Source organism: Armigeres subalbatus, chromosome 2, assembly GCF_024139115.2.
Source record: "Armigeres subalbatus isolate Guangzhou_Male chromosome 2, GZ_Asu_2, whole genome shotgun sequence".
Classification (NCBI taxonomy): domain Eukaryota; kingdom Metazoa; phylum Arthropoda; class Insecta; order Diptera; family Culicidae; genus Armigeres; species Armigeres subalbatus.
Genome location: NC_085140.1, coordinates 376,708,027 through 376,852,205, shown reverse-complemented (window position 1 = coordinate 376,852,205; position 144,179 = coordinate 376,708,027). Strand labels below are relative to the sequence as shown.

General features: G+C 41.4%; 2 protein-coding genes across 2 annotated transcripts; both read left to right on the top strand.

Moving 5' to 3' along the window:
• Nucleotides 1–39,410: 39,410 nt before the first annotated feature.
• LOC134210132 (uncharacterized) lies at nucleotides 39,411–86,815 on the top strand. The gene is made up of 3 exons (XM_062686157.1): nucleotides 39,411–40,896; nucleotides 86,392–86,585; nucleotides 86,663–86,815. The coding sequence occupies exons 1-3, from the start codon at nucleotides 39,411–39,413 to the stop codon at nucleotides 86,813–86,815; spliced, it is 1,833 nt and encodes a 610-aa protein (XP_062542141.1).
• A 793-nt stretch (nucleotides 86,816–87,608) lies between these two features.
• Nucleotides 87,609–89,148, top strand: LOC134217274 (uncharacterized). Its single transcript, XM_062696036.1, has one exon. It carries the CDS (start codon nucleotides 87,803–87,805, stop codon nucleotides 89,108–89,110), a length of 1,308 nt encoding a protein of 435 aa, XP_062552020.1. The 5' UTR covers nucleotides 87,609–87,802; the 3' UTR covers nucleotides 89,111–89,148.
• The last annotated feature ends 55,031 nt before the right edge of the window (nucleotides 89,149–144,179 follow it).

The following is a 144,179-nucleotide window of genomic DNA, read 5'->3' as shown; positions in this document are numbered from 1 at the left end:
TGTCAGATTGAAGTCAGCACTTCAATGGACTACTATAGAACCGTTTTTTTATTACAACAATTTTTCGTAAGGACATGGCCGACGCTATTGTTAATTTCAAATATTATTTATTATAAAATTTGTATTATGAAATTGACTAATTAGTTACATTATGTTTTGATTATCATTCTTGAGTTTGTTTCAATTTTGTTTGAGCTACACTATCCGAGTTATGAATAATATCGCAAAAATGACAATTATGATGCACGTGCATCACTTAAACACACTACACATACTTTTTAGTATATATTCTAAGTATTTAGCTTCAATCGTGCAAACAAAAAAAAATTGAAATTTTGTATGAAATTTTTTTCCCGTTTTTGGCAACATCCCCATTTTGGCAACATTAAAATTCGGTCGTGTTGCCAAAATCGGGAAGGGACTGTATATTCATACCTTGCTTCCAGATAGAAAACCATTAAAAAAGAAACGTCTAATGACTAGCTTTGGCGCAAAAACTCAAATGCATCCTTCTACAATACACACATTCTACATCCCTGGGGCAATCTGTAGGTTCCGGAAGCGGTAAAAGTAGTCAATGATCCATTTTATATTCATACCTCGCTTCCTATTCAAAAACCATGAAGAACGAGCCGTCGAATAACTAGCTACAGGTTCCCCGGGAACAATCCGAAGGTCCTGGAAGCGGACAAAGTCGTCAATGGCCCATTTTATATTCATCCCTCGTTTCCTGATGGAACACCATGAAAAACGATCCATTCAATGACTAGGTTTGGCGCTAAAACAGAAATGACCCCTTCTATAGGTTCTCCTGTGGGTAATCCATAAGCCCCGGAAGCGGTCAGAGTCGTCATTGGTCAATTTAATATTCATACCTCGTTTCCTGGTAGAAAACCATGCCAAAGAAACATCAAATGACTAGCTTTGCTACCAAAACCGAAATGTCCCCTCTACGGGTTCCCCGGGGACAATCCATAGGTCCCGGAAGCGGCCGAAGGCGTCAATGTGCTACTTTATATTCACACTTCGCTTCTTGATAGAAAACCATCATAAAAAACCGTCGAAAGACTAGATCTGAAGCCAAAACTTAAAGGTCCCCTCTACGGGTTCCCCGGGACAATCCGTAAGTCCCGGAAGCGGTCAAAGTTGTCAATGGTCCATTTTATACTCATACCTCACTTCCTGATAGAAAACCATGAAAATAAAGAACCGTCGAATGACTAGATTTGAAGCCAAAACTTAAATGTCCTCTCTACGGGGACCTTAACCCTCTACGGGTTCCCCGGGACAATCCGTAAGTCCCGGAAGCGGTCAAAGTAGTCAATGGTCCATTTTATACTCATACCTCACTTCCTGATAGAAAACCATGAAAATAAAGAACCGTCGAATGACTAGATTTGAAGCCTAAACTTAAATGTCCCCTCTACGGATTCCCCAGGGACAAACCGTAGGCTCCGGAAGCGGCCAAAGGCGACAATGTTCCACTTTATATTCATACCTCGCTTCTTGGTAGAAAACCATGAAAAAAGAGCCGTCGAATGACTAGCTTTAATGCCAAAACTGAAATGTCGCCTCTACGGGTTCTCCGTGGACAATCCGTAGATCCCGGAAGCGGTCAAAGCCGTCAATGGTCCATTTTATACTCATACCTCGCTTCCTGATAGAAAACCATGAAAAACGAACCGAATGGCTAGCTTTGGTGCCAAAACTAAAATGTCCCCTCTACGGGTTCCCCGGGGGCACCCCAGCGACGATTTCGAATTTCAACATATGGTTCCAATCAGAAAGAACTCTATTTTAATTGGGGTTACTAATATTATTCTGATTTTAACAACAACTTATCCCAATACCCACCACAATTCAATGAGCATATGGTGAAACTACATTAAATTTCTAGTTCAGACATCCCTGAATTGTCAAAATCGGATAATAATTGACATAGTTACAATACATCTAATTATGCCCAAAATTTGCCTATCCCAATTATTTTGGACATCCTCTGTATAGTATTCGAAACAGTCCGATAGATCGTTGGTTATTCATGTAGACCTTAAGATCTTACTGCAGGAACTACATGCGCATTGCCTTATTGTTATTGATATAGGAACAGATACCCTATTTAGGCTGGCGCGTTTTAGCTTCGGGGTGACGCGTTTCAACCCGCATGGTTTGAATTTGCACGAAAATTCAGCGCTTCAAAATAAAATCGTTTTCTCGTTATAGGATAACCGTACCCTTAGTGGAGGTAGCACCAATAGTGGAGGTAGTGGGGTTTTAATTAGATTTATCATATTTTTACACGTTACGATGGTTTCAGTTGATGCATCGTGCTTTAAATATCTTGTTAAATGGAACTTATCTTAAGATTTCGCAACTGCAATAGTGGCGAGTCTCATAAGAAACCAATGGATAGCACCACTATGGGAACCAAAATTATTTTTTACAGCCACTAAAGGAACAGTGTACCCATAGTGGTGCAAGCAATATTTGGTAATTGTTGATGTTAAATGACATCTATCTCGTTTTTGTTAGCAAATTTATTAGTTTTGCTATTGAATAAGATATTAAAGCTTTAAGTAGCAACTACGAATTGTACGGTCATCAAGCTCAAGCTCAAGCTCAAGCTGAATAAGATATTAAAGCTTTAAATTTCCCATAATTATCAATTTAAAAAAAATATTTTCTTTTATGGATCTACTAATACCTCCACTATTGGTACCGTTGGTTTTTCGTTTAATTTTTTTTTCTGAATTATAGATGGTAGGTTAAACTAATGGTTTACACATTAGAAGTAAATACTTTCGATTATTATCATTAAATTAAGAGATTTGCTAAGGGGGCGCATATTGACCGTTCTTCCCCTATTAAGAGTCTTGAAATATTATTGAAAATGGCATTTTAAATATCTGTGAAGGCAATATATACTACCCAAATGCGATAAGAAAGTTATTTTTGCCCTATTTGTATAGAATTAAGAAAGAAGCCGATTAGAGGGAGTCTCTCATCAATTATAGCTGTCTTTGGTACCTAAAGGGAAAGATATGTTTTCGCTCGAATCCTGTATTGGATACCGTAGCCTGGGGGCAAATCGATAAACTACTTGACATTTTCGATTATTTTCAAGCTATATTTTATCTCATTTCTACACTGATACCATCAATCTATAACAAACAGAACATAAGTTGAGATCCGTTGGTCATGAATAATCCCAAGAACAGATTATCCGATTTGAAAGGTCTTTTCTTTATCAATATTTCTGGGCTTCAGAGTGTCTGCACATGGAAAAAGGAGGAATTAATAATGGCACAATTCACAATTCCTGAATAAATATTAAGAATGTTGATAAGATGTTTGGAAAACCAAAATGGCGCTGCAATGCAAACAAACCCTGAGATTTGAAAACATTTTAAAATTTAGTTTCTTTTACAGAGACGTAAGAAAATCAGTCTCCCGTCAGTCGGGTATGTGTGACAGCCCGAGTAGACGAAAAATAGCTCAATAATATCAAATGTTGATAAGATAGCAAAAGATATGGACATAATTGATATAAGAGATAAAAGATCAGACGACAATATCAATAATTTGCACTAAAGTATTATGTGGTGATCAAGTTATGCTATTTGTAAGAAGTGATCAATATCATATTAGTTTGTTCTTATGCATAGCATATTTTGATATTTAAATGATATTTCGGTTCAAATTTTTGATATTGTTGCCTGTTCTTTTATCTCCTATATCAATCAAATCCATAGCATGTTTTGTTAAGGGCTAGGAGAACCGGATGAATGCTGTCATCAGAGAAAACCCAGATTTATCCACCTAGCGGTGATGGTGCCTTTCTCGTTCGTTCAAAAGGTTTGGAAAAATCTAAAATAACACCAATATGTGTTAAGAAAATTATTTTGAGCTTTTTAGTGGGATGTCTTCACTTATCAAAAGACGAGTTTGTACAATCCCATTTAATTCCACCATTGAGATTGTACAAACTCGTCTTATGACAAGTGACCAATGTGTGGTTTGGTCTTATTTTTATATTTGTTTATAGGAATAACAACATTTCTCGCCAAACGCAACTTGTTGCAAACAAAACGAATGAGCATAAGTGCAAAAAATGGCATTTAATTTTGTAGTTTTAAAATTAGTATTTTCGCCATTTCGCCTGCAACTTCTGACCCAATTGTACGATCCAGCCAAGTATCCAGGGGCGTCTCGTGGACTTTTGGTACACCTGTTCTACCACCCTGCTAAAAAAATTGATACATGGTTTGGTTTCGGATACATGAGTGGTTTCGTATGAAAGTTGTGCGTTTAATCTAATATTACAATCGTTTCTTGTACAACTCAACCTAATATTTGGTATATATATTTGGTAATATAGAGAAGAGAAAAAATCATGTAGAAAGGATTTACAAAACAATAAACAACTTGTTATTCTCTTTTGTTCCAAAAATCTTTTAAATTATGATGCTCTCGCAAGTCGTCCGAAATTTAAGAGATCTTTCAAATCGGCTTTTTCGCCATTCGGGGTACATGGGACTTACCTATAGCCGCTAATATTTAAACTCTTACATATTTTGTTGCTATGAAAGAAATCTTATTAACCATTATTAGTATAATTGTTTGATGCGACCCCAGATTGTGACGACCAATGAGTCACATTTAGGAGCTGTTGTCACATTTAGAAGAAATGTTTTCAAGTTATTTAATTTTTCAAATTTAGTGAATTTAGTTTTCTTTATATTGATTGATTCTGAGTATTCGTAGAAAAAGCATTATTTGATGTCTCTTTTGAAAAATCAAACACTGATTTAATATTGTTTTTGATGCATATTCATCAGGAGAAAAAAGAAAAACAAACTGTTCCCAATCATCGGAGTATGATATGAGAACAAAAGCGTGCGCGCGCCTTTCGGCAAAGCACAGCCCGACACTTCGACCGAGTCTAACCGAAAGTACGTCGCGTCGTTGATTGTTCTTGCAGCGCGTCGAACGGGTTGGACTCCTGCGCAGCATACACGCTAACTTTCACCTACTCAGTGACTGAGTAAAATTGTATTGCGCTCTCTTTCTATCCCACGGAAATTTTACTCAATTTTCGTCAAAAGCAGGACAACTCAAAACTATGAGTAATCCTGATTTTGACGGAAACTGAGCAAAATTTCCGTGGGAAGAAAAGAGATGGCAATACAATTTTACTCAGTCTCTGAGTAGGTGAAAGTTAGAGTGAGGATGATGTGAAGAAACGGAGAAAGCTGGCAACGCTCACGCTGGTTCTCTACACAGAAAAATTGAAGAACCTAAAAAAAAGTTTAAAGAACTCAACTTTGAGTACGAAGTTCAAATTTTTAACTCAATATTAGGTAGTTTTCTCACTCCCTCTCATGAATGATATTATAAACAAAGAGAGCTGCATCGACCCAACGTATGCTGTTCCGTGGAAGAAGCCAAATTTGAGTTGTTTTCACCATAGTCTCGAATGAGTGGAAATAACATAAATTTGAGTTGGTGAAACTTCATAGTGGGTGAAAATTCAACACGGGAGTAAAGGCAAAGTACTCACTGGATTTTTTCGCATTTTACTTATTTTTGGCTTCAAATCCGCAAGGGCGGATTTGAGTGAAAGGAACCGTAAAGTGAGTTGTTTCGCGGTTCCGTGTAGGCGCGGAGAACGAGTGAGTATACACACTTACCTCATTTCACCGTATTCGGTAAATTTTACCGAAATCTCAACAGCAGAACTGTTCGGTAATTTATTTTACAGATTTTTTGTAATTTTTTTACGCGATTTTTTCGTATGAATTTGTATTTTGGCCATTACTTTCGATCCCATAGTCCGATCTGGCCAATTTCAAATAGGAAACAATGGGAAAGGATTCTGCGTCGAATGCAACTTGTTGCGAGCAAATCGGCTAAAAGTAAGTGCCTAAAAAATGAGTGAGAATTTGTCTTGTCAACAAATGTATTTTGGCCATTACTTCGAATCCCATAGTTCGATTCGACCAATTTTCAATACGAAACAATGGGACAGGATTTCGCGTCGAACGAAACTTGTTGCGAGCAAATCGGTTAAGTATAAGTGCCTAAAAAATGAGTGAGAATTGTGTACGTGTTTCTCATGTGAAAAAGTGGATTTTGGCCATAACTTCGAAACCCATAGTCCGATCTGTCCAATTTTCAATACGAAACAATGGGACATGATTCTGCGTTGAATGAAACTTGTTGCGAGTAAATCAGCTAAGAGTAAGTGTCTAAAAAGTGGGTGAGAATTTTTGTTGTAAAAAAATATATTTTGGCCATAACTCCGAAGCCCATAGTTCGATTCGGCCAATTTTCAATACGAAACAATGGGACAAGATTCCGAATGCAACTTGTTGCGAGCAAATCGGTTGATGATAAGTGCCTGAAAAATGAGTGAGATTATTTTGCGCACACACATACACACACACATACACACACACATACACACACATACACACACACATACACACACATACACACATACACACACACATACACACAGACATCACTTCAATTCGTCGAGCTGAGTCGATCGGTATATAACACTATGGGTCTCCGGGACTCCTATAAAAAGTTTGTTTTTGGAGCGAACATATAGCCTTTACGTATACTTTGTATACGAGAAAGGCAAAAAGTAGAACCACTAAAATTTACCCCGGCAAGGTATAGCCAACGGAATTCAAAATAATTTTAAAAATTCTAAGTTGATTTTTTTTAAATGGATTTTTTTTCGTGATTCTGCTTTTTCTTTTTTGACATTTCTCCTAGCGTATTCTGTTTATGGCTTCTGCCCAGGAGGTTTGACCAATGCGCCCTCGGACAACGGTACTTGGCAGGGTCCGCCAGCACAACACTAGCCACGACGTGTCCAATACGGCCATATTTCATCTTTTATGGACCGTTGCGTTGCGTTTTGATGACGATTACGGCCATCGACTGTCGTCCGTGTCGGCGGGATTCGTCCTTCTTGCAAAACAAATATACTCCGCTGGCTGCCGACAAGCTGATCACACGGGAAAGCCATCGCATCGTCGAGTCGGAAAAGCGTGCTCATCGTCCCGCCTGCGTGCCGAGCTGGTTGTTTATGCAATTTGTAGGGCAATAAAAATAAATTTTACCTTTTTCGCTGATGTGACATTTGCCAATGGTAATTTATATTCGTGCATTGAAATATTAGGGACTAGCTCTGAATGCTATTACGTGCAGCCACGAGTGGGAGGTAGGTGTAGGAGCCAGTCACTCAGTGGTGTGAGATGTGTAAAGTTATTGATTTTCATAGGATTGCAAGCGGGTCCGTGTTGAAATGCCAAGCGGTATCGAAAACACTCTGCCCGTGTTTACTAACCAAACAGACAAAATCCGGCGATGGTGATGGTAATCCACTTCGCTAAGCTTGGCCGGCATCGCCAGTTAAATCGCAATCCTAAATAAATAGGTTTCGGTGCTCGAAATAACAGATGTGTAACGCTTTCATTCGGAGTGCCGGCGAGAATGTAATACTGAATGCTGGTTTGAAAGGTTTGTTATTAAATTTCGATAAATCCGACAGCTCTTTGAATAAGGTGCTGAATAAACAAAATGCTATCTGAAAGCCACTTTATGGTTATAACGAGAAATGATTTTTTCACAAGTGGCCAAACAAAATGTTATTGATTTTCTAATGATAGCGCTTGAAAGTGGGGAAAATATGCATAGAATTATTTATACAACAGTAATTTTATTTTGAATTAATTTATTCAGTATCAAGCTATAATTTTTCCTAGTCCTATAGAACAATACAAATGGTAATTACCAAAGCTCCTAGTAGTGTGGGCTTTTTTTTAAATAAAAACAGTGCAGTACTTATGGGAAAAGAAGAAAAAATTGTAGGTATCTTTTCTCAAATTTTACCACGAGCAGAATGTTTCAAGAAGTTGTTGATCCCAAAAATAATTGGAGATAACTAAAAGTACGCTTTTTGATCTATTTGGTTTAGAAAAATCAATTATTCGATTTCGCTTCAAGGCTTTTCATTTCAAGACGGTATTTAAAAAAATAATAATAATTTGCTACCGGAAGAATACAACCAACTGTTCCAAACGCTTTCCACCACTGCAGAACGACCGAAGCGCTTTTAACCAGATTGTGTGGGAACTTGAAGATAGGAAGGGCTCTTTTTATTTATTGCATCGTGCGGTTAGGTTTCACTTCCGCATGCGTCGATGACGGTTTTGAAAAGTTCCAACCTATGTACATATTGAGGGTACCCCCCTGGTACACATGGCTTTGGGTGTGGTTTAACTCTGAAATGGACACCTGAGTACAAATGCTGTAAAAATCGTATTAGAAGTGAAAGTATGTTATATCAGTGCTAATGGTACCTTTTCGTGCATTATGATAGTAGTTGTTTATTGCCACATTTTTCAGCCGAACGTCCAACCTGGACAATTTTTAATCAGTAACAATGGTACAGGATTCCTCGTCGTACATAAACGCGCAGATAATATGATTCCTGCTCATCGAGCTGAGTCGATTTATATACCAAGCACTGTGAGCCTGCAAGTTCATTTCAAAGTGGTATAACCTTTAAACACTTTTTGACACATGCACTACGCCTAATGTACACATAGAGCTTATAAACATCAAATGTGCAAATAAAATCCTTCATTTTAAGAATATGATCACAGGGTTAACGGAACAGGCCTGTTTTGTCGTTGTAATCCGGAATGTTATTTTTCCCAACCACATCCTCGTCGGGCAGCCTTCGGGGTGTCCGACAATCCCTTCGAAACACAGCGCGAAAATAAATTGCGCTTATTATCATTTTTCCGGAGTCCCACATCCTCCGCTGCACGCCACAACGCTTTGTTTGACCAAACCTTCAGCAAGTCAATTGCATATTGTCGTGGTTTATTTTATGAACTGTCGTTGTAGCGGACACCCATTTTTTTCCAAATTTGAGAGCCAGAGTGCCTTTGATACAGATTTGCTTTCAGCATGTGGAAAATGCATTTTGGTGGTAAGTTGATGGAAGATAAATGATGATTTTAGGTTCTCCGGTAAAAGCAAAATGCACTGATGTGATGCGATGATAGACGCAGATAATTGAACATCAGAACTACAACTAACTTAGATTAGTTTCACAATTGGATGAAAAACCTAACGATTTATCGAGGCAAAGCTGCTCCCCGATATTAACCTGCGATGTTCTGTTCGCCACTACGTTTTATTTGCGAAATAAAAATACAAAGCGGACGCTTGTGGTGCGCTATTATCTAAACAAAGTCCTAACTTATTAACAAAATAAAGTAGGTTAAGAAATTTGAAAATCAAGTCCCACTTGTGTTGTCTCATCTTGATATTTACTCGCATAAAAGTCACATTCCAGATTTTGGAACTCTTTTACTCAAAAAAAACTAATTATGGTTCATTTAATTGTCCAATAACAATATATACAGATAAAGAATATTATGTCAAATGCTTGGAAAGATTGCATTTGTTTTTAATTGATAAGATTTTTTGTATTTCCTATATTAGATTTTTTTTCAATTTCTTCGTGTAAAACAATTCGGAAAAAAATCACATGGGAAAAAATCACAATCAAATCACAAAAAATCACAATCTAGAGAACGCACTACGCTGAAAATTGTTCAGATTGATTTCCTCCTACTGGAGACCACTCGGATTATGTTTGAGGGTGGTTCACATGGAATCAATTTTCCTGGAATGCGCATGCGAAACAAGCGACAAAAAAGAACCAACGACAAAGCTTTGTTTTTGTCGGAGATAATAATGACAAAGATTCGAAAACTTTTGTCAGCAACATAAAAGAAGACAATTTTGTTGCTAACTTTTAATCCAGTTATTTTGCATTATTTCTAGAGCAAATTTTGGTTTTATGCTGTCATAGTTTCTGCTTTTATGGAAATATTCGAGAATCAAACAATGATTACAAAATTAGCATCGTATTCTCGGAAATATCGGAACATGCAAGGCAAATTATTCTTGTCATATTGTGTTCGGGTTCTGATAAAGGTTTGTCGCTAGGTGCGTTTGTCAGTAACAAACTCTGTTGATGACAAAGAGTATGTTGTCGCTCGAATATTGATTCCCTGGTGGTTCATTAAGTAGATGCATAAGTATTACATTGCTAATGGCATTTCAATCTATTGATAAATGCTTGGATAAATGTGTTTTGTTTAAGACGGTATTTTGTGTCAGATGTTTTTCATCAAAGTAGCCCAATTTTCAAACTTGAGAACAAGCAAACCAAAACAATAAATTTGATATTAAATGCAAAATCCGGGTTACTATGGTTGAATCATGATCATAAACGCTGTATGGGATAACAGCGCCTCTAGCGTTCTTATACTCTATCAATACACTCAACCCTCTTTTTACGTCACTTATTGGGGGGACGTAAATCGAATGTGACGCTAAAATTTCTAGTATTTCACTTAATTTATTGATAGTGAGGATACTTTCAAATACATTCACTTCCATCTTACATGAGGTATTGTAAGATCTCTCCGAATACAGCAGATGTTATAAGATCTCCAAATTCTCCTGGAGTTTGAATCAAATGGTCTACCAAATCAACCGAAGCCTTCATGATATCCCAAGTCGTGGTATCAGCTCAATGATGTCCTCCGAGGATTTGTCTTTCACTTGCGTCTCAAAACAAGACATATGAGGTGTTGTAAGATCTCCAAATTGTCCTGAAGTTTGAATCCAAGGCTTCCATGATGTCTCCAGTCTCGGTATCAACCCAATTTTGTCCTCCGATTATTTGTCTTTCACATCCGTCTTCAATTCTTGCATGTATGAAGTTGTAAGATCTCCAAATCGTCCTGGAGTTTGAATCAAATGGTCTACCGAATCTACTGAGGCTTGCACGATGTCCTCAGCTGCGGTATCATCCCACTCATGCCCTCCGAGTGTTTGTCTTTCACTTGCGTCTCAAGTCCATGTATATGAGATGTTTTAAGATCCGCAAATTGTCCTGGAGTTTGAATCAGATGGTCTACAGGGTGTTCAATAAGTTCGAATGATAATCCATCGCAAGCGGCGCGCACGGTCTGCATGGGCTTTTCGTTCCAGATTTTGAGAATGACGTCTTGAACTGGTCCAAGTTACTGACCTTGTTTTCGTAAAGCTTTAATATAATAAAGGACCAAACAAGACAGTTAAGAGGGCTCAAATCCGGGAAGCTGGGAGGTCGCAAAGTTTTGTCCAAAAAGTCGATGAAATTGTCCCCATATAAGGCTAAAATCGCAATTTTCGTGTATAAAGGGTTATCGTCCTATTGGAACACGTAGGGCTGATCTCCGTCTTATAACCGGGCCACTGGGGGTATCAATCTTCCCCAAAATCTCAGTTTTGTAGTACACCGCAATGATTTTGACCTTCAAAAAATGCTGTTTACAATGGCCCAATCCATTTTCACCGCGCGTAAAAAACAAACAACAAGTGACAGAATGTCAAAACACATACATCCGTTAGCGTATATATACCGCCAACGCTGACACCAATACTTATACAGAATATATACATTGGGCTTACAAACACAATGATCAAACATTTGTATTCGAACTTATTGAACACCCTGTACAGAATCAAACAACCCGAGCAGCACAAATCAGACGTAACTGGTTTCAGCAACTTGATAGTGACTGAATGTGGTCGCATATGAGTTGCAGTAACCTATGCCAAACATGTGTGTTGGTAGGGAAGGCTTCCACGATGTCCCCAGCCTCGGTGTCAACCCAATTGTGTCTTCTGACTGTTGGTCTTTTACGAACGTCTCAAATACAGGCATATTAGATATTGTAAGATCTCCAAATTGTCCTGGAACTTGAATCAAATGGTCTATCGAATCAACCAAAGCCTTTATGGTGTCCTAAGCCGTGGTATTAACTCAATAATGTTCTCTGAGTATTTCTTTCACTTGCGTCTTGAAACAAGACATATGAGGTGTTGTAGGATCTCCTAATTGTCCTGGAGTTTGAATCAAATTTTGTAATGAATCAACCAAGGTTTCTATGGTGCCCCCAGCCGCGGTATCATCCCAATCATGCCCTCCGAGTATTTGTCATTCACTTGCGTCTCAAGTCCAGGTATATGAGATGTTGTAAGATCTTCTAATTGTGCTGGAGTTTGAATCAAATGGTCAACATAATCAACCAAGGCTGCCACGATGTCAACCCAATTTTGTGTTCTGAGTATTAGTCTTTTACTAACGTCTCAAGTCCAGGTATGAGAGGCGTTGTAAGATCTCCAAAATGTCCCGGAGTTTGAATCAAAAAATCTAATTAATCAACCAAGGCTTCCATGGTGCTCCCAGCCGCGGTATCAACCCAATTATGTCCTCCAATTATTTGTCTTTCACTTACGTCTCAAACCCAGGCATATGAGATTTTTTAAGATCTCCAAATTGTTCTGGAGATGTAATCAAATGGTCTACCGAATCTACTAAGGCTTGCACGATGTCCTCAGCTGCGGTATCATCTCACTCATGCCCTCCGAGTATCTTTCACTTACGTCTCAAGTCCATGTATATGAGATGTTTTAAGATTTGCAAGTTGTCCTGGAGTTTGAATCAAATGGTCTACAAAATCAACCAAGGCTTCCACGATGTCTCCAGCCTCGATGTCAACCCAACTTTGTCTTCTGAGTATTGGTCTTTTACTAACGTCTCAAATACAGGCATATTCGATATTGTAAGATCTCCAAATTGTCCTGGAGTTTGAATCAAATGGTCTATCGAATCAACCAAAGCCTTCACGATGTCCTAAGCCGTGGTATGAACTCAATTATGTTCTCTGAGTATGTGTATTTTACTTGCATCTCAAAACAAGACATATGAGGTGTTGTAAGATCTCCAAATTGTCCTGGAGTGTGAATCAAATGGTGTAAAGAATCAACCAAGGCTTTCATGGTGCCCCCAGCCGCGATATCAAACCAATTATGTCCTCCGATTATTTGTCTTTCACTTACGTCTCAAAAACAGCCATATGATACGTTTTAAGATCTCCAAATTGTTCTGGAGTTTGAATCAAATGGTCTACCAAATCAACCAAGGCTTTCATGATTTCTTCACTCGCGGTATCAACTCAATTATATTCCCCGAGTGTTTGTCTTTCACTCGTCTTAAGTCAAGGCATATGAGGTGTTGTAAGATCTCAAAGATCTCCTGGAATTTGGATAGTTTGCGAATTGCGTCTCAAATTCTGACATGTGACATGTTGTAAGATCTCCCAATTGTTCTAGAGATTGAATCAAATGGTCTACCGAATCAATCAAGGCTTCCATTATGTCCTCGGCCACGAAGCCTGGACTTCAGATATTTCTTAGATGACCTGGAGTGGAATAATTTTTAAATGCGTTTCTAATATGGATCTAATGATCAAAATGGGATGAACCATTTTAAAATAATAATCCTGTAGACCTAAAGGCCCTCCTTAGCCGTGCGGTGAGACGCGTGGCTGCAATGCAAGACCATGCTGAGGGTGGCTGGGTTCGATTCCCGGTGACGGTCTAGGCAATTTTCGGATTGGAAATTGTCTCGACTTCCCTTCCCATGAAAGTATCATCGTGTTAGCCTCATGATATACGAATGCAAAAATGGTAACTTGGCTTAGAAACCTCGCAGTTAATAACTGTGGAAGTGCTTAATGAACACTAAGCTGCGAGGCGGCTCTGTCCCAGTGTGGGGATGTAATGCCAATAAAAAGAAGAAGAAAACCTAAAGACCAGTACTCCATGACTTTCTTAAATTACCTGGAATGGAACAATAGTTGAAGAGGTATCCAATTTAGTCCTATGGATCAAAACGGGTATGAGCAAGTTTTTTTTTAAAGAGATAACATCCTTTTGGTTACGCGTGTTGACCGTAAAGCTTATATTTCAGGGATGGATGATATTCGCTGCACTGGGTGATTACCAAGGTTTGGGAGGATGAGGTTCTGCCGCAGGAGTGGATGGAAGGTGTCGTGTGTCCCATCTACAAAAAGGGCGATAAGCTGGATTGTAGCAACTACCGCGCAATCACATTGCTGAACGCCGCCTACAAGGTACTCTCCCAAATTTTATGCCGTCGACTAACACCAATTGCAAGAGAGTTCGTGGGGCAGTACCAGGCGGGATTTATGGGTGAACGCTCTACCACAGACCAGGTGTTCGCCATACGGCAGGTATTGCAGAAATGCCGCGAATACAACGTGCCCACACATCATCTATTTAACGACTTCAAAGCCGCATAAGATACACTCGATCGGGACCAGCTATGGCAGCTAATGCACGAAAACGGATTTCCGGATAAACTGATACGGTTGATCAAGGCGATGATGGATCGGGTGATGTGCGTAGTTCGAGTTTCAGGGGCATTTTCGAGTCCCTTCGAAACGCGTAGAGGGTTACGGCAAGGTGATGGTCTTTCGTGTCTGCTATTCAACATCGCTTTGGAAGGGGTGATACGAAGAGCAGGGATTAACACGAGTGGTACAATTTTCAATAAGAACGTCCAGCTATTTGACTTCGCCGACGACATAGATATTATGGCACGTAACTTTGAGAAGATGGAGGAAGCCTACATCAGACTGAAGAGGGAAGCCAAGCGGATCGGACTAGTCATCAACACGTCGAAGACGAAGTACATGATAGGAAGAGGCTCAAGAGAGGTCAATGTGAGCCACCCACCACGAGTTTCTATCGGTGGTGACGAAATCGAGGTGGTTGAAGAATTCGTGTACTTGGGCTCACTGGTGACCGCCGATAACGATACCAGCAGAGAAATTCGGAGACGCATAGCGGCTGGAAATCGTACGTACTTGGACTTCGCAGGACGCTCCGATCGAATAGAGTTCGCCGCCGTACCAAACTGACTATCTACAAAACGCTTATAAGACCGGTAGTTCTCTACGGACACGAGACATGGACGATGCTCGTGGAGGACCAACGCGCACTGGGATTTTTCGAAAGGAAAATGTTGCGTACCATCTATGGTGGGGTGCAGATGGCGGACGGTACGTGGAGGAGGCGAATGAACCACGAGTTGCATCAGCTGTTGGGAGAACCATCCATCGTTCACACCGCGAAAATCGGAAGACTGCGGTGGGCCGGGCACGTAGCCAGAATGTCGGACAGTAATCCGGTGAAAATGGTTCTCGACAACGATCCGACGGGAACAAGAAGGCGAGGTGCACAGCGGGCAAGGTGGATCGATCAGGTGGAGGACGACTTGCGGACCCTCCGAAGACTGCGTGGTTGGCGAAGTGCAGCCATGAACCGAGCTGAATGGAGATGTCTTTTATGTGCAGCACAGGCCACTCCGGCCTTAGTCTGATGATAAATAAATAAATGATATTCATGGATGATCTGCAATGGAATAATAGTTGAAGCCGTATTCACTTTAGTTCTATGGATCGAAAAGGGCATGGCCCATACCGAAGTCATGTAAAGCAAATAATGGTTTTCATGACCATAATAGAACTAAAAATGTTCCTTGGGATGATTGTCTGACTTGTGCTGCTCAGGTTGTTACTGGGGTTGCTGGGGACATCATGAAGGTCTTGGTTGATTCGGCAAACCATTTGATTCCAGCTCCAGGACAATTTGGAGATCTTACAACAACTCATATGTCTGGATTTAAGACGCAAGTGAAAGAAAATTACTCGGAGGACATAATTGGGTTGATACCGCAGCTATGGACATGGTGAAAACCTTGGTGGATTCGGCAGACCATTTGATTCAAACTCTAGGACGATTTGGAGATCTTACTACATCTTATATGTCTGGATTTGAGACGCAAGTGAAAGATAAATACTCGGAGGACATAATTGGGTTGATACCACAGCTATGGACATCATGGAAGCCTTGGTGGATTCGGCAAACCATTTGATTCAAACTCCAGAACGATTTGGAGATTTTACTACATCTCATATGTCTGGATTTGAGACGCAAGTGAAAGAAAATTATTCGGAGGACATAATTGGGTTGATACCGCAGCTATGGACATCATGGAAGCCTTGGTGGATTCGGCAGACCATTAGATTCAAACTCCAGGGCGATTTGGAGATCTTACTACGTTTCATATGTCTGAGTTTGAGACGCAAGTGAAAGAAAAATACTCGGAGGACATAATTGGGTTATTACCGCAGCTATGGACATCATGGAAGCCTTGGTTGATTCTTCAGAACATTTGATTCAAACTCCAAGAGGATTTGGAGATCTTACTTCATCTCATATGTCTGGATTTGAGACCCATGCGAAAGACAAATACTCGGAGGACATAATTGGGTTGATACCGCGGCTGGGGACATCATGAAAGCCTTGGTTGATTCGTCAGACCATTTGTTTCAAACTCATGGGCAATTTGGAGATCTTAGAACAACTCATATGCCTACATTTGAGATGCAAGTGAAAGACAAATACTCGGAGGACATATTTGGGATGAATCCGCGGCTGAGGAGTCTACACACCTAAAAATAATCATGTAATTTTAGGTGCTGTGACACCGACATATACGAGCGTCATTTTTGACGTAAAATTAGGTGGTACTTTAATTTTACATCACAACTTTATTGACAAAAAAATTGATTGATCAGAACGAGAATCGAACATAAGTCCGCTGAGTGAGAGCCCAGCACGCTACCACTCAGCTATCTCCGTTTCTTGAAAGAGGGATGATCGAAGTAAAACTGGTTCCACGATTTGCACTGAACAAGTATTTCACTGCATCACGTCATTGACTGCTTGTGCGTTAGGTGCGTTGCAACGGGTGCTGTGTTTAGGTTCCGTGACATGTAATTTTAAATCATCTGACATTGAAGAATATACGATTCTGTTTATGTCATGTGGTTTTGTGTCATTTTATTGAAATACATCACCTGTAATATTCATATTTTTTTGGTGTGTAGGAAATTCTTGGATGACCAGGAAAGGAACGGCTGCTTAAGGCATATTGAATTTGGTTTAATAGCTCATATAGAGCATGAACCATTTAATAAAAGAGATAACAGCCCTTCGGTATCGCGGTTAGACCTCAAGACCTATAATCCAGGGAATTATTGTATGACCTGGAACGGAATATGGTTCAATATATTAAATTTGGCATAAACCATTTTTTACAATAGATAACAGCTCTTTCGCCACGCTTCTAGACCTTAGGTCCTCGGTTACGCGTGTAGACTCCAGGAAATTCTTGGATGACCTGGAACGGAACAATTGTTGAAAGCAAATGATGTGTATACAAAGCATCTACTTTGTTCTTTGGGTTTCTAAGAGTGCCTTCTTATAGGCTTACTTTTGGATGTCAATAATGTTTCAAATTCTTTTTACGTTACGTTACGTCAAAAAGGAGGCCGTAAAACGAAGTGACGTAAAAAAAACTGCCGTAAAAAGAGGGTTGAGTGTATAATTTGCGCGATACGCGAATAGGGGAAAGAAACAAATACAAACAAACTCCTCAGCCGTGTGGTAAGATACGCGGGTACAAAGCAAGACCATGCTGAGGGTGTCTGGGTTCGATTCCCGGTGCCGGTCTAGGCAATTCTCGGATTGGAAATTGTCTCGACTTCCCTGGGCATAAAAGTATCATCGTGCTAGCCTCATGATATACGAATGCAAAAATGGAGGCTTGGCTTCGAAACCTCGCAGTGAATAACTGTGGAAGTGCTTAATGAACACTAAGCTGCGACGCGGCTCTGTCCCAGTGTGGGGATGTAATGCCAATAAGAAGAAGAAGAAAGAAAAATATGTAATTAGTTACTGAAATACAAACAAAATTATGTAGCTTACAGAACACTTCCCAGTAGCATTATACTGTGATCGACTTGCGGTTAGCGGCAGTACAGGAAGCAGCAGAAGCCATGCAAGGTATGTCAGCGCTCGGACCACCGACTGCGGTTCTGTCAGGACTTCAAGGACTTATCCCAGGCAGATCGGATGAAGGTCCTTGCCAGGTAAAAACTATGTCAGGTTTGTCTTAATGATCATGGGGGTCAGTGGCGCTTTAAGATTCGATGTAATGTAGGTGACTGTATGAATGTTTGGATTTCGGCGGTGAGTCCGCAGGATAATAAGAAGATGTTGCTGCAAACGGTTCACGCAGTCGAGATGCTTCCTCATCGCGCCTTGAATGCTGAAGAACTGTCACATCGTACGCTGTTAAGAAGTCACATCGTACGACGTTCGTCCGGGAATCCTAATAGGAGCAAACAACATCCACTCCTTTGCTCCGATGCAACTGTTGCAGCAACAGTTCAAGCAGTATCCCTAAATTCAATGTTGCTGAAGGAACCTGATCTATTTGTGCCATTAGTGTCGGTGATTATCGGTTTCCGAGAACGAAGGATTGCTTTCGGCGGGGACATCCGAGAGATGTATCACCAGCTGAAGATAGTTACGGAAGACAAGCACAGCGCTTCCTCTTCAGAAACAGCAGCAGTGAGTCAGCGTAAATTTACGTGATGGGCGTTGCCACGTTTGATTCTACGTGCTCTCCAGCTTCAGCACAGTACGTAAAGAATCGCAACGCGGAGGAGCACGCAACTCAATTTTCGGAGGCGGCAGCAGCAATCATTCCTCGATATTATGTCGATGATTACTTTGACAGCGGTGACACGGTCGAAGAAGCGCTTGAACGAGCGCAACAAATGAGTTTTGTTCACAAGCAAGCTGGTTTCGACTTTCGGAACTGGGTTTCGAACTCAGTGGAAGTACTTTCAGGCCTTGAAGAAGATAAACCTATGGAACCGGTTTTATTCAACCAGGATCAGCAGTTGGGCAGCGAGCGCGTGCTTGGAATTACCTGGGATCCAGAAATGGACGTGTTTGCGTTCCCAATAATGCCCCGGGAGAGTTGGTTGGTTTGCTATCGCCATTCACTGTTCACGGTAAAATAATAATTCAGCAATTGTGGCGAAGCGGTTGCGAATGGGATCAGCAGATTGGCGACGAGGAGTGGTGCAAGTGGAAACAGTGGACGGATCTCCTCCCGGAGGTAGAAGCCCTTCAAATACCATGGTGCTGTCGGATGTGTTGCTTACTTGCGAGCGATCGTGAATGGGAAGATCCATTGCAGTCTAGTTATGTCCCGAGCGAATGTAGCCCCACTCAAACGGCAATCAATCCCCCGACTAGAGTTGATGACCGCAGTGCTTGGGGCGAGACTGAGTCAAACCATTCTAGGCTCACACTCCCTGCGGATCACTGAAACTGTGCTGTGGACCAACTCAAGAACCGTATTATCGTGGCTGCGTTCTGATTCGTATAAGTACAAGCAGTTCGTAGCATTCAGAGTGGGTGAAATTTTGAGTTGACGCGGTTGATGGACTGGTGGTGGATCCCGTCGAAGCAAAACATTGCGGTTGTCCTCACCAAGGGTCAAGGTCCTCCACTACAAAACGACTTGGAGAGGAAGAATGGACCACAAATTATCTACCAACCGGAGGAATTCTGGCCCTCTACTGGGCCGATTGATGCAACTGGAGAAGAGGCGCGAGGAATGGTGCAGTTTCATGCTGTGGTGGATGTTGAATCGGTGTCTCGATGGGCAAAGCTGGTTAGGATCACTGCAACAGCGCTGCGTTTCATTGCCAACTGTCAGCGAAAGAAGAATGGGCTACCAATCATGACATTGAAAGCCACACAGAATCAGCAGAGATTCCTCAAGGTAGGATATCGGAGCTCGGTGACGATACTCTAGAAGGAGGAGATCCAATAGGCAGAAATCGTTTTGTGGAAGCAAGTACAGTTTGACAGTTTTCCAGATGAAATGAGTGTGACCAAAAATATTATACTGGAGCCTCATCAATCTACGGAGAAGATATCGAAGTCCAGCCAACGGTATAAGCTATCGCATGTGCTGGATGCCGGAAGTGTGTTGCGGGTTTGTGGCAGACTTGAGAAAATGAGGGCATTCCTTTCGATAAGCGGTTTTCGATTATTCTGGCTAGGAAGCACGAAATCACGAGGAAGCTGATCATGCACTATCATGAAAAGTACGGCCATGCAAATCGAGAAACGGTTTTCAACGAGCTGCGGCAGAAGTTTTGGATACCGAATGCGGCGATCTTGAAAGCAACGAAAGAATGCGTGTGGTGTAGATATCGCTGCGTGCCTCAGGTTCCGACGGTGGAACGAATTACAGCTCATTTGCTTCCATTCAGCGCGGTGGTTGTCGATTACTTGGGGCCAGTGGAGGTCACGGTTGGTCGTAGGAAGGAGAAACGATGGATTGCCGTCTTCACGTGTATGGCGGTGAGAGCGGTACACTTGGAAGTGATGCAAGTCTATCTACACAATCTTGTCTGATGGCTCTTCGACGTCTTCCTTGCAAGCGAGGAGCTCCGGAACAAATTCTTTCGGATAACGCGACGTGCTTCCGCGGAACCGATGCAGTGATGGTGAGAACTATCAAGAACATCAAACAGGAGTGTGCTGAAAAAATGACAACAGCAGTAACAGCGTGGCATTTCAGTCCTCCCGCAACACCGCACATGGGCGGTGTTTGAGAGCGGTAGGTGCGGTCCGTAAAGGAGGCAATGCGTGCGTTGGACGATGGGCAGAAGTTGACGGAAGAAATTCTCGCGACAACGTTGGCTGAAGCTGAGGACATGATTAACACACGTTCGTTAACATACGTTCCTCAAGATTCAGCGGAAGAAGGAGCTATTACACCGAACCATTTTCTCCGTGGATCGGTGACGAATGCGGACATGCAAGTAGGTCAGCGGTTCTCAACCTTTTTCTTGAGAGGTACCCCTTCAAACTATTGCATTAGTTGAGGTACCCCCTCCTGAAAATAGGCTTCCAGGTCTCTTGAAAGGACAATTCCAAGCCCTTGAATCTCTTAAAAGTAGGCTTCTGCACCTTGATAAGAGGCTTTTGAGCCTCCTGCATAGCTTTCGAACCTCTGGCATGGCGGCTTTAGAGCCACTTAAAAGGAGGCTTCCTTTGCATCTCGAAAGGACGCTTCTGAGCCTATGCTTCCAAGCCTATTGGAGAGAGGCTTCTGAGCCTCTTAAAAGGAGGCTTCCGAGCCTCTTGAAAATAGGCTTCCGAGCCACTTGAAATTAGGCTTTCGAGCCTCTTGAAAATAAGCTTCTGAGCTTCTTTGAAATAGGCTTGCGAGCCTCTTGAAAACAGGTTTGCGAGCTACTTGAAAAAAGGCTTCCGGCTTTTGAAAGAAGGCTTTCTACCCTTTTAAAAGGCGGCTTCCAAGCCTCTTGAAAGTAGACTTCCGGCCTCTTGAAAAGAGGCTTTCCAGTCTGTTGTAAAGAAGCTTCCCAGCCTCTTGAAAGCAGGCTTCCGGGCTTCTTGGAAGACGAGCCTCTTGATAGGAGGCTTTCAAGCCACTTGGAAGTAGGCTTTCGAGCCTATTGAAAATAAGCTTCCGAGCCTCTTGAAAATAGGCTTGCGATCATATTGAAAATAGGCTTCCGAGCCTGTTAAAAGGAGGCTTCCGAGCTTGTTAAAAGGAGGCTTACAAGCCTTTTGAAAGAAGCTTCCAGAGCCTCTTGAAAGGAGGCTTACGAACTTTTTGAAAGAAGGCTTCCGACCATTTTAAAAGGTGATTTCCGAGCCTCTTGAACGTAGACTTCCGAGCGTCTTAAAACAAGGCTTCCGGCCTCTTGAAAAGAGGCTTCCCTGCCTGTTGAAAAGAAGCTTCTCAGCCTCTTGAAAGCAGACTTCCGGGCTTCTTGGAAGACAGCTTTCAGGCCTTTTGAAAGGAGACTTTCCAGCCTACTGGACAGAAGCTTGTGAGCCTATTGTAAAGAGGCTTCCGAGCCCCTTGAAAGGAGTTTTTCGAAGCCTTTTGAAAAGAACTTTCCGAGTTTCTTGAAAGGAGTCTTCTGAGCTTTTTGAAAGAAGGCTTCCGACATTCTTAAAAAGAGGCTTTTGAGCCTTTTGAGGATTCCGGGTCTCTCAAAGCGAGGCTTCCAGGCCTCTCAAACTCTCGAAAGGAGGCTTCCGAGCCTCTTGAAAGGAGCCATCCCAGCTTTTTGAAAGAAGTCTTCCGACTCTTTTAAAAGGCGACTTCCGAGCCTCTTGAAAGTAGACTTCCGGGCATCTTAAAACAAGGCTTCCGGCATCTTGAAGGTAGTTATCCAAGCCTTTCGAAAAGAACCTTTCGAGCCTCTTGAAAGGAGTATTCCGAGCTATTTGAAAGAAAAATTGCTTCCGACCTTCTTAAAAGTCTTCCGAGCCTATTGAAAAGAGGATTCCGGGTATCTCAAAGCGAGGCTTCCGAGCCTCTTGGCCTCTTGAAAGGAGATTTTCAAGCATTTTGAAAGGATGCTTCCAAGAAGGCTTCTGAACATCGACGGACTCGACGGACTACTGTCCGACATTTTGACTACGTGCCCGGCCCACCGCAGTCTCCCGATTTTCGATGGGATGGTTCTCCCAACCGCTGATGCAACTCGTGGTTCATTCGCCTCCTCTACGTACCGTCCGCTATCTGCACCCCACCATAGATGGTACGCAGCGCTTTCCTTCCGAAAACTCCCAGTGTGCGTTGGTCCTCCACGAGCATCGTCCAGATCCCGTGTCCGGTCTAACAAGCGTTTTATAGATAGTCAGTGTCTCCGCACCCAACCAATAGTGCAGGAAGCCAAATCACCTAATCTTTACGCTTTGTTAGAGAACAATGATGTCAGGAGAAAAGAAATCATCAAAACTAACAAAACATACAATAGTTCGATTGAATTCGTCTTCAACCGCATGCGTCTTAAGGATGTTTGTTTACGTTAAAAAGTTGGTATCACTTCAATGTATATCCGTTTGGTCTGACGACCACGTCCTTCATGATGTGTCGCTTCTCACTGATTACAATGTGCGATAACGATAACGATTTTGCCGCCGTCGTTATGGAAGCGTAAACGGAACATTGCCTGCAGCGACCTAATTAGAATCGCGGCGATTAGTTGTCGCTGTCGCGGGGATGAAGTCTGGGAAGCTTTATTTCGCGAAATAAGGTCTCTACGGGTGAACCGATTTACTTTGAGTCAGTTTCTAATATTTTTGGTAGATTGTAATTGACACCCAGTGAGACAATCTGCGTAATTCAAGTTTAGAATTAAAATTATAGTCACGAAATTTGTTAGTCTAAATATGAACAAAGGTGGGTTGTAAAACTTTTGGCTTTGTAAATGCCAGCGATTTCTAGGAACTTCTATTCCAAGCATCTAATTACGCTGGGAAACAACAGTCAAACAACACCCTTAATTAGAGAATTCTCATTAGCCCGAGCTTCTATTATTCATCCAGGACGGTTGCCTATGCGGTACAAACACTGCACGAATAATTTAATAAACTTAATTCCAAGCCATCCAGTTACACTAAGCATCTGGCATCTTGAGCCCTACCTAGCTCGCATGTAGGAAGCACTGATACCCAGCTCCAAACAGGATCCCGTTTCACAAATCCCAACTTATTGCAGTCGAGCTTGCACCTTGTGTACACAGAGGATTTGCCATCGGTACCTACTGCACCAGTAACTGGGACCCAACAGACAAACTGAGACTCGAGCACGTGAACCAGTTGACGAAGCAATTACTCAAAGTAAAACACTTTACAAATCCTGGTGCTACTCCCGGACGATGCTTCGTCCGCCCGGACCGTTTACCGGTTCTCAACTAAGATGGGGCAAGAAGCTTGCGTCAGCTTGTTATGCGAGGTTACTCCTGACAAGGGATGCCCACCACACACACAATTCATTCAGCTTCCCGGGCGCCTCGGCCCGGTCGGTGTCTGATAAAATAAGAAAATAAACATGTTTTTCTAACATTCCTCGCACTTCTGCAGAATTCCTGCACAATTGCTATGTTTATACCGGGACGGAGCCGCTTGTGGATGTAGATGCAGTTCTAGAGGATGCAACATTGACAGGGCTGGTCACCATTGGTCAATTTTTCTAAAAGGTGAGTTTTTAATCATTGTGCTTCCTCCACCTGTTGTTGCATGATTAGGTGCTAGGTAAGCACAAGAAAACGAGCATCTCTTCCAGCCGATAAAATTATAGGGCAGACCGAGATCCGGACAAATAATCCTTACGCCTCCACTCCATATTCTTCTCATATTTGTATTGAAATGCATCAGGTTTCATAGAGTTTTCTTAACCATCATTTTTTACTTTTCAAAATAAATTGCGACTCTTCCATTACACTAAACCCCACCAGCCCTGAGCTTACGTGGTGTTTCGATTTGCAGCAACGTTGCGTCGGTTGACATCACTATATTATGGGGTTGCTTTCTATCCCGGGTGCGATGCTTTACACCCAGCAAAGTCTTCGCCGAGACGAAGAAGCGATATTTGCATAATATCACTTTCATTCCATTATCATTTTCTGCACTTGTGACAAGAACAACCCCGGGCCGAAGCGACAGCGCAACCAATATGGCAACAGTCAAGTCACAACGAACTTTGCAACTGCATCGCTTGTTCTACTTCAGCTGACACGAAGCGAAGGGAAAGCGTCCGTTCGAGTCGGTGTGAATGAGGAAAAACAGACCCCCGAGGAGTCGTACCCTATTTTGCAGCGGAGCCACCAACTACGGCTACGACAACGACCAGAGCGGCTGGCAGCGAGTGCTTTTTGTTCCGGACGCTTGAAATATAATCCACTTTCAGTAAATTGTGTTAAACTCTAATCAAAAAAGAAGCGCGCCCTGGTAGAAGTTCATTTAGAGTGTTGACACGAGAAGGGGAACCCTCTTTAGTTGTGGTGGAGTCACTGACGCAGCGAACGTAATGTGCTGGTCGGGAAGCTATTTGCGGTTTGAGTGGGAGATATTTTTCCTGGGCACCTACCGCCATTCGGGTGTTTTGAGAATGGAAAAAGTTGTTGATGGGCAATTGAAGCTTCACCATCATGGTCAAGAAGCTCGTTTGTGTGGCTTAGGATGGCTTATATTAGTTTCGGTGTGAGAAATAATGACACCAGTTTTGATATAAATGTACTCAGTACTCGTATAGATATGGAAGAGATAGCGTGACACAACAAAGTCCTGCTCGCGTAGCGCGCTCAATTCTACTTCCTATCCTCGATAAATGTAGGTACTGGTGCTTCGCGAATGTCGTGCAACGTGCCATTGCCCCAATATGACATGTTAGTGTTGCTTAGCAAACGATATCGCTCAATTAAATTTTGCGATTAACAGTTGTTCAAGCTCGCCCAAACCTACGCGATAAAGACAACTTTTAACACAATTTACCAATGAGAGGGAATACAAACTGCGAGAGTTTCGGGCCTTCAAAAGCCGATTAAAGCAACGTTCTTAAAATGCCAGAAAGTATGGATGAGTGTAATTGATCGTAGAGTATTGGCCAGATTCTATCACATTACCGCTAGGATAACTTGAGGGTAGCACCATAAGGTTGACTGTAGCATAGTGGAATAGCACCCGTCCAGCGTACTGGGAGGTGTGGGTTCGATTTCTACCGGTGGGCAATGGATTTTTTCGCATATTTTCATAAATATTCTTATTCTCAAAACACATGTTTTCGGTCACTAGTATCGTTTTCCACATAGTAAAAAGTAAGACGAAAGTCGGAAGACAAAAGATTTATTAATGGAAATTTTGTATTTTTCCGTGAAACATTTTGATTTCTTTATGGAAAATTCTACTAGAGAGTAGATCTCTACTAATAACAATTGTTGGTTTTATTAGTTATTTTCCGTGCAATACCAAGTTTTGTGATCGATGTCATCATAATTGGCTCCGCACCTACATATATTGACATCAACCAGGTTTCTTCTGTAAGGGTTAGGACTTTAGTATTCACCACTGAATCACGCTCGCGCAAATAACAGTAACTGTTCCGTCTTCCATCTCACATCTCATCGCAAAGCAAAACAATACAGAACAAATTTCGTCGCTTCTTTTTGGAGAAGACAGCCGCGTACTCACTGGTGAAATAAATCACAAAAATTAGAAACAAACCAAATTCCTGTTCATTGCTTTGTTTTTGATGGGATGGAAATAGGAGCTATGGGATGAAGTGCCGAATCGTTCCCCTTCATTACCTATATATGAAAATTCTCTATGGAAATCCCATATTGTTTTTTATTTTTTTTTTATCAATCTCGGTCAAAAACGACAAACTTTAAGAAGTGCTGCAATTTTTTTTATCATACGTGTATGTCAAATGTTATCCAGCTTGTGGTTGTGCTGTAATATGGCTGCGAATAATATCAATTATTCAAACCTATGGAAAATGATGTTTAATGCACTGAATGCATAAGGCGTAAGCTGATGATTCGTTTGTTTTTCATTAATTAAAGTTGCGGGGTAGCCAAAACGGCCAATTCTGGTGGGACCTGTGCCGCATGAAGAATGCATCACTTGGATGCCATCTGAATCGATTCACTGTTTGGTGTGAAGCGAACTGTTTTTTCACTCAGTTTTGCCTTCCTCGTCCACTAAATGTACGTAAAGGCTATATGTTTGCTCCAAAAACAAACTTTTGTAGAAGGCCCAGAGATCCATAGTGTTATGTATGTACTTACCAATTGACTCAGCTCGACAAATTGAGGTACTGCCTATGTAGGCATGTGCGAATGGGTAAAAAAGGCTCGTCAATTTTTCAAGCACTCAACCAGTGGATGTCAGATTTTCTTACAATTTTGCATAAGAACCTGTCATAAGACGAGTTTATACAATCCCATTGAATTTCACCACTTAATTGTATCTTGACAGATACGTATTTCGACCTCAAAAGTAAGGCCGTCTTCAGTGTCTCGTACTTGACTCGACAGTGTCTCGTACGAGACACTGAAGACTTCCTTACTTTTGAGGTCGAAATACGTATCTGTCAAGATACAATTAAGTGGTGGAATTCAATGGGATTGTATAAACTCGTCTTATGACAGGTGAAAACATTCCACTAAAAAGCTCAAAATAATTTTCTTATCATAAAAACCTGTTAAAATCTGTATAGGAACAGGGCAAATGCGAAATTGTTAGAATCTAATAGAAATCTTACTGTGATGGAGCCTTTCACGTGTGTTATAAAAATAGTATTAATGCAATCTGTTGTGAGCAAATCGGTTGAGGATAAATGCCAAAAACAATAAGTGAAAATTGTTCACGTTCCCGTAAAAAAACACACACACATCACCTAAATTCGTCGAACTGAGTTGATCGGCATATAACACTACGGGTCTCAGGACCTTCTAAAAAAAATGTTTTTTGGAGCGAGCATATAGCCTTCCCGTACCATGGGATATCAAAATCCATACACTTAAGCACCTTAGTATATGAAAAAGTCACCAGGAAAAAGGAATCGAATGGAAATGAAACGTTTGCCGTTGACACAGGAGCATGAAGGCTTCTGCTTTTGAAGTATTTCACATTTACACATTAAAAACTACGAAAAACATAATAAAATTATAAATTAAATCAACTACCGCTGAATCGAAATCCGTCCACCGTGAACGGATTTCGAATCAAAGGATCACAATCCATACAGCTATTTTTTAAACTTAATATTTAATTTGAAGCAGACTGATTGACTAAACTACCACTGTAATTAGTTCAATACGCATCTTGAGAAGTGATCCCTTCGATTTGTATTCCGTTTATCTATTGTTATGATTCGCAATTGGGGGCAGCAGGGACTATGTCCAAAAGCTTGACGATCCCTCCCCAGGCCATCTGCGAGTTGTGGCGCCTGCCTAGGATGTGGTGGGGTTTGACAGTGGGCCCTGTTAAACCTCTATAAAAAGCTGCATGTATCCGCAAGTAGGCTCCGCCAAAGCGACCGTGTGCCGCTCAAAGCGCACAAGCCCAAGTCCTGGTGTTAGGTGGGACGCTAAACAGCCCTGACACGACGGCCCTCCGATGAGACAGGAGGTTTGCGCAGGCCCAATAAGCCGCCTTTAAAAACAACTATTACGAACGACATAGAAGATAATACGACTCGATACAATCGGCAACGACCTAGGCGACGAATGAAGGATCACGATTGGAAGCTTGGAACATGGAACTGCAAGTCGCTAGGCTTCGCAGGTTGCGATAGGATAATCTACGATGAATTACATCCCCGCAACTTCGATGTGGTAGCGCTGCAGGAAATCTGCTGGACAGGACAGAAAGTGTGGAAAAGCGGGCATCGAGCGGCTACCTTCTACCAAAGCTGTGGCACCACCAACGAGCTGGGAACCGGCTTCATAGTGCTGGGTAAGACGACAACGCGTGATTGGGTGGCAGCCAATCAACGCAAGGATGTGCAAGCTGAGGATTAAAGGCCGTTTCTTCAACTATAGCATCATCAACGTGCACTGCCCACACGAAGGGAGATCCGACGACGAGAAAGAAGCGTTCTATGCGCAGCTGGAGCAGACATACGATGGATGCCCACTGCGGGACGTCAAAATCGTCATCGGTGACATGAACGCTCAGGTAGGAAGGGAGGAAATGTATAGACCGGTCATCGGACCGGATAGTCTGCATACCGTATCGAACGACAACGGCCAACGATGCATAAACTTTGCAGCCTCCCGCGGAATGGTAGTCCGAAGCACTTTCTTCCCCCGTAAGAATATCCACAAGGCCACATGGAAATCACCTAATCAAGTAACGGAAAACCAAATCGACCACGTTCTAATCGACGGTAAATTCTTCTCCGACATCACGAACGTACGCACTTACCGCAGTGCGAATATTGAATCCGACCACTACCTCGTCGCAGTATGTCTGCGCTCAAAACTCTCGAAGGTGATCAACACGCGTCGGAGTCGTCCGCCGCGGCTTAACATTGGGCGGCTACAAGACGGTAGACTAGCCCGAGACTACGGGCAGCAGCTGGAAGTGGCACTCCCAACGGAAGAGCAGCTAGGCGCAGCATCTCTTGAAGATGGTTGGAGAGATATTCGATCCGCCATTGGAAGCACCGCAACCGCTGCACTAGGCACGGTGGCTCCGGATCAGAGAAACGACTGGTATGACGGCGAATGTGAGCAGTTAGTTGAGGAGAAGAATGCAGCATGGGCGAGATTGCTGCAACACCGCACGAGGGCGAACGAGGCACGATACAAACGGGCGCGGAACAGACAAAACTCGATTTTCCGGAGGAAAAAGCGCCAGCAGGAAGATCGAGACCGTGAAGAGACGGAGGAACTGTACCGCGCTAATAACGCACGAAAGTTCTATGAGAAGTTGAACCGTTCACGTAAGGGCCACGTGCCACAGCCCGATATGTGTAAGGACATAAACGGGAACCTTCTTACGAACGAGCGTGAGGTGATCCAAAGGTGGCGGCAGCACTACGAAGAGCACCTGAATGGCGATATGGCAGACAACGGTGGCGGTATGGTAACGAACCTAGGAGCACGCGCGCAGGACATGCGACTTCCGGCTCCGAATCTCCAAGAAATCCAGGAGGAGATCGGCCGGCTGAAAAACAACAAAGCCCCTGGAGTTGACCAACTACCAGGAGAGCTGTTTAAACACGGTGGTGAAGCACTGGCTAGAGCGCTGCACTGGGTGATTACCAAGGTTTGGGAGGATGAGGTTCTGCCGCAGGAGTGGATGGAAGGTGTCGTGTGTCCCATCTACAAAAAGGGCGATAAGCTGGATTGTAGCAACTACCGCGCAATCACATTGCTGAACGCCGCCTACAAGGTACTCTCCCGAATTTTATGCCGTCGACTAACACCAATTGCAAGAGAGTCCGTGGGGCAGTATCAGGCGGGATTTATGGGTGAACGCTCTACCACAGACCAGGTGTTCGCCATACGTCAGGTATTGCAGAAATGCCGCGAATACAACGTGCCCACACATCATCTATTTATCGACTTCAAAGCCGCATATGATACAATCGATCGGGACCAGCTATGGCAGCTAATGCACGAAAACGGATTTCCGGATAAACTGATACGGTTGATCAAGGCGACGATGGATCGGGTGATGTGCGTAGTTCGAGTTTCAGGGGCATTCTCGAGTCCCTTCGAAACCCGTAGAGGGTTACGGCAAGGGAATGGTCTTTCGTGCCTGCTATTCAACATCGCTTTGGAGGGAGTAATACGAAGGTCAGGGATTGACACGAGTGGTACGATTTTCACGAAGTCCGTCCAGTTATTTGGTTTCGCCGACGACATTGATATCATGGCACGTAACTTTGAGAGGATGGAGGAAGCCTACATCAGACTGAAAAGCGAAGCTAAACGGATTGGACTAGTCATCAACACGTCGAAGACGAAGTACATGATAGGAAGAGGCTCAAGAGAGGCCACCCACCACGAGTTTGTATCGGTGGTGACGAAATCGAGGTGGTTGAAGAATTCGTGTACTTGGGCTCACTGGTGACCGCCGATAACGATACCAGCAGAGAAATTCGGAGACGCATAGTGGCTGGAAATCGTACGTACTTTGGACTCCGCAAGACGCTCCGATCGAATAGAGTTCGCCGCCGTACCAAACTGACTATCTACAAAACGCTTATAAGACCGGTAGTTCTCTACGGACACGAGACCTGGACGATGCTCGTGGAGGACCAACGCGCACTGGGAGTTTTCGAAAGGAAAGTGTTGCGTACCATCTATGGTGGGGTGCAGATGGCGGACGGTACGTTTTTTTTTTTTTTTTACAAGGGAGAATGCATTTACACACTAACCCAGTACACGTGCATTGTAGTTGCCAAACTACCACACGGAATTGTACTGGAGTGTCGGACTCGACCATACCGGTAATACCGACTAAACTCCCTTGGGCTCCACCATCGTTTCCCCCAGGAACTATCTCCCAGTACTACTTCTGGGGGATGGCAGTACTAAACGTACTCGCTCATTATCGCTCACACAGGCACCCGTCCCATGCGAGACTGACTTGGGTGCTCGCACACCATTCACTCCATTTGAGTCTTACTTGGATGCTCTCCCGGGCGCTCCGCTGCCATGCCTCGAGGTGTCAATAGCGGTAACTGCCTGGGCCTACAGATATTACGCTACGACACTCCTGCCTCAGCACGAGCAGATCAATCACACCACTGCCGAAGCAGACCACACGCTACCCTGCCGAAGCAGGGACACTCCCCATGCACCACATGTGCACAACTGTAGGTGTGTGGGTACAACCCACTGCTACCCTGCCGCCGAAGCAGCTTCTCCAAAGACCATTCGCTCCATGTGACCCTTTTTCGGGTGCTCACTCTAACACTCCACTGCCATGCCTCGAGGTGTCGATAGCTACCTCGACTCCTACCTCAGCATGTGCAGTCCATACTCAGACTTCTGCTGCGCTTCGAGGTGACAATAGCGGCGACACGCTATGACACTCCTGCCTCAGCACAACCAGATCACTCACTCCCTGCCGAAGCAGCTCACGCGCTACCCTACCGAAGTAGGGACACTCCCCAGCCAATTGGCACTCCCACAAGCGGCACACAGTCGCTTTGATAGAGTCTGATTACGGGCACTTGAGGTTTTTTTGGGAGGGATTTTAGCAGAGCCCACTGCTAAATCCCACCACGCCCTAGGCAGTTCTCCCTGACTCACAGACAGCTGGGGAGGGGTCGTCAAGCCCTTGGACATGGTCCATGCTGTCCCTGCTGTCCCTGACGCCCCCTCTGGCGGATGGTACGTGGAGGAGGCGAATGAACCACGAGTTGCATCAGCTGTTGGGAGAACCATCCATCGTTCACACCGCGAAAATCGGAAGACTGCGGTGGGCCGGGCACGTAGCCAGAATGTCGGACAGTAATCCGGTGAAAATGGTTCTCGACAACGATCCGACGGGAACAAGAAGGCGAGGTGCACAGCGGGCAAGGTGGATCGATCAGGTGGAGGACGACTTGCGGACCCTCCGCAGACTGCGTGGTTGGCGAAGTGCAGCCATGAACCGAGCTGAATGGAGAAGTCTTTTATGTGCAGCACAGGCCACTCCGGCCTTAGTCTGATGATAAATAAATAAATTTGTATGGAGTCGCTCCATAGAGCTATAGATTGAGAAAAATATATATATTGTACCATCCGGGATTATAAAAGCATGCTTACATATGGAGAGGCATGGTGCGGTGAATTGTTTCATGAACTTGAGACTAAACTTTTTGTGCAAAAAATAAAGGATTAGGATTATATACTGCAACCAGTGCATCAAGTTATGATCAAAAATAACCTACCCTGAGGTAAAGGCCTACTTAAAGTTTTACAGGGGTAATGGAAAAATACGGAAAATTGATTTCTGACTAAATATTACGAAAAATCCATTAAGGTCACTCCTGACGGAATCCAATTTTCAAAGTACTCGCGTTTTCAAGGGCACACCATTCGAAACGGAAGCAACGGACAACTGTCATTTTTATTTTTTCAGCTTTGCTGCGTCGCAGCATGCGTGAAAAAATAAAAATTACAGTTGTGCGTTGCTTCCGTATCGAATGGTGTGCCCTTGAAAACGCGAGTACTTTGAAAATTGGATTCCGTCAGGAGTGACCTTAAAACTGTCATAACTTTTTTTATTTTTAAGATTTGAGGTCCAACAGTAACCAAACGGCGTATTTTAATATTATCTAAAACTTTGCAGAACATGCAAGAAATGTAGGAATAAAAATAAAAACCCTGATGTATCCACCTAGCGGTGTTGATGCCTTTCTCGTGCAAAAAATGCAAAAAAGTATGATTGAGTATTTTTTAGCGTGTTTTGAGCATAAAAAATAGTATTTTGGCCATAACTTCTGATCCCATAGTTCGATCTGGCCAATTTTCAATAGCAAACAATGGGACAAGATTCCCTGTCGGATGGGATCCGCAAATAATTCGGACAATGCAAAGTTCAAACAAGTGTGTCTACAAAATGTGTACACATACACACACATACATACGCACATACAGACTTCACCTCAGTTCGTCGAGCTGAGTCGATTGATATATATCACTATGAATCTCCGAGGCTCCTATCAAAAGTTCGTTTTTGGAGTGATCATATAGCCTTTCGGTACAACTTTGTTGTACGAGAAAGGCAAAAAGATATGATGAAAAGAATACTATTAAGGGGATGTTGGCATAAAATGTTACAAATATTCAAAAGTGATGAATTTATGAACTTGCGTCTTCGACTATTTTTTTCAGAAGAGGTTATGCTATAATTTTTATAAAGACACAGATCTTGTATGTTGTAAAAAAAATCATCTCACTTCTAGTGAGATTGATCAATGATCTGAATACCTCGAAGGAAGCAAATTAACTTACTGATAAACAGGGCTTATAATAGTCATTCTCGTCGTATGTAAAAAGCGAAAAAAAATTAGTCTTGCACGACGCAACACCTATTCGTTTTCTTCGCGCCGCATGCGTACCATGACGATAGTCGCGCAGCCAAAAGTTATGACCATTTTCGTCGTCACTTCTTCACACAATTGATTGCACGTCATTATAGACGGACTGGTTAAAAACATAATAGCGTCTCAAATAAACAAATAGTAGGAACTTTGGTAACATAAATGTATCGATAACATTCATAACGCTTTCATACGTTGCTTCAAATTCATTATTTCAAAGGTATGAAGTCTTCGTTCTTCGATGTCGTCATGACGATTTGGTTACATGACGAAAGCTAACGCGATGCGCGTCATTGACGATGTGTAGAGTAGCACTGAAGACACTGCAACTCTTCGCAACTGTGGTATTTCGTGCTATGACGATGACTATTGTCAGCCCTGGATAAAATGTCTTGAAGACACTATTACGCTAAATCGCATAGTAAAAGTACTATTAATTAAACGGACTTTAAACACGATTTTAGCTAGTGTGCGACAATGGAAAGAAGAAGGCTCTTGTGCTCCTAATATATAAAACTGTTATGTTCTACTAGACAAATTAAAGAAGATTTTAAATTCTCCTTCATTAAATATACGCATTCTTATCCGGTGAAGTTTACACCTTTCTCTCGAAAAAAAAATGTTCATGATTAGTAAAAAGTTCAATTTACCACTGTAGCTTGCCGGAAAACAGGGTGCTATATTAATTGCCATGAGCGAACATTTATGGTTTATATTTTCCGATGCTTTCGCTTCATTCAAGTTGCGCTGACAACACCGTGGACGCAAGAGGCAGGGTTCGAGAGAACCGATTGCGTGGCGAACCGGAAGCCACTTCCCAACGTAATCCGTGCATAAATTGTTTGCTCAGTGCGTGCAGCAGCCGTGGGTAGAGGACAAGGATGAAAACTGTTTTCACTTCGTTATTTGTTTGTAAGGAAATTGAGGTTAAAATGACCCGATGATTAATAATGATTTATCTTCCATTTAAAAGTCTAGGGACCCAAATCATAAAAGCCATCTATTGAACTTCTATTGACCTCATATTTTTAGGACCGGTTTCTTTCTCTTGAGATTTCAGATGATATAGGTATGTATCAATCACGTTAGTTGCAATAAAACTAACTCCGTGTGGTAAAATGGTACAAAAGATAGTTGGAAAACACATTGAATTTTTTATTTTTGAATTTTATATTGAATTTTATTATTAAATTTGGAATAATGCTTTGATTTTTTTTAAGTTTGACCCAGAATTTCGGTATTTTGTATCCGTTGGTACGCCTCGGCAAAGTGGATTTTATTCAGTTTGTTTCTTCACTGAGCAGGTATTCATTATCATATATCCCATCAATGATATTAAATGTTGTTGTTGCTAAATGGAGCACACACTCGGGAGATTGGGTTTCATTCACCGAACAGGACTCCGGGGAATGATGATGTGCATAAAGTATACAGACCCGACGCGTATCACGTACTGACATTATTATGATTATACATTTATGAAATTTTAATTATGATGTAACGATTGGTCAGTCGGTGGGAAGCTCGCGATAAAATAAAAACAGTGTCCACTGACTGTGAGGAAAAGCAATCACGTTCAATTAATGTCGTTTCGGGAGTCCAGTTCGTAATTTAACGGTGAGCCACTGCTGGCGTCCGTTGCTACTTTATTGCAATTTCGGGTAATTTGATTACGAATGGTTAATGAATTGCAAAAATGATAAAAAGGCAACCAACTGGATCGGTATTGACTTTCGTTATTATTATGTGGCTTCATATGGGAAGTATCAAACATTCAAATGAGCTACGAATACTCTGAATTATTTTTTAAAATTATTCATGCCATTGGTAAGGAAAAATGACGGCTTTGGCAGGTTTCCTTCAACGATTTCAGCGAAATCAAATTTGGCGTTCAAACTTAGCCAGAATACTCTTTGTAAAACCAAATTATGTATGCTGCCCAGTACTGATTCAAAAGAAATAACTCAAATCCTTAAAACTGGTGCATGATTTAAATCGAGAATTGAAGTTCTTAGAATATAACAATGGAAATCATACAAATCGTCGAAATTTACTACCTGTATAAGTCATTAGAACAAAATGGTCCTCATAATTTGGAATGCGAAAATTGAAAATAATCCAATCCACGCAATTTCCGAATAAAACTTTGCGAATTTCAAATTAGTTTTTGAACATGAGACTTACAGATTTTTTTTTCTCTTTCAACTAGTAGCCGGTTCTGGAAGTCCTAGAAAAACCGGTATAACTGTCAAAAATAAGACCAAATCATTCAACATGTTGATGTGGGAGACTACTTAATATATCCACAATTGGACTTTCCAGACCATTATTAATTATCCCCTTAACCAACAAAAAGTGTTTTATTTCTCATGTCGTAATTCTTGATTTCGGCACCCCACGAAGGTCTGGCGCCCTTGGCGATGAGTGCGGCATATCACTCTGATTTGTTCGGGGCATCTCTACCGATTGCAAGGGATAGACGTCACATCACTATTCACTATAACTTTTACTCAAAACATAAACTACTCACAAACATTACCTAGAAGCTTTTAAGAGGATTTACATAAAATGAAATAAACATGTGAATTCGTAAGATTGTATTCAAAACCGTATGAATTTTATTAATTTTTTTTTTAACTTTGCTGGTCAAGAAAAGTTTTCTACCGTCAAGAAATTTTTTATCCGCGGTATTTTATGTGACTTCTTATTTTCCAATAATAGTGCTATGTGGCTCCTATTCGTTTCTTTTGATTTCGTGCGTAGCTCTCCGAAGCACTAGTTAAAAAACATTCCGATATTTCAACGTCCCGCGCCATTTCCCGCTTCCAGCAGTGGATTGGTTAATCGTAAGTACAAGCCAAATCAAGAAATAAGGAACCATATAGGGTAACCGTACCCTTAGTGGAGGTAGCATCAATAGTGGAGGTAGTGGGGTTTAAATGAGATTTATCATATTTATAGACTTTACGATGGTTTCAGTTGATGCATCGTGCTTTAAATATCCTATTAAATGCAACTTACCTTAAGATTTCGCTTGTTAAACTATTGAAAACAATGATTTTCCTTAACAAAATTGACTCCCTTGCACCTATAGTGGTGCAACTGTACCAATAGTGGCGAGTCTCATAAGAAACCAATGGATAGCACCACTATAGGAACCAAAATTTTTTTTTACCGCCACTAAAGGAGCAGTGTACCCATAGTGGTGCAAGCAATATTTGGTAATAGCTGATGCTAAATGATATCTATCTCATTTTTGTTAGCAAATTTATTAGTTTATTTATTGACTAAGATAATAAAGCAGTAAATTTCCCATAATAATCAATTTTTAAAAAATATTTTCTTTTGTAGATCTACTAATACCTCCACTATTGGTACCGTTACCCTAGGACGTTGAAATACCAGGTTCTTTCCTTTTGTAATGTTCAGTTACCGCTCAGCTTCTGAGACGAGCAAACGTATTTTCGATTGCGCTCTCCGAAAGTCAAGCGATTAAATCCAGTGGTTTATTTTTCACCCGTCCGTGCCGCGTCGCGCTTTAGTGATCCGCGATGAGGCGTGAAAATACTTTTCGTATAGATTACTCGCGCTTCCCTGTGAAGCCGTCTTTTGAGAAGGTGCATAGCTTCTGCAACACAGTTTTAGGACTGAAGAAAGAAGATGTTGTGAGATTCCAGTGTCACCGCGGTGAACAATGTGCGTTCGTCAAGGTTAAAGACCTGACGCTCGCACAAAATATCGTGGACGAACACGACGAAAATATGAAGTGGACATTGCGGGGAAGAAACACAAGTTGCCAATAACGATGGAAGATGGAAGTGTTGAAGTGAAGGTGCACGATTTGCCGGAAAACGTTTCCGAAGAGAAGATCATCGAGTTTCTCAGTGCGTTCGGTGAAGTAATTTCGTTGCGAGAGTTGACGTGGGGTGGTGGCTTTGAGGTGGGATTCCGCTCGGCATATGGTCGCGCGTGGGTCACGATCGATGGCCAGCAGGCAAACATCGTCTACAAGGGGCAGATTTCTTCATGCAAACACTGCAAAGAGCAAGTCCACAGAACAAGAAACTGCTGGTCCATAAGAGCCAAGTCATCGTGACGAAACAAGCTGGGCCACGATCACAACCGAAGAAGACGAGCGGCGCGAAACCTTCGATCGTCAAACCGGCTGAACAGCGTGCTGTCGCTCCACCACCAACATCGCTGGAGACTTTTCCCGAGCTGCCTAAGCCAGCGAGTCAGACCGAACCGTCTGGCTCAACAACAATAATATCAACCAGCCAACCACCGAGCAACGCACGAATGATGTCCCCAAGCCCGCTACTGCACCTGCAAAGCGCGCGCAGCTCATCGTCGTCGTCACTGCAAACACAAACATACGGCGCTGACGTAGTCTTGGTCGACTTGTTTAAAAAACCTGCGACTCGATCCCAAAGCCGAACCGCCGGCAACGAAACAGATGAGTCGTCAACTTCCACAAGAAGCGGGCGAAGCCGAGGGCGTCCACCCGGCAAAAAACAACGTTGTGACGACGGTGACGACGAGCAGGGTGTGGATTCTCTTCCATAAATGGCTCTTACGTCGTACAACCTCGGATCCATCAACATCGGCACAATCACGAACCCCACGAAGCTCAACGCGCTCCGAACCTTTATCAGCAGTCAAAGCCTCGATATCGTGTGTCTACAAGAAGTTGAGAACGAACAGCTTTCCTTGCCTGGCTTTGTTGTTTTCGCAAATGTAGACCATACGAGGAGAGGCACAGCTGTTGCGGTGAAGGAGCACATCCAGGTCACTCACGTGGAGAAGAGTCTGGATAGCCGATTGATCGCACTGCGAGTGCACGACACGACCATTTGCAACGTTTACGCTCCCTCCGGCACTGCGCAGCGAGCGGCCAGGGAAGATTTTTTCAACGGCACGCTGGCGTACTACCTCCGTCACCACACCACAAACGTCATCCTCGCTGGCGATTTCAACTGCGTACTGCGTGCATGCGACTCGTCCAGCCCGAATACAAGTCCATCCCTAAAGCTGCCGTCCAACAGCTGCAGCTACACGATGCATGGGAGAAGCTATGCCCACGTGATGCAGGCTACACATACATCAATCGGAATGCGCGATCTCGACTTGATCGTATTTACGTTAGTCGGGGACTACGTGACAAATTGCAGTCTGCTTTTACCCACGTCTGCTGCTTTACAGACCATAAAGCGATAACGGTAAGACTCTGTCTCCCCCCTCTTGGACACGAGCCCGGGCGTGGTTTCTGGGCCATTAGACCGCATCTCCTTACCGAAGAAAACGTTGCCGAGTTCCAATATAAGTGGCAATACTGGACTAGACAACGTAGAAACTACGAGTCATGGATGGATTGGTGGCTGTCGTACGCTAAGTCCAAGATCAAATCTTTTTTCAAGTGGAAATCTCGAGCCTTCTACGAGGAATTTCACGACGCGCATCAGCACCTTTATGCGCAACTACGACTAGCGTACGACGGCTACTATCAGCAACCACAATTGATAACCACCATCAACCGTCTGAAAGGGGAAATGTTGGCCCTACAACGCAACTTCTCGTACATGTTTATGAGAATTAACGAGGCGCACGTAGCAGGGGAGCCAATGTCAAGGAAAGACGTAGGAAGAAAACGTTAATTACGCAACTGCAGACAGAAAAAGAAATTGTCGTCGAGCCTCAGGCAATCGAGGAGAATCTATTTGATTTCTTTTCGAACCTCTACTCGGAACAAGCAGCACAAAACGACGGCAATAACAACAACGGGAACGATTTTGCATGCGAAAGTGTTATCCCACCAGATGATCCGTCGAACGAAGCGTGCATGGAGGAGATAACAACAGCAGAAATCCTGTATGCAATCAGAGCGAGCGCACCCAAACGGTCTCCCGGTGCCGATGGAATCCCGAGAGAATTCTATCTCCGCATGTTCGACGTCATTCACCGTGAGCTGAACTTGCTTCTCAATGAAGCACTCACTGGTAATGTTCCCCATGCCTTCGTGGAGGGCATCATCGTACTAATAAAGAAAAAAGGAGGTGATAACACGGCCCGAGCGTACCGGCCCATATCGCTGCTCAACAGCGATTACAAACTGTTCTCTCGCATCCTAAAAAACCGGATGGAACGCGTTATGCAGATCCATCACATTCTGAGCAACGGACAGAAATGTTCGAATTCAGAACGCAACATCTTTCAGGCCACTCTTGCTCTGAAAGATCGGATTGCCAGTCTCCGTCACCACCGACGTGCCGGTAAGCTAATCAGCTTCGATCTGGAGAACGCCTTCGATCGGGTGCGGCATTCGTTTCTGTTCGACACCATGCGGTCGCTCGGTTTCAACGTGGAACTTATCTCTCTGCTCTCGCGCATTGCCAGTCGGTCCACATCCCGGCTGCTCATCAATGGACACCTTTCTCGGTCGTTCGAGATCGCACGGTCGGTGCGACAAGGGGATCCATTGTCCATGCATCTATTTGTTTTGTATCTCCATCCACTGGTAAGCAGACTAGAGCAAGCGTGTGGGGAGGATCTGCTTGTGGCATATGCGGACGACATCAGCGTCGTCGTCACAACGGAGGCACGGATAGAAATGATCCGTGAAATATTCAACCGATTCTCTGTTGCAGCCGGCGCAAAATTAAATTTGCGCAAAACAATTGCAATAAATGTCGGATACTGCGAAGGCAACACAATCGATACCCAGTGGCTGCAAACGGCAAACGTAGTCAAAATTCTGGGTATCACTTTCGCAAATTCGATTCGATTGATGACGACGCTGAACTGGAACGTGCTGGTGGGTAAATTTTCTCAACAAATGTGGTTGCAGTCTCATCGTACGCTGACGCTGCACCAGAAGATAATAATGCTGAACACCTTCGGCACTTCCAAATTGTGGTACCTCTCGTCGGTGCTGCCTCCACTAGGAATACACACGGCGAAGATAACAGCGACGATGGGGACGTTCCTGTGGAGAGGAATAGTCGCTCGCGTGCCGATCATGCAGTTGACCAGGAAAAGGGAGCATGGTGGTTTGAACCTACACATTCCCGCCATTAAAAGTCGTAGTCTGGCCACGAACAGACATCTGAAAGAGATTGATTCCCTTCCGTACTATAGATCCCTCCTCTTCCCCGCTGATCCTCGCCCTGCAATTCCAATAGATCATCCCGACATCAGAATAATCCTTACATGCTTATCCCAAATCCCCCAACAAATTCAACAAAACTCCTCCGCCGTGCAAATCCACCAACATTTTGTTCAACAAACGGAACGGCCTAAGGTGGAACAAAACAGTCCGATGATCGACTGGCCACGCGCATGGCAAAACATCGCCGTCAAACAGCTGTCTTCAGCCCATCGTTCACAAATGTACTTATTTGTAAATGGAAAAATCGAACATCGGAAGCTACTATACACAATGCAGCGAGTAGCAAATGATAACTGCACCCATTGCGGGAACCAACAACAAGAAACGCTCCAACACAAATTTTGCTCTTGTGCTCGTGTCGGCCCGGCGTGGACGGTCCTACAGCAGAGACTAACCGGGCTAATGGATGGATGGAGAAGACTCTCATTCGAAGATTTAGCGAGACCTGCACTGGCAGGTATCAACAAACGAAAACGAGTAGCGATCCTACGAATGTTTATTAATTACATCAGTTTTGTTAATTTAAGTAACGGTGTTGTAGATGTAAATTCATTGAACTTTCACTTGGACGTTAATTTTTAAATTTGTAAACTCTTTTAACTGTTAATGAACTGACAAATAAACAGAATTTTAAACCACAGAAAAAAAAAAAAAAAAAAAAAAAGAAAAAAAAAAAAAAAATGTTGACAACAGTACTTCTGTGGAAGTACTTTCCGTATTAACTTAGTATGTAGTAATAGTTTGATATTTGCTCAGCTCCTTTTACGCAGAATAGCTTTCTAGCAATATACCACCACCCTCTGGCAAAAGCCACGAACAGAATTACAAAACATGATATGGACTTGATTGATGTAAGAGATATTATAACAGGCAATAATATCAAAAATCTGTACCGAAATATCATTTAAACATCCAGATATGCTATGGATAAGAACAAACTAATGGCACATGATATTGATCACTTCTTTCAAATATCATAACTTGATCTCCTCATGATATTTTAGTGCAAAATATTGATATTGTCGTTTGATCTTTTATCTCTTATATCAATTACGATTATTACGGAATTACGATCGGAAAATCACCTTCCATGAATTTTTCACATCGATCGTCGGAAAACCTTGAAAAGCTGGCAACAGAAATGAATAAATCGGTAATTGGGTAATTGTATTCAATTCGCCCGCAGGTGTCGAAGCGTCCATGGTTCAAAAAATTGATTATGCGACGAGACTTCATTCGAACCATGTGTCGTCTAATGTCCAATCACTACACTTTAAATTCAGTCTTATTATCAGGCTTGAACTTGCTTTAAAGACGTTCTCAAAAGTGGACTTACTCTTGTAGCGGTCTTCAAGAGGTTATCATGTAGTTCTTAGTTTAATTGCTAGTCTTGAAAAAATACTCTCCAAAACTACTAATAGAGTATGATAAAACTTGAAATGTTACTTGGGTGTGGTCCATCCAATCAGCAGTTACTACTTACGTTTTTGCTTTCGCTACAAAAGACACACTCTCACATACATTTGCACCAATAAATCAAGTCTGTTCTACCAGATCTCTCCAGACGCGGCATCTCATCAGGATTTACCCTATAATACTTATAATTATGAGGAAATAAAAAAATAATCATCACATTTTCATGAAAACGTGGATTTTCCTTAATTCTCTTCAATTTTTGCTAAAAATCGGTTATACAAATGACGAAACTCAGTGAAACAAATGGCTGCGATGCTCAACAATGTTAAATATTGTATATTTATCAAAAATCAGCATTGAAAAATTGCTGAAAAGTCAGCAGAAAAGTTACTGAGTTTCTCGACAATAAACGAAATTTGCGAAATTTATAATTGCCGAGCACTCAGCATTTTTTTCCGGGATTCAGCAAAAAAAGTGAGTACGTACAGGTATCCAGGTGCTGATTCTGTCTACATTTTTCAAAAAGCCCAGCGTGTACCAACGCTTCCTGTTGAATGACTAGATACAGAAACGTACAGTCCATCCACAACATGGGGTGAAGGAGCAAGGCAGCATGACATTGAGAAAATTGATGTCAACAAGTTATTTTTCTGCTCACACTTTTCCATATTTTATTGTTCTCCAGCAATAACGTTTACCATCTCCGCAAAGTCGCGACTAGTCGTTGCGGAAACCGGCGCGCGCTGCATTAGTTTCCAAATGGGATGGCACCCGGTGCGGTGCGGTGGGGTAACAAGCGTGAGCTTTGCCCTGGGGAAAATCGTTTCCATTTGTTCGCGAACACCACTCACTCGTACAGTAGCACAATGAGTTTTATGTGGAGCGGTGATAGCTGATGGCAACGGGGGACCGTATATATTGGTGAGAAAATGAAAAACTGGCTCCCCGTTTTGATCGATGGGGATGATGCTTCACTCGCGGAAAAATATTATTCACATTCAATTTATTACTTTGTGGCTTAGATGACATTGGCACGGAAGTATCTACGCTTTAAAATAAGGATAATAATCTGGCGTGCTCGTCAGTTTCCGCTTGCTACATGCACCCAATTGCTTTTGTGTCACAATTGGTAATTGGAATTTCAAACATAAATTATAAAGAAGTTAACATTGAATGTATGCTTTGAATTGAATCCTAACTGCAGTAATTGCCAATATTTTTTTTGCTCAAGTTATCAAGTTAATTAATCACCAACATCTAGTTTGCATCGGCCTACCACCCAAAGTACTTGTGCTATAAATAACAAACCGGTGTTGTTGGTCAAACAGAGCTTATTGAAGTTTAATTTGGTAAAACATTATAAATGACTACAGCGCCACTAGCATTCTAGTACTTATGCTTCTACTGGTAAAACTCAATCAGTTCAAGGTTTCCCCTTCAGTGCGTGGAAAAATTCACCAGAATTAGATTTACCTGGTCCACGTGGAGAAGGACTTCTTAATCATGGCGACTTTTATAGGGCGAGTTGCTGGTTAAACATCATCTATGAGTTGGAGCAGTACCGCCCGAAGATACGCGACGTAATCTTGACAGCAGCTGTCTAGTTTTTGTTCATAGGATGAAAATTTTCCACATGAAATCCTGCTGTGGCAAATGAGCTAGGGCACATTTCACAATGAGTTACCAGTCGATGGACGAATGAGTCGACACCATTGTGCCACCCGTAGTGCCAATTTAGGGAAACTACGGAGACGAAGCGTCCGCTGAGCAACTTACCGCATTCCTGTACTTCTCGAAGGAAATCACGAGGCTCACTTTGAACTTACTTAAAAGGCTGTGAAACTGTCGCACAAAAGATAAACAATTCAAAGCCGCTTCCTAGGTATTGGACTTTCATGTGAAATATGGGCCCTGATGATTCTTAAGTTGAAACACTTGAAAAAATGAGCTCTTTGAATTCCCCTACGAAAAGGACATCAACACCGCCATCATTATAGTGACGCGCCACTAGTCGGAAGGTAGCCGGAAATTCATTCAGGAGTTTCGATTTATACGGCTCGATCGATTCTGCTGCGGAGAATAAGGCTTGGTCATCTCTTCATGTTACAACACCAAATGTCAGTTGCTGGAACACTATTGTGGCGGTCTACTGTGCGGAAAAACCAACAATCGGAATGAAATGGTAGTAGCACTCCGAAATGATCTCATCAACCTGAGATGATGGCGTGGCTGGTGCCGGCGACCGCAATGCAAAGCACGAAGCTTGAGTTTCCGCAATCAGAACGGAACAGTTCTTCAAGAAAACTTGGTCATTCGGCGTATATCAAAAACGACATACGTGCAATGCACAACCTCGTAAACGAGACGAATCTATGAAAGAAGGTAGATAGATAAAATATCGAGAGGACAAAAGATCGAAATGGCCAAAAAGTCGAAAGGGATAAAAGGACAAAAGGTCGATGAAGAGCAAGTTGATAACAAGTTAAATGTATTCGACCTTGTGTTCATTTCGACGTTTTGTCTTTTCGACTTATTGTCCCGTACCTTTTGTCCTTTTCGACCATTTGTCCCTTCGACCTTTTGTCTTTTGGCCTTTTGCACGTTCGACCTTTTGTCCCTAACCCAAGCGGGACGGACTCTTGCCTTGACAAAACAGGAAAGCGCTGTACCTCGTTCATCTCGAACATGGATCTACCTCGCTGAAGGGCTTGAAGACGTCACACACTGCTTGAATTGTTTCCAGTCAACTGAGGCATGGCTCTCCGCTGCAAAGAGTGTTGGGAAAATCACAGCACTGACGAGTGCGACTGGATTTTTGAATGGGACTTTCTCTTCTTCTTCTTATTGGCATTACATCCCCCACTGGGGCATTGCCGCCTCGCTGCTTAGTGTTCAATCAGCACTTCCACAGTTATTAACTGCGAGGTTTCCAAGCCAAGTTACCACTTTTGCATTAGTATATCATGCGGCTAATACGATGATACTTTTAAGTCCAGGGAAGTCGCGACAATTTCCAAACTAAAAAATGCCTACACCAGCACTGGAAATCGAATCCACGGTTTTACTTTATCGCTGCGCATCTTACCGCTAGGCTAAGGAGGGTTCCTATAAATACTTGATCTGGACTGGACCAAGGACTGTCCGAAACGTGCCAAACTTCCGTTTATCCTGACTTGCTTTAGCTTAGCTTTAGCTTAGCTTTAGCTTAGCTTTAGCTTAGCTTTAGCTTTAGCCTTCCCAGCGCAGGCTTTTAGTTTAGCAGGCACCTTAGCTTTAGCTTATTTTTAGGCTTAGCAGAGCTTTTATTTAGCTTTTAGCGAGGCTGAGCTTAGCTGAGCTTGCTTTTACAGGCAGGCTTAGCTTTTAGCGCAAACTTTTTAGCTGAGCTTTAGGCTGAGCCTTAGCTGAGCTTTTTAGCTTAGCGGGCTTAGCCCTTTAGGCTGAGCTTGTCTGTTCCCACAGCTCTGTTCGAGCTGAGCCGGGCTGAGCGAGGCTGAGCAGGCTGTTCCAGCCCGAGCTGAGCAGGCTGAGCTGACGGCTGAGTTCCAAATTCCCCATCTGAGCCAGGCGGAGTTCCCAGGCTGAGCAGGCTGAGCCCAAAATCTGAGCCCAGGCTTTAAGGCTGAGGCTGGGCACCCGCAGGCTGAGCGGGTTCCACCCTGTTCTGGCACCTGAGCGGGCTCCACCCCACCAGGCCAGGCCCTGGGCCTGAGCCAGGCAGGCTGGGCAGGCCAGTTCAGGCTGGGCTGAGGCAGGCTCCAAAATCTGGTGGGGCTGAGCCAGGCAGGTGTTCCCTGTCTGAGCTGAGCTGGGGCACGGGCAGGTGCTCTGAGCCCCACCCAGCTGGCTTCAATCTGACAGCTTCCCACAGGCTGAAGCCAAGCTGAGGCAGCTCCTGTCTTGTTCTGTTCAAGCACGGGCAGGTTCTGTTCTGTTCAGCAGGCTGACGGCTGAGCCCCACAGCACTGAGGCTGAGCGACTCCCAGGCTGGCTCACCCCACTCCCACCTGGCTTACTGAGCGAGCTGGACAGCCTCCCCCACCACCTGGAGTTCCCTGGCACTGGCCAAACCCAGCCCTGTTCCAGCTGACCAGCTGTGGTCCGGGCCTGGTCTGTTCCCAGGCCCACGGGCAGGCTGCCCAGCCCCAGTTGAGCATGAGCCCATCGACTGTTACCCAGGCAGGCACTGAGCCAGGCTGTGCCCAGTCTGCAGGCAGAGCTGTCCTGTTCAGAGCTGAGCCTGGGCCAGCTGAGCCCCACCGAGGCGGGGCGCAGGCGAGCGTCTGAGCTTCCTGTTCCAGCCTGAACTGTTCAGGCAGTGTTGAGCCCCCACGGTGGCTGAGTTCGCGAGCGACCTGCGAGCAGACAGGCCCACTCGACCCAGAGCTGGCAGAGCCAGGCCTGTTCAGGGGGGAGGCGAGGCAGGGCCAGGCTGGCCCCTTGAGGCTGGAGCCCAGGCTGAGCAGGCTGTTCCCACCCCAGGCTCCCAGCCCTGTCTGAGCCCCTGAGCTCCTCCGGCTGGTTCGAGCCCCGAGGCTGGGCAATTCCCAGGCTCCCACGGGCAGCTGAGCAGGCCCCAGGCCTGGTCGAGCTGGGAGGCAGGCCCCAGGCGGAGGCCAGCGAGGCTGAGCTGAGCCTCAGGCAGGCAGGCTGCCAACGGGCGGGCAGCCTCAGCCTCCCTGAGACGGGCTCAGCTCCCACCTCAGCTCCCAGCAGGCAGGCAGGCCTCAGGCCCGGCAGCTGAGCTGAGACTCCCCAGGCCTGGGCTGAGGCACGGGCTGAGCCATCCCAGACCAGTGGCCCTGGGGCATGCTCCAGCCTGAGCTGTTCTGGTTCTGAGCCCTGAAGCTTGCCCGAGCCAGGCTGAACAGGCTGAGCCCCACTCCAGGCAGGCCCTTTGAGCAGGCAGCCCAGGCACTGAGGCTGTCCCTGAGCTGGGCAGGCAGGCAGCCCAGGCTGAGGCTGAGCTGAGCAGCTGACTGACTGGCTGTTCAGCGGAGCTCCTGGGGCAGGCTGAGCCCAGGCTGGGGCAGGCTGGGTTCCAGACTGCAACTGGAGCCGGAGCTGACGGGCGGACTGACTGGACAGCTTTTGACCCAGGCCCTGTTGTAACCAGGCTTTGCCTCCACCTGCCCCACCATGCCCCAGTCTGCCCGCTGAAGCCCCGCTAGCTTAGCTTTAGCTGACGACCCTGTCTGCAGCTGTTCAAGCATCTTTAACCTGTTCCCAGCTTAACGGGCACCCCCAACTTAACTGGCTTCTTTAGACGCTGACCTGTACCCCAGGGCAGCTTTAGCTTAGCCACCAACTCCCACCCCGACGGCTTTAATTCAGAGGCTGAGCCCCAGCCTTTAGCCCCTGCTTCCACCCCAGGCTCGGCTGAACACAACTTAACTCTGTTGAGCCACTCTTTAGCTCAACTTTAACTTAGCTTTAGCTCCAGCTTTAACAACTGGTTAACAGCTTTAGCTTAACACAGCCTCACTTAGGCTGAGCGGGCACAACAACTCAGCCTCCAGGGCTTAACTTTAGCTGGAGCTTTAAGCAACTTAAACAGCTTTTGGCAACTTTGGCTTAGCTTTGCTTAGCTTTTGTGGCTTTTGCTTAGCTTTTGCTTAGCTTTTGCTTAGCTTTTGCTTAGCTTTTGCTTAGCTTTAGCTTAGCTCTGTTTTCAAATCTGCGTATTATTATGATATTGATGTTGTGCACAGATGTACCATTATTATTATTTATTTATTCAGACTAAGGCCGAAGTGGCCTGTGCGGTATATAAGAGTCTTCTCCATTCAGCTCGGCCCATGGCTACCCGACTAGAAGAGCATAACAGAAACTGAACACAATTTTAACGTATTGTGATATTTATAACTTATTTTGATACAATTTTGTTCTCAGTAGCCATTATCTTTCAAATGTTGTAACAAGATTATATCATAATATGATTTGAAAAATGCTTAACACCGAATTGCCTAACAGTAGGCAATTAAATAGATGTAGCAAAGTCTCCCAGCCATAGATATCACAACGCTGATATAATTTGAGAAGGTTGCCTTATTTGTAATGTTAGTTTCATGTTCTCGAAAAATATTCTTGTTTGAACAAAAACAAAAATTTCTGATTGTTTATCACAATCTGGATACCTATCACAACCTGTAAAAATTCCAACGGCACAGAAACAATATATTTTGTATCTGATTCTGTTATAAATTTCTATCAAAATATGTTATTTTTATGATAAAGTTGTAACAAAATTTGATAGTTTTTTTTCCCAGTAGTGTAGTTTTTGATAGAAATTTAGATATTTTAACAGCATCCTGCACCATGTTTCTATCAAATTTTGTTATAAAAATTTAGTATAACATAATAACATAGGTTGACATAATTTCCCGACTAGAAGGTCATATCAAAATTATATCATCATATGTTATTATGTTATACAAAAATTGTATAACAAAATTTGTTAGAAATATGGTGCAGGATGTTGTTAAAATATCTAAATTTCTATCAAAAATTACATTACTCGAAACAAAAAACTATCAAATTTTGTTACAATTTTATCATAAAAATAACATATTTTGTTAGAAATTTATAGCAGAATCAGATACAAAATATATTGTTTACTGTGCATTTACAGGTCGTGATAGTTCTCCAGATTGTGATCGACATTCAGAAAAAATAGTTTTTTTTCTGAACAAGAACATGAAACTAAGAACATTACAAATTAGAAAACTTTTGCAAATTATATCATTGTTTGCTATATCTATGGCAGGAGACTTTGCTACATCTATTTTAATTGCCTACTGTTGGGCAATTCGGTATAAGGCATTTTTTAAATCTTATTATGTTAAAATCCTGTTACAACATTTGAAAGATAATGGCTACTGAGCATGAGCATGAGCATTATGACCGCACATTTCGTAGTTGCTACTCCGTGATACAGAGAACACAATGAATGGGGCTTGGGATTAGCTACCCATTCTCAATGTACACGTTTCGGGAGCTCAAATATTTAAAGTCAATAACGGCGCCGGCCACGTCCTTACGGTCATATAAGAATGGAAGGATTGTTAGTCCGCCGCTCGTTGCTACTAGAGACCGAGTATACCTCTGCATCTCCACATTTGAAAGATAATGGCTACTAAGAACAAAATAAGTTATAAAGATCACAATATGTTAAAATTGTGTTAAGTTTTAGTTATGCTCTTCTAGTCGGGTTTGATATGATCTTCTAGTCGGATACACGTTGCCAACCACGCAGTCTACGGAGGGTCCACAAGTCATCTTCTACCTGATCGATCCACCTTGCCCGCTGCGCACCTCGCCTTCTTGTACCCGTCGGATCGTTGTCGAGAGCCATTTTCACCGGGTTACTGTCCGACATTCTGGTTACGTGCCCGGCCCACCGCAGTCGTCCGATTTTCGCGGCGTGAACGATGGATGCCCGACTAGAAGGTCATATCAAAATTATATCAACCTATGTTATTATGTTATACTAAATTTTTATAACAAATTTTGTTAGAAACGTGGTGCAGGATGTTGTTAAAATATCTAAATTTCTATCAAAAATCACACTACTGGAAACAAAAAACTATCAAATTTTGTTACAATTTATCATAAAAATAACATATTTTGTTAGAAATTTATAACAGAATCAGATACAAAAATATTGTTTCTGTGCAGTTGCACATTTTTACAGTTCGTGATAGGTCTCCAGATTGTGATCAACAATACAAAACTTTTGTTTTTGTCTGAACAAGAATATTTTTCGAGAACATGAAACTAACAACATTATAAATAAGGCAACCTTTGCAAATTATATCAGCGTTGTGATATCTATATGGCTGGAAGACTTTGCTACATCTATTTTAATTGCCTACTGTTGGGCAATTCGGTGTTAAGCATTTTTTAAATCATATTATGATAAAATCCTGTTACAACATTTGAAAGATAATGGCCACTAAGAACAAAATTGTATCAAAATAAGTTATAAATATCACAATATGTTAATATTGTGTTCAGTTTCTGTTATGCTCTTCTAGTCGGGTGGTTCTCCCAACAGCTGATGCAACTCGTGGTTCATTCGCCTCCTCCACGTACCGTCCGCCATCTGCACCCCACCATAGATGGTACGCAGCACTTTCCTTTCGAAAACTCCGAGTGCGCGTTGGTCCTCCACGAGCATCGTCCAGGTCTCGTGTCCGTAGAGGACTACCGGTCTAATGAGCGTTTTGTAGATTGTCAGTTTGGTACGGCGGCGAACTCTATTCGATCGGAGCGTCTTGCGGAGTCCAAAGTATGTACGATTTTCAGCCACTATACGTCTCCGTATTTCTCTGCTGGTATCGTTATCGGCGGTCACCAGTGAGCCCAAGAACACGAATTCTTCTACCACCTCGATTTCGTCACCACCGATACCAACTCGCGGTGGGTGGCTCACATCGTCTTCTCTTGATCCTCTTCCTATCATGTACTTCGTCTTCGACGTGTTGATGACTAGTACGATCCGCTTCGCTTCCCTCTTCAGTCTGATGTAGACTTCCTCCATCTTCTCAAAGTTACGTGCCATAATATCTATATCGTCGGCGAAGCCAAATAGCTGGACGGACTTATTGAAATCTGTACCACTCGTGTTAATCCCTGCTCTTCGTATTACCCCTTCCAAAGCGATGTTGAATAGCAGACACGAAAGACCATCACCTTGCCGTAACCCTCTGCGGGTTCGAAGGGACTCGAGAATGCCCCTGAAACTCGAACTACGCACATCACCCGATTCATCGTCGCTTTGATCAACCGTGTCAGTTTATCCGGAAATCCGTGTTCGTGCATTAGCTGCCATAGCTGGTCCCGATCGATTGTATCATATGCGGCTTTGAAGTCGATGAATAGATGATGTGTGGGCACGTTGTATTCGCGGCATTTCTGCAGTACTTGGCGAATGGCGAACACCTATCCCGTGGTGGAGCGTTCGCCCATAGAACCTGCCTGGTACTGGCCTACGAGCTCTCTTGCAATTGGTGCTATTATCGACGGCATACAATTTGGGAGAGTACCTTGTAGGCGGCGTTCAGCAATGTGATTGCGCGGTAGTTGCTACAATCCAGCTTATCGCCCTTTTTGTAGATGGGACACACGACACCTTCCATCCACTCCTGTGGCAAAACTTCCTCACGCTCACACCTCACGCTCGTTCGTAAGAAGGTTCCCGTTTATGTCCTTACACATATCAGGCTGTGGCACGTGGCCCTTACGTGAACGGTTCAACTTCTCATAGAACTTTCGTGTGTTATTAGCTCGGTACAGTTGCTCCGTCTCTTCACGGTCTCGATCTTCCTGCTGACGCTTTTTCCTCCGGAAAATCGAGTTTTGTCTGTTCCGCGCCTGTTTATATCGTGCCTCGTTCGCCCTCGTGCGGTGTTGCAGCAATCTCGCCCATGCTACATTCTTCTCTTCTACTAACTGCTCACATTCGCCGTCATACCAGTCGTTTCTCTGATCCGGGGGCACCGTGCCAAGTGCAGCGGTTGCGGTGCTACCAATGGCGGATCGAATATCTCTCCAGCCATCTTCTTCCGTTGGGAGTGTCACTTCCAGCTGCTGCGCGTATCCTTGGGCTAGTCTGCCGTCTTGTAGCCGTCCAATATTAAGCCGCGGCGTTCGACTTCGATGCGTGTTGTACACCGCCGAGAGTTTTGAGCGCAGGCATACTGCAACGAGGTAGTGGTCGGATTCAATATTCGCACTGCGGTAAGTGCGGACGTTCGTGATGTCGGAGAAGAATTTACGGTCGATTAGAACGTGGTCGATTTGGTTTTCCGTTTCTTGGTTAGGTGATCTCCATGTGGCCTTGTGGATATTTTTGCGGGGAAAGAAGGTGCTTCGGACTACCATTCCGCGGGAGGCTGCGAAGTTTATGCATCGTTGGCCGTTGGCATTCGATACGGTGTGCAGACTATCCGGTTCGATGACCGGTCTATACATTTCCTCCCTTCCTACCTGCCCGTTCATGTCACCGATGACGTTTTTGACGTCCCGCAGTGGGCATCCATCGTATGTCTGCTCCAGCTGCGCATAGAACGCTTCTTTCTCGTCGTCAGATCTCCCTTCGTGTGGGCAGTGCACGTTGATGATGCTATAGTTGAAGAAACGGCCTCTTATCCTCAGCTTGCACATCTTTGCGTTGATTGGCTGCCACCCAATCACGCGTTGGCGCATCTTTCCCAGCACTATGAAGCCGGTTCCCAGCTCGTTGGTGGTAGCTTTGGTAGAAGGTAGCCGCCCGATGCCCGCTTTTCCACACTTTCTGTCCTGTCCAGCAAACCTCTTGCAGCGCCACGACGTCGAAGTTGCGGGGATGTAATTCATCGTAGATCATCCTGTCGCAACCTGCGAAACCTAGCGACTTGCAGTTCCATGTTCCAAGCTTCCAATCGTGATCCGTTATTCGTCGCCTAGGTCTTTGCCGATTATATCGAGTCGCAATATCTCTTATATTGTTCGTAATTATTGGTTTTCCAGGCGGCTTATTGGGTCTGCGCAAACCTCCTGTCTCGCCGGAGGGCCATCGTGTCAGGGCTGTTTAGCGTCCCACCTAACACCAGGACTTGGGCTTGTGCGCTTTGAGCGGCACACGGTCGCTTTGGCGGAGCCTACTTGCGGATACATGCAGCTTTTTATAGAGGTTTAACAGGGCCCACTGTCAAACCCCACCACATCCTAGGCAGGCGCCACAACTCGCAGATGGCCTGGGGAGGGATCGTCAAGCCTTTGGACATAGTCCCTGCTGCCCCCGCACATATGTACCATGATATTTAAATAATTCGGATGTTTTGGAATGTTTGGATTGAGAGGCGATGTTTCTTCTTTTTCAATGGCTCTACATTCCAGCTGGAACTTGTCCTGATTTTTGTTTTATTAGCATTTCAACAGTTATTTATTCAAAGTTTTTTCTATGCTTACCGTTGTATGAGTATGTATGTTTCTTGAGTGCAAATAAGTGCACTGGATGGATGCCCAGGGAACCGAGAATATGTTCCATATTATTTTACACTCATTATGGGAAGTCAAGACTCAATTAGACCGTAAAATTTCATCCCAGAAAAATCTTTTAACGAATATCTCCCACAAAAAAATCGAAGAAATTTGAATTCTCGTTTTCTTCCACACTTTCGTTGGAAATCCAAAATAAGAATTTTTTTAAAATCTTTTTGAGAATTGATTCTCCCACCCGGTTGATTCAGTCTAGGGTTCATGTCACCAAAGATTTTTAAATACAAGATAGCCCACTCCCGATTATCCCATACAAGTTGCTGGCGATTAACTTTTCTATAGTACAGCGCCAACTGGTGATTCAAAGTCTAACTTTGACTTTTTACTGTACTTTGATAAACGACAGAATCAAGAAACAACATGTTGACATTATTGACCAGTGTTGTAAAATGTCATTTGCAATATTTTTCATAATTTTCCCAGAACTTTTTTCAGTAGTTACCCGATCAGGAATCCATAACAAAATTATAACTCAATTCTATCAATGGTTGTTATTTAAAACAACGTATGTTATAATTAGATAATTCGATAAAAATGTGTCTTCTGCCAGTTTTATTTCATATCAAAATTATAACAACATTAGTTATGTATATTTACACAAAATAATTGCCTACATGTTTTGATATTGGAAAAAAGCGGAGGTAATCACCTCCAGTATAACTTGAATCAATGTTCGATGTTAATAGCTAGTACAAAGTTAATTGCCTACATTATGGATGGAAATCCAGCTTTGTAGCGTACCACATTTTTATACGTGATGTAGGCAATTACCATGAAAGTAGATTTTTGTACCTCCTAATCCTATCAACGGTTGTTATAATGTTGAAATGAAGGTAACAACCTCTGATATAATTATGTTACGGCTAGAGGGAATTTTGATATAATATTTGTTATTTTAACAACTAACCAGCCAATTTTATAACACATTTTGTTACATTATTCTTCTGAAATAAATAACTCCCCTTGTTATAATTTTGTAATGCATTCTTGATCGGGTAGCTATCAACTATCAAGTATGGCGAACTTATAGCGCTTAAATGTGGCTACAACTTTGTCTAACAAGAAATTGCTGTAAATATGCAATCTGGGGCGTGGGAGGTAAAATGTCATTCAAATGACATTATGTCAAATGACACGTGACATTTTGGAGAGATTTCACTCTCTAGTCTCAGATGTTATATTTAGAGTAATGTACCTTTGGACAAAAATATAGCACTACTCAAGCGTTATGCGTGCATCTAAAATTTTGAAGTGAATTTGGCTTCCGAAGAAAATTATGAACAAATTAGTCAAATGACATGTAGATGACATTTTACAAGCCTGATTGACAGAACTCATGTAAAGATTAAGAATATTCTTTTCTCCGTCATGGTACGTAGTTTTTTTTGTCTTTATTAGCGAGACTTTCAGCCCTAGGCTGGCTCGTCTCGTATTGGTAAGTAGTTAATATTATTCAATATCTGACGGTATATAATGATTTAGTGTGGTTATTAGAGTGGGGCATCATGGTTGCAACAACTGAAAGTTTTCGGACGTCTTGCAGCACGACTCGTGTTTGCATGTTGCATGAGTCAGCTTTTTAGCTGCTAAATTTATTAAATTATTATTTAGAATTTAATGTAAAATTTCATCACTATAACTAACATTTCTAGTCCAATTTTTAGTGTGTTCAGTGTCAACCGTCATCTATTTTACTTAGGATCAACAATTAGCTTTAGAATTTAATTAAATAGATTTGAGAAAAATATGTTTGCTTTTTTACTTCTGGAGGTTTCAGTTTATCGTAAGCCAAGTGGCTTATTGTGTTAAAGTATAACCCGAAGGATGCCGAAAAACTTTGCTTAAGAAGGTACGTTGCTAGAATGCCCACAAAAAAAGTTATAACCCTTCAAATATTGCTTGTTCAAATCATTAGCATTACAATTGAGCAATTCGCACAAATTCGTAGGTGGTACAAGATTATTGTATGAGAGTAGCATCACTTTCATCCGTTACCAAAGATATTGATTTGGGACTACTATTTCACTATCTTTCAGATCGAAGGAATGCACTCTCCAATAGTCGAGATGTGTTCGGGCCACGTCCTTGCGAATACTGAGGAAGGGGAAGGATGCTTAGTTGGACACTTACTTAAGATAGGTGCCACAGGAGGTTTTGGGATTGTGTGGAAGGTTATAACATTAGGAATCGTTTTGGTAGAACTTGAAACACAGAAAGAATCAAGATAGAAATACATAGCAGGAAAGGAACGAGCCTGGAATTGAACACACGACCTCCTGGTTATAAGACAGAAGCAGTAGCCACTAGACCACCGAGCTCGTCATAAGATTGCTTGTTCAAATCATATGCAAAAATCGATTATTCTGACAGCACTGCCGAACTAATGGACCAATAATTTAACTGAATGTTATTCCAAAATTATTGATCCTATGGGGCTGGGATTCTGATTAGAGTTATTTGGAATCATTTCTTAATGTTGAAATCGGGTCAAAAATGAAGAAGGGTTTTTCCCACAAACAACCATAGGTAGGTAGCCTGAAAGTGCTGGCAGGAACTATGATTACTTCCATATAGTTTGAACAATCATTCTTCGAAGCGTTATAACATTTAGACGTTCCAGAAACGTGCCTTCTTCAGCAAAGTGTTTCGGCAGCTTTCAGACTATATGCTAAAGTTATGAGTCAGGTACCATCAATTAAATACGTCACGCCAAAATTGGCGATTTTCAACCCACCCCACTCCCCCCTTTGTCACACTTTTTGTATTAAACCTCTTAAATTTTTGTATGGGTCGTCACGCTACTCGAAACCCCCCTCCCCTCTCGAAGCGTGACGTACTTTGTGAATGGCCCCTCACGTTATTGGCGATAAATTGAAGCCGTTAGGGGCAAAAATGTTAAAAGTTACGATTTCCCATACTAATCTCCATATAAATTTGAAACGCGATGCGGAAAGCGAGGAGGCAACCAATCGAGCTCATATTTTGCACAGTTAATCAGGGTCTCAAAACGATTCAGAAAAACCTTGATCTCACTTGATTGGATGAAGTTTGCGTTTTTTCATACAACTGCACCCCACTCTAGTGGTTACGAATTGTCTCACACTCAAATTCTATTTTCTGATTCACTCCACATAAAACACTCCACATAAACTGGTAGAAGCAATGTATTATGCGTTATTATTTCTTCGTAAATGTGTTCAAATCTACGAATAAAGAGACAATAAATAAATTTAAACAATTGAACTAGGACAAATCTTACGGAAAAACAAGCCACACCTCACACCATAAAGCCATGAACTCTTCAAGATAATAAGATGACAATAATGACTTGACTGGAAGACAGAAAAACAAAACTGCCAGTATTTTTCAATGATTATTATTTTCTGAAAAAAAAATTAAGCTCTTTTGGTGGAATGTCCCCACCTGTCATGAGTCGTGCTTAGTACTATTTCATTTAATTTCACAATGCCGTAATATTTTTTTTTCAAGAAAATTTTCGCTCTTCTGTTCAGCAAAAACTAGTAATTGACCAGCATTTGTCTACCTGTCTATTTGCAGTACGATTCTTCTGCTACTTTTTAAATATTATTCCTGTGCAAATTTTATTTGAAAGTTTTGCTTGATGATTTTCCAGAATATTCTATATTCCATATGAGCATGAGCATGAGCATTATGACCGTACAATTCGTAGTTGCTACTCTGTGATTGACTGGAACTTGTGAAATTGCACAGAGAACCATGTGAATGGAGCATAGGATATGCTATCCATTCTCAATGTACACGTTTCAGAAGCTCACGTATTTAAAGTCAATAACGGCGCCGGTCACGTCCTTACGGTCATATAGGAAAGGAAGGATTGTTAGTTCGACTCTCGTTGCCACTAGAGACCGAGAACACCTCTGCATCTCCACGATTGTCACGGGATGTAGTATTGTGTTAGTTGCAAAGGATATTTTATCTGGATTCACTTCGGTAAGTGATGCGATCTAAGGGAGGGGATTATATGAAATGCAAATAAAAACGCGGACCGTTCAGATCAAAACAAAACATCTCGAATCACGCGACCGTTTTTCTTGCTATTCGGAATACGATCAATCGTGAAATCAACACAGAACTATTTCTCGACGACCAAAACACTTACCATAACGCACTGTACATACTTGCTCAAATCACAAGAGAAAACACACACTGAACTGATTAGCTTTATTACCGGCCGCGCAATGCAGAACACAATATTTCGGCAGATCGCGCGATTGTTCTGCTGTCCGAAACAAGGGAAAAAACACACTCTCTCCACACACTCTCCACTCTTCCCTATTTTCATAAATTTAAGATATTGAAATACTGCCACTTACTTTTAAAAAATGGGAAATGACTGCATAAATATAAATATCAGCATAAAGTGTTCTCCATGCGTGCCAACTACCATTCCCATCCATCCACATGAATTCCCAAGCCAATTCCAATCCACCGGTCGGGCAGCCCAGCCGCTCATTAATGAAAAACCAACCGAGGAAAATTAAAAGCGTTGGAAATTATCGGAAATGACAGTTTTTTCAAGCGCACACGCTCCTTCCCCCTCCCAACCGGAAAGAGCCGATCAGGCTTAATCAGCCGGGCTTCGTCGTCGTCGGCGTGGTTGTCAGCTAAAGCCCGGATTCCGATGATACACTCATTCAATTTGCATACGCAAGCCGCCCTCTCCTGGCGAGGAAATTAATGAATATTAATTCCCTTTAATGCGGGAGCAAAATCACTGTGACGCGTGCTGCCAGAAGGGCACCATGGACGGCCATTACGCCGCCACCGCTACCGAGTGGACTCCGGCCTTGGGGCTAGCGCAACGCCGGTGTGGACGTCGTGCGACGCTAACAAATAGGTTCCAATAAACGGAATGTGCGAGGGTGCGCTGGATTTATTAAAAATGGTGGCATTTTTCATCATGATTAATTTGTGTCTTTGATGAAGTGACAATGAGAGATTTGTCAACTTTTTTGGAATGGGACGTTTTAATATGTTGGTTCAATATGATACGTTGTGGGTTTCGAGCTATTTATGTGAAATATTGCAATTAATTGCACAATTTATTAATATACGGATAGAGGCAGAATGTGTCGATTGACAGATGCATATCATAATTATTCCAACTTCATTCTTAGATAAATCGATAAAAACTGCAAAATAATGCTGATCTGATATTACCTACTAAGTGATGAAACAACCTGTTTGCTAAGGCAGGATTTTCTTTCAAACATTTCGCGATTGCGCCCAGGGATAAAACCTAAACTTACCCGAGGTTTAGACTGAAACAAGGGAATAAGGTTTCACAATCAAAGGCAAAAGTATGAATGAAGAATTATGTGGATGGACAAAGAAATATCAACCTGCGTTTTTATTTTCATCATAGCCTCTAATGCCAATAAAAGAGACACTTTTTTGCCAAACTCATCCGTATCAAATTGTAAGCTCAGAAACGTTCTGAAGTGGAGGTTTAGCAAATGGACGTCGATTTCGTTGATTTTAGCCCCTACGACCATGGACAGAAATACTCTATCAGTATAAACATGAGTTGCCTATTTTCTACATATTAGCCACAATACCCCGGTTGGGATGCGATGTTAGTAAAAATAGGTTTAGTTGACGTTTAGAACGAGCCATAACTTATTGAAATACATTTTCAATCTGTGATGTAACCAAGGATACCTGTCGTAAGACTAGTTTAATACTATTCCATTTAATTCCAAAACGATATGATCACTACAGATACGTATTTCAACCTCAACTGTAAAGCTGCCTGGTCGATCGAAAAAAATAAAGGCCGAGTTGAAATCGAAAAAAAGTCTTACGTTAAACTTTAAGTAAGAATCTGTAAAGATTACAACTTGGTGGATTTGAATGCAATAGCAAAAAACTCACCTCATGACAGGAGAAAACATTCCACTAAAAGAGCTTAATAATTTTCGTTCACAATAATTGGCCATATCGAACTTCGAAAGAAGACAGATCATACTTTCTTCGAACGCATTCTTCTCCGATGACACAATTCATTCCGTTCGTTGCTAAAGATAAGTTGTTAGCTGAAGAAAGAGGCTCTGAATAGAACGTTTGCTGAAAGAATTCCACCACGTATAAAGCGTTCGTGTATATCTGCAGAAAAATATGAAACAGCGCCAGATTCCAAGCCATGTTTGTTGGCGCACCATTGCCATCCACATGGGACACGTGTGACAAGATCCAAAACATCCTCCGTTGTAGAACAGGAGGTGGTACAGTCAGTGACTTGTTCGCGTAGGTATTCTCTCGTGCTTGTGCTCTCCCCTCGCTTTTGGCGACGGGTTCATCAAGTTCCTTTGAAGCCGGATTTAGGGTCGGCTTATCATGGGTAGATTTATTTAAAAGTGACTTTGGTGACGGCGAAACAGATTTTGCGATGTTTGCAGATTTGCTGGGCTTATGGATGTATGTTTTGCACGCAAGCTGCTCCGGCAGAGTCGCGAAGCCACGTCTGCTTACGGATTTTACAGGGGATCAAAATGGAATCAAATTGTTCTGCGGAACTCGCTCGAACGTATGAGATGAAATATAATAGGATTCTCCAATCCGATGTTCGCTGTAATACTCTATCTCGCTGCTAACCATTGACAGCCTAACAAATGACTCTGCCGGCAAGGATCCACAGTTGCTTGAGTAAATTTATTCAAACTGTCAATCACGGCATTTACAATTACTTCTAATGAATATCGCTATTGGTGTTTCGGTTAGCCAGCCTGTCGGATTCATTATTATTCTGACGCAAATTAATGGAGTTTTGGAGAAAAAATCGAGAACACAGACGCATCAGTTATGGAGGGATATTAGGTCAATATTCATCTCTAACTAGTCGAAACGGGATGTAATTTATCACCAAATTGCATTGCATAATAAACGATAAACATAATTCAACTTCGAAGGATTAATCTCAAAATCTGAATTTGCGATCTATAATGATGATGATATACATCCTAAACTGTTCAAATATCAGATAATTATTCAAAGCGTGCTAATTCACAACACGTTTCATGGCGGTAAATTCATACAATGATGGACAACACCAAAATATTAAACCTTCTCGTACCTACTGAAACCAGTTAGTGTTAGTTGTACGCAACGCACTACGCAATTGATTATTTGTCTGCCATTTCGCCTTTGATGGTTAAAAATACCTACATAGGATAACGGATCATTTGGGCAATACCCCCTATTCCCATCCGCAAAGCTTATTCCTCGGGTTTATTACGAACGGGGGTGAAAAATTCATTTTCTGTGCAAAACGTAAACAAACTCGCTGGCTCTCCCATACTAAAATCCAAGATGGCTAAATCGTGAATTTGGAAGATTGGAAAACCTATAGATGAATATACTATCTTGGTTTCAATAGTCAAATGGACGCAACAAAGATTTTTTGAAATAATCAAGAAAGCATTTTTGATATGATCACTACTAGTGCAGTTACTAGGATGGTGGGTGATGGTAGGACAGATTAACCTTTGCATCCCCAACCTCTTTTGTGCATCAACATTTTGGTGATGTATTTGCTCTAAATCATTCAATTTTTGACCGATTTGTTTGAATTTTTTAGACATGAACCAGAAATTATCAAAGTCGGGTGGCCATTTAGGACATTTTTGACTTTTATGTTTGTTATTCGTACCAATACCCGAGCAGGAGAAATTGGCTCAATAATACCTAATTGTGTTATTGATACTATACTTTGTTATGAACTAGCCCTGCATAAGAGGTAAAATACCAAAGTGAGAATACCAAAAATGAATATGCACAATAGTTAAGCCATAACATACTCAGTTATTAAATTATATTTCAATATCAAATGCATAACCAATTATTATTCGTTTGGTATTGAAATACCTAAGCATGTTATGCCTCAAGGATTCTGCATATAACTTTTTGGTATTATTTTTTGGTATTTTACCTCTTATGCAAGGCTACTTCATACCAATTTCTGTTATTGAGGTCGTAGCTCCTGCTCGGGTATCGAACCCAGCCACCCTCAGCATAGTCTTGCTTTGTAGCCGCGCGTCTTACCTCACGGCTAAAGAGGCGTGCTGAGTTATGATCTCGCGAAACATGCGCTTGGAACCGTTGGGATTGAGTAAGATCTCCCATCAGGGCCACTTGTCGTTAGATTATTAATAAAAGAAATCGGAGTAGGAATTGAACTGAGTTAGCTAGATGCCAAATGTTTGAGAGGGAAAAGGACAAAACCACTGATCAACTCGAAGAGTAATCGAGAACCGATTACTGAAAAGATCGTCTCTCGATTTCCGGTACGAATGCCTAATCTAAGTTTGCGACCTATCTGAGCAGACAGGCGTAGCAGGCGCGACGCGATGAAGAGGAGAAGCGAATTGAAAGAGAGCCGGTAAAGAAGAGAAGGCAAGCAGAAATCCAACTGTAAGTGAGCCCAACAAATGATTCAAGCACGACAAATGTTTTGGTTTGTGTGAAGGTAGCTATACTGTTTGAAAAGGCCGTTAGTAGTGAGAAGAAATTCGCACAGTTAGTTTTAGATAGTAGAGCATAAGGAAGGAGAAACCAAATAGAGAAATATGTAAATAATGTGGGTACTCGATTAAAAATAGTTCCTGTTAATAAATGTGATGCTAAAGTTTTCTCGTTTCTCTAAATGTAATTGTTATAATTCAGCCGATGAAGTACCGTAATTAAATGCACTGGTCGTAAGAGGTTTTTCACGTTTCGTTCGTTTCCTTTTGATGTAGTTTTGTTGAATGGTTGTTACTCCAAGTCGGACTGCTTGGGAATATCAGTCCTCCATTTTTGTCCTGAAGCGTGTCAGGGTTTGTGTTGGGAAGAACTTTTCCGGTGATGAAACTGGTCGACTAAGTGCACTCGTAATCGGTAGGAAGTTAGGTTTTCGAATACTTTTTGAGTTGGTTAGTAAGTGGAGTCTGGAGTACCTGGATAGCATTCGGCATCTGCTAGGATACGATACGATTTGGATGAGGATTGGATGAGGAGAAGATACAACTTTTATCTATGTTTTGATGTAATTAATCTTGAGCGAAGCATATGAACAAATGGTGGACCAAATCTTCGTTCAGGATCTATTGTATTTTACACCGATGGTTCAAAGCTGAACAATCAAGTTGGAACAGGCGTGACTGGCCCAGGGACGAATATTTCGATTCCCATGGGAAAGTGGCCAACTGTTTTTCAAGCTGAAGTTCAGGTTATTCTTGAATGCTCTAATTTATGCTTACGGCGAAATTACAGGCATTAAAAAAAAACGAAGTTTGCCATGATCGAAAGAAGACGTGAAAAATTATGTTCTGTCAAAATTTAATATAGAAAACGTACACATTTCAACAAAATTTCAAGTTGTACAAGCCAATTGGTCTTAAGACTACAAAAAGACAAAAATCAGTCAAGAAGCTATTCAAGTTTTTCATCAAGCAAGCAATGTTTAACTATCGGCCGGCCGCCCTGTATGGTATGGCACTGACGATGATTCTGGAAGACGATCCTGATTTTTTGCTGACATCTTAACAACTGAGGAAATATTCAATTACAAGTGCTGGATCAATTGACAATGGACAAGATGCCGAAGCATCAGAAACGGGTAGTTTTGGCATTGAATTTAGGAGCACGAACCGGTCAGACATTCTCATGGACAGGATATGTTAAGCTGTTATGGTAAGTTTGAACTGGTAGGACGGTGATTAGTGCTACGGAATTGCAGGTGAGTATTTCCTATATGAATTTGTTTAATTTTATATGCCTATATATTTTTTTCAATTTCGAATACTCTTAAGAAATCTGAAAAACTAGTATGATTTATTTTGGAAAATTCGCTTAACGTTTTGGTATGAATTTCACAAGTTCACAGTATCACTGTGAAGATGTTCACTTGCTTCATACTTATTTATTCAAAGCAACTTGACAGACATTTTATTAAGTATTGCGGATCTTTTCAAAATTTTCCATTTTGCGGATTCCGTAAAGTTCTACCGCAGCTGTCAAAGTTCTACCGCAAGCCTGGAAATCTTCAATACACTGAAAAAAAATCTGATAATTGGCGTTGTCATCGTAGAATCCCATGCTAAACAGCAGAGAAAAAGTATGAAGTGACAGCTGCGGTAGTTTAAAAATTGAACCGTAAAGAGGAAAGTTTTCTCTGGAACAGCAATATAAATTTAGAAATTCCGGATAGTTTCAGCATCAAGGTTTGCTAATACGACCCTTCAAACATTGATTTATGCTTCAAATTCACAAATAATGTGTCAAATACTACCAAGTAACTATGATGGTACTAAATCTGAAAGTAAACATTGTATGCTCAAATTGAACGAATGGCTAATTATTGTTTTTTACAACAGTCTAAGGTCGAAGTCCAATTTAAAAATTCTAATCAACCAGTGTTTAATTTACCTTTTTACTGATTTTAATCTATTATTTATTTGGAAGGCTCATTTGTCGTGAAGAGTAACGAGCCGGGATCATGTTCAATACATGTTCATGTTCATGTTCAATACAATTTTACATGATTATTATGCACAATACTTTCTATTATTAATTGTGTAATTATGTACAGTTTTAAAAAAAAGTGAAATAAAATAGTATGTAGGAAACAGGAACCAGAATATAATATTCAGTAGCACCCTTAATTAGTGCAAATACATTTAAACAAATGCATATTTTTGTATATATATCGTTTACATCTCTTATAAATTGTTCTGCACACTTTTTAATCTTGCTAATTAATTCAGTGAACTTTTGTTTTCTTGTTTACATTGTCCATGTTGTTCGAATCGTTTCACGGTCATTTTACTCCTAATATACATTTAATTCGTAATATTCTTTGAAGTCAAATAAATCATCATCTTCGCAATATAGTGTTGACCCGGTTGTGTCTACCCTGATTTTATCACGTTTTCGACCCGATTTTGCAACCCATTTTTTTTTTTTTTTGAAATTTCAGTCGTTCTTTTTATTTTTGTAAATAATACAATACCGTAAATAATACAAACAACAATGATTTTCATGAAATAACTTTCACCGCTTGTGGTTAATTGTGAATCATCTCTAAGTGCCTGTCCAGGATTTTGTAAGCTTTTCGAGAAGAAAATACTGGAACCGTACACGCATTTTGCCACTGGTACATATTTGTAAAATGAATTAAAAATTGATTTTTTACGATTTTGTCACATTTTCTATTTTATCACTCAAAAAATCGGGACATTACTGTATTATTTACGTTCTCATTTTATTTCTCATACAAATGTAATTCTCATTCATTTTGTAAATATATACATTAAATATTTTCCGTATACTCTTTACATCCATTTTATTCATGTATTTATTTTAATGACTCCAAAATCATGAATTCATTTTCATCAATCCAAACAAATCATGGTATGCATTAAACTAGCTGTTCTTCATCATATTTATTGTCTGATTCGCATGTTAATTAAAATCACTGATAAGCCCTATTTTTAATTTACTTGTAGAGGATGTTTAATTTTTACCAACGTTTTAAAGCTGGAGCTGAACTAAGCAGAACCGATTTGACTGCAGAAGCAACAACAGCCACAACGGCTACAGAAACTTCCATAGCTACGAACTCCAATCGAACCTTTGAAGCTGCCAAATCGGCCACAGTTGGTTATATGGGGCCACTTCCGATAGAAGAAAAGAGGTCCTAAACGCATTGTTATCATGTCATCGTCTCGGATATTCCTGATGCGTCCTGTTCAATCTGGAGCTATTTTGATGATGGATAAATTGGTGAGCACGTTCCAATTCTTTCCTTTCTTTCTTTCATTTCCACCATTACGGAGGGCACCATTACGGAGCATGAGATATGATCAAATTATTCGTAGTACTACTTGACCAACACCCCCAGTTGGGTGAGGGATAGAGGATGACAAACACACACACAAACACACACACACGGCGAAATTACAGGCATTCAAATATTTGCATAATGTCTGATAGTCAAGCAGCATTGAATGCTCTGAAATCAGCAAGATGCACATCTAAACTCGTTTGGGAATGTGTTCAGTCACTCCAAACCTTGAGTAGTCGTAACAAAGTGAACTGTATTGGGTTCCTGGTAATTGTGGCATTGAAGGCAATGAACGAGCTGATATTCTGGCAAGAATTAGTTCATCTCGACATTTCATAGGCCCCGAACCATTTTGTGGTGTATCTGCGTGTTCTCTTAGAATTAAACTCAAATCTTGGGAACATTCAAAAACGGAAAACATCTGGAAAAACACCTTAATTGCGAGGCAGTCTAAACGCTTCATCACAGCAAACGCAGTTATCACTCGCAAAATTTTAGATCTTCTGAAAAAAGATTTTAGCACATATACAGGTCTTATAACTGGCCATTGCCCGAGCCGTTATCACTTGAAGCTGCTAGGAAAATTTCAATATGACATATGTCGTTTCTGCGGCATACATGTAGAGGACTCGGAACATCTGTTAGCCATTGACCGGCAATTTTTAGGAAAAGAATACACTTCTTCAACAAGCGGCTGATAGAACCCTCTGACGTTTGAAGAACAAATCCCAATATGGTAGTACGATCCTTAGAACCATAATACCGCATTGGGAAGACGCTGGCAGTCAAGGGGATGCAATTGCTCTACATAGCAATGGTGCGTCAACTTGACAAAGCTATATCAAATGGGGCATATATCATAATAGATCTAACACATGGTCGCTGTGATTAAAATACACAATAAGGAAAAAAATAGGATACGCGATAGATTTAAACAGAACTCGCCCTGGCTTGAGTTTGCCGGGCACTGAGAACGACAAGTGGTCCTCCCTGGGGGTGGCGCATAAATCATTTGTTTTTAAAATTATTTTAGCGCCCCTAAATAGGTGGCCTTGCCATGCCATGCTACAAATTGGCGCCCAACTGCAGAATTCGAGTTTTCGTAATTGAATATTTTTGGTTGATTGTGATAATTTTTTATTGGTTTTAGAGTGAGTCTTGTTCGTTTCAGTTTGTATTAAAAAAAGTTCTTAAAAACTGCTTTCTATATTTAGAAATCACTGTGGCTGTCCAGATAGTTAGTGTATTTTTGTTGTTTTTTTCACACAACGGTAGCAAATAATTCAAATTTTGAAATTTGAAATGGCTAACTAATTCTCTCGGGCAGACCATTAGACTAATGAAGAGGTAGACTACGAACTTATAATTCAGGGTAAAAGAGATAAGACCAAAGATGAGTTAAGCGTTAAGCAAGTTTACTTCGGAATTTATTTTTCGAGGATGTACGAGAAAATAAAATGTATACTTCTTGTTATACAATGGATTAGGAATACGATTATATTACGTGTAAATTGGATGTACTTAGCAAACAATTGGAAAAAGGTTTGGACGATAGGAGCATTTCAAGACTGAAACATTATTTGATGAGTGTTGAACGATATATGGCAGATGATCCTCGTTCAATTGAATTGCGTAAGGAGTTGAGTAAGGAAATTAACGCAGTATTGAATAAATTCATATTTAAGGACCCATCAATTAAAACCACACCAGATTTGGAAAAGGATATTGGAGCTAGTAGGAGAAGAGAAGGAACAAGAAAAAACAAGTAATGAAAATGAATAAAATGGAAACAACAATTTATTAGACAATGTAGACAAACCAACCCCCCCACAACTTGACATTTGGCCTTAGTTTCGCGTACCAACTTGCAAATCGCAGATGGCGCTGCGAAACATAAACAATGGGTCATCCTACACCACCGCCACACTTTTTCTCCATTGAAACCATGTTTTTTGTTTCGTCATTTGTTGTCACCAAAGAACGGACAGGAGCGTCATATGGATAGGGTGAATTGGTAATTGCAATTATAGAAAAAATACTGAACAAAACTTCCAATGCTTTATATGTTGAAATTTGTCGCTTTGAAAAACGAAATTTGTTTTATATATCGCCCATTTAATAAAAAAATAGACAACTACTGATCTTTGAAGTTTCAATAGTTGAATCTAAGAAGTTAAATTTAATAGCTGTATGAATGATTATTCTTTGTCATACAGCTTCGTAACTTGATTCTCATAAAATTATACATATTTCTTCGTGATATTTTCTTGACGAAGTAGAGTGATATTTTCTTGACTTTGTTTTGTAGAGTATTTAAATCGATGTGTCATTTTAATTAAATAAACAACCGCCACAGTTTATTTTCGCTACGCGTAATGATAAAATCAAACGGGTTTGTTACCTGCAGAAAATTGTCGGTGCATATTCTTAAATTAACACTCGGTACGATAATTTTAACTGCAACATCTCTTTGCGTGAGGAAAGTCGGGAATTTGGTCCGCGATTTTTTTTCCCGCGTGTTTTTACATACCGTGGACCCCCGATAATTTGAACGATACCTCATTCAAATTAACGGGGTTCATTTTTAATTTGATAATTCTGGTTACTCTATAAGCATCAGAAAAACTGGTTTCTGGCTGCTCTCTTTGCTGGTTTGTTTTGATTCTGCGTTCCATTTCACGATGTTCCATTTTTCTTCTCTCGATTCCACGTGGTAAATGACGTTTGAACCATTTTTAATTTGAACGATGTTCAAACCAACGGGGTTCAAATTAAAAAGCGTTCAGATTAAAAACGGTCATATTACCGGGGGTCCACGGTATTATGCGATGTTGGGCACGAATTATTCAAAATTGGGCATGAAAAATTATAATCCCGGTACCATTTATAACACACGGGAACGGGGGGACCAACATCCGGCGGAAATTTTTCTCGAGATGTAAGCACATGCAAGGTGACTTAAACCTCAAAGAAAGCCTTTCGTTAGTCCGGCAGATTTTTCCAGAATATTAATTACAAACACTAATTTAAATATATTATCCTGTCTGTTTTCAAATGGCTGTGGGTTTATTTTGGTTCATTTGTATTGCTTTGACAATCGGAATAACTAGAGAAATATTTCGCGGGGGTTTCCTTTAAATTAAAAATGAAAAGGATGAATCACCCATTTTGAATTAGATTTTTATAATCGATTTTAAAAAGAGACATCTTCCGTGCCCGATTATCCAATAACGTTAATTTCCTTTTCTATATTCCCAGCGCAGTTTACCCAATAATACTTCACATAACATATTCTATCTGCGAAATCCTTATAAATTTCTGCCATTAGATTTGTTTTGGCAATCGCTCCTACAACCTTTAGTCGATCATCTTAGGATCATCAGCTATCACCTCTTTCCTAATATGTATTAATTATTGTTTGAATGATTTTTGTCACGGTATTTTGTACTGGACTTATTGAACCAAAATTCCGGGGTACAGTGACATCGTACTACAGATGTCAAATTGTTCCCGGTTTGGTACCCCTATAAATAATTGTTTCGAATCACCCACACGTTGTAATGATATCTATATTTTTAGGCACCCAGCCCCGTAGTGCTTGAATATACGAGCCAATATCAAAATAACTAATGAGTAATGCAATTGTGTTATTAACAATAATAAAAAAAAATAGTTTTATCTTCAACCTTTTACGCCATAATCGAGAGATGCTCCCGATATAAGAAAGTTTGACAGAACCACCTGAACCAATTTTTCGGGGTACACTGACAATGTACTGGAGCCGTCAAGTTGCTCACGGGTTGAGACAAACAAGCTGAAAATGATAGTCAAAAAGCTAAAGTTCACTCTAGTCACATAGGAGCATTTTCTAAGTCCCAAATAGTATGGAGTGTGGTACAAAACCCAATAGAAAAAGAAAATGATGCGCTTAGGAAACAAGTGAATTTAGTGGAACAACAGTTGTCGGAAATGCGTGCCAATGGTCAAAATGTTTTTGGAAAGCCAAACCAGGCAGAATGGGACAATAGAAATGTTGGAACGGTTAAGAAGGTTTTTCATAATTAGGAAATTGATAGTAGTGAGAAGGTACGAATGAATAGTTCAGGAACAGCAAACTCGGATGAGAGGGATTGGAGACAAAGTAGCCAGAATGGAAATAGGGCAAACTAAAGATTTTCAGAAAATACTAATATGCAGAGGTTTAGGCACGAACCTTCCGGGTATAATAGAAAGAATCCCTATGACGAAAATCTCAATCAAGGCCGCGCTAGCAGCACACATGCTTCACATAGGTTGCTGCAACTCATATGTGACCAGATTTAGTCACAATCAAGTTGCTGCAACCATTTTTGTCTGTCTTGTGCTGCTCGGGCGTCCAAATGATAGGGTTGCAAACTCGAGACCTGGGCAACCTAGAGAAGATAGTAGGAAAATCAACAGGAGCATTTATTACCAGAACGATTTAGAATACTTGTACGGAGAAGATGAGGTAGACCAATTACAATTTAGACCAAGGCGTCCAATAAATGAATTTGAAATAATAAATGCGGATAGGCGTATGGAGAAATGGCATCTAACGTTCAACGGAAATTCACGCCAGCGATCGTTAGAGGATTTTCTTCATTAAGTGCGTAGACTTGCATATATGGATCGCATTGAAGAGGACGTTTTACTTCAACGCATTCATACGGTTCTAAGAGGGAAAGCATACGATTGGTATTTATGCTACTCCGATGAGTTCATTAATTGGAACGACTTTGAAGAACGAATTAGGTACATGTATGAAAATTTAAACAAAGACCAGAGCATTCGCCAAAAGATATATGAACTAAACAACAGCGAAATGAAACATTCCTCGTCTTTAAAATAGAAATCGAGCGTCTGGATAAATTGCTTTCGGCTCCGCTAGACCAAGGTAGGCTATTTGAGATCATTTGGAATAACATGCGTCCCCATTACAGATTCAAATTAGCCTGCATAACCGTTAAGGACTTGTCTATGAAACTAATTTTAGATTTCTTCTAGATCTTCGAGATCCAGTGGATCCTAAAATCCCGGGACACCTGGGACCAATTCCGGAAACCCTGAGGAAGACTTGATTCCGGTTTTTGAAAAGAACATAGCATGCGACATACCAAACTTCATGATTCACCATGAAAAAATGTAGGATAACATTTTCTAGATCTTGGTAGGACAGATTAAGGTCACTCCTCACGGAATCCAAGTTTCAAAGTGCTCGCGTTTTCGGGGGCATACCACTCGATACGGAGGCGGCGCACAGCTGTCATTTTTGTTGATTTAGCTTTGCTGCGTCGCAGCATACGTGAAATAATAAAAATGATAGTTGTGCGTTGCTTCCGTAAAGAGTTGTGTGCCCCCGAAAACGCGAGCACTTTGAAACTTGGATTTCGTGAGGAGTGACCTTAAAGACGAACTTTTCGGGATCCAATTTTGTTTCACCACGCATTTTCAAGGGCACTACTATCAGTATTGAAGCAAAGAGCAGCTGTCATCTTTTTATTCTTAGATTGCTGTGACGCCGCTAGAATTTTGGTATTGATAAATAGTACATAACTTTCGATAAAAAAAAACATACACCTGAGATTTTCGCACAATATAAGCTAAGCTTTCCATCGATGTATTAATATTCAAAATCGGTGGTTGCGAACCTGGCGGAAAAATAGTTTTCAAAATGAAATCCAAGATGGCGGCCAAATTCAATATGGCTGCTTATATTTTTATTATTGCAAATTGAGGATACACTCTTCCTTTTTCCAACGACATGCTGATCTCTATGATCGGTTGAGAAATGTTGGAGTTATGACAGTTTTGGTGAGTCAAGAATTGACAAAAATCGAGGGGTCCATTAAAATGATTTCATGTATAACTAACGAGGGGTTCATCTTTCTGAAGAATTTAACTCGGATCCTTAATATACTTGCAGAAAGCTTTCAAAAGAATTTAAATTTAGGCATTTTTAACCTTCTGTCTGTGCTCAAAAAAACTTACGTTGTCTGTGCTCTGGGGTCAAATTGACCCCAAATTGAAATTGCTATAACTTTTTTATTGTTTGGCCGATTTTGGATTTTTGGGGCTGTTTCGAAAGATAATTTAATCATATTTAAGATCGTAACCAAAGATTGACTATTGGTGGGCGGGTACATCGCGGAAAGGAGTTTTAATGACCAAGGGTACAAAAACAGTGATTTTTCATGATTCTTTTACTTATATACGAAAATCCTACTCATTTTGAACTGCACCTTTTTTTTAAAAAGATTATGCAGGAAGGCATGTGCTTCGGCATGAGGCGTTGATAAGTTTAGAACCTGGTCGCCAGGTGGTGATATATTTGAATTCATTATTTTAGACTACTCAAGATATTCCGATATATACAATTTTCCTCAGTGTAAATATTCTTATCGCACAAATTTAAAATTTGTTAAAATGGCGTCTTGAACAAAGGTCTTCCAGTGGGAATGGACTGTCTTGTGACGGAAGTAATAATTGGGAATTTTACAAATAGGCGGCAAATTGGCTGATCTTTGGTTACGCATGTAGACCCAAAAGCCTTAATTCTAGGGTTTTCTTGGATGACCTAAAACATATTCTGTGAACACATTCTATTATTTGCAGCATCGCTGGAGCAGGTTGAATACAAAGAAAACTTTTGATGAACTCTACCACAACATTCATGTTTGCCAAAACTGCTACAAACCAAAATACATCAGATCTCACATGGCACAATATACTCAAATATAACAGCTCACTAGCGCCGCATCTTGGAAAAAGTGCTCATTATATTGAGCACCGCTTTGTAGTCCTGGACATCCTGAACAATGTTGCCGAATACAACTTGGGTGTAGGTATGAGGGATCTCGAGCTAAAGTAATATTCCATATATGCAAGAATATTGCAAGTACACTAGCGCCGCCTAATTGTAAATTTCCTAATTATTTATTCCGTCACATGACAGTCCATTCCCACCAGACAAACTTTGTTAAAGACGTCATCTTCACAAATTTATTATTTGTGCGATAAGAATATTTACAATGAGGAAAATTCCATATATCGGAATTACTATAGTAGTCTAAAATAATGAATTCAAATAAACCGCCATCTAGCGACTAAGTAAACTAATCAATGCCTCATGTGAAAGCACACGCCTTCCTGCATAACCTTTTTGAAAAGGTGTAGTTCAAAATGGGTAGGATTTTCAAATATAAGTAAAATAAGCATGAATAATCACTGTTTTTGTACCCTTTTTTACAAAAATCCCTTCCCGCGATGTACCCGCCCACCAATAGTCAATCTTTGGTAACGATTTGAAAGATGATTAAATTATCTTTCGAAACAGCCCCAAAAATCTAAAATCGGCCAAACATTAAAAAAGTTATAGCAATTTCAATTTGGGGTCAATTTGACCCCAGAGCACAGACAACGTAAGTTTTTTGAAAAAACTACACTGTAGCGAATATTTTCAAGATTTTTCAAGCGAATTTGCACCTAGGAGACAGATCTCGGCGAGTTTTACAAACTACCAAAAATTAGGAGAATCGGTTGAAAACTAAAAAAATGGCAGCCACTCAAAGTGGCCTGGGGTCATATTGACCCCAGAGCACAGACAAAAGGTTAAGAACCTCGTGCAAATAGTGGCCCGGTTTCAGCGAAAATTACTCACTACATACATGTTTGGTTTATGATGCTGCGCACACTGAGTGCGTGTGTGGAATAATAAAGTAAGTATTATTTTAGTGTTTTTTTTGTGTATTGCGTGTTGTGTGGTGTAAGTTATGTTTCTATTTACAGGCTTGTGTACTTATTATTTATAATATTTACATTTATAACGATTTTCATTTTACAAGCAAAAACAAATAATTTAGTATTAAACAGGTGCGTTTGACCGAAAATTTGACCGAACGCGTCATACGGTCGATAAGATCATTTGACCGAATAGGTCATATGCCCGAATATGACATTTGGCTGAGAAGATCATTTGGCCGAATAGGTCATTTGGCCGAACTGGTCATTTGAAAGCTCTGGTCATATCCCCAAAAAGATCATATCCCCAAAAAGGTCATATGCCCGAAAAGGTCATTTGGTCGAATAGGTTATTTGGCCGAATAGAAAATTTGGTCGAAAAGGTGATTTGGCCGAAAAGGTCATTTGGCCGCATAGGTCATTTGTCCGAATAGGAAATTTAAATGTAGGAGATTCGAAAAGGCATCCAACGCCAAAGATTTCAGAAATCCGAATTATTTCTCAGATAACTTGGGTGGTCATCCATATATAATGATTGTTAGAACATTGCCAAGTCCTACCACTTCTCATTAATCGTTGGAAATGACCTTATATATTAAAATCTAGTGTTTAGAACAAGGGTTTTCCTGGTTTTTCTATCAGCTATCACTCAGTAAATAAACAAAATGTTTTTGTTACTAAGACACAATCAAGAGTCGAGAACGTTGTGGCATATAGGGTTACTGCTCCTGGACTTCATCTCATAGCTCCGATATTGGTCTCACGAAAAACAAAGCAATGAAAAGGTATCTGGTTTGTTTATTATTTTTGTGATTTTTTTCAGCAGTGAGCATGAATGTTAGCAAAAAGAAGCGATGCAATTGGTGCCGTATTTCTTTGTTTCGCGATGGGATTAATATATGTACAGTGAGATGGAAAACGGAACAGTTCCCCTAGTTGCACATAGTTATTGTAAAAAAATGTGTTATGGCAGCTGTCATTATGGCTAGCTTATAAAGTTTGAAAAAATCACTATAATAAAGCTTTGAAAAAAGCGAGACATACTGAGGGACAAACTTTTAAGAATCCGATTTTGTTTCACGTCGCGTTTTCAAGGGCACCACAATCAATATTGAAGGAACAAGCAGCTGTCATCTTTTTATTCTACGCTTGCTGCGACGCAGCAAAGCCTAAATAAAATAATGACAGTTATTCGTTGCTTCTTTATCGAGATTGATGCCTCTGGAAACGCGAGGTATAGTTTATGTGGATTCTGGACAGTTTCAACTTAAATCTTGGCAGATCAGTGACGAAAAAGCTGAAAAGAAAGCTAAACATCTCCGTTTTACAATTACACTTAGAAATAGACCAAGCCAGTAATATCATTCAAACAAATCATTTTTCATATTTTCAAAGTTTATACTAAGCTAGAGTAAAAAAGTAATCTATGCTAGATTAAATCGTTACACGGCGAGGATATGGAGCTTTTACCAATCGAGTATAAACTGCACGTAAACGAACGTGGGGTCAACCAGGAAAAACGCAGTTAGCATAGATTTTCCTCAGAGTGTGCATATCAAAAAATTGCAGTGTGATGTTCGTCATCGAGCTAATGATTGGTTTATGCATATTTCACCTTTTTATTGTACAGAAAGTGAGGCATTGTTATGGATCCGGCGAGAAATCCATTTAATTGATGACAAAGATGTGGCCCACTGCGATTGGAATATACCATTTTGTTCGATCAAAGCAGATTTCTTATAGAACATTCGTATGGCAAAAGGAGCATTCCATCCCTGCTCGTTGCTTACTGACTCAGACTAAATTAGCTCTAAGCGCATAGTAGATTCGCCCCTTTACTGTCATAAAGCGTGGACGTTGGAAGGGATATTACCGTTATGTTTGAGCGGAAACACAAGCCACATGAATCATATGATGTACCAAGCGTAGATTTTTTTAAATATATTGGCATGCTGATAAAATACTGTAGATTACAGCTGGCTGGATATGTAGTACGTATACCGGAGGAGAGACCACCAAAAATATTTTGAGCAGAGAGCTCGAAAGAAGACGTCAGTTCCAAGGAATATCCCGCAGTCCCTGGATGTGAGCATTTGATGAGGACGCACGTGCGGCCGGAACCGGTAGGGTCTGTATAATTTGGCGTAACATTATTTGGCATAAAGGCAATTTTGACTAACGGTTATAATTTTAAACTGTGATAAAAGTGTGAAGCAAACAAGAAACGCCGTGCAAACGCCTACTTTTAAATAAGGGATCACATTGCATTCTTTTTGGAAGAAGGAATCACATTCAAAATTGTGAATACATGTGATTATAACAATCGAAAGATATTAATAAAGGGATCCATTCAATGTCAAAATTCCATTCAATGGGGTCTTCAGTAGCCTTGCGAGCAAAGGCGTAAGATTGCTAATCCAGAGATGGCGAGGTCGATTCTCGGTCCGGTCTATGATGTTTTCTGGTGGGAAACATTTTCGACTCCCTGGACAATGGGCATAGTGTATCCATTGTACTTGCTACACAAGATACATTCTCATGCAATGGCGGGCATAGAAAAGTTTTCAACTAATAACTGAGGAAATGCTAATAAAGCTAAGTTGAAAAGCACGCCAAGTTCCAGTTGAAATGTAGCGCAATTGAAGAAGAAGAAAAATGCCAAAAAAGTTCGTATGATTATGCGTCATTAATGTCTTCAGTGTCATTATTGGAATTCAATTGAGCCATCGCAGCGGTCGTAGACGGAGAAAAAAATGATCAATCATTCTCAATATTTTCTCATTTCACAGAAAACAAATATTTATTCTATTTCCCAACATCAACAAACATTGCTATGCTTTGGTTCCCTTTGCTTTCAAAATAATAGCTTAAGATGCGAGTCAACGATAGCAAAAAATAAGAAACAATCCCCAAAAAAAGGCTGGAGAAAAAAGGATCTCGATTTTGTTTTCATCCGTAAAATCTCTTGATAAAGCAGCCTTAATTTTTCATCTAAATAACGCCATATTAATGTGTGTATCACACATGATTGATTAGGTTTATTATGGCCCGTCTGGTTTCCTTTGTTGCCCTTGGCAGCAGATCCATTTCCTTGACTATAGTATGGTCTACGAGAAACAATTTCAATGATCAACAACAGCGAGAATGAGCCAAAAAAAAATAGAATGCGACGTAGGGAGAAGGATTTTTTCGGCAGTTGAATTTGCCATGCGGCATACCCTTTTGATGTAGCCATTTCATCATTGATATCAGTTTCAATTGCCAACTTATGGTCGAATTTTGGGAGTCCTTTCAGTGGTTCTCGAATCAGTGTCGGGAGTAGGGCCCTTGTTAAGAATAGCTGCCTTTGCCCTATTTCTTCTAAGGATAGGAACAAACTGCTACGGATGTCATTTGTTATGGGGTAGGTGCACAACACATACAGTTTATATTCCGAGATATGGCTGACGAACACAAGAGGCGCCCTTACTGATTGAGGTATGTATTGCCTGAAGGAAATCGCTATTTCTGCTGAATTCAAGGTGGCACCGCATTATTATAACCAGCAACCGCCGACGATGGCAGTAAAGCCTTATATGCATCTTGTGTACTAATACAACATTAATCATAATTTATTTATGAAAGCTCGCAACGAAAATATAGGCTGCCATAATGGGAAAGGCGTGTGCGTCGTCAATGGAGTGAAACGAGCTTCACAAACATCGCTGTCATCGCTTCGTTAGCGACGTCAGTCGCTAGAATGACAGAAATAACTTCGTTATGATGTCAAAAGCGGAGCGCATTCAACTTTGCTCGATGAATTCACGAACGAGCTGTTCAGAGTGAGTGGGTCGGTAAGGATAAAGTGCGAATGTTTTAAAAGGATGCAATAAGAGTCCTCACGAAGCAATGGTGTTTGGATGGTGATAATCTTATTCTTGGCGCATTGGAAAGCATAAACTCAGAAGCCTTAGGTGGTAAGAAAATGTGCCGCTTGCGAGTTTATCATCAACAATATAAGTTTAGAAGGAGTTTGTACACCTGAAAGGCAAAAAAGTAAATTATTTCTAAAATGATTGAAATGAAATTTGCAACACAAGATTATATAACAAGATAAGAAAAAAACAAAACAAGGATATGCAAAGAAGAGACGAAAAACGTGGGAAAAAGAAAAAGTAAAAGAAGATGAAGGAAAAAAAGTTTAACAAACGGGAAGATATAGGAAAGAGGATAGTTTAGAATTTTGTACTTCCATTTCACCGGAAATTTAATATTTTTCTCAAATTTTTTCTACGTTTGCATAAAATACATTACATAGATCCGACCTAAGCCATTTATCCTATGGAAATATACGCACCTATACTCCTTATGACACATTTTCTTGGCTCGGTAGCATAACGCTAAATCAAACTTGAAAACTTAATTATAGAGGAAAGAATACGAGGCAGAATGAAAATATGATTTGCTGCTGCAGCTCTCGTGAAGCCATTCCACTTTTAGCGAAACTGTGCCAATGAGTACCGATAAGTGCAATCCTAATGGCACATGGATCCAAATACATACCTGAAAACATCTTCAACTAACTAACGGCACAGTAGTAGGTATTCTTTCTACAGTAGCAAAGCTTTCAGGGAAATTGCTTTCTCTTTGCTACGCTCAAATACCTACTAATCGAGTGAATCTGTCTACTGCACGGGTACAATTAGGCTTCGGTACAATGACAAAGGATCGAACCAAGTTTTCAGTGCCTTTGGATATACTTCAGAGTATAAATACAGCTCAAAGTCAACGATTTAAAAGAATTAATTTCATTTTATTGCAAATTGTTTTAATGTGTTTGATGCAATTAATTTCAATTTTGTTGCTCCTGAACTATTGTGCCCTTAAACTGTGGGCCACGAATTGTAATTGGATCACAAAAAAATATAATGAGCAGTCTTTCCCAAATAGTTTCTTATGGCACTTTTTCGTCTAGGGAAGTGGAGGAAATGTTCTACACTGGGCCAAGTGAACTTAGGTCAAGAATGACCATACGCAGCGGCTAATTAAGAGTTTCCTCTTCTTCTTTTTGAAATAGTTTTGAAAACCATTTGAAATGCTCTATAATTTGCTTCTTCTTACAAGTGTATGCTTTTTATTTAGGACCGTCGCAAGATTATCATTTGTATCCATTCCTGAGTCTCCTCTACTGTTATTGTGCAAATATCAATCAACTATTTTGCCTCAAAAATTCGTTTATCAATATGTCGTTAAATTTACAATTGTAGTCCATAGTACTCCGGTCGGAAAACCCAGAGGAACATTTTGTTCTGCATTTCTTTAGATAGACAAGCAACACACTTCGAACGGTGCTGGGAAGCGGAGCGAGCTATTTCGCGTCTTATTCGAGACAGCACGGAAGACGACAGAATGGAAAAGTTGAAGTGCACTTTTGTCCTCGACTATCACTGAACCTTCGCTCGATGGTTGGTTGCTGGATATCCATTACACGGAGACGAGTGAATTGCTGTTGAGGAGCTCGGTTATTGCCGCTGCAGCTGCTGCTACTGGTGGGTGGGTGTACTTTATTATATCGTGTAGTAGTTTCACGAGGGGAACGCTATACAACCATTTTGAAGGACACTTAAAACTCTATTTTTAATTAGAGGGACTTTTCAAATACTTTTGGTTGGTTGAATGGAACAAAATGAACTGCAGCTCGGTGCCGATGGAACGGATGATGTGGAATTCACTCGGCAGCTCGGCAGTATTATAGTTAATGCAATGGTGTTTCAATGTAATCTTATTATGTTCGCCGAATTCCAGATAAATAGTGCTGATTGTTGATGTTGCAATTACGTCTTTCTAAATCATGCGGAATGAGTAAATTCCCTTTTAATGGTTATCGTAGAAAGATGTTGACTCCACTGATGACTTTTTGCTTTGGTTTTGTATGGATGTGAAAATGCGAGTAAACGTTCTGAAATACGCAAATCCTATGTTACGTTGAATGTGGGAATTCTTATTTAATGAAGGAAAATTGTATGAATGTTATTTAAACAACAATCATTACATATATACTGCCGCTAACCGCAAGTCGAGCACATCTGTATATGGAGGCCCATATACAGATGTGCTCGACTTGCGGTTAGCGGCAGTATAGATTCGATCCAGAACAATCCCGCGTTGGCTCACACCCATATATGCATCGAAATAACAGAAATGATTTGTGCCATTTATGCGTATCCAACCCATACGACGGCTCCATTGGTACGACCAGAAACATCAATATCCTGAAATTGTAAAAATTTTAACTAAGCAAAAATATTACATTTACATTTATTTAAATTACATCTAAACAGATAACACTGACTCAACAATTTGACGCCACAATACACGGTTCGAGGCCGCATCTCTCCATCCTCGAATGCGCCCCACGCTCGTCAAGTCGTTTTGCGCCTGATCTGCCCACCTTGCTCGCTGTGCTCCACGCCGTCTCGTACCTGCCGGATCGGAAGCGAACACCATCTTTGCAAGGTTGCTGTTCGGCATTCTTGCAACATGTCCTGCCCATCGTACCCTTCCGGCTTTAGCTACCTTTTGGATACTGGGTTCGCCGTAGAGCTGGGCGACCTCGTGGTTCATTCTTCGCCGCCACACAACTTCTTCTTGCACACCGCCAGAGATGATCCTAAGCACCCGTCTCTCGAGTACTCCGAGTGCTTGCGAGTCCTTCTCGAGCATTGTCCATATTTCATGTCCGTAGAGGACTACCCGTTCTTATCAGCGTCTTGTACATGACAAATTTGGTGCGGTGGTGAATCTTTTTTAATCGCAGTTTCTTCTGAAGCTCGTAGTAGGCCCGACTTCCACAGATGATGCGCCTTCGTATTTCACGACTAACATTGTAATCAGCCGTTATCAAGGATCCAAGGTAGACGAATTTCTCGACCACCTCGAAGATATCTCCGTCTATCGTAACACTGCTTCCCAGGCGGGCCCTGTCGCGCTCGGTTTCACCCACAAGCATGTACTTTGTCTGTGACGCATTCACCACCAGTCCAACTTTTGATGCTTCACGATTCAGGCGGGTGTACAGTTCTGCCACCTTTGCAAATGTTTGGCCGACAACGCCCATGTCATCCGCGAAACAAATAAATTGACTGAATCTGTTGTACCTCGGCTGTTACTACTGGCTCTTGGCTTGACATTTTCTAACGTTGAACAACGTCAACTGTCTTAGTCCCCAGCGCGATTCGAACGAATGGAATGTTCGCCCGAAATCTTCACACAGTTTTGCACACCATCCACCGTTGCTTTGATCAGTTTGGTAAGCTTCCCAGGGAAGCTGTTCTCGTCCATAATTTTCCATAGCTCTAAGCGATCTATACTGTCGTATGCCGCCTTGCAATCAATGAACAGACGGTGCGTTGGGACCTGGTATTCACGACATTTTTGAAGAAATTGTCGTACAGTAAAGATCTAGTCCGTTGTCGAGCGGCCGTCAACGAAGCCGGCTTGATAAATTCCCACGAACTCATTCACTATTGGTGACAGACGACGGAGATGATCTAGAATATCACTTTGTAGGCGGCTTGTCGCCTTTCTTGTAGATGGGGCATATAACCCCTTCCTTCCACTCCTCCGGTAGCTGTTCAGTTTCCCAGATTCTGACTATCAGTTTGTGTAGGCAAGTGGCCAGCTTTTCTGGGCTAGCTGATGAGCTCTGCTTCGATACCATCCCTACCAGCTGCTTTATTGGTCTCTAGCTGTTGGATGGCATCCTTAACTTCCCTTAAGGTCGGGGCTGCTTGGCTTCCATCGTCCGCTGAACTGACGTAGTCATCTCCTCCGCTGCCTTGACTTTCACTGCCTGTACTCTCAGCGCCATTCAAATATTCCTCGTAGTGTTGCTTCCACCTTTCGATCACCACACGTTCGTCCGTCAAGATGCTCCCATCCTCATCCCGGCACATTTCGGCTCGTGGGACGAAGCCTTTGCGGGATGCGTTGAGCTTCTGATAGAACTTGCGTGTTTCTTGAGAACAGCACAGCTGTTCCATCTCCTCGCACTCCGCTTCTTTAAGGCGGCATTTCTTCTCCTGAAAATGCGGGTCTGCTGTCTCCGCTTCCGTCTATAACGTTCCACATTTTGCCGTGTACCTTGCTGCAGCGCGATCGCTTGCACTGCGTCCACTCCTCCAGAATCTGTTTGCACTCTTTGTCGAACCAATCGTTCCGTCGACTTCGTCCCGCATACCTAATGTTGTTCTCCGCTGCGTTGTTAATGGCTGCTTTAACTGTAGTCCAACAGTCCTCAAGCAGGGGCCTCGTCCGGCAACGCTGCCTCGAGATGCTACGCGTATGCAGTGGCGACATCAGGTTGCTTCAGTCGCTTTAGGTCGTACCGCGACGGTCGTCGTTACCAAACATTGTTGATGACGGATATTTTTGGGCGCAGTTTAACCATCTCCAAATAGTGGTCTGAATCGATGTAAGCACCACGATATGTCCTGATGTCGATAATGTCGGAGAAGTTCCGTCCATCAACCAGAACGTGGTCGATTTGTGATTCTGTCTGCAGTGGTGATCTCCAGGTGTACCGACACGGAAGACAGTGTTGGAAGTTGGTGCTGCAGGTGGCCATATTCTTGGAGGCGGCAAAATCTATTAGCCGTAGGCCGTTTTCGTTCATCAGCCGGTGAGCGCTGTACGTCCCAATAGTCGGTCAGAACTCCTCCTCTTGGCCAACCTGAGCGTTCAGATCTCCTATGATGATTTTGACGTCATGACTTAGGCAGCTGTCGTACTCACGTTCCAGCTGCGCGTAGAATGCGTCCTTATCATCATCAGTGCTTCCGGAGTGTGGGCTATGGACTTTGATTATGCTGAAGTTGAAGAACTGGCCTTTGATCCCCAACCTGCACATTCTCTCGTTGATCGGCCACCACCCGATCACGCGCCTTTGCATATCGCCCATCACTATGAAAGCTGTTTCTAGCTCGTGTGTATTGCCGCAATTCTGGTAGATGGTATGATTACCTCTAAACGTTCGCACCATTGATCCAACAAATCTCCTGCAGTGCTACGATGCCGAATCCACGGTCTTGGAGCACATCGGCCGGTATGCGTGTGCTCCCAATGAAGTTAAGAGATTTGCAGTTCTACGAATTGAATTTCCAATCGCTAGTTCCTTTTCCTCGCATTTTACCGATCTGTACTCTCTTGTTGATTATTCGTTTTAATTTTAATTGATTATTAAATTTCCGGAGGACCATTCCTCCTTATTCCCGGTGGACCATGTTCGCACCGGGAGCACTAAGTGCACAGTTTCACTTAGAGTCCCTCGCTGGCACTCGGACGATAATCGGCCGCCCTTAACATGGAAAACAGATGCTGTTGTGAGCCAATCCTGGCATGGAGAACAGACGCTCAGTAAGATTTGCACCGGATAGGAGCAACCCCCCCCCCTTCCCTGTCATCAAACGACCATAGTTCCCCCCGGGGTTGGTTACCCGATCTTCCGTTAGGTTGCTCGTATCCCGGCCAGCACCACGGGGAGGTAGGGATAGGAGTAGCTGAGTGAGAGACTAAGGACCGCGAAACAATTGATTGATTCATTGGATCGGATTCATTTGAAAATGGCTAATTTTTGCGTTACGTAATTAGTGGATCTTCCCTTAGTGATTCCGACGCGAATGTTCCAGGGAACGGAAATCTCCAGATATTTCGACGGGAATCCTCCAACCATACCGAAAGAAACCTCCTCGAAGGATGTCGACGGGAATTCTCCAGGAACTCTGACGGGAATATTCCAGGAATTCCGACGGGAATGTTCCAGGAGTTCCAACGGGAATGTTCCAGAGATTCCATCGGAAATCCCCCAGGAATTCCAACGTGAATGTTCAGGGATTTCGTAGGCAATGTTCCAGGAATGTAGAAGCAAATCGTCGAAGCAATCTGTCAAGGAAATCCACAAAGACTCCGAATTAAACCTCCAAGGATTCCGTAAAGAATCCTCCAGCGATTCCGGAGGGAATCCTCGCAGGATGTTGAAGCAACTCGTTGGAATTCCAAAGCGAACCGTCGATGTAGCAAATCATCCAATGATCCCGAAGCAATTCGTCAAGGGATTTCAAAGCAAATCATTGAGGGGTTCCGAGGCAAAACGTAGAGATTCCGAATTAAATATTCAAGGGATTCTTAAGCATATCGGCAAAGCATTCTGAAACAAATCGTCAACAAATTCCAAAGCAAATCTCCGAACGATTCCGAAACAAATCTTTGAATGACTCCGGAGGAATCCCGAAGCAAATTAACGAGAAATTCTGAAGCAAATCCTCCATGGAATATCTCTCGAAGATACCGAGAGGATTCCAGTGTGAATTCTTCTGGATTCCTAATGAAATACACCCAATATTTTTTTACACGGTTGGTATTCATTAATTTCTCGGTTAACCTGAACTTTCACAGCTTTTTAAATTATCACCTGAATTTCCTTTGACTTTTTGTGATTTTTTTTTCGTGTGGTTGATTCATTGTTTCATAAAGGTCTTAATCTACTAAAACCCACCCGTGTAAAAAAAAAACAACTGGGTGAACCTCGATGATTCTGAAAGGAATTCTTTAGAGATTCCAATGAGAATTTCTCTCGGATTCTGATGAGAATCCTTCTTGGATGATGATGGGAATTGTGGAGATTATCATGCTGCTAGCCAAAAGGAAGTTTGTTGGAAAACTGTCACTACAGTCCGTTGACCGCATGTCTTTGACTGCTGACGAAGTACCATGATTGCTTTGATTGATATTTTTGTAGGTCTCCGTTGTTGTTGATATCAAGCTTACTTTGATGCTTTCAAATCGTACGACTGTTCCCGATCGATTGGCTTGGGTTTTTTTCGGGTTCGGGTGGGGTTGTTTACTTTAGCCCATTGAGTGATTGCTCTGAGGTCACTGTTGATGTTTCTAATCAGCCTATCCACGTCGGTAATCGACCCCGAAATATATACCTGCAAATATATACCATACTGTTGGAAATCGATTGCTTGAAAATTAGCTTGAAGTTGCATTGCATTAATGCTCCGGAAGTTTCTAACACGTGTGGATTTCCTGTTTTGCTTTCTTACCCTAATGTCCGCAAGATCTACAGGGGATGTCCAAAATAACTGGGATATGCAAATTTTGGGCATAATTAGATGTGTTGTAACTATGTCAAATATTATCCGATTTGGACAATTCAGGAATGCCTGAACTAGAAAATTATTGTAGTTTCATCATATGTTCATGGAACCGACCATGGCCATCGGATACCGGAGATATTCCGGGTTTTTCGAAGGTAGGTTCAGAACCGTAAATTTGTGGTGGGTATTAGGATAAGTGGTGGTTAGAAACAGAATAATATTAGTAACCACAAATAAAGTAGGGCTCTTTCTGATTGGAACCATATGTTGAAATTCGAAATCGGACCAGTATCAAGTGAGATATGGCCATTTGTTTAGAATCGGTGCCGATCGGGAGTTTTAAAAGGGACCAGGCCACAAATTCATTTGAATCAAGCTTTTTGACCGATCTTCCATTATGATTACATTCCAGAAGTCTTCTGTCACGTCTAGAATGAAAAACCAACCAAAAAGACTGAATCTGAAGTCGCTGGGGTGCCCCCGGGGAACCCGTAGAGGGGACATTTCAGTTTTGGCACCAAAGCTAGCCATTCGACGGTTCGTTTTTCACGGTTTTCTATCAGGAAGCGAGGTATGAGTATAAAATGGACCATTGACGGCTTTGACCGCTTCCGGGACCTACGGATTGTCCCCGGGGAACCCATAGAAGGGGACATTTCTGTTTTAGCGCCAAAACTGGTTATTCGACGTAGAAGGGGCATTCCAGTTTTAGCGCCAAAACTGGTCATTCGACGGCTCGTTTTTCATGATTATCTATCAGGAAGCGAGGTTTGATTATAAAATGGATAATTGATGGTTTTGACCGCTTCCAGGACCTACGGATTGTCCCCGGGGAACCCGTAGAAGGGGACATTCCAGTTTTAGCGCCAAAACTGGTCATTCGACGGTTCGTTTTTCATGGTTTTCTATCAGGAAGTGAGGTATGAGTATAAAATGGACAATTGATGACTTTGACCGCTTCCGAGACCTACGGATTGTCCTCGGGGAACCCGTAGAAGGGGACACTTCTGTTTTAGCGCCAAAACTTGTCGTTCGACGGTTCGTTTTTCATGGTTTTCTATCACGAAACGAGGTTTGAGTATGAAATGGACCATTGACGGCTTTGACCGCTTCCGGGACCTACGAATTGTCCCCGGGGAACCCATAGAAGGGGACATTCCAGTTTTAGCGCCAAAATCGTAGAAGGGGAAGCTTCAAATGAATTTGTGGCCTGGTCCCTTTTAAAACTCCCGATCGGCACCGATTCTAAACAAATTGCCATATCTCACTTGATTCTGGTCCGATTTCGAATTTCAACATATGGTTCCAATCAGAAAGAGCCCTACTTTATTTGTGGTTACTAATATTATTCTGTTTTTAACTACAACTTATCCTAATACCCACCACAAATTTACGGTTCTGAACCTACCTTCAAAAAACCCGGAATATCTCCGGTATCCGATGGCCATGGTCGGTTCCATGAACATATGGTGAAACTACATTAAATTTCTAGTTCAGGCATCCCTGAATTGTCCAAATCGGATAATATTTGACATAGTTACAACACATCTAATTATGCCCAAAATTTGCCTATCCCAGTTATTTTGGACATCCCCTGTATCTTCTCGTGATCTGAGATCGAGTTTGCTGATGAGGTTTTGGTTTTCTTGATGTAGTGTTGACAATCAGTTATCAGAAGATCGATCGTAGACGATGAAGTGTCTGTGAATCGGGTGGGGCCCGTTAGTAGGACGGTTAGATGGAAGGTTGATTGGATTTGGTTCAACGAGGTCAAGTTTGCAGAAGGCACAATAGTAGCCACATTGATGTTGAAATCTCCAAGTATATAAATCCTGTCGAAGTTGTATACTATAGTCAAAAAGTTCCAGTAGAACCTTTTCGTAGTGCTGGCTGAAAAATTGGTTTGAACACGAAGGATTGTACAGCACGACTACTCCAATATTCAGCTCACCGACTTTGACTTGGATTGCTAAATATTCCACTCTCGATGCGATTGGAAGAGTGTTGTCGTGATGATGTAAGATGCGCGGCTACAAAGCAAGACCATGCTGAGGGTCGCTGGGTTCGATTTCCGAACCGGTCAAGGCAATTTTCGCTTTGGATTTTTATCTTTATTTAAGTGAAGGTTTGGAAATTGTCTCGACTTCCCTGGGAATAAAAGTGTAATTGCCTCATGATATACGAATGCAGAAATGGGAACTTGGCTCAGAAACCTCGCAGTTAATAACTGTGGAAGTGTTAATTGAACACTAACCTGCGAGGCGGCAATGACCAAGTGGATGATATAATGCCAATGAAGAAGAAAAAGAAGAACAGTGAACACATATATGTCAGTTTTATTCATCTATTTTTTCCATATGATGGTATTTTTTATGTAATCTTTAGTCTCAGGACGAAAAATCGATGAAGGTTTCAGTTTTAGGGCGCTAAAACGACAGTGTTCGCAATACCTACATAAGAATCATGTTCGGGATTTGATTCAAAACGGTATCAGCTCTTCGTTGAGCGTGTTTTTCGTCTGGGTTGTGAAACTCATGATGCCAAGTTTATTTTCCATATTGTACACCCACGTTGTGCTTTAAAGAACTTCAAATGCACTAAGTTTTTGCAACAAAATGCATGTTATTGATCGAAAAATTTAATCATTTTTTTATTTATTTATAACAGATGCATATGAAATTGAAATTTAGAACAGCTACCCATTTTTATCATCAATTTTTTTTCCTAATTTCAGGAAAACTTCATCTGAATTTTACCAACATACCAAAGCATCCACTTGAAGAGGATAATCATCTTCCCTTGTCTACTACTCAGCAAATTACTCGCTCGACAGTGCTAATGCTTGTTATTCATTTAATTTGGGCTCCAACATACGCCAACCGCGTGCCGTGTTGGCCGCCAGGACTCACGATCATCATCAACGTCACGGTGAACACGAAATCTCGCCTCCAACTCTGCTTACAAAGGCACTTTACATTCATAATGAAACGTTGTGTCCATTACAGGACCACCTGTCAACCGGGCTGCCGGAGCAAACCATCGCCGTCGTCGTCATCGTCGTCGCTCGCTGGATGGCCCGCGGGGCTCTTGGCGCTCCTAACGAGATTCTGCAGAAGATGTGTTTACTCTCATCCACGGGCAAAAAAATATTTGCATAAAGTATGTGACATTTCCACTCGGCGTTTCTCATTTTCCAGAGTAGGTTAGGTACAACGCCGGCTCATAGTCATCGTCGACCACGTAACAAAGCACCGCGAATTTCCCTACCTGTTCGGAACATTCATCGCATCGCAAAACACGCCGCAACTAGGTATTGTATAGAGGTTAGGAAGGTGGGCACCTCACCACATGCAGGTTACTTCAGTGTGAATGTGCTCCATAGAAATCTTTCCTTTTTTATTTCTGTCGCTAGTCGTATCCTTCCATGCATGTTGCCGTCATCGCATCGTTCCTCCCAGTCAGAAAGCTAACGCTGCACTGGCTCAATGTCTGCTTGTTGGTATTGTGCATCTCTGGGCACGATTTTTGAGGCCTGAATCTGCCTACAAGCCTTCCGCTTTTTGCGAGCCTTCCTTTTTCAGAAAGCAAACACAATCAAGACCGGTTGGTTGATGACAAGGACTTACGTTTAAACGAGATCCTCACACTGAATGACGGTGATACCTCAGTGGAAAAATTATGGTTCTCAAGCTGATGGGCAAAGTGAAACACGGGTGAAATGTAAAAGGTGTAACCAAAACCAGTGGTTCTGATACCTTTCAGCTAAATGGCCCAATTAGTAGGCATAATTAAAACAACTAGAAAAATTCACCTGTCTTTTTTTTTTTAAATTAACAAACTCGTTTAGTAATTACAGTTAAAACTTATATTTTCATAAATTCTAATGCAAATTTTACAATTCAATTCTCAATTTTTCATTCGTTGCCTGACCACGGTTGAGAACAGGTGTATTTCGCGATCGACCCGTTCAATAACGTTAACAATAAATTCAATCGAAGTGAAGTGTCGTGTTACAACCCGAACGATCCAGCAAAACTGCAATATCAGCAGTCGCCGCTGTGTAATTAACCGCGTGCAACCAAAGTGAGCGTCCGATAAAAAAAACGCAAGTAAAACTGCCAATTCACACGTAGCAAAACTACGTGATGAATGAGCACCAGTTCCCCCGCTGGGGGGAACCCTCCGGCGGATGTCTCGCTGGAAAAGTGATGGTACTGGAGAGGAAGGAGGAGGGAAAAAGCTTCCATGGTGTATCTCCAGTGCTAGTGGAAAAATTCATCCAAAGTTTCTGCGGTGAAGTCCACAGTGCAAAAAAAACCCGCGATGGAAAAATTTTTGTGACAGTGAAGAACGAGAGCCAGGCAAGAAATCTGGCTAAAATGGAAAAGATGACCGACGGAATAACGGTCAACGTTTACGAACACAAAACCCTAAATTCGTGCAAAGTGGTCATTTTCTGTCGTGATGTTAGGGAAGATAGTGATACGGATATACTAGCGATGCTCTCGGAACAGGGAATAACTGAAGTGAAGCAAATTATGAAAGGAAGAGAAGAAAATAAAACCTCTACGGGAATCTTTGTCCTCACTGTCAAAGGCACCAAGCCACCAAGTGAACTTAAACTAGGTTACATTGTGCTTGAAACTCGTCCATGGTACCCAAATCCGCTGAGGTGCTTCAAGTGCCTCAAATTCGGACACACAAGTAAGAACTGTTCCAGTGAAAAAAAATGCAGCAAGTGCGGTGAACTATACCACGAAGAATGTACCAACAGCGAAAAATGTATCAACTGTGGAAACAAACATGGCGCATTCTCTAAGGAATGCCCTACCCTGAAGCAAGAAAAAGCCATTACAAAAGTGAAAGTGGATAAAAACATCTCTTTCTGGGAAGCAAGGAAAATTGTGGAAAACGAGGGTAAATCAACATATTCGGATACCCTTAAATCATCACTGAAGAGGCAGACTGATGAAAAAATCGCACAACTAACCGAACAAAACAATCTGTATCGTAACCAAATCCAACAGTTAGAAGAAGAGAAGAAATCACTAGCAGAATCCATCAAACTAGACTACGACACTCATTACGAAAATCTGCTGAAGCAATACCAGGACGAAAACGAAAAAAAGTTCGGAAAAATGGAAGAAAACTACGAAGCCATCCACAACAAATTTGAAAAACTTGCATCAGTATACCAAGAAGAAAAACAAAGAAAGGCAGAGAAAGACCTCGAAAAACTCCAAGAAAATTACGCTAAGCTAGAAAACATACTAAAACAACACGGATATAAATCCGCCCCCAAACATAGAAATCAAGATAACCCCGCGCCGTCACCGCCCAGGAAAAAGAAAGCCAACCACAAGATGGCACCAGCCAAGGAAGTGGATTACGTCGACTCAGAATCTGAAAACACCGACGATCAACCCGACGAACACATGGACCAGAAACCCTGATACAAACAAACCAGAACACCAAACACCACCAAACTCGAATCCGGATTATCTACACAACAACAAACAACAACAAAATAATGACAGAAATACTGCAATGGAATTGTAATGGAGTAAGAAGTCAATATGAGGATCTTCAACTTTTAGTCAGCAAATTCAAACCAAAAATCATTACGCTACAGGAAACAAGAACCAACTCCTCACAAAACTTTCGCCTAAATGGATACGAAACCTATTCTATCCACCGACCATCTGGCCAAGGTGGAACAGCAATAGCAGTCAAAACAGGCATCAAAGCCAAACAATTACAAACGAACTCTACCCTCGAAGCGATCGCTGTAGAAATTAACATACCACGGAAAATGACAGTCTGCAGCATCTACCTATCACCAAACCAACAAATCAACAAAAACGAATTGGAAACCATTATAGACTCCCTACCAAAACCCCTTATACTATCTGGTGACTTCAACGCACACCACAACAGTTGGGGCTCCAAAAAAGAAGACCAAAGAGGAAAAATGATCGACTCAATAATAAACGAGAATAATCTAATTATTCTAAACGATGGATCTCCCACTTTCATACACTCAGCAAATACTAATAAAAACACCAACACACCATCATGCATCGACCTAACTTTGTGCTCTGCTGACCTAGCGAATAAGCTAAACTGGACTGTTGTAGACGACCAACACGGCAGCGATCATTTTCCAATCCTAATAGGATTCGAACAATTTGAACAAAGAAACCGAGCCGCTAGATGGAAAATAGACGCCGCAAACTGGAACACTTTCGAAGAGGAAATTGAAAAGCTTATTCCTCCAAACTCCAATCACTCGATAGAAGAACTAACGGAAGCCATCAAATCAGCAGCCTTACGATCAATACCAAAAACCTCAACCAAAGTACACTCGAAAGCGGCTCCATGGTGGAACCCAACAGTGGCAGAAGCCATCAAGCAAAGAAGGAAAGCTCTAAGAAAAAAGCAAAAATCAAACCCAGGCGATCCCCTCTACCAAGCAATTCACGACGAATTTATAAGCGCCAGAAATACATGCCGGAAAATCATCAAAGAAGAGAAACAAAAATCATGGGAAAAGTTTGCTTCCTCCATCAACGAAAACACCCCAACTAAAGAAATATGGAACCGCATCCGTGCAATATCTAAAACAGGACAACCAGCATCAAGAACATGGGCAATTGCCACTGAAAACAAAATCATATCAAAACCCCTGGAAATTGCCAACCACTTAGCTGACCACTTCCAAAAAGAATCTTCAAATGAAGCATACTCCCACAAATTCAAATCCAAAATGCAAAAGAGGAAAGCCTGCCTCTCAATTTCAGAAGCAGCCGTAACTCAAAATTATGCCAACCATATTCAATGAGTAAGCTTCTACACCAGCTGGACAGACTTACAGGAACCTCAACAGGCCCCGATGAAATTCACAACGCAATGCTCAAACACCTACCGTTTTACGTCAAAAAGAAACTGCTAGAAGCCTACAACGAAATCTGGCTCAATGGAACCTTTCCAGAACCATGGAGAAAATCAATACTAGTACCGATACCCAAACCAGGAAAATGTCCAAACACAGCTAACAACCTAAGACCAATCTGTCTATCTAGCTGTGTGCTCAAACTATTTGAACGCATGGTAAATAAACGCCTGATGAACCACTTAGAAACCAACGGGGTTCTTGGGAAATCCCAATACGGTTTTCGCAAAGGACACCAAACAATTGACGTCATCTCCCAAATCGACAGCTTTGGCAGAGATGCCATAATAAACCAAAAACAAGCAGAAATAATATTCCTGGACCTAACGAAGGCATATGACCGCACCTGGCGCAGACTAATATTACAAAAACTAGCAAAAGCGAAGATCTCCGGAAACATGGCCCAATTCTGCAAGCTTTTCTTAGAACGAAGAGAATTTCAAGTGCGGTACGAAGATCAACTATCCGACACAAAAACCCAAGAGAATGGCGTCCCACAAGGATCCGTTCTCGCAGTCACCTTTTTCCTACTAGCCGTCGACAGCATCAGAGACTACCTCCCAAAGGACACCTTTTTAAAAATGTACGCAGACGACATCACCATCGCTGTCATCTCTAAATCCGCTAAATGGACGCGGACAAAAATACAAAAAACTCTAGATTGCATACAGAAATGGAGCGACGCAACTGGATTCCAAATCTCCGCACAAAAATCGGGAATCATGCACATTGGAAAAAGGAAAAAACTCCAAAACCAACCACCGCCAAAACTGGATAACGAAGAGATAGCAGTCACAAACAACCAAAAACTTTTAGGAGTGTGGCTTGATCGCAACCTCAACTACAACTACCACACAAAAACGACTAGAGACGAAGTCAAAAAACGGTTAAATATCATGAACTGCCTCAGCAAAACTAATTTCGGAGCCGACAGGAAAACCCTACTTCATATCCTACAGATGACTATTCTGCCAAAACTACTATACGGAGCTCCCATAATAACCTGTGCAAACAGACAAAATATTCACCGGCTAGCACCATTGTATCACCAAGGTATACGCTTTGCCACAGGAGCCTTTCACTCCAGCCCTATAGAAAGCATACTCTCTGAAAGCGGACTCCCTCCATTATACCTCGCATCAATCAAGAAAACCATTGATTACTGCATAAAGCAACAAGCCAGGGGAATACTTGAATCGGATTTACGAATCATAAATGACACCAAAAACCTAATGAACGAACTTTCCATCCCGCATATGACCATTGAAAGCGAAAACCCTGCAGAATCACTAGCATGGGAAAAACGTGTATTCCAAATTAACACCGGAATTCCTGACAAACTTCCCCCAAAAGCAAAACAAATTCAATTCAAAGAACTTTGCAACACCGATTACCCATATCATCGTCACATATATACGGACGGATCAAAAATACAGGATGGTGTAGGCTGCAGCGTACATTCTAACAACATAAATATCGTCACTTGCCTACCCACACACCTATCAATCTTCAGTGCAGAAGCATTCGCCATCATCAAAGCCCTGGAACATTGCCCCACCGGATTAAACGTCGTATTCAGCGATTCCAAAAGCGTCTTAGAAGCCGTCGCCAACAATAACTCTAGTCATCCATGGATAATCAAAATCAGGAAAATTCTACAAACAAAAAACGGCACCACAACACTGTGCTGGGTCCCAGCCCACGTTAATATAACCGGCAACGAAAAAGCAGACCAACTAGCAAAAGAGGGAGCACTCTTAGGAAACCCCACCGAGATAAAAACCCCGTATGAAGATTTCAAACGATTGGTCAACTCAAAGATATTATCCAGCTGGTGTGCCACATGGAACTGCAGCTCCACCAAACTAAGAAGGATAAAAAACACCCCTTTCGAGTGGGCCTCATCTTATGCCAACGATAGATATGTTAACCGTACAATCACCAGACTAAGAATCGGGCATACCAAGCTCACACATGGCTTCCTCGCAAAGAAGGAAGATCCACCTATGTGCCCATCCTGTGGAATAAGAATCACAGTAGAACACATTCTTATTGACTGCAGAATATACGACAAAGAAAGGCAAAAGTACCTACTGGGCACATCGCTACGAGAGATACTAGGTGATGACACCAGCAGTTTGCAAAAAACTGTCAACTTTTTAAAAGAAACAAAACTGCAAACGCTGATTTAACAACAAAGCAAACCAACCACGAAACTGATGAACTCAACACCCGGCAAACAAAACTTAAGTCAGCATATCCAGCATATATATACAGACATCAACCTTAATCAATCATCATCAGTGTACCTCAACCAGTCGCCAGCTCGTCAACCTTTGCTGAACTCAACATGGGAAACAACGACTCCAAGGATACCACACAAAACGGAGATCACGACGTAACGATCATCCAAACCCAGGAAGTACACACCAGTATACTAGCAGACCACGACACGAAGCTGACTCTCCTGATCATCATGGTCGGGATTCAACTCCTCATCATGATAGCGACGATCATCAAAAAACAACTTAAACAACAGGCCATCAAGGCCGCCAGGGCCGTTACCATCCTCCCAGTATGATCCAGGAAGGAAGAGCACGTTACCACTAACCAGGACGACCTAGCCCGATGTCAACAACCACACATACACACCATACATTATACAAATTAAATTCAAACTCTGTAATCTTATAATGCGACCTGAATAACCAAAATGGTTAAAAGGTCCTAAATAAAAATCAACAACAACAACAACAATTCTCAATTTGAAGCCCTTCTCATTTTGGTGAATATGTTATGTTTACGATGAGTGCCTCACAAAAACATTATTACTTAACTTTATCAGGATGCTACTCCGAAATGTGGTATCAGAAATGATGATGACATGACGGCAAAAATGCGAAATATCCGACCCCCCGTATAAAGTGACAAACATTATGATTTCATGTAAGTCACACACAAATACTCCCCCCGTAACACATGCTCCCAATCGCATCAACGACCGGCTCTGGTGGACTGCTCCAAAGATGTTGGATCGCAGTTCCGGTTTGTGTGAACGATAAAGGTAGGTACGTACATGGGAAATCTGTACCGACCGAGTTCACATAAAACGTTTTCTTTTCATCCTGAAGGCTTATAATGAAGCTCGTCATATGCACTTGTTGTCGTCTGCGTCGTCGGTCCGTTGGTCGTTCTGTTGGCAACGGTTGGGTGCTCCCGCAGAAATTACCGTTCGAAATTCTGTGTTGGACGGTTTGAGGTAAAATATGCTTATGCCACCTTGTATAAATATTCCAGCAGTCCGAAGATTGAAACATTACAATCATGAGACCCCGGATGTACCTGTAGATGATAAAATAATTAAAATGCGCTCCTTTGTGTGCACACTGCTCTCGCATGTCACAAGAAATTAAAACAACATATTCCGTATTATACTTTCGCGGTGGTGCTGAAATAATTCATGCATCATTCAGAGTGACTCTCCATACGTCAGACCCGCGTGCATTCTAAGCACAACGTTGTTAGATCAGTTGGTTCTGTTAATGCAATACCGAGTGGTTACTCACCCAGCGTTGAGATTCTTACCAATTATGAAAATGGCACAGTAATGGACTTCTCGATGCATTATTTATTTATTTAAGCATTATTTATAATGCTTTACTCTTATTAATGGAAACCTGTTTGTCCATTTTGTAATGGTTGGTTTAATCACATAAAGGAATTGCATAACTGCATTTTTTATACATTAGTTGCCCTTTGACATGTCGTTTAGTTATCATTGCACTTCCTGAGTACTTAATAACTTACTTTAAGGACCCCTACTGCGCACCCCGAGCGAGCAAACAGCCGACATGAAGATCCTCATGACGATTGCCTGCTACCGCCTTAACCCGATGCCAGGTCGGCTTTTGATCGACTTCTTCTATTCCTTTGCGTAGGCTAGAACATCTGTTGTAACTTTATAAGCACACGTTGGAAGCATGCAAATAAATGCAACATTCTTTCAAATTAATACAAAAAGTTCCTCCTGCAATTCCTGCGGAAGTTGCTTCAGATATTCCTGCGGAAGTTTCTTTAGAAATTCCTGCTGAAGTTCCTCCAGGAATTCCTACAGAAGTTCCTTCAGGAATTCTTGCGGAAGCTCCTTCAGGAATTCTTGCGGAAGCTCCTTCAGAAATTCTTGTAGAAGTTCCTACAGGAAATCTTGTGGAAGTTCCTCCTGAAATTCCTGTGGAAGTTCCTCCAGGAATTCTTGTAGAAGTTCCTCCAGGAATTCTTGTAAAGTTCCTCCAGGAATTCCTGCTGAAGTTCCTCCAGGAATTCCTGCAGAAGTTCCTACAGTAATTCCTGCGGAAGTCCCTTCAGGAATTCCTGCAGAAGTCCCTTCAGGAATTCCTGTGGAAGTTCCTCCAGGAAATACTGCGCAAGTTCCTCCAGAAATTCCAGCGGAAGTTCCTCCAGGAATTCCTGCGGATGTTCCTCCAGGAATTACTGCGAAAGTTCCACCAGGAATTCCTGCGGAAGTTCCTACAGAAATTCCTGCGGAAATCCCTTCAGGAATTCCTGTGGAAGTTCCTCTAGGAAATACTGCGCAAGTTGCTCCAGAAATTCCCGCGGAAGTTCCTCCAGAAATTCCTGTGGAAGTTCCTCCCGGAATTCCTACAGAATTCCTGCGGAAGTTCCTCCAGGAATTCCTGCAGAATTTCTGCGGAAGTTGCTCCAGGAATGCATGCAGAAGTTCCTCCAGGAATGCATGCAGAAGTTCCTCCAGGAATTCCTGTGGAAGTTCCTCCAGGAATGCATGAATAAGTTCCTCCAGGACTTCCTGTGGAAGTTCCTCAAGGAATTCTTGCAAATATTATTCAAGGAATTCTTACGAATATTGCTCCAGGAATTCACGCAGAAGTTCTTCCGGAAGCTCCTCCAGGAATTCCTGCGGAAGTTCCTCCAGGAATTCATGCAGAAGTTCCTCCAGGAATTCCTGTGGAAGTTCCTCCAGGAATGCATGCATAAGTTCCTCCAGGACTTTCTGTGGAAGTTCCTCCAGGAATTCTTACAAATATTATTCAAGGAATTCTTACGAATATTGCTCCATGCAGAAGTTCCTCCAGGAATTCCTGCGAAGGTTCCATCAGGAACTCCTGCGAAAGTTCCTCCAGGAGTTCTTGCGGAATTTCCTCCAGGAATTCCTGCTTAAGTTCCTTCAGAAGTTCCTGCTGAAGTTCCTTCAGGAATTTCTGCGGAAGTTCCTCCAGGAATTCCTGCGGAAGTTCCTCCAGGAATTCCTGCTGGAGTTCCTCCAGGAAATACTGCGCAAGTTCCTCCAGGAATTCCTGCGGATGTTCCTCCAGGAATTCCTGCTGTAGTTCCATTAGGAATTCCTGCGGAAGTTCTCACAGAAATTCCTGCGGAAGTCCCTTCAGGAATTCCTGCGGAAGTCTTTTAAGGAACTCCTGTGGAAGTTCCTCTAAGAAATACTGCGCAAGTTCCTCCAGAAATTCCTCCGGAAGTTCCTCCAGGAATTCCTGCGAAGGTTCCATCAGGAACTCCTGCGAAAGTTCCTCCAGGAGTTCCTGCGGAATTTCCTCCAGGAATTCCTGCTTAAGTTCCTTCAGAAGTTCCTGCTGAAGTTCCTTCAGGAATTTCTGCTGAAGTTCCTCCAGGAATTCCTACTGAAGTTCATCCAGGAATTCCTGCTGAAGTTCCTTCAGAACTTCCTGCGGAAGTTCCTCCAGGAATTCCTTCTGAAATTACTCCGGGAATTCCTGCGGAAGTTTCATCCTGCGGAAATTCTTCCAGGAATTCCTGCGTTAGTTCCTTCAGGAACTCCTGCTGAAGTTCCTCCAGAAATTCATGCGGAAGTTCCTCCAGGAATTCTTACGAATATTCTTTCTGGAATTCATGCAGAAGTTCCTCCAGGAATTTCTGTTGAAGTTCCTCCGGGAATTCCTCCTGAAATTTCTTCAGGAATTCCTGCGGAAGTTCCTCCAGGAATTCCTGCTAACTTCCTTCAGGAATTCCTGCGAAAGTTCCTCCAGGAATTCCTGCTGTAGTTCCTCCAGGAATTTCTGCTAAAGCTCCTCCAGAATTTCTGCTGAAGTTCCTCTGGGAATTCCTGCTGAAGTTCCTCCAAGAATTCCAGCTAAAGTTTCCCCAGGAATTCCTGCTGAAGTTCCCCCAGGAATTCCTGCGGAAGCTTCCTCAGGGATTCCTGCGGAAGTTTCATCAGGAATTCCTGGGGAAGTTCCTCCAGGAATTCTTGCGGAAGTTCTTCCAGTAATACCTACTAATATTTCTCCAGGAATTCCTGCGGAAGTTCCTCCAGAAATTCATGCGGAAGTTCCTCCAGGAATTCCTGCGGAAGTTCCTCCAGGAATTCCCAAGGAAGTTCCTCCAGGAATTCATGTGGAAGTTCCTACAGGACTTCCTGTGGAAGTTCATCAAGGAATTCTTACGAATATTATTCAAGGAATTTTTACGAATATTATTCAAGGAATTTTTACGGATATTGCTCCAGGAATTCATGCAGAAGTTCCTCCGGAAGTTCCTCCGGGAATTCCTGCAAAGGTTCCATCAGGAACTCCTGCGGAAGTTCCTCCAGGAAGTCATGCGGAAGTGCTTCCAGGAATTCCTGTGTTAGGTCCTCCAGAAATTCTTACGAATATTCTTCCAGGAATTCATGCGGAAGTTCCTCTGCAAGTTCCTCCAGGAATTCCTGCGGAAGTTTCTCAAGGAATTCCTGCGGAAGTTCCTCCAGGAATTCCTGCTTAAGATCGTTCAGGAGTTCCTGCTGAAGTTCCTTCAGGAATTCCTGCTGAAGTTCCTCCAGGAATTCCTGCTGAAGTTCCTTCAGGAATTCCTGCGGAAGTTCCTCCAGGAATTCCTGCGGAAGTTCCTCCAGAAATTCCTGCTGAAATTCCTCCAGGAATTCCTGCTGAAGTTTCTCCAGGAATTTCTGCTGAAGTTCCTCCAGGAATTCCTGCTGAAGTTCCTTCCGGAAATCCTGCTGAAGTTCCTCCAGGAATTTCTGCTGAAGTTCCTCCAGGAATTCCTGCTGAAGTTCCTCCAGGAATTCCTACTGAAGTTCCTCCAGGAATTCCTGCTGAAGTTCCACCAGGAATTCCTGCTGAAGTTCCTCCAGGAATTCCTGCTGAAGTTCCTTCAGGACTTCCTGCGGAAGTTCCTCCAGGAATTCCTGCGGAAGTTCCTCCAGGAATTCCTTCTGAAGTTACTCCAGGAATTCCTGCGGAAGTTCTTCCAGTAATTCCTACGAATATTTCTCCAGGAATTCATGCAAAAATTCCTCCTGAAACTTTTGCGGAAGTTCCTCCTGAAACTCTTGTGGAAGTTCCTCCTGAAAATCTTGTGGAAGTTCCTCCAGGAGTTCCTTCGGAAATTCCTCCAGGAGTTCCTTTTGAAGTTCCTCCAGGAATTCCTGCGGAAGTCCCTTCAGGAATTCCTGTAAAGGTTCCTCCAGGAGTTCCTGCGAAGGTTCTTCCAAGAATTCCTGCGAAGGTTCTTCCAGATAGTTCTGTGGAAGTTCCTCCAGAAATTTTTGTTTCTTGGTACATTTCTTCGGATCCACTGTTACTTAAAAATCTATGTATTCGCCGGCAATGGCGCTATTTCTTCATTGCGATAGTATTTTTCCCCTTAGGTAGACACAATCCCCATGTTGAAGCGTTGGGCAAATAACATATTCGTTTTACTAAATGAAGACTGATTAGCCGTTTTTACTAAAATTTATCGATAATATTAATTATCAAGGCTGTAGCAAAGTGACGGGGTGCGTGTAGTTAATTGTTCTCTGACCATCAGAAGACTGGTAGATAAACAAAAATCAAAGATGTCATGATGATGATGAAATTATTTTTTCATTTCATCATTTTCATCATGAGTGAGACAATTTTCCGAAAAAAAATTTCGGTGAGCATTTACAAAAAGGTTCCTAACCGCAACGGGATTTTAACTTCATTCAAACCACACCACCAAATTCACTACTTATAGGAGTTTGTTTGTTTCATAAAGGCTACTCTTATTTGCATTGGAGATGGCACGGAAAGGATGCAAGAGTGAGAAAATGAGCAAATCAAATTTTGCTGCACTGGAAGTGATCGAAAATTGGTTATCACATATCACACCTTCTTTTCCTTCCCGCAAACCGATTTCTCGGCGAAAATCTGGGTTATTAGGTGTGCTCTGGGCCCTCCTTAGCCGTGCGGTAAGATGCGCGGCTGCAAATCAAGATCATGCTGAGGGTGGCTGGGTTCGATTCCTGTTCCGGTCTAGGAAATTTTCGAGATGTAAATTTCCTCGACTTCCCTGGGAATTAAAGTTCATCGTGTTAGCCTCATGATAAACATGAAAAATAGTCGTCTGACCAGTTGCAATTTGGCTAACTCATCCGGAATTCCAAGACAGCAGCAGATTTGGATGTTCTTTTGGCTCGCGTGTGCATGCTGACAAAGTTTTCAGTGGAACGCGAAAGCGTACATCGGAAGAGGCTGATTCCAACGGGAAAGAGCAAAGCTTCTTCTTAGTCGAAGGATGGGTACGTCGGCAATCCGCTGGAAATCACTAAGCAGAGAAAGCAGCAACTGCTGTTCCATGGTAAAACACCCGATCGGAAGGATAACTGCCAGTATGTTTTTGTGAAGTGTATTGGATCGGCGAACCTGCGTCCCAACCATTGGAAATTGATCGCACGGGGCCTCAACGGCACCATTCAGCTCTGTTGTAACGTTTTACGTTTATTTCGATTAAAATTTAAATGAAAATATTCGATTAGAACCAATAAAACAAAAATAAATTTTGAATATTGTTTTAATTTATGATCGTGTGTCGTTTTTCGTTTGCGTTCGTAAAATCTGTTCGTTCCTGTTACAATTTCAAGTTTATAGTATTGGTTATAAAAGCTCAACTCATTATGGCACGCATATGAGCTGCAAATAGGCGCCATGCCTCCAATCGCCATGCCAATCGGTTGGCGTCATTTTATTTGAATATGCTTTAGAATCAAATTGAATGATAGCTCAGATTTGAATAGTTGAATAGTAAAATTATTTCAAAAGATTCAAAATTTCGTGGCGCAAGTACGACTCAGACTCGCTCATTTCGTCTACCAATCGGCTGGAGAGCAGAAGTGCGCGAATTGAATACTTACGTTCAGTTCTTGAAAGTTTTAGATTTGGCTCGAGTAATTTTAGTTTAATTTGAAGCTTAGTGGACCGAGGTCCAATCGATTGCGTTTTCTGCTCAGATAACTTTATTAAAGTGAATTAATTAACTGCCGTTAACTGCTGACGGGAAGGTCCATTCCGTTACATTTTCGGACCAGTGTTTTTAGAGTGTAGGTTCGTCTTTCTGCGTGTCGCCAATTGCACGCCACGAACCTCGATCCTAACCAAAGGATAGAGGACACACCACTCCCCGCTCGGTGAACCGGAAAGGTACGCGAAGCCGGGTCGCTTGGGTACGTGTGCCTCTATTTGGTGGAGCCGATCGTCCCGGGGAAATCCAGGCCAAGTGCCACAACACTCTCTCCGATCGAAATCGGAAGCTTCCGTTCCAGCCGCCACTCACTCCGCACCTTTAGATCGGCCATATCGCACACGGGTCACTTCCATCGCTGCGCGCCAAATCGCAGAACGGACCCGCCGGTGACCGCCATCGCGTTACCGCCATCATCGAGGAAACCGTCGCCATCGTCAGGGCATGGAAGCCTCATCGTTTCCGCCGGCATCGAGTCATCGGAAAATCCTGCGCAGGTACGTGAAAAGCTTTTTATTACATGGCCATGTTTGCTCTTTCTCATTCCGTACATTATTTATTGGCGTCCAGTACGAATGAATGCTCTAAAATATAAAAAAAAAATAATGAATAAGGTAGAGTTGGTTGAATTCCGGTTACGTTTAACGCCAGTTGGCAATAAAATACACTCATTAAACCTAATTACGTTTCGTTCCGTTTTATTGCTCGGATGAGCGAACATTCCCTCTGAGTTCCCTATGTTTCGTACGGATAACGAGTCGAAGTAAGTGCATGCGTTACGAAATTGATTATCATTCCGCGAACCGTTCGAGAAGTTTCCCTGAGCGAAAAGGTCTCCAAAAGTCGGGCAAACCAAACACGACCGGTGGTCTCTCTTAGAGAGTGGCGCTTAAGCCACCGTTTTAGCTAAACTCGAGAACATTCCCCGAACGGTTACACTGTGTCGAAGGTGTTAAGCTAATGATCGAAGAGAGCAAGGTGCTTGAGTACATGAACGCCAAACGATTTCTGTTCTACACCCGTGATGTCCCTGGCAACAAGCCCCTTAAAGACCAACTGGGTTAACTGTGTGGGCAAGCACCGGGCAACCCCGAAGGCCTGCCCCAAGCGTATGGAGTTCTTTGAAATTCGTAAGAAGGCCTCTATCAAGAGTCATCCAAAACGGAAGTCTCCACCATGCACCGCTCGAAGATTAAAACCTTCCGATTCCGTCCCTCCCGGCGGTCAATTCCGGTCCTTGCATCGCTGCAATCTCAAAAAAGGTTACCAGCTGCCGTAGCTTTGATCCCATTCGAACATTCGAAGATATAGCAATATCTAGTCAACCCACCCAGCGCAGCAAATGGGCGCCGATTTAGCCCCCTGAATTCCGCCGGCAGCAAGATGAGCTACCTCTACCCCCGGAGCATTTCGCATCCATTTACACGCCGCAGCAGCTAGCTCTGATTGTCAGACGACAGGCAGGTCGCATACGAAACTGCAAATCCCGTTTCGACCAAATCTGCAATCTGGTGGTCATCTGGCGCATCATTGCGTGCATCCTGCTGCCGAGCTCCAAGCTTAACTTCACCGAAGCTGTAGGAGCGGCAATTACCACCTCCGTCGACGCCATCACGTTCATCGTGGCTTATCGCCCCACGTAAGCCTAAGCCGACGATAGAACATCGGATGATCCAAGCAAACAAGTTCACTCCTCTCACGAGGCAGTTGGTTGGACAGCATGTCATATCATCACAGAAGACCTCAACGCGCCACTCCTAGAAGGACACTCCCCCATAAAGTTTCCATTTACCGGCTTGACATTTTCTTTTTGAGAAGGGTGACTTATGTTAGAAAGAAATCTGACAGGCTAACTCGAATTCGTGCGTCGTACTCGTTTCTGAACGGACACGACTAGTCCCAAACTATTTTCCAAATAAATTCTCCAATGTCCGGCCTGCAAACATAGAGCTCACTCTTGCTTCTCACATGCGATAAGTTTCAGACGAGAGCCGTATTAAATGGGCAGTCTTCTTGATGCGCAGTACCAACTTGTAAAGGCACCATCATCGATAGGTGGTCGAAGATGGAGTGACGACGACATCGGCGTTTTGCTGCGATGCCGTTGGAGTACGATGACAACGATGATATTGTACACCAAAGGCCAAATGCGCGATGTTGACGGTTCGCATCTGTCTCTGGCCACGTGTACCCCGAGAATTTTGTAACCGATGCGTCAACCGGGTCAAAAACGGTCATATCGGATGGTTTGGTGTTCTTTCACAGGAATCGACACTACACATGGAAATTAACAACTTTTACAGACTAATTGGCACGAATATGGATTATCCATTAACACTTATAACACAACATGTCACGGATCGAAACAAAATGCACAATTCTGGCCCAGCAATATCCTCAGATGGTTTGTCATGAGAGTTCGCAAAAATTAACGAAGTTGAAATTTTATATCCTCCAAAATCGTACATTTTATTCCAACTGACGATTCAAATTAGCCAGCCAGCTTGCTTGCTAAATATCGTGGCAAGTGTGGAATGCAGGATAAGCCAATAGTCAACGCAACTTCAACCTAAAAGGAAAGGCGCGTTATGCACATCATGATGCAGCAAGCTTCACGTGCAGACTGTACGAAACTCAAAATCGTATGTCTTCTAGAACGTTTTTGCGGTGATCGAAAGGGGGTGAATTTCGAGCATGTAAAGTTTAATGATTTAGGGTCGATTTTTTCACCTCCGGCTTAACCAGATTCAAGTGTATGAGTAAGCACCGCTTAAGAGTAAGGCGGGGGTGAAGAAATTGGTCTTTAATAAATTACAAAATAAATATAATATTCACATACCTAAATTATAATTGAAATAAATAAATACATCGTCCTTTTTACACTATTTTACCTTGAAGATTCTTGAAGGACATTAGACCAAAATCAGAATAATGTTACCTGTCATCGCATTTGCCATGCTGGTTTTGTTCAAATTTTCAGTCATGCTGTATCTCGGCCAACGTTCCGTATATCTTGATAGAGGTATACGATAGTTTCACATTTTTAAAATAGTCGTCTACATTTTCAAGATTAATGGCAGCTTTATTATTTTCATTGTCTTCATTGACGCGATTTGCTTCAAGTGAAAGGTTCGTCTCGTCATGAGAATTGTATGCAAAGTTGAACGTTCTCCGTCAACACAACTCTAGTAAGTTCGTGATTCGAGTAACACTCTTACTAAGCATGCAGCTTGGCAAAGTTTGAAATTTATGACTATTGTAGGCACGGAATGTTTCAGCTACGTCTTCAAAATAGCCATGTAATGGATTCAACGCGATATCCGTGGTGCTTGCCATCCTCAGTCACCCACATTATTTAAATTTTAGTGAGTTATGCCCATCCAGCAAGAATAATGCGGTGTTACAAAAAAGTTTGCTCGTTCAATCACTTATCCCAAGTGACAGCCATTTAAAAAAAGCGCAGACGATTTCGCCACATGTCTTACACCAAAACCACGCATGTGGAACGACTTCCACGGAACGCAGCAAAACCCATAAAAACATACCGGGAACGATTTACAGCCAGTCAGCATACGAAACTTTCACAAAATGGTAGCAATCCATATAAAGAACGCGCTGAAACACATATTACATAATTCATACTCATTTGCCTTCGGGAATGGAGAAGGCAAGACTGGGTCGGAGTGCAGCACAAGGATCGACAGTCATTTTTTTCACCGAAGCGGCTTCACGTGTCGCGTCAATGTCTCGGTGCCGCGGTGTGGAAGATGAAAAGTTGGTAAATGTTTTGAGTTTCTGAGTAAACATCAAGAAGTGATTAAGCGATTGAGGTAAAATATTTGCGAGATCAGTGATGCGCTTTGTTTACAGCGGAAGTTGATTGGATCGTGACCTCAGAACAAATTTACCGTTCGTTAACTTTCAACAGCTTGACGTGAACACAACATCATGAGAGGTTGTAGAGTAAGGAGTCATGTGCAATAAAAAAAAGCCGTGGCTAGTGTTTTGCTCTTAATTCGATTTTGAAAATAAAGCTCCAAAATAGTTCGTATTTATTGGGTGTATGTCTGACTAAAATAAAACTCAACTTTGCTGCAAAAAATATTGAAATACAGATGAAATGGGCACCCTTAACCCTTTCCTTCCCATGGTAGCTGTAGAGCTCCATCAAATTTTGCATCTTCCAACATTCATCAAATTATTTCAACAACAAAAAGCAGTATTTGGGACAACTTTATGGTTTCATAAGACTTCAAATATAATCAATTTTGAGTAAAAATAGTGAAACTATTGAAAACAATCAAGTAACTATTGATTTACAATCAAAAACTTTTTTTTTTCGTTTTCCGTTAATTTTAGCTATGCCAAATAACTTTTGTTCTAGCATTTTTTTCCATAGATGATTCCTTCCTATTGAAATCTTTGAAAAAAGTCGTGGGAAAGAGAGGGTTGAGATTGTTCATAAAGCTGAGATAACCAATCTCTGAAATTTCGAGCACAATTGCCTGTTACATAAGCGTTTGATTTGCAGTTTGTATGACGAATCCAGCCAAAATACAAAGGAAATACATCTCCGTAACTCTTTCCTTTCAGATACTGGCTTTATACACTGACCCAGCACACGTGTTTAGTAGCTGCCTAGTAGTACCGTGTGGTAGGCACTGTACCAGAGTGTGGAAATCCTCCAGCCGTGACTGCTTCTACCCTTTGAATATCGTGTGTGTGTTCATTATACACTGTTCTCTCCTCTTTCGTAAGGTGGCAGCGTGGAAGACCAGTAAAAGAAAAATCTGCGATTCACGGAACCAACCCTCCCAATATATATGGCACGATTAGAGACATGCATTCATGGTCCGAAGTAGAGAAGACTTTCATGCCACTCCTCTCATTTCATTTGTTTTCTATTAGTTAGTTTACATCTAAACAGATAACACTGAATCAACTATTTGACGCCATAATACACGGTTAGAGGCCACATCTCTCCATCCTCGAATGCGCCCCACGTTCGCCAAGTCGTTTTGCGCCTGGTCTGCCCATCTCGCTCGCTGCCGGTATCGCTGTCTCGTACCTGCCGGATTGTAGTAGTAGTAAAATTCTTTTTTATTTAAACATTTTTGTTCTACAATTATTATTTTACATAAAAATTGATCGGCCGGCTTGGCCCTCCAACTTCGATTTTTAAGTGTTTTCAATGTTAATTGACAATTTTTTTAAATTATAATTTCAATTTATCATGACGGCCTTTAGGAGGCGCTAGTGTATTTTAAAATTTGATAACCTAACTACTATGTACGCTAATATTTACATTAAAATTTGATAACCTAGATTGGAACTAGCGCCCTGGTTCGAATGCATGCAACGAACTCTAAACTTTTCTTTACACTCACCAAAGCGTTCATGTAAGGTTTTTATCCCGGCCAGACGGTGGACCTCAGATGTTTTTGTCCTGGGAGGGGTGTTGAGGATCATCCTCAGGAATTTGTTTTGGACCCGTTGAAGTTTAAGGTGGTGGGTTTTAGCGCAGCTCTTCCAGACCGGCAAGCCGTATTCGATTATGGGGAGGATGATTTGCTTGTAGACAGCAAGCTTATTTTTCAGGGACAACGACGACCGACGGTTGATCAAAGGGTACAGTAGTCGGCCTCATTGGCCCATTATACAGTCGTGCAATTGAGAATGATTTTACAATCCCCCAGGCGGAAAAAAGTGGAGGGAAATGATGACCTGGGTCTTCGCCGTGTTGTTACAGATCATCCAGCTGGTGAGGTACTCTGTCAGGGCATCCAAGCCTCGTTGGAGTTTTACTTCTAGCGCTCTGATCACTCTACCGTTGTAGACGATGGAGGTATCATCTGTATACAGAGACAGAATGCCGCCTTCTGGAGGTTCTGGCATGTCGGAGGTGAACAGATTGAAAAGCAGGGGCCCGAGGGGCCCACTCTGGGGGACGCCTGCGACAATGTTGTGCGCATTGAAACTCGCTCCGCTGATTGAGACCCGGAATGTCCTTGCCGACAGGTAATTGTTGATGGTTTTCACCAGGTAGCTGGGAAGATTGAAGCATTATAGTTTATACACCAGCCCATCATGCCATACATTGTCAAATGCCTTCTTGACATCGAGTAAGGCCATGTTGGATATTTTAGAGACAAACTTGTTCCGTCTGAGGACGTTGGTAACTCGAGTCAGTTGGTGTACAGTTGACCGACCGCGTCGGAAACCAAACTGTTCCTAGAGCAAGATGTTGAGATTTTCGGCAGACTCAAGTAACCGGTGATGAATAGCTTTCTCGAACAACTTGGATAACCCTGAGAGAAGGCTGATGGGACGATAACTTCTGGGGGAGGAAGGATCCTTCCCAGGCTTCCGGATGGGGATGACTTTCGCTGACTTCCAGGGCGATGGGAAGTAGCTGAGCCGAAGACACTTTAATCAGATCAGCGAAAGGTGATCAAAGAACGAAGCACTCATGTGTTTGTGCTCGAGATTCAGGATGCTGTCAAAGCCTGGGGCCTTCATGTTCTTCGATGATTTGATATAGGCCGTCACTTCGCCAGCTGAGATCTCCAACTATTCCGAGAAGTCGTTGGGAGTCAAATGGATTGTTAGCATGCTCGTTGACGGCTGCTTCGTGTGGACTGACGATGTTCTGCCCAAGATTGTGTGAGCTGACGAAGTGACGACCTACTTCGGCGACCATCTCTGCAGAAGTTATCAAGCGATTTTTAGAGCAATTATTGTCTAGTCCTAGTGGGATCAAAGGAAAAGAAATAATTTAATTCCAATTTTAAAACATTTTTGCCTTTCTCGTACACTAAGTGTACGTAAAGGCTGTAATATTGCTTCAAAAACAAAATTTTGATAGGAGGCCCGGAGAGCCGATTTTTATATACCGATCGACTCAGCTCGACGAATTGAGGTGATGTCTGTATGTGTGTATGTATGTATGTGTGTATGTGTACAAATTTTGTAGACACACTTTTTGAAACTTAGCATTATCCGATTTGCTCGCAACAAGTTCCATTCGATGGGGAATGCGGTCCCATTGTTTGCTATTGAAAATTGGCTCGATCGGACATTGCATTTCGGAATTATTGAAAAATCATTGTTTTTTCATTGAAAAAAATCATTGAAAAAAAAATTCAAAGTTTGTTCCGTTAATATACAAGCGGGAGTCTCCAGGAAAACCTTTTACCTTGGATGGTGCAGCACATGTGACTGGCATCCACGTGCAACGACTGCTTCGATTATTGTTCATTCGATTATTGGTACCTTCGATTGTTTCAAAGCCATTGAATATTTACTTAAATATAGTAAACGGCAAGTGCTATTTCACTGCCACACAGCTTCCATCCTTATCCCGGCACATTTCGGCTCGCGGCACGAAGCCTTTGTGGGATGCGTTGAGCTTCTGATAGAACTTGCCTCTTTCTTGAGAACGGCACAGCTGTTCCATCTCCTCGCACTCCGCTTCTTCCAGGCGGCGTTTCTTCTCCTGAAAAAGGCGGGTCTGCCGTCTCCGCTTCCGTCTATAACGTTCCACTTTCTGCTAGGTACCTTGCAGCAGCGCAACCACCCGCGCTGCGTCCTTCTCCTCCAGAATCTGTATGCACTCTTCGTCGAACGAATCGTTCCGTCGATTTCGTCCCATATACCCGACGTTGTTCATCGCTACGTCGTTAATGGCTGCTTTGACTATATACCAGCAGTCCTCAAGAAAGGCCCCATCGAGCTCACCTTCTTCCGGCAACGCTGCCTCGAGATGCTGCGCGTATTCAGTGGTGACATCTGGTTGCTTTTATCGCTCTAGGTCGTACCTCGACGGTTGCCGGTACCGAACATTATTGATGACGGATAGTTTTGGGCGCAGTTTCACCATCACCAGATAGCGGTCAGAGTCGATGTTAGCGCCACGATATGTCCTGACATCGATAATGTCGGAGAAGTGCCGTCCATTAATCAGGACGTGGTCGATTTGTGATTCTGTCTGCAGTGGTGATCTCCAGGTGTACCGATAGGGGAGGCTGTGTTGGAAGTAGGTGCTGCAAATGGCCATATTCATGGAGGTAGCGAAATCAATTAGTCGTAGGCCGTTTTCGTTCGTCAGCCGGTGAGCGCTGAACTTCCCAATAGTCGGTCTAAGCTCCTCCTCTTGGCCAACCTGAGCGTTGATCCATTGATCCCTTCCAACAAACCTCCTTCAGCGCTACGATGCCAAATCCACGGTCCTTGGATACATCGGCGAGTATGTGTGTGCTCCCGATGAAGTGAGAGGTTTGCAGTTCCACGAATCGAGTTCCAATCCAAAGTTTTTTGGCTGGCTTGCAGGGCCTGACACCAAACCCCCTAAATTTCCGGAGGACCATTCCTCCTTATTTCCGGTGGACCAAGGTGCACAGTTTCACTTAGAGTCCCTCGCTGGCACTCGGACGATGATCAGCCGCCCCTCACATGGGAAACAGACGCTGTATTGAGCCGCTCCTAAAATGGAGAACATACGCTCAGTAAGATTTGCACCTCCGGAGAGGAGAAAACCCACTTTTCCCTGTCAGCATACGACCATAGTTCCCACCGGGGGAACTATGGGTTTCTCGCATCCCGGCCAGCGCCACGAGAAGGTAGGGATAAGAGTTGCTGGGTAAGAGGCTAAGGACCGCGAGATGGGGTCTATTTTATTCCTGAAGGTACGCGACGTACCAATGGAACGCTATACCCAGCATTTGTCGAGCCGTGAATAAAATGATGCGAATAGAGCACAGGAAACAGAGGAGCAGGACCGAAACTTATTCAAATTCTCCTATGTTATGATGTTGTAGTGATCAAAATTTAATTGGACCATCATCCCAGCTTTTAATTAATATTATATGAAAAGTTCAAGCCCATCCACTTCCCAAAGTCGATTTGATACTTCAGACAAAATGCTCCCAAAAGTCAATACCCTTTGACCTAGTTGAAACATTATCCTTCATCTATTCAAAGACGTCACGATTCAATTGCTTTCATTTCGGATTATTAACCCACGGATGGATTTCCCCAGACTTCATACATAATTCATACCACAGAGCACAGAAAGCACACAGTTTACCGCACCGAACACTGACGATGACGACGACGACGGACATCCCGTTTCGATCGACTACCGTATGTACGGTGATGGGTGCAAATCGGATTTCAACACGGTTCAAGTCCTGACCTGACACAATCGTCCGCTCTATGCAACACCAGACTCTACGCTGGCTATGTGAGCGGTCTTGCAAAGTGAAGCACTTGGGCTGAGTGTTGGTGGGTGCCACTTTCTCCTAGTGCCGGGGTGCGTTAATCTGTTAATTATTAAACAATCGAACCGCCGCTCTGCCGCTTCACAGATGCGACTCCACCGGAGATGATACTCGAGCAGTATCGAAGAACCGAGTCGCGAAATTCCCTGGGGGGAAATCATTTCCCGACCATGTAATGGGAAATTAGCAATCTCAAAATGACTTGTCTTAAGCATCGGCTTCGGAGAAGTGCTAATTCTGTATAGTGGATTAGGCTGCAGACCTTTCGGGATGAACGCAAATATATGGAGGTGCGTTTAGTTAGGTGAAATCAGTTCGTGAAAGGATTGTTAGGTCGAAAAACTTTTGGACTGGTACGAAATCAAAATCAAAAGTTTAATGCCTTTATTTTTTCCTTCCTCACACGAGCTCTATTTCTCCAATATTGATTGATTTTGCCTTTCTTGTAAGTACTACAAAGTTGTAATAATAACCTCTTATTTTACTATATGTAAAAACATACTTTTCATAGAGCACTGCACGGAAAAAACTCTTTCTCTTTCGTCCTTTATAAATTTTGACATTTAGTTTTCTAATTTCTTTGCAGCGAGAAAGAGACAAAGTAGTCCGTGCAGTGCCCTATAGCAGACTCAACGACCTTTGCATTATATAGCAATCGATCCAGTTCGACAAATTGATTGTACGACCTATGGTCCGCCCACCCAATGAGAAATAATGAGTAGCAATGTCGGGAAGCGCTTACATCTCCAAAAGGCTTCAAAGTAATTAAAAGCATGCCTTGGGAGGACGAGGCTGTTTTCCCTGCAAGACATAGGCACGCATTAGTTGATGGAAACGGTGTGCTCTCCAGCTGATGATGATGTTTTACGTTCCAGGAAAGTGAGTGCAGCCGCAGAGAGCAGCATTTCCTCGGAAAAACTTTGCAAACTTTGTCGCAGTATGCTAATCAAGCCGGGAATCCATAAGCGACTTAGAAAGTGTGCCATTAGCATACGAAGGAAGCATTTTAGATGGCAGTGATCTTCCGACTTGGCATCACCCATCCAACGACAGTGGAAATTGGCCTTGACGTAGTGCTCTGACGCTGCGCTGGTGATGCAAATCAGTGTGGGAAATTCTGCGGAGCGAATTACAATGTAGCTAAATGTGCCGGTTTCGTTTCCAAGCCATCTGCTTCGAGTGAAATGGAATGTACCGAAGGTCTTGCATAATACATTTTCAGAGAATTACACAAAATGATATGCAATTTACAGGCTAGATAAATGTTTCTAAAATTAATTTGGCTCGGGGAAGTTTAAATGTTATCAAGGAGTTGATACACGGAAGGTGTAACGAGCATAATCGCATCGCACTGAAATTTTATAATCTTGGCCTCGAATTTTTAAATTCAAACTATGAATTTCTCAACCAATTGTTAGAAAGTATAATAGATTTGCAATTCGATTTACAAATTATAAATAGAAGAGAAAATTTATTCAAACCATGACCTCAACCCAAATCATGTTTTGAAGTGTGACCCCGTCGCACCATTCTCTCCTAAATATACAACTTCCAACGAATTATCCCAGTACCGCAATATTTCCACCGTAATTGAGTTGCCATCATTCATAAGTCACCCTGTCAGGCCATTATTTCTCGCTTTTCACAAACCGGATCTCCTTGCATCCGTGACCAGACACCCCGACACCGACGGCGGGGGTGCCAATAAATCTCCGTACTTGACTTCGTCGTATAATCCCTCGCAGTTCGCAGTTGACACGATCAAATCGGAAGAATTACGATACACTATCAAATTTAAAGCACCCAGCCCGTTCCCGGTTCTCCCTGTTTTTCATGGGTTTGGTTTTCCCACCCAACAACAGGCACTAAATATTTATGGTCCAATCCGAGCGGTGACACATTACAAACGCCATTGTGCCACCCGTCAGGCCACGCTCCTCGCAAATCGGTTCCGGATGGTGGGTCAGTGCAATTTCTGCTTGTTGTTTGGTATTGCGATTCTTTTCTAAAATTAGCATACTGGCTCACCAGTTACGCGCCGGGTCCCATGCGCCGAGTTGTGCGCCATGCAAAAAGTAAATAAACCAATGTCAAATAGATGTGAGCTTTCAGTAAGCTTTTCCACATTCACTTGTAAGGTATGTAGCATATTGTCGTCCCTTTACGAAAAGATATTTTAAGTGAAATTGTTCGAGGTTTAGTAGTTTTTGCTTTTCTTTCGCCTGTGTTGCGTTCGGGATATTGTTTAAGTGGATATTAGTAGTGCAATTATGTTTAATTTGTGATGTAATATTCTACACTTAAATTGAGTAAAGTACCATAATATGACACAATACCTTAGCGGCGCACAACTAAGCGAGGCAGAGGTGAATGAGCAAAATGCTATAATATCTCGAGAATCACAATAGTTATTTAGTAGTTGTTGTTGTTTATTATTGACACTTCACACTGTAAGTAAATTTGTATCGCAATGAATTGAATCATTTCACAACATTACATATTCATAAAAATGAAAATAAAAAAATCAGATCAGTTTAGAGCAGTTACTAACAACGATAACAATAAAGTAATACTGAAAAAGCGATTTGCTGCGAAGGCAGACTGGACAAATTGGACAAATGGGGGAAATTAAGTAAATCGGTAAAATTGGTTGAATTGAAATGTTTCTGGAAATCTTGTAAAAAGATTATTATAGTTTATACACACTAAGTTTAGAGTGGCCTTTGCAATACCTCTTCTTCTTCGTCTTTTTCATTGGCTCTACATTCTAACTAAAACTTGGTTTGCATTTCCAACTTAGTATTCTATGAGCAAATCCATAATTTGGAAGTTTTTCTATGCCCGCCAATACATGAGTATGTATCAAGGCCTTGAAACTGAACTACCTACACTGGCAAAGGCTCATAAACAAGTTACTGAGACCTCTGTACAACCAAATCCAGTCATACATGAGTTGCATCAACCATTCATTTATTCATTTATTTAGTCTACATCTAGACAGATAACACTGAATCAACAATTTGACGCCACAATACACGGTTCGAGGCCGCATCTCTCAATCCTCGAATACACCCCACGCTCGCCAAGTCGTTTTGCACCTGGTCTGCCTATCTCGCTCGCTGCGCTCCACGCCGCCTCGTACCTGCCGAATCGGAAGCGAACACCATCTTTGCAGGGTTACTGTCCGGCATCCTTGCAACATGTCCTACCCATCGTACCCTTTCGACTAAAGCTACCTTCTGGATACTGGGTTCGTCGTAGAGCTGGGCGAGCTCGTGGTTCATTTTTCGCCGCCACACACCGTCTTCTTGCACACTGCCAAAGATGGTCATAAGCTGGGACGGGACTTGCAAAGAGGAAAAAATGTAACTTCATCTGCAACCAGCAAGCGCTGTCACGAATTGTCAGATGCAACCAGCACCTTTTTGTGTAAAAGTATTGGTATCCCTCAAAAAGTATTCCGAATGATTTTGTTTTACGAGTACTTTTTCACTTTGAAAAGTATTCTAGAAAAGCCGGACAGCTTAATATTGAACTGTTATGAATACGTGTTTTTTTCCGATAGGAAAATCTTTATAAAAATAAGTTTACAAATCCGTAAATCACAAACACATTTATTGTGCTCAGAAGATTCTACCCGGGATTTAGGTGAAACACTCAAGGAAACAGTTGAGAATCGATGATCAACTGTGATGAAAAGAAGAACAAGTGTCAAAACAAGGAAAAAGCAGCCGTCTTTGCAGGTCTCGTCTCAGGTCATAAGCACCCGTCTCTCGAATACTCCGAGTGCATACAAGTCCTCCTCGAGCATTGTCCATGTTTCATGTCCGTAGAGGACAACCGCTCTCATTAGCGTCTTGTACGTGCGGTGTCGAATCTTAGAATCAGGGCAGGCCTACCTGAATTTTCTTGAAACAGCGTAGTAGGCAGTCAAGTAGATGGCAACAAATAAAATTTGCTCCAACGATTTTTTTTTCGGTGAGTAAGGCTTGCTGACGTTTAATCATCTTTCTCTTTTACGCGCACATAGAAGATAGAATTTCACCAGGAAACGTTTCGGAAGCGTTGAAGTTGTATATATTGTGGAAGTAGGGGCCCTCCTTAGCCAAGCGTTGAGATGCGCAGCTATGAGGCAAGACTCTAGCCATACAACTACGCTATCTGTTATTTGTGCAAACCAACGTTTGGCGGCAATCGAGTTGAGCGAAAAATAGTTATCACTCTCCAGTAAGGTGGCTCAAAAAACACTTTTTCAAATTTTTTGATGGGCCACCCTCTTATTCGGTTCTATTCGATGCCCTGATGCTCTGAACAAAATTTAAGCCAAATTGGTCAACGTTTGGGAGGTGCTAAGCTCGTTGGAAGTTTATATGAGACAGAAACATCGAAAAATAGTGATTTGCAGTTGTACGGCATAATTTACGATGCAGAACTATGAAACTCATTCAGCTCTTGTAAGCCCTTCTTAGCCGTGCGGTAAGATGCGCGGCTACAAAGCAAGACCATGCTGAGGGTGGCTGGGTTCGATTCTCGGTGCCGGTCTAGGCAATTTTCGGATTGGAAATTGACTCGACTTCCCTGGGCATAAAAGTATCATCGTGTTAGCCTCATGATATACGAATGCAAAAATGGTAACCTGGCTTAGAAACCTCGCAGTTAATAACTATGGAAATGCTTAATGAACACTAAGCTGCGAGGCGGCTCTGTCCCAGTTTGGGGATATAATGCCAAGAAGAAGAAGAAGAAGAAGAAGAAGAAGAATAAAATACAGAATGTTATACTGAAAACCACGAGATGATGAGTGTTTTTCAGGTGAAGATATTAGCATTTTACCGGAATGTTGCATGGGTGATTTTTTTTCTTTTCGAAGGTAAAAGAAACGAAATTTGCTCAAACTCTACTTCAAAGAAATGCTAATAGCCTCGCCTGGCAAACACTAATCTTCTCGCGGTTTTCAGCATAACATTCTGTATTCAATTTTTCAAAATCTGAGTGAGTATCATAGCTCTTCATAGTAAATTGTGTCATCTAACTGAAAATCACTGTTTTTGGATGAATTTGCATACATTTTTGCATATAAGCTTAAAACGAGTCTAGCACCAGGCGTTGACCGATTTGGCTAACATTTTGTCCAGAGCATCCGGACACTAAATAAAATCGAATAAGAAGGCGGCCCATCTAAAAAATTGGAAAAGTTTTTTCCATACTAATTTGAGCCACCCTACTCTCCAAGCTGATTTTCTTTCCCGAAAAGCGATTTCTCCCCGAATTTATTTGTGAGGCAGCATCCTGGGCTCCTTAGATTGCGTGGGCATTACGAGCCTTGTTAATAATTTATATCGAAACTAGGGTGGACTCATAAGCTCTTCTTCCCATCTAGTGGGTCAATCTTGGGAACGAGGGTTTGATTGTATTATTATTTGTACGAACTTTCTTCTGGAAGGAGGTTATCTTTCCATACCGTGAATTTCATCTAAGTGTCTCTGCCTCATGGAACCACTCCACCTATTTTTGGCCCTTCATACTGAATTTTGATTAAATGCAAACTATAATATACACACAGAGAAACAGACGTCGCACTTAGAACAAAATACAATCAAAATCATCGTAACGAGAACATTATCGCTCAATGCTAAAAACACTGTATGCGGACACGCGGCAATCAAATGGCGGTAAAAATACAAGCAAATCCATTGGAAGCGCCATCGATGGCCGATTGACTGCCTACAAAATATGGAATCCACTGTTAAAAAGTGGGAAGGGTCGATGGGCCGACACCCATCCCATTTGGCCAAAAGGAATCTATACCATTTCGTCGAAAGACATTTCGTCGAATGACATTTAGTCGAATGACATTTAGTCAAATGACATTTGGTCGAAAGGACATTACGTCGAATGGACATTTGATCAAAGGGACATTTAGTCGAAAATGATGTTTTAATCCACTAGAGACGTAGGACATTTGGTCGAAAGGACACTACGTCGAATGGACATTTAGTCGAAATCAGATTTTAGAATGAAGAATCTTCGTACAGTTTGTCGAAATCCCCAAAAGGGGATTTTCGAATTAAAAATCTTGGTACATTTAGTCCAATAACGTTCCGTCGAATGGCTATTTAAAAAAAAGAACTTCGGTTAATAACAATCAAAAATGAATTATTTATTGTGGTGTTTATGAAAGTCACATAATTATTACTTTAATATTGTCCAAAAGAATATCCGAGAAGTAATAATTATTTGCGAGCGTCTTAGGGAAAAATGTTACACGGTTTAAAAAAAATTGTCATATTTTTTTAAACCGTGGTTCCGAAAATATTCCCGACTGGATATTGACTTTGGCGAACCCTCTAACCGACTACGATGAATCTATTCCACCTGATCAAAAGAAAATCAGTTAAATGATGTTTCGCCAATAGACATGAAGTCGAATAGATTAGATTAGGTCATATGACCATTTGGTCGGAATTAAATTTTCGGCCAATAATTAACGAATTACGGTTGGAATATTATACTGAATTAATTATTGCATAAATATTGAGTGAAAGAAAGAGTTTCAATGAAAAGAATAAGAAAACCATTGCCATTCGACTAAACGTCCTTTGGACGAAATGTCATTTGACCAAATGTCATTAGACTAAATGTTTCAAAGCTGACTACGATGAAGTATTGGCAAAATAACATTGGTATCATTGGTTTCACCATCAGTACCTAATATTTTGCTATTTCTGTAGGATTTAATTTTTCTATAATCCACCAGGGTCTCCAGCAGTTTCTGTTCGCTGCTGGATACCCTGGTGTTTCTGCAACCTCATTGACATCCGTATTCGTTTCTTCCGCTGCTGATTGAACTTCTTCACGTCCACTGAATTCCTCTAATCAGTTTATCAATGTGTCTTGTGGATTATTTACTCAAATTTAATCAAACATCTATTGACGAATTATCTATTTAACTAATTACCTATTACCAACTAAACACTTTCGAAAATTCGACTAAATTTTTATTCGACTAAATGTCCTTTCGACTAAATGTCCATTCGACCAAATGTCCATTCGACTAAATGTCCATTTGACCAAATTTCCATTCGACTAAATGTCTATTCGACTAAATGTCCCTTCGACCAAATGTACTTTCGACTAAATGTCATTCGACTAAACGTCATTCGACGAAATGTCATTCGACGAACTGTCCTAAAGCCGGCCAAAAGGACCATTCGGCCGAATAGGTCATTTGGCCGAGTAGGACATTTGGTCGAATAGGACATCTTGCTGAATATGACATTTGGCTGAATAGGATATTTGGACAAATAGGTCATTTGGCCGAATAAGACATTTGACCGAATAGGACATTTGGCCGAATAGGACATCTTGTCGAATAGGACATTTGGTTGAATAGGGCATTTGGCCGAATGGGACATTTATCCGAATAGAACATTTGGCCGATTAGGACATCTTGTCGAATAGGACATTTGGGTGAATAGAACATTTGGCCGAATAGGACATTTGACAGAATAGGACATTTGGCCGAAAGGGTCATTTGGCCGACAGGATCATTTGGCCAAATAGAACTTTTTGCCCAATAAGACATTTGGCCGAATAGTACATTTGGTCGTAAGGGTCAAGGACATTTTGCCAAAAAGGACATTTGGCCGAATAGGACAATTGGCCGAATAGGACATTTGACCGTTTAGGACATTTGGTCGCATAGGACACTTGGGCTAATAGGTCATTTGAAAAGTGCGAAATAAGGAGCAATTGAGATGTGACAAGTGAGTTATGAGTCGTCGTACTTCTCACTTCGCACTACTCACTTTTTATAGTAAGCTGTGGAAAGTGAGGAGTGAAAAGTGAGGCGTTATATTTGACCAAATGCCCTGTTCGACCAAATGACCCTTTCAGCCAAATGATCCTTTCAGCCAAATGACCTTTTCGGCCGAATGACCTATTCTGCCAAATGTCTTATTGGGTCAAATGACCCTTTCGGCCAAATAGCCCTTTCTGCCAAATGACCCTTTCGGCTAAATGTCCCTTTCGGCCAAATGCCCCTTTCGGACAAATGACTCTTTCGGCCAACTGACCCTTTTGGCCAAATGACCGTTTCGGCCAAATGTCCTATTCGCCCAAATGACCCTTTCAGCTAAATGTCCTTTTCGGCCAAATGACTTTTTCGACCAAATGACCTTTTCGGCCAAATTACCCTTTCGGCCAAATGGCCAAATGTTCTATTCGGCCAAATGACCCTTTCGGCCAAATTATCCTTTCGGCCTAATGACCCTTTCGGCCTAATGGTCTGTTCGGCCAAATGATATATTCGGTCAAACAACTTTGGTCCCAGTGGCCTTCGGCCAAATGGCATTAGGCCGAACGGTATTCAGTCAAACGGCGCTCCCCCGTTAAAAAAAAACAAACGATGCAACATGTGGAGAGTTAGATGTCTGTTTCTGACCAGTGCTATAGACAGGTACCTTGCTACAATAGATGATAGTATCACCAACATCATCATCCACCCAGGGCAGCCCTTCCACCTGGCAAACTTAAGCAATGGTCGGGGTTCTGCCAAATCGCACCTAGCGCCAACAAAAAATACCCATTTTTCTGCTCAAGCTTTCGTTTAGCAGATGAGTAATTCTCGCCACCGGGCCACTATTTGCACGAGGTTCTTAAAAATCCCTAAATTTATATTCATTCGAAAGCTTTCATAGTCAAGTCATGTCATAATTCCAACATTTCTCAACCAATCATAGAGATCAGCATATCGTTTGAAAGAGTAAGAGTGTATCCTCAATTTTCAATAATAAAATAGAGGCAGCCATATTGAATTTGGCCGCCATCTTGGATTTCTTTTTAAAAACTATGTTTCCGCCTGGTTAGCAACCACTGATTTTGAATATTAATAAATCGATGAAAAGCTTAGCTTATATTATGCATTGTGTACAAAAATCTCAGGTGTATGTTTTTCCTATCAAAAGTTATGTACGATTTATCAAATTAATTTTTGAAGGCCCATCTGACCAACGAACATTATTTTTATGGTTAATATGATACTACAAAGTCAGTTCCTTGATTTCATACACTATTCCAAGCCAAACATGTTTCGAAAATGAAAAGCATATCTACAACAGTATTTTATTTGAAGGGCTTAAAAGTTTTGAGCATAACGGAACCGTATTCAAGTTATTGTATTAAATAATTCAATAATTCATAATTGGTAAATCGTACATAACTTTTGATAGACAAAACATACACCTGAGATTTTTTGGAAACAATGCACAATATAAGCAATGATTTACATCGATTTATTAATGTTCAAAATCGGTGGTTGCGAACCTAGCGGAAAATAGTTTTCAAAAAGAAATCCAAGATGGCGGTTAAGTTCAATATGGCTTCCTCTTTTTTTATTATTGCAATTTGAGGATACACTCTTCCTCTTTCCAACGATATGCTGATATCTAAGATCGGTTGAGAAATGTTGGAGTTATGAATATTTTAGTGAGTCAAAAATTGACAAAAATCGAGGGGTCTATTGAAATGATTTCGTGTATAACTAACGAGGGGTTCATCTTTCTGAAGAATTTAACTCAGATCCCTAATATACTCGCATACATACTTTCGAATGAATATAAATTTAGGGATTTTTAAGAACCTCGTGCAAATAGTGGCCCGGTCTCAGCGAGAATTACTCAGATTTATTTGATGGTCAATCATATCGAATATCCCTCGAACCCTCTCAAATTAAAAAAAAAAGTTTATAAAACCCCTTCTTCCAGACCAATTTTCTGGCTACGCCACTGGTTTATGTTAAACTATTTGCGATGTTTAAGCTTTTCAGTCTGGATACTTTTAGAACAACGTTTGAGATCTGTCCCATCGTTTCGGTATTCATAATGTTTCCCCTGATGAAGGCAACAAAAACTTGCCGAAACGTTAGGACAGATCTTAAACGGTAGTTCTAAAAATATCCAGACTGAAAAGCCGAAACCAAGCACATATAAAAGTGGACAGAATACACAGGGTTCTGCGTTTACAAGACTTTTTTTTTCGCTTAAATTTCCCACCTAAATCTTTGCAACATGTTTAAAAAAATCCGAAATAGTTCAAAGAAAAACCACATGGTAATTAATATGCGTTAAACACTCAGGATGAGTGCAAATTGAGAAAATACAAATCGTGTAAAAACAGAATCCAGTGTAAATGAATCGACTGCTTTGAGCGTGCTTACAGCGGCACACTAGGAGTTAACTTTCTGAAATCAGTATGGCGAAAGGCATCTAAGGTTCGATTTCTCAAAATTAAGCACTTTAATCGAAAAAATATTTGGTAGGCGTAGTAGCGGACAGTATCCCTCATAACCAGTACCAAATAGTTTTTCATGAAAAGTTCCTAATTTTGAGAAAACCAGCGTTAGATGTCTTTCGCCATACAAATTTCTGGCGGTTAACTCTTGCTGGCTATTTTGTACATATACTATAGCGCCTGGATGTGGCTGCGGCGAGTAGAAAATCAGCCACTGCCAATAATTCATTGAAAGATCCTTTGTGGGTATGTAGTTTTAATACCAAGGGCTGAAAACCTCTTAAATAAAGACGATAATAATGATAATAGTTTTAATAGTGGATGCCGGAATGGAAAGCCGGCGGTCTACCTTGTTCCGACAAGAAGAACGAAAGACGACAAGCAGCAAGAAGGACAATGAGGGCGTTAACTCCTCTTTTTTCTGCCCCGAACAGTCGTGTTGATTTAAAGAAGGCATCATCTCATCTGTTCATCTTATATCGGGCAAACGCGTCCATTAAAAAGGCATTAAATACCATGTTTGCCTTATACCGGGCAAACGCGTTCAATTATAGAAGGCATTATTTCTTCTTTTTATATCATACAGAGCAAACACGTTCATTTGATGAAGGCATCATATCATCTGGTCGAATAACACCGGGAAAACGCGTTTATTTAACATTTTCCTTATCACGATTTTTTTCAAAGATGGAAAAATGCTAGAAGAAAAGTTATTTATTAAAAATTATGGAAAACGAAAAAAAAAGATTAATTATGAATCAATAATTACTTGATTGTTTTCAATACTTTCATTATTTTAAATTATTATTTTAAGGGACAGAATTGATTATACGAGCAGTCCAATGAAACTATAAAGCTGTGCCAAGTTATTGCATTTTGTTATTGGAGGAGGCAAGTTGGATGCTACCATGGGAAGGAAAGTTTAAAGAATGCATTCTTTCCTCTGTTCGCTTCATCTCTTCTCCCGTACAATAGCACTTTCCCAGATAATAATGGCGTAGAATGACAGTCCAAGTTAATTACACGTAAATCAAAAATGTTGTTTAAACAGAATCTTCATTGCGTTTCTCTAAGTAACTCTAAGAAGTATATTTTTTATACTTTATACCAAAGAGCTACTACAACTAACCGGCCGGTGCCTGCTTCCTACCCATCTTCATCGAGATGTCGTACCCTACCAAGTATTCCAACACTCCTCCTTAGGGTGCAAGCCTCAGCACTCACCTGGCTTCTTCACCGAGCCGAGCCGATGGTCACGCCAGAGATATCACACTCCCTCCACTGTGCAAGACAAGGGCAGCCTTGCCGAGTTTACGAAACATTTGGAGATCAAATCAGAGTAGTCAACCAAAATTCGAATAATCATCTCTTATGCAACCTCTGTGTTGATATATACACCCCAGTGAAACTTGGTGTGCATCACCAAAGAACACGCAGAACTGTACCCATACACTACACACACATACATACATACATACACACATTACAGACATCACCTCAATTCGTCGAGCTGAGTCGATTGGTATATAACACTATGAGCCTTTGAGCCATTCGATCACATAAGTAAGCCACCTAGAATTGCAATTCCTACGAAACTCTTTCATTCAGAAAAGGATATAAAAAGCGATCAAATCATTTTGTACTAAATGTGCTCGATTTCAATGTGTATCTACTAGATGTGAAATTCATCAAATGTTCCAAGTACTTCGTCATTTTTGAATCCATTTGCAATCTCATTTCCCTATGTACAAGCGAAACATTGTTTTTTGTTCACACATTTATTGGACCTTCCAAACAATAATGTCATATTCCATAGATTCTCGCTAGAATTACTCTAAAAAGGACCTAAGCAAAAGTTTCAGATCCCAAATATTTGTTTTCGCTGACGACAACAACGACGGCTTGTTGTTGACGCTCTCGCGTGAAGCAACTTTTCCCAAAATGGGAAATCGTATTTCACAGATTATAATCCAATTACTTTACTCCCGGGTCCCACTATAGCTGCTCTGTGTGGTCAGATTTGGCAGTGCCATCCCACACCATAGTCAGCTCGCTCATAATCCTCTAGTTCCTAGTTCATGCCACCCACCCGCGATGGGTTGGCGAAGGAGATTTTCTAAAACGTGCGATATTGTTCTGGCCCAGATGTTTGCCGTCATCGCCGTCCTTGTTGGCCGCTGGTTGAAGCGATTATGAAAAGTGTTCCCGGGAGAGCATCGGCCAGCTTGTCGTCATCGCCATAGTCATTAGCGTGCATAGAGAAAATGTCCTCGAAGGCCTCTTTCAAAAGAAGTAAAACATATTTTTTAATCAAGAAACTACTTGGCTACATTTATTAGAAATCATAATTTCAATAAAATAAAAATTATATAAGAAGGCTGGCAGTGAATTGCTGATTGAAAACAGTTGCTACGTCAATGTTCGTTATCAGCGTGTCGCACCGTAGCTACTGGATGGCTAGCCAACCAACGAGTCCGCTCATCAGGAAAAATAAGAATTCCAGCGCGTTCCCAAAGTTTACGAGTTTCCGGCCGAGTGATTTTATACGGTATGCAATTTTTCGGTGTCCATCTTTTCGAGTCTCATCCGAATCGGAGAGTGTTTTCATTTTTGTCCTCACCAGTTTCCCGAGTTGTTATATTTTTTGTTTGCTTAGTTGTGCATAAATTCACTCGCATTCCGAGCGAGCGAGAAAGCAAAATTCTGAATCCATAAATTTTTGGCTGAATGTAATTTGTTTTTATTTTAAACTATAAATTGCAATGATCCTCTCTCTCCTCGGCTGTCCGGCCGGGTGGATGCTTGCGGAGGAAAGAACATCCGTAACCTCCAATCCGGATGATGGTGGCGTGGAAAATGAATCTAGTTTTTAAAAACTTGTTTGCAAGCAATAAAAATCGGATTTTCGGCTCTCCGTGATCTAATGAATGTTGTTCGGGGGATTTGAGGGATTTTGTTGCATGGTTTGGGTTGGCTGTGAAATATTTGCAGAAATACCAGTACAAAATGTTTTATGTTTATAATGATGTAGCTGTCGGCCATGGGCGGAATTAAATTGGGGAAACTTGTAGCTAGTATTGCAGAGAGTTCTTTGAATTTCTACAAATATGACGTTTTATCGATAATCTGAATAACTAAAGTTTTCTATAATTGTGAAAATTATCTGAAACAACTATCCTGCCATGACTTTTGATCGCCCATCTGTCTACTAAAACAATATGACTCGATCTTAATTGACCCTATTGGATAAGAACATTGTCAAATTAAAAGGCAACAAAAGAATCGCCAAGTTCTATGTTTCCCTTCTTGGAAATCACTTTCAAAAAATACCATTTGATTGGTATCAAAGTCACGTTCCAAACAGCATAATATAACCCACCTAATTCTTCGCCGCGCCTTTCTGGCCGACACTCAATCAGCGTGGTGGAGAAACATCTGTAGCACCATCCGTTGAAATCGGAAAGCAAAAATAAAAACCAGACAGAAGTAGGATTTGTCTGCTGCTAATTTTCGATCCGTGAGCTAGATTATGCCTGGCGCATAGCCTTATAATGAGTCACGCTGCGGAGGAAGATTGGTTTTCTGTTTGATCTGGTTCTGTTCGAACTGTAGGTGAACCAGTTGCGACCAGAATTTCAATTAGTTTTGAGTTCATTGCGAGGCTTTGATGTTGATTTCATCGCGGAGTTCTAGGATTATTGCCATAATAACGTAATTTGATGGAGGCATTGAATCAAAAGTGGAAAACTTCCAACAAAATGTCCCCATCAACATAAATCATAAAAGTAATTGAAACCATGTCGACAGGCTTGAATCAACACGTCCGGCCAATAAATCAGCAACTGGCAGCCGGAGCAGCCGCGGAAAATGTTTTGTCAGCCTGCCTGACCGCACGCCAACGGTGACCGGATGAGTGGTTCGGCTTATTCGTTCCCATCCCCGTCGAAGGTTGTTGGCGTGTAATGGCGAAAATTGACCTATTATGAAAATTCATAACACTTTCAGCGAGCGGCTATCGTACTTGGGCTTGCATACCAGCTGCCGTAGCAGCAGCAACACTGACTGTCATAATTCACTGCACTGCCAAGGAGTGGGCAAAATGGAAGAACTCTGACCAGTCAGCAGTAAACCGGTCCTAAACCGCTGCTGCCGCCGATCGACGACGGCAAGCCCCGTCAGTGGTGGATCCGATGGCTATGGATTTATGGCTTACATTTGCTACCGAAACGTTCGTTACTTTTGATTTATCGGTGGGAGATGGACGATGATAACCAGCGGAGAAACAATTTAAAGGTCAAGGATGGCATTTTTGTATCAATGTGATGCAGTTGACTTGCACTTCACAGTAAAAAAGCACACCAATCAATTTAAACCATAAGGAGATAATTTGAAGGAGAAAGTCGTCTAAAGAACTTCTGTCACCTCAGATTTTATACTGTCAAGAAATGGCCAAACATTTTGAGACACTGATAAATTCATTGTTTTGGGCATTTTTTTTTCATATTGAAAAACATGAATTTCTGACCTATCGGTTCGTCGTTTGTAACCATTTTGTAAGTCTGAAGACCAGTACACTATGGTCCAGGATACAGTTTTATGCGGAAAGATGCAAACTCTCTCGATGCGATGGATACTTCATGACAGCTTACTTTGGAGATTTTTTGACAATCGTTTTGACTCTGTGCACAGCACAGAGGGGGGTTTTGAAGAAAAAAAATTCGAAAAAAAAAATTTCTTCTAAAATGTTGTCTTTCGGGGGGGGGGGGGGGGGTTTAAACCCAAAACCACCCCCGTGTCTACGCCACTGTATCTAAGAATATATTTTTTGCCTTTCTCGTATACTAAGTATACGGTAAAGGCTATATGATCGCTCCAAAAACAAACTTTTTATAGAAGGCCCGGAGACCCATAGTGTTATATACCAATCGACTCAGTTCGACGAATCGAGGTGATGTCTGTGTGTGTGTGTGTGTGTGTGTGTGTGTGTGTGTGTGTGTGTGTGTGTGTGTGTGTGTGTGTGTGTGTGTGTGTGTGTGTTTGTGTGTGTGTGTGTGCGCAAAACCACTCACCAAAATGTCACTCATTTTTCGGGCACTTATCCTCAACCGATTTGCTCGCAACAAGTTGCATTCGACGCAGAATCCTGTCCCATTGTTTCCTATTTGAAATGGGCGAGATCGGACTATGGGATCGAGAGTTATGGCCAAAATACAAATTCATTTGAAAAAATCGCGTAAAAAATGTCACTCATTTTTCGGGCACTTATCCTCAACCGATTTGCTCGCAACAAATTGCATTCGACGCAGAATCCTATCCCATTGTTTCCTATTTGAAATTGGCGAGATCGGACTATGGGATCGAAAGTTATAGCCAAAATACAAAATCATACGAAAAAATCGCGTAAAAAATGTCACTCATTTTTCGGGCACTTATCCTCAACCGATTTGCTCGCAACAAGTTGCATTCGACGCAGAATCCTGTCCCATTGTTTCTTATTTGAAATTGGCCATATCGGACTATGGGATCAAAAGTTATGGCCAAAACACAAAATCATACGAAAAAATCGTGTAAAAAATGTCACTCATTTTTCGGGCACTTATCCTCAACCGATTTGCTCGCAACAAGTTGCATTCGACGCAAAATCCTGTCCCATTATTTCCTATTTGAAATTGGCCCGATCGGACTATGGGATCAAAAGTTATGGCCAAAACACAAAATCATACGAAAAAATCGTGTAAAAAATGTCACTCATTTTCGGACACTTATCCTCAACCGATTTGCTCGCAACAAGTTGCATTCGACGCAGAATCCTGTCCCATTATTTCTTATTTGAAATTGGCCAGATCGGACTATGGGATCGAGAGTTAAGGCCAAAATACAAATTCATACGAAAATATTTCGTAAGAAATGTCACTCATTTTTCAGGCACTTATTCTCAACCGATTTGCTCGCAACAAATTGCATTCGACGCAAAATCCTTTCCCACTGTTTCCTATTAGAAATTGGACAGGTCGGACTATGGGATTGGAAGTTGTGACCAAAATACCTTTTTTCATAAAAATCACAAAAAATGTCACCTATTTTTCGGACACCTAACCTTAATCGATTCACACGAAACAAATTGCATTCGACGCAGAATCCTGTCCCATTGTTTCCTATTGAAAATTGGCTAGATCGGACTATGGGATCGGAAGATATGGCCTAAACACCATTTTAGCCTTTTTATACGAAAAGGCTGTATGTTCGCTCCAAAAACCAAACTTTTACAGAAGGCCTGGAGACCCATAGTGTTATATACCAATCGATTCAGCTCGACGAACTGAGATGATGTCTCTGTCTCTCCCTCTTCATACGGGAGTTTGGTAGAAAGATGGTCGTGAGATTTATATCATAACAAATATTGCTCTCCGCTTGCTTGATGGGAATTACATTTTCGTTTTCTTTTGTGTAGTCGGAGCTTCAGTTCAACTAACATCCAAAAGTGATATCCTTAAAATATATGAGTGGGTGAAATAAAACAGGGTTATGTACGTCAAATTCTTATTAGCATATTGTAGATCAAGCTGAAAACCGAACCGAGGTCCCGCGAAATCGCATTTCCGGATGTTGCAACTGCATCGCGAGTAGTGCGCAACTGTGCCATAGTCGGGCACCACTCGCGATGCAGTTGCGACATCCGGAAATGGGACAAAATATGATTTTCGGTTTTCAACTGGATCTACAATATCTTTGCCATAAATAATCTGATTTTCATAGAACGGACAAAGAAATTTGTCTTTTTTACTCCTAGCCACTAGCTCATCTATTTTCAAGCACACACATTTTACGAAGGTCGAGAAAGGCACCATCACCGCTAGGTGGATTAATCTGGGTTTTTTTTTTACGGATTACTGACATGTGATGTTCTACAAAGATGTAGCGCAGCTTATTCCAATTTTGCTTTTTGCTTTTCTAAAAAAGCTTTTTCTGTAGATTAGATTTAGAGCAATTTTGCCTACTTGGATTCGAGTGTCGTTGAAAAGCAGTATTTTTGATTTTTGATGATAAATATGCTCAATATGTTCACACGACATTTGAAAGAGCAACTTATTATTATTACTTGATTATGTCAAAAAGTTGGAGATATTTTGTTTTTGCCATTCTCGTATACTAAGTAAACGTAAAGGCTATATATTCGCTCCAAAAATATACTTTTTATAGGAGGTCCGGAGACTCATAGTGTTATATACCAATTAACTCAGTTCGACGAATCGAGGTGGCGTCTGTGTGTGTATGTATGTATGTGCGCAAAAAGTCTCGCCCATTTTCAGGCACTAACCCTTAACCGATTTGCTCGCAATAAAATGCATTCGACGCAAAATTCTACCCCATTTTTTTCTATTGAAAATTGGTCAGATCGGACTAAACGGGCTTGGTGGTCATGTAGCGACCCTAAACGCCATGCAATAATCATCATTTTTCTTCTATTTTTAAAGTATGTCATATAAACGAACAAAAGGAAAGATTGGACAGGTTGGAACCTGTCCATTTATGTTTATCAAATAGCAACCGCTGTTGAAAATAAACAACGGATATTTAAGTATAAGCAAAACTTGGCGAATAAGCTGGCCTAGAAATAGTAGCTGACTCAATTGTTAAATAATTGTTTATTTAGAGAGTACGAATGCTCTCGGAGCAGAATGTCACATGAGAGTAAATGTAGGTAGCATGCAACATTCTGCAACATTATTGAAAATGAGAGAAAAATTGTAAACAATAGCCAGTAATTATAAATAACGTTTTTGTAAATAAAGAAGAGAGTCGGATTTTGGACTTGGAGTTAGCAAGTCACATCAGAATTGTTCAAGTGTTTTATTTTTCAAATTGTGATGACCAGTTTCCAGAAAACTAACCGCTCGAGCTCGTGCAATTGGTGACAGCGGTAACCGCTAAAATTTGGCAATGGAAACGCCGTTTCGAACTGTCAAGTAGTTATAAAAAATCGAGAAGACAGAATGGTTGAATTTCAAAGTGAAAAAAAAACTTAGTGAAATGAAATTCACATCCAAAATGTGTAAAAAGTGAAGAAAACTATGATTGTGCACATCAGAATAAAAACTTTAAATGTGCGAAAAAGGACAAAAAAATCAGCCATAATGAATAAAAAACTCGGACAAATTAATTAAATTCCCTGGAGCATCGGAGCAGTAAAAAAAAAATGTGGTATAGGTGAGTACATGAATTTCGGGCTTTTCGAAGCATTTACATGTAATAATAAATAAACCATTTTTATTTTTTTTATAAATACCATAATACAAGTATCCTCAACAAATTATTTACTACTAAATACTCACACTCAATAGATGCCAAGCCCAGAGTATCCGATTAAAAATTGGTATTAAGTCCAGGACTAAAATTGAAGGTGAAATTATTTACACGATACAGAGGTGTTATACTCACCTATCACCGATACTTGGTTACCGCACAACAGGAAACACTGCGGTAAAGCACTAGAATTTGTCCACGATTAAACGGTCTCTGTTCGTTTTCGCATAACTCGAAGACGTCTTGATGGATTTTCCGGTGAAAACTAAAATTAAGATACCCATGGCATTCACATATGTTCACCTACAATAAATTAATTATCACTATATATTTACCTTCCACGACGATGTTCTACACTGGACACTGGATGACACACTTTCTCGGCACTTTTTTCAATACGACCCGCGAACGAACTGAACGAACGACCCGCGAACGGACTGAGTACATTTTGATGCGTCGGCAATTAGTCGTCCAAACCGCGGACGAGCAGATAGGCGCACGGTAATGGGCGCGTTTCCAATGCAATGCATTGGATATGATTACACGTCTACGTACGGGAGCTTTTGATTTGAATAAAATAATGTATGCAACAGCAGTACAGTAATTGCCAGCAATATGCGTTCGCAGGATTTGTGTTCTTACAAACAAGTTTATTCAATTTAACACCTCAATGTCAGAATTAATTGATTCTTGATTAAATACTTTGGTGAAAGTTCGGTACAAAACGGAAGGTAAAATGGAATTTTCACAAATAACAGCACTCCAATGTATACCCGTATATGATGGAAATCCAGAAGAGCTGGAACCATTCATTTTACAATTGGAATTATTTGCATCTCAGTTAGAAGGACACGATCAAACTCCGCTATTGAATGTTATATGGATGAAATTGAAAGGTAAGGCTCTTCGAAGAATTTCGAATTTAATTGCCCCTACTTGGACAGAAGTGAAAGCTAATTTACAACGAGAATTTAAGTTTCAGAAAAGCATTAGTGCTCTCATGAAAGATATTGAAACACTTTTACAGAAACCAAACGAATCGTTTGATGAATATAAAGCGAGAGGAGAAGAATTGTATAAATGGATAGAAAATGAAGGGCCGTTTGGGTTATCATCTTTGCGAAAACACTTCTTAGGGGGACTTCGAAACAAGGATCTAGCCCATGCAGGAATATTCCAGAGAGAAAATCATTTCCAGAGTTACTCATCTGGTTAAAAAACGAGTGGGACGATAGAAATGAAATTGAAGAGATCAACGTAAGAGTGGAAATATTGAACAAGGCTTTGGAAGACAATCTCTATCAAATCTCTAACGAGGGACATAGAAAAAACTTGAATGGTGAAGAATGTCAAAATGATTTTTTACACGCATATGCTCAAAGGACTACATCTAACACGAAACAAAAAAACTGATCAATGGGGGTTTCGAATATTGCGTCCGAACACCCCGACAAATAGATAATAAACCAATTAGACGCTATAACACTAATATTGCTAAATATAATAATGTGGATAATAATAACAATAAATTTAAAGTTTATAGGAAAAATTCCAATAATGCACATTCAAATAAGATGGAAGAAAACTCCTCTACAGGTATGCACAAGCTTAATATTTGTATTCCGGCACATGAAAGGGTGCCAATTATACGTACGAGCGATAATCAATTTTTATTGGCCCTCAAAGCAATGGGCAATCCCAATCGTAAAATGAAGTTTTTGATAGATACTGGTGCTTGTTGTAACTTAATGAGATGGGACGTAGCTGCTAATATGGGGCAAACTGAAGTAAATTTGTCCGACAAATTGAATATGACTGGATTCAATTCAACGCAAACGTTAACATTAGGATCAGTAGAAATAAACGTGATAATAGGGAATTTGCAATATAAAATTAAATTCCATTTAATAAAAGAATTATGTGTACCGGGAATTATAGGAGCAGAATTTCTTAAGCAACATACATTATATATTGATCAGCAATTTGCGTATATCATTTTGCGCAAACCAGATATTATTGCGAACACTACTAAAAATAAATCAAAGAGGGGAATAAATGGCGTCAATTCATTAGCTGGAAAAATCAGTGAAGGAAACACAAGTAATCGGAATTACGTATTATTTAGTGACATGGCTTGTCAAACAGAGACAACAGATAACGAAGATTTTGCATTTAAAGAAGCTGAACATATTATTGACAAAGGATGTCGAACAAATAATCAAACTATTGATACAGGTAATTTTCCTAAGGATACTTATAGGAAACAACATACGGATTTAAATTGTTTTGCAGAAAATAATTATGACAAACAGGAACAAACCAACCAACTTGAAGACAATTATTCGCTTAAGGTTCAAGAAAACCAGGAATTAAACGAAATGAAAAACCTACATTTACAAGTATAACAACAGCATTGCCGGAAAGCTGTGTACTGCAAAACCTCTTTTTGCGCCCAAAACGGGGGAGCGTAAATGGAATCAGAGCGTAAAAAGAGGGAGCGTTATTTCGAATTTAGGGCGTAAAAAGAGGGAGCGTTATTTGGAATTTTGAGCGTAAAAAGAGGGAGCGCTATTTGGAATTTGGAGCGTAAAAAAGTTTGCAATCTTATAGGTAAGCAAAATTTGATATTTAACTCACTTTTAGTCTTAAGGTGTGTCTTTTACCAATTTTGGGATTAGGGTCGCCCAAATTGTTTCCGTTATCATGGTCGTCCAATTGTTTGAATGCTGAGGCCTTAAGATGTTCTTGGTACGCCAAGAAATCAACAAGTCATGAGAGGTGCAGATCCTTGATAACGCACAGTAAGACGTTCATCATCGTTTTCAAGTATTTCAAGTTTTACAAGAACCTCCTGGAGCTTGGACCTGTGTTTTGTGATACATTGGATAGAACGCAACCATTGCATAGGTCCACGGCCATCCAAGAAAACCCTGGAATAGGCCTTAAGATCTACACGCGTAACCAGAAATCATTCGCCTTGTTTCAAAAGTGGTACAACCTCTTTGTGGTACATAGAATAGAATGCGCCCATTGCATAGGTTCACGGTCATCCAAGAAAACCCTGGAATAGGCCTTAAGATCTACACGCGTAACCAGAAATCTTTCGCCTTGTTTCAAAAATGGTACAACCCCTTTGTGGTACATAGAATAGAATAAGCATATGCGGTATTTCGAAAAATTTCGTTTCAGGTGGTTCGAAACGAAATTCCGCGGAATTTCGCGGAATTTGAGCATGGCGAAATCTGATTTCTTGATTTCGTTTCGTTTCGTAAAATTACAAAAATTTCGCTAGAAAAAACTAGCTACAAACGAAATTTAACGGAATTCCGCGGAATATCGAAACAAATTTAAACTTAAACCATACTTTATATTATCAAAAATTTTGGCTGCGCCGCTGAACATAATCGTAAAGTTGTTTTCAAAACTTTAGGTTATACAATATTCCTATTAACGCTTACTACATAACCTCATTCTTAGTCGACAAATTCGTATGTAGTTCGTATGTAGTTGACTATAAGCACGTGACCAGCGTCATTATTGGTCATTAATTGGAAACACTGAAGCAAGTATACAATAAGAATAACTTTTTTTGTATCCCAAGAATATTATTTAATTGGTGAGCTGTGCATATTGGCTGTTTCTCGGCCAATCATTATTCGCAACTACGATGTGTACAGTTAATCAAGCTAATAAGCTCTTCTTTGACTATTTGCACAATATGTAAGCAGAGCCGTAACGTGGACTGCTAGCGCACTTGGCGAAACCATGATTTGGCGCCCCTCTTTTGATTATAAAAATGGGAAAATTTAACAACAATTTGAAATGCATCAACAGTAAAATTAGAAGGTTTAGTGGTTTAAAGATGCTTTAAGGTCACTCCTGACGGAATCCAAGTTCCAAAGTGCTCGCGTTTTCGGGGGCACACCACTCGATTCAGAGGAGGCGCACAACTGTCATTTTTGTTGATTTAGCTTTTTTTTTCCAAGTTCGTTTATTTGGTAGGGTCAGGCGTGTATAACACTTTACGGAGCCATGGTTCTTTGTGATATATACAATCAATATCATTTTATTATACAGTTAATAAGAGAGGGGAAGGAGCCAGCGTACTCGTGGTGACTCGAGGGATTTAGCTTTGCTGCGTCGCAGCATGCGTGAAATAATAAAAATGACAGTTGTGCGTTGTTTCCGTATCGAGTGGTGTGCCCCCGAAAACGCGAGCACTTTTAAACTTGGATTCCGTCAGGAGTGACCTTAAACATCATTCAATACTGTGAAGAGAACCAGAACTTTTGTTCCTGAAGTTCATTTGAATTGCAGAATGTTCATCTAAGATTTGTTTCCATTTGGTGATACTTTTTTTTGATTATTTCACAAGTTATTTAAGCGAACTTCTAGAGCCGTGCTGGAAGTTCATTTAAAATGTTTTTTTCAGAGCCTACGCACTGCTGGGTCTAGTTGGGTCAATAAAATCCAGCTCTGAAATGCGTCGGTCGATTATCGGAATCGTTATCGGACCAATTCGCGTCAAGGAAAATCCAATTCTGGAGTGGGTCTGACGGTGTTTTGAAACCACTTCTGGTTAATAGTTAATAAAATTTCACTCTGGGGTAATATGGTTGTATGTCAGAGTTTCTACCGGATCTAGTCGAATAAGAAAAGCATTTTTTGGAGTGGGTTTGTTGGTGGCCGGGAGTTGTCATTGAACCTATTTGGATCAAGTAAAATGTAACTTCGGACCACTGAACCCAGTTAGGACAAATTAAATAAAAAATAACTGTATGGTGTGTAGATTGGTTGGTGGTCAAATTCGCCAACGGATCTGTTTGGATTAAGGAAAATTTAACTTAGGACCAGGGAATCATTTTTTTTTGGAATGCGCATGCGAAACAAGCGACAAAAGAGAACCAACGACAAAGCTTTGTTTTTGTCGGAGATAATAATGACAAGGATCCGAAAAATTTTGTCAGCAACAAAAAAGAAGACAATCTTGTTGCTAAATTTTCATCCCTTTTCATCCCAAATCCTTGATTTCGGCGCCCCCTAAAGACTGGCGCCCTGACCAACCAACCTGATCAACGCACCTGGCACGCTACGGAGCTGTATGTAAGGAACATTGCAGATTTGTGAGCATTTCTAGATCTTCGCACGGAATTTGCCAAAATAAAATTCAGAACGGGTTGAAAGATCATTAAAATTACTTAAGATTGCTTTCAGCTTATACTGACCATAACAGCTGTTCTCATATGTCAAGAACACACAGACAATAGCTCAGTTTGTCGAGCTATATAAGACTATGGGTCTGTTAAATTCAATCTGAAATACATATCTTCGTACATTTTAGAAAGGTGCACAGGATTCTTCTGGTGAGCAAATGTATGCTATATATGTAGACAAAGAATAAGAAGGAATACATTTTGGCTGATACGCTCTTTCAAATGTTGGTCTAGTAATATCAATTCTCTATCTGCGTATACGCCTGGCAGATGTGGATACATAATTGAGTATCCCACCAAATAAAAAATAAATCTAAGCATTCATTTTCTAATTTTTACTAAGTCAGTACTTAGTCCACGCTGACAAGACAATATGAAGTATGATTTAGCATAATTACATAATTCTTAAGTGAACTAAGGTTTTAAACGAAATTTGAATCAGTATATGAAAAATCCCACAATTTCTTCATTTTTATATACTTACTGATAAAAAACTGATATGAAATTGATCAGATTCGGTAACACACGCTCCACGATGAATTTCTTTGAAAGCGGCACAAATGCAGGGGTATTGTCTTATCGCCAATGGTATATGCGGCGAAAATGTGGCGATTTATCACAGATTGCCTTTACTGTTATTGTAACTCTTTTGGTCGAAAAACAGTTATTCGACTTCGAAAAAGTGAAATCAGAATTGCGTACATAATGTGAAAACAGAATCTATGACAAAAGGTCGAAAGACAAAAGGTCGAAAGGACAAAAGGTCGAAAGACAAAAGGTCGAAAAGACAAAAGGTCGAAAGGACAAAAGGTCGAAAAGACAAAACGTCGAAAGGGACAGAAGGTCGAAAGGACAAAAGGTCGAATGGGACAAAAGGTCGAAAAGGACAAAAGGTCGAAAGGGACAAAAGGTCGAAAAGGACAAAAGGTCGAAAGTGATAAAAGGTCGATCAAGAACAAGTTGATAACAAGTTTTGTGTATTCCAAAGGAATTTGTGAAATGCATTTAACTTCAAGCAGAAATAACACACTGATCTCATTAATCAAAGTTGAAGAATGAGCAATTTTCAAAGAAGGAGTAATTACTATGAAACAATATTATGAATATCTAGATAGTTCTGTTAGAGATAAAATAGATTGTTAAATTTGAAAATGAATAAAACTTGTATAGATCGAAACAACGTTGTTCAATACAAAAAAAAAAAAAATCTCCTTTTATTTTTCACAATTTTTAACAAATAAATAAAATTCATTCAATGAGTGCAAATAATAGATGGATATCTAAGTTTTCTAAATGTTATTTAAATCTGTTAAAACAGAGCACGCCTCTGCCACGCAGACGCGTGTATTTTAAATACATCTGCGTTTAATACACGCCGGTGTATTTGATGTGCGGCGTGTGCCAATTTGACAAATCGAAGTGCTAAATATCACTTCAAAACTAAAACATCCATTCATTAGTTGTACTCACTGAATAAATTTTATTTAATTGTTAAACATTGTGAAAAATTAAAAAGCAGAGTTTTTGAAAACTGTGTAGGCCAACTCTGGTGCGAGATTGATTCTCTCAGTTTCAGTTTCTTGTCTATGTCGACCTTTTGTCCCTTTCGTCTTCTTGTTTTTTTTTTTTGTTTCTTTCGACCTTTTTCCCATTCGACGTTTTGTCGTGTTTGACGTTTTGACCTTTCGACCTTTTGTCCTTTTCGACCTTTTGTACCTTCGACCTTTTGTCTTTCGACCTTTTGTCTTTCGACCTTTGTCCTTTCGACCTTTTGTCTTTCGACCTTTTGTCCCTAACCCGTGAAAACAATTTTAAAAAAATTCCGCGGAAAAAAAATTAAAATTTCGTTTCGTTTCGAAAAATTTCGAATTTAATGAACCTTGATTTCGTATCGTTTCGAAATATCGAAAGAAATCTTTATTTCGTTTCGTTTCGATCCGAATCAACATAGACATTTTAAATTTCGTTTCGTTTCGTTTCGTTAGGAAAAAGTGTGTTATCGCATACCCTTAGAATAGAATGCGTCCATAGCCTAGGTTCACGGTCATCCAAGAAAACCCTAGAATAGGCCTTACGATCTACACGCGTAACCAGAAATCTTTCGCCTTGCTTCAAAAACGGTACAACCCCTTTGTGGTACATAGAATAGAATGCGTCCATTGCATAAATTCACGGTCATCCTAGAAAACCCTGGAATAGGTCTTAAGATCTACACGCGTAACCAGAAATCTTTCGCCTTGTTTCAAAAACGGAACAACCCCTTTGTGGTACATAGAATAGAATGCGTCCATTGCATAAATTCACGGTCATCCAAGAAAACCCTGGAGTAGGCCTTAAGATCTTCACGCGTAACCAGAAATCTTTCGCCTTGTTTCAAAAATGGTACAACCCCTTTGTGGTACATAGAATAGAATGCGTCCATTGCATAGGTTCACGGTCATCCAAGAAAACCCTGGAATAGGCCTTAAGATCTACACGCGTAACCAGAAATCTTTCGGCTTGTTTCAAAAGTGGTACAAGCTCTTTGTGGTACATAGAATAGAATGCGTCCATTGCATAGGTTGCGTCCATTTCATAGGTTCACGGTCATCCAAGAAAACTTTGGAATAGGCCTTAAGATCTACACGCGTAACCAGAAATCTTTCGCCTTGTTTCAAAAATGGTACAACCCCTTTGTGGTACATAGAATAGAATCCGTACATTGCATAGGTTCACGGCCATCCAAGAAAACCCTGGAATAGGCCTTAATATCTACACGCGTAACCAGAAATCATTCGCCTTGTTTCAAAAGTGGTACAACCCCTTTGTGGTACATAGAATAGAATGCGTTCATTGCATAAGTTCACGGCCATCCAAGAAAACCCTGGAATAGACCTTACGATCTACACGCGTAACTAGAAATCTTTCGCCATGTTTCAAAAATGGTACAACCCCTTTGTGGTACATATAATAGAATGCGTCCATTGCATAGATTCACGGTCATCCAAGAAAACCCTGGAATAGGCCTTAAGATCTACACGCGTAACCAGAAATCTTTCGCCTTGTTTCAAAAATGGTACAACCCCTTTGTGGTACATAGAATAGAATGCGTACATTGCATAGGTTCACGGCCATCCAAGAAAACCCTGGAATAGGCCTTAAGATCTACACGCGTAACCAGAAATCATTCGCCTTGTTTCAAAAGTGGTACAACCTCTTTGTGGTTCATAGAATAGAATGCGTCCATTGCATAGGTTCACGGCCATCCAAGAAAACCCTGGAAAAGACATTACGATCTACACGCGTAACTAGAAATCTTTCGCCATGTTTCAAAAATGGAACAACCCCTTTGTGGTACATAGAATATAATGCGTCCATTGCATAGATTCACGGTCATCCAAGAAAACCCTGGAATAGGCCTTAAGATCTACACGCGTAACCAGAAATCTTTCGCCTTGTTTCAAAAATGGTACAACCCCTTTGTGGTACATAGAATAGAATGCGTCCATTGCATAGATTAACGGTCATCCAAGAAAACCCTGGAATAGGCCTTAAGATCTTCACGCGTAACCAGAAATCTTTCGCCTTGTTTCAAAAATGGTACAACCCCTTTGTGGTACATAGAATAGAATGCGTCCATAGCCTAGGTTCACGGTCATCCAAGAAAACCCTGGAATAGGCCTTAAAATTTACACGCGTAACCAGAAATCTTTCGCCTTGTTTCAAAAATGGTACAACCCCTTTATGGTACATATAATAGAATGCGTACATTGCATAGGTTCACGGTCATCCAAGAAAACCCTGGAATAGGCCTTAAGATCTACACGCGTAAACAGAAATCTTTCGCCTTGTTTCAAAAATGGTACAACACCTTTGTGGTACATAGAATACAATGCGTCCATTGCATAGGTTCACGGTCATCCAAGAAAACCCTGGAATAGGCCTTAAGATCTACACGCGTAACCAGAAATCTTTCGCCTTGTTTCAAAAATGGTACAACCCCTTTGTGGTACATAGAACAGAATGCGTACATTGCACAGGTTCACGGTCATCCAAGAAAACCCTAGAATAGGCCTTAAGATCTACACGCGTAACCAGAAATCTTTCGCCTTGTTTCAAAAATGGTACAACCCCTTTACATAGAATAGAATGCGTCCATTGCATAGGTTCACGGTCATCCAAGAAAACCCTGGAATAGGCCTTAAGATCTACACGCGTAACCAGAAATCTTTCGCCTTGCTTCAAAAATGGTACAACCCCTTTGTGGTACATTGAATAGAATGTGTCCATTGCATAGGATCACAATCATTCAAGAAAACCCTGGAATTGGCCTTAAGATCTACACGCGTAAATAGAAATCTTTCGCCTTGTTTCAAAAATGGTACAACCCCTTTGTGGTACATAGAATAGAATGCGTCCATTGCATAGGTTCACGGTCATACAATAAAACCCTGAAATAGGCCTTAAGATCTACACGCGTAACCAGAAATCTTTCGGCTTGTTTCAAAAATGGTACAACCCCTTTGTGGTACATAGAATATAATGCGTCCATTGCATAGGTTTACGGTCATCCAAGAAAACCCTGGAATAGGCCTTAAGATCTACACGCGTAACCAGAAATCTTTCGCCTTGTTTCAAAAGTGGTACAACACCTTTGTGGTACATATAATAGAATGCGTCCATTGCATAGGTTCATGGTCATCCAAGAAAAACTCTGGAAAAGGCCTTAAAATCTACACGTGTAACCAGTGCTCTTTCGGCTTGTTTCAAAAGTGGTACGACCCCCTTGTGGTACATAGAATTGAATGCGCCCATTGCATAGGTTCATGGTCATCCAAGGAAACCTTGGAAAGGGCCTCAAGCAAGATCTACACGCGTAATCAAAAATCCTTCAGCTTGTTTCGAAAGTGGTACAACCCCTTTGTGGTATATATAATCGAATGCGTCCATTGCATAGGTTCATGGTCATCCAAGAAAACCCTGGGTAAGGGCATTAAGATCTACACGCGTAATCTAAAATCTTTCGGCTTGTTTTGAAATTGGTACAACCCTTAGAAAAAAGCCTTAAAATCTACACGCGTAACCAGAAATCTTTCGCCTTGTTTCAAAAATGGTACAAGTAGTAGTAGTAGCATTGCGCAAAATTGTCTTCATTGTAAATGTGAGGCTATTGTTTTTATGAAATATTATCTAGGAGGGGTCGCACAACTTGTTTATTCTTCAATAACTCCCTCCATTACGGAGGTTGATCCACAGACCTTGACTCTGTGGAGTTCGTAGACTTCCTGGAACCCACGACAACAACAAGAACTACTTGGTATACAAACATATACCAAGAAGGGGTCACACAACTTGTTTATTCTTCAATAACTGTCTTCATTACGAAGGTTGATCCACAGACCTTGACTCTATGGAGTCCGTAGACTACCTGGCATCAATAACATCATCAAAATCTACTTGAAATACAAATATATACCTAGAAGGGGTCGCACAACTTGTTTATTCTTCAATAACTACCTCCATTACGGAGGTTGATCCACAGACCTTGACTCTGTGGAGTACGTAGACTTCCTGGAGCCCACGACAACAACAAGAACTACTTGGAATACAAACATATACCAAGAAGGGGTCACAAAACTTGTTTATTCTTCAATAACTGTCTCCATTACGGAGGTTGATTCACAGACCTTGACTCTGTGGAGTTCGTAGACTTCCTGGAGCCCACGACAACAACAAAGAACTACTTGGAATACAAACATATACCAAGAAGGGGTCACAAAACTTGTTTATTCTTCAATAACTGTCTCCATTACGAAGGTTGATCCACAGACCTTGACTCTATGTAGTTCGTAGACTACCTGGCATCAATGACAACATCAAAATCTACTTGAATTACAAATATATACCTAGAAGGGGTCGCACAACTTGTTTATTCTTTAATAACTGCCTCCATTACGGAGGTTGATCCACAGACCTTGACTCTGTGGAGTTCGTAGACTACCTGGAGCCTACGACAACAACAAGAACTACTTGAAATACAAACATATACCAAGAAGGGGTTACACAACTTGTTTATTCTCCAATAACTGTCTTCGTTACGGAGGTTGATCCACAGACCTTGTCTCTATGAAGTTGGTAAACTTCCTGGAGCCCACGACAACAACAAGAACTACAAGGAATACAAACACACACCCAGAAGGGGTCACACAACTTGTTTATTCTCTAATAACTGTCTTCGTTACGGAGGTTGATCCACAGACCTTGACTCTATGAAGTTGTTAAACTACCTGGAGCCCACGACAACAACAAGAACTACAAGGAATACAAACACACACCCAGAAGGGGTCACACAACTTGTTTATTCTTCAATAACTGCCTCCATTACGGAGGTTGATCCACAGACCTTGACTCTGTGGAGTTTGTAGACTTCCTGGAGCCCACGAAAACAATAAGAACTACTTGGAATACAAACATATACCAAGAAGGGGTCACACAACTTGTTTATTCTTCAATAACTGTCTCCATTAAGAAGGTTGATCCACAGACCTTGACTCTATGGAGTTCATAGTCTACCTGGCATCAATGGCAACATCAAGATCTACTTGAAATACAAATATATACCTAGAAGGGGTCGCACAACTTGTTTATTCTTCAATAACTGCCTCCATTACGGAGGTTGATCCACAGACCTTGACTCTGTGGAGTACGTAGACTTCCTGGAGCCCACGACAACAACAAGAACTACTTGGAATACAAACATATACCAAGAAGGGGTCACAAAACTTGTTTATTCTTCAATAACTGTCTCCATTACGGAGGTTGATCCACAGACCTTGACTCTGTGGAGTTCGTAGACTTTCTGGAGCCCACGACAACAACAAGAACTACTTGGAATACAAACATATACCAAGAAGGGGTCACATAACTTGTTTATTCTTCAATAACTGTCTCCATTACGAAGGTTGATCCACAGACCTTGACTCTATGGAGTTCGTAGACTACCTGGCATCAATAAAAACATCAAAATCTACTTTAAATACAAATATATACCTAGAAGGGGTCGCACAACTTGTTTATTCTTTAATAACTGCCTCCATTACGGAGGTTGATCCACAGACCTTGACTCTGTGGAGTTGGTAAACTTCCTGGAGCCCACGACAACAACAAGAACTACAAGGAATACAAACACACACCCAGAAGGGGTCACACAACTTGTTTATTCTTCAATAACTGCCTCCATTACGGAGGTTGATCCACAGACCTTGACTCTGTGGAGTTCGGAGACTTCCTGGAGCCCACGACAACAACAAGAACTACTTGGAATACAAACATATACCAAGAAGGGGTCACATAACTTGTTTATTCTTCAATAACTGTCTCCATTAAGAAGGTTGATCCACAGACCTTGACTCTATGGAGTTCATAGTTTACCTGGCATCAATGGCAACATCAAGATCTACTTGAAATACAAATATATACCTAGAAGGGGTCGCACAACTTGTGTATTCTTCAATAACTGCCTCCGTTACAGAGGTTGATGCACAGACCTTGACTCTGTGGAGTACGTAGACTACCTGGAGCCTACGTCAACAACAAGAACTACTTGGAATACAAACATATACCAAGAAGGGGTCGCACAACTTGTTTATTCTTCAATAACTGTCTCCATTACGGAGGTTGATCCACAGACCTTGACTCTATGGAGTTCATAGTCTACCTGGCATCAATGGCAACATCAAGATCTACTTGAAATACAAATATATACCTAGAAGGGGTCGCACAACTTGTTTATTCTTCAATAACTGCCTCCATTACGGAGGTTGATCCACAGACCTTGACTCTGTGGAGTACGTAGACTACCTGGAGCCTACGACAACAACAATAACTACTTGGAATACAAACATATACCAAGAAGGGGTTACACAACTTGTTTATTCTCTAATAACTGTTTCCGTTACGGAGGTTGATCCACAGACCTTGACTCTATGGACTTGGTAAACTTCCTGGAGCCCACGACAACAACAAGAACTACAAGGAATACAAACATATACCCAGAAGGGGTCACACAACTTGTTTATTCTTCAATAACTGCCTCCGTTACGGAGGTTGATCCACAGACCTTGACTCTGTGGAGTTCGGAGACTTCCTGGAGGCCACGACAACAACAAGAACTATTTGGAATACAAACATATACCAAGAAGGGGTCACATAACTTTTTTATTCTTCAATAACTGTCTCCATTACGAAGGTTGATCAACAGATCTTGACTGTGTGGAGTTCGTAGATCATGACAACAGCTAATACCACTTCGCATGCAAGCCTATATTCTGTTTCTAGAACATCCGTAGTACTTAGATCATCTAAAAACAACCTCCGAAACTAATCCAAATTTGCCTCATATAAATGCTTGAAACTTTTTTTACGCTCCTATAGGGCGTAAAAAGAGGGAGCGTTATTTCGAATTTTGAGCGTAAAAAGAGGGAGCGTTATTTGGAATTTTGAGCGTAAAAAGAGGGAGCGTAAAAAGAGGGAGCGTAAAAGGAGGGAGCGTAAAAAGAGGTTTTACAGTAACACGAATCAACTATTACTTCTATTAAAGCTTGTAAAAGCTATGGGGAAAATTATGGGAAAATACAAACCATTAACACGAACGAAAATATAAATGGGACACCCGCTGGGGTCTAAAACAGGGGCACTATAAGAGAACAAAGAAAAAGAATGATAAATCCAATACGGATGAAAATGGGTAACCTGCTGGGGTCTAAAACAGAACAACTATGGGAAAATATGAAAGAGGGATAATGAGGGAAAACAGAAAGACAACATGTAATGGGATATAAAATATATATTGTTGAATAGCTGAAATACAAAATGGTATGAAAAAGAATTTCTATGAAAAGTTTAATTGATTCGTTGCGAGAAAAATTAAAATACAAAGATAAAACAGTAATTTAAACAGAATGATTTATTACAAACGTATTTACAACTGATGATAAGTGAGAAAGCATTTTAAAAAGATAATGGATGGCCATCCAGAATGAAACAGATAATAATATATGTAAGAATATGAGATCAACTTGAAGATAAATCAGGTAATATAAATATCAAAATTATTGTATGAAAGACATAGGCAAAAAAAATAATTATGAGGAACTAGAAGTTGAATACAGGTATGAGAAGACAACAAGTAAAAGAAAAAAAAATATATATGTAATATGGAAAAAGCTAAATAAATTATAATCGATGGAAATTCGTAAAATTTGTAAGTATAACGGAAATGTAAAAATATGATTCTAGAAGAACGATATATGAAAGTGATTTTTTTTAAACTAATTAATATGAGTATGAGAAACTAGTTTTGGGCACTGAGAGAGATTTGCGCGATGGAATCTCTTGTATTAAACATATCATAAAGAAGAAATAGGTGACACAGTATGACAACAAATGAAAAATTTTGTTTGAGTGCTTGATAGTATGAAGGTGAACAGTTATTTGAATGGACAAGAGGAGACGTCCTCGGAATGTGTGAATATGGCACTTGTATGAATGATTGATTGAATATGTAACAAATAGTTACTGAGAAAATGAACAAAACGAAAATCATGAAATATGTGAGGAGAGACAATGTGGTTAAAATGGGGAAAAAAAATTCAAAGTGGAGCGAATCTAAGTAAAATCTAGGGAAAATCAATATCAAATATAATAAAAAAAAAAGGGCATTAGACAATTGAAAAATTTGAGAATTGAAAAAAAAGGTAAAACAAATAAATGGGAAGGTAATCATGGTTATACTAAATAACATTTTTTTAATTACTATAGTAAGACTCGTGAAAAGAAAGAGAATTCGGAAATGATTGATATTATTATAATTATCGAGGTATTACAAACAAGCTGGGTTACTGTTAAATTAACAAAAAAAAAAATCTGAGAATTTTGCTTTTCGTTCAAATATGCTTTTTGTTAAATTGTCGCCTAAATATGAAATATAAACTAAACACGAGGTCTAAGTCTCATTTCAGAAACACGCCAAAAGCCAGAAACGGTGGAGGGGAGCAGTTGCAGCAATTAACCATCAAGGCCAACCTAAACAAAAAACCATTATGGAATATGTGGCAGAAAATATTTTGCAGAAAATTATATTATCTTTAGTTATATCTGTACAAAAACCTGCAGAGTACATTCTTTGCTTCAACTCAATTTTTTCCCGGGGGATAATTCAGCGAGAATAACATAATCAGATGAAGTAATACAATCAATTATTTTTTATTATCGAACGATCAATTTTAAAGGAGGCAAGGCCCAATAAGTAGAATCAAATTCATAAAAATAGTAACATAGCATTGAAGATGTAATCATTATCCGGTAATCAGTAAAAAAAACAAAAACAGTGTAGAGTAGTAAAAGACAGTAAAATAGTTCACAATTATTTTCCAAATGTAAATGTGCACAATAACTTACTCGAGAGACAAACGGGCGAGAGAACATCCAGCGAAGACGAACAGACAACATCCGATGACGAAGGAAGACATCGAGAATCGAACGAAGGAAGACATCGTGCATCGAGAAATACATACCAGAGTTAATTGGTATCACCAGAACGACAGGTCATACGGAAGGTTGAAGATAAAGAGTGTGGGGGTATCAAGACGGATTCAACGGGACGAAATCTTTGGAGGAACATCAGGAGTAGAAATTTCCGGATGAACATCAGAAAAAAATGAATTATACAAAGCGATATAAAAGAAGATTTAACCAGGCGGAATAACACAATAACTCCGAGATAAGCAGAAACAGGAAAACCATGAAGACTAAACTCCCACGGTAGAAGACAAGTTATGGAGAGGATCAACCCAAGGCGAAATATCAAACGAGCAAAATTTTATCAATAACAACTAATTTGCACCACACAACAAAAGATGCGAATGTCTCACAACAAAACTGAGCAGCGTATACACGGCAATTCACCACAACTTACGTAGCAACGGCGAATCAACTGAAAACTATTGGAGATACACTATAATAGCTACACATTTTTGCTATAAGGCAAGCAGCAAATTCATGAACTACAACCAGAAGAAAGCAACATATAAATTCGGAGATGGCACGTCAAATTATTACTAGTGAACGGTACGATCAAATTTTACGCACCCAGCAAACGATAGACATCATATATCAAAAACTTCACCACGGAGACCCAATATTACGTTACAAGTTCAAACAACCAAGCAACAGACCA

Excerpts from the sequence above, each read along its gene's own strand:
- LOC134217274 (XM_062696036.1), top strand. The coding sequence starts at position 87,803 with ATGAATGAGCACCAGTTCCCCCGCTGGGGGGAACCCTCCGGCGGATGT.
- LOC134210132 (XM_062686157.1), top strand. The coding sequence starts at position 39,411 with ATGGAACGCGTTATGCAGATCCATCACATTCTGAGCAACGGACAGAAA. Across the intron at positions 40,897-86,391 it reads AGCGAGACCTGCACTGGCAG|GAAAACTTCATCTGAATTTT; the intron begins GTATCAACAAAC and ends TCCTAATTTCAG. Across the intron at positions 86,586-86,662 it reads CGATCATCATCAACGTCACG|GACCACCTGTCAACCGGGCT; the intron begins GTGAACACGAAA and ends TGTCCATTACAG.